Here is a 144,179-nt window from a genome sequence, read left to right on the forward strand (position 1 = left end):
TTTATGAATTTGTTTTATTATTTTAGAAGTACAATAACAAACCAAGTACCAGTAACCCCGGGCTTTTCCAAACAGCACCACAGGGGTTAAGTTACATGCTTATTTATTATAGTCATCTATGAAGCATATTAAACTTGCATGATACTTTCTAGTTTCTATTATGTGCATCATGGTCTATTCTCTTGGGTACCACATTGGGGTTTATTCCATGCAGTCTCGGTGTGATCGTCGATTTAAGTAATTGGGAATACGGATTCTATACACTGCGAACACCAGCCTCGTGGGGAAGCATCAGTGTTCCACAGCCGTGGATGCAGGACACGCGTGTTGATGGAGAAGTGCAGGGAGCGCTCGGCTCGCATTCAGTCCCCGTGACGTCACTAAGCGGGCAGTTCAGCCTTGGAGCGCTTTAAAGCGGCGTGAGATGCTCCAGCTTGCAAAGTAGACAGAAGGAGAGAGTGGGAGAGAGAGCTGCGTCTCGCAATCACAGCGCACCCGGACTCACAGCGAGTGAACACCCCTTCCTAACCCAGCCCCGAAACCCCATCGCCTCCCTATTTACCTTCTCTGCCTTAATCCCCCTGCGGGGCGATGCGCTGTACGCCTTGCTACTAGAGCGATACCTCCAGCGGGACCCAGGATCTGATCGGCACCATGGACACCTCCAGGACCAGACTGTTCGTGTGCTCGGTGCTGTGCAGCCTGCAGCTTGTTAGCGCGGCTAGACCGGGAAAGCAGCACCGGAGCTGCCCTGCCCCTTGCCAGTGCGAACAGGACGGTATGTTGCTGAGAGTGGACTGCTCGGACCGCGGGCTCGCTGCCCTGCCGGCGAACATCAGCATCTTCACGTCTTACCTGTAAGTGCCGACTCAGGGCTGGGCGGCGTGGGGCAACCTGCGGCCGGGGGTCTGAGACTGCATGCACCGGGTGTGAGTAGGTGGCAGGGGAGACACAGGAGGGGCATCTGTCTCTGTACCATATTTACGACCCTATAGGAGGCTGCCGGTGTGGGGTTGGTATAGAGCAAGCTCTGCATGGGTTAAACATGTAGTATGTATTTTCTTTGTAATGCACATGTTTCTTTGCCTGCATGCAACTTTTTTCTACACGGATAGCGAACCCAGCCCTGTCGAGGATAAAGAATTACCCCTTAGGTGTGGATGAGGGTTTCCTAAAAGAATAACAAAAAACTACACTAACTTTCTTTTTTGTCAATAAAAAGTACTTTGATGTGATGAAATATGATCACATTGAGTGAAGCAAAACAATCTTAGATATAGGTTAAGCTTTTAGAAGCACTCATGACATCATAGTGTTGGTCTGAAGTTGCAAGAAATGCACCATTAACCATTTACGTGCTAGAGGGCTCACACTTTTTGAAGAGTTAGCTCTGCTTCTCTTATTATATTTAAGGGAAAACATAATCATTTGAGGCACTTGCACCATTATCTCTTTGCAGAAGACCTGTGTGTTTTTTTGCTTTGCCATTATAGTATCCTAGGCATAAACCTTTAATGAAACCTATAATGAATACCATTAAATGGCTTATACCATTGTCAGTGTCACCGTAGACCTGACACGTGGTGATAACTGGAGGAAAGTTTAAAGAATACACATTTTTATGACTGTAGGTAAAATCATGTCCCCACTCGAGCAGATGTTTCCCAGAAAGCATCCCAAATTCTGGACAGCGATATTTGGCATTAACACCAAAGGCATAATTGTAAATCAAGAGGGCATATTTACAACCCAACAGCTGTACCCACTATAAGTCAGGGATCACAGACCATAACCAGGAGTCGAGAATCAGAGTAAAGTAGGGATTAGGCACTCAAGTTTGGGAGCAGGATTGTTATAAATCACTTCTCTTGGACCATACCTTGTGTAAATCAGGGGTCAGTCACTGAGATCAGAAGAAGACCATCCTCTGAGAATCCGTAAGACAAATTAATTACGCACATAAAATATAAGAAAGTATGTGTAAAATATCTGCCGTTTCAGATAAATGATTGTGTCCTTGTCTATCAGTGATCTGTTATGTGAATGTTAGAAGAACCCATTGTGTTTTGGTATGAATATATCTATGCCATTTAGATAAAGCGATGGTTTATACTCAAGCTATGCCCATATTGTTTTTTTACTGTATGAAGTCACAATTAGATCAGTTACAATATTACATAAGGGTTTCATAAACAGTGTCCTCCTGTGCAATTATTTAGACTGTGGGTCTTTCTCCAACATTATGATTAAATGATACATCTTACAAAATATTTATGATGTTTAAGTGACTTTCGCCACTAACTTTCTATGGTTATACTTTTTATTAGTATTTTTCCAATTTAGCACACATCATTTAATAGAAAGTGCGCTTGATTTTTTTCAATGATAACTTATTTTGAGCAAGAATTAAGGAAACAGTATCATCAGAAATGCGTGACGTATGCGGGTTATTCATACTGAACAGTGGAAGGATGGGGAGATTATATTCACATATATCGGTCGGGGTTAATAATAGTTTCAAATCATCTGTCAAGTTCTCTAACGCTTTACTTTAGTGCATTCACTGACAGTAAGGGTTAAACTACATTGAGACAAAAAAGAGAGACCGTAATGGTGTTTACTTTTATGAATGTTGATCTAACTTGAAATTTCACGAACAGCAATACAGTCTCTCCTTGGCAGGGTTATTAAAAGTGAGGCAAGAGGAAATGTTGATTAGAGCTGCAAAACTTTTTATCTGTACCTTTGGTTTATGGAACAAGGCTTTGAACTGTGGAAGTAATCTTTAACTGGTGTAGGAAAACAAAGGATAAAATTCACGTTTGGGCTGTAAATCCCATGGGAAATAATCAGCCTTTTATAAGAGTTACTGAACAGTTTATAAACCCCAGCTTGGACTACCAAATAGACCATGGGACATATACGTTTAGTGGTCCGCAGGGGTACGATGGCTGAAAATAGTTTAAGAAACACACGTTTTGTGTGTTTTGGCTCTCCAGCTACAGTCACGTGTTTTTTTGTGAGTTTGTTTAAGTTTCTAGTAGAACCATTCCAGTAATTGGTGACTATAGTTTAAAATAGTGAATATGCTAAGTGTTTGATCTAATTTTTAGTATAAGTCGTTATATATGTATCCACAAACAGATATCAGTTTTGTACAAGGGATACAGAGCCAGAAACGGCACACAAGATCACAAGAGCTATCGAGAAATAATCAAATACTTATATTTTTAATTATTATTAAGTTCTACCTGATTGTTCATAAGACAATGAAAAATCTTATGTCATAGTGTTACATATCTGTGATGATCAGCTTTAGTGTTGACAGTAATAAAAGGGATTTTATGGAATAGTAAGTAAGGGAGTACGTTATAATATGAGTTTTTGGTAAAAGGTAGCAAAACTATGCATGGAACTGGATCCAGCTGAGCCACTCACCATATACCCCAGCATCCCTATACCTCGTATAAACTCCGTTATTGAGAATTATTGCTTAAAACAGAAAGATCAAATTGCTGTCTCTGTCTGTTTCGATATGACTCGTGTTTGCATACTATTGTAACCCCTTAAGGACAATGGGCTGTCCCTAAACCCATTGAAAACAATGCATTTTGAGGGGCTTTGTCATTAAGGGGTTAAAACACTATGGCGTCTGTCGGTGGCATACAAAAATAATGATTGATAAATAAAGTCAGAAGAAGAAGACATTATATTCAAAATCAACGTTTAGTTTCTATTTTGTATTTTGTTCCACATGGGTGTGGACCGCTTTCCCAAATGAAGACCACGACTATCCGCAACTGTGGATATTGCATTGTAAAAGTTTGCTTTAGCTCATTACCTGTGATTTCTACAAAATATTCCTAAGAAATATCACTAATCTCGTTAAAAATATTATTGTTTCTTCTAACAATTGTTTTGTTAACTTTTGACATAATGCGAGTGCTTGATAAAAATAATTTCTTTTTAAAGGAGGTTTCGCCATTTGGATTGGCCATTGTATTTTGTTACACGATGCAGTACCTGAGGTGTGAGCATGCGCGCTAGTTAGGCCAAAGCAGCACCCTATGCTAGCTTGTGCTAGTTCGCAGAACACACAGAGCCCATGGCTTCATTTGTTTCCTACTCTCTATGCCGGGATGAAGTCACTCGGAGGTGTAGTCAGACTTTTCAGCTCCTGTGTATGTGTGGTCGTACACGGCATCCTATTTTAATGTTGCGTGTTTGTTTTGATTCTCTAATCCTGCCGTTCTGTATTCTTTTGTGAAGAACTTTGAAACCTCCAGATGCCCTGACATGCTGTTTACGTAGATTTGTTTAATTTCGGAGCGGTTTCAATGGCTTTTCCTCACATGAGGTGCTCCGAAGGCTGGGAGACATTATCTATAAACCCAAAATGGTCTGTGTAAATAGGATACTTTTGTCTTCTATTGTGTATTTAGATCAAAGCTTTTTTTTTACGTCCACTCGGGTGTCAGTTTAAACGCTCTACATTACTATTAAATATCGCACAATGGACGCAATCACAATTGGCCCACTACCTTCACCGAATAAATGCTACCTGTGTAACCGTGTGCAGGGACATAATAGGTTCCATGTATGTGTGCCGCGCTGTCACGGACATTTTGAAAGCTTATAACGTGCCCAAATTAATATTTGGTGCCTGAGGCGTTTCGCGAGAAATGGATTTGCCAAAGATCACAAGGAACTGACACTGGGATTTGAACGCTTGCTTCAAAGGAAACTATGTTACCACCAGACGGGTCCTTTTCACATCTCGGCATTGCATTATGTGATTGCCAGAGAACTCCTTGCTGGAGCTTCTGGCCCACATAGCTCTTTTGTGTGAGAAAGAACAGCCTGTTGATTTTCGTGTTTTAATTACGTTAATTTCCAAACAAACATTGCTTCTTTTCACTTATTTTGGGAAAGTGACGCTGTTCAGAATCAGTTTTTCCGAAATATTCTGTTCCCGTTTCTTGGAAAAACAAAAATGTAGCTGTGCTCCTTAGAATGTTGCACCAAACCCATGTGTGGACAAACCTTCGTGGCAGGAATGGAATGTGACAGTCCAAATACTTGGGAGAATGGTGTGACTTTCAGGACAGTCATTGCAATAAACAGTTAAAGGGGCAGGTATCTTAAACTCTTGCCTGCCAGAGTAGAAGAGCTAGAGCAACTTAACCCATTCAGGGCTCCTGGTATATCATTATATAAAATACCCATTTTAAAGTCACAGCGGGTCAGGTGTCTACTGACAACTTGAAGAATGATCATATTTCCTCTTCATGGAGCAGTCGGTAATTGATACTGCAAGTACGGATCCAGAAACCCTGCAGACCAGCTTAAAATGCCCTGAAAGGGCTAAACAATATGCACACACAAATATTACTTTTAATTGCTTATATATATATATATATGATATATATATATAGAGAGAGATCATACTTGCCTATAGTGTTTTTAATTGTAAAGTTATAATATGATTTTATTATGTTGAGCAAATTACTTCCTCCAATTCTGATTAGAACTGAATAGGATTAATTAGGTATAACATTAGTGATATGTGATCTCGGTTCAGACTGTTAAGTTAGTAGTGTAAATGCGATAGCTTTTATGCCTCATCCATAACTTTTTGCAAACTCCTTTATTCTTTGACTAAAGACGCAGATTGCTTTTTTTTTTTCTAGTGAAGTATGCCGCTGGCACTATTGTGTTTCCCGTTCTGTCAATGTTCGTAGTAAGTTCAGTTGCATAATCATTTACTTTGTAGTATTTTCATGTACCTATTAAGAGTAAGTAGAGGCAGTGCACGGTTAATCATCATACTGCTAGAGGCAGAGATCGTTGTTAATGAATGACAGTTTATTGTTCTGTATAAAGCAGATTTTTTTTAATGTCGTCTGCAGGAGAATAGTAGAGTATTTTTTCTGTCTGCTCCACGTGCTTTGGAGACACTTTGGTAATGGCATGAACGTGTTGAATGTTTGAAATATATTAAACGTATGTGTGGTGACCTTGATCTTGAAGAATGTCACCCAGGACCCTGAATCAAAATGAGCAACAACATGATTATATAACTAAGATGAAGCTTGTTTTATCTTTTATTTTAATTATCAGTAATATTATTGTGCGCAGCTAAGTGAAATATGTGCACAAAAAATCAACGCATTTGTCTACAATGCGTCGGGGGGGCTACGTCATGTGCATTGACCATCCATTCATAGTTTCTGATGGACTCTACGTAAGGTCATACAGCAGGTGGAATCTAAGAACATGGATTAAAAGTAAGGGTGCTTCCTAGCTGGTGTATTACATGGAAGTCATAAAATAACTTGTATCAGATAAGATTGAAAAAATACCTTGACTTTATTAAACAAAAATGGTACTTATAAATAAATGGTACACTAATCTGGGGATTACTCATTTAAAGGAATGTAGACTTGTTTTGGAAATAAAGATATTTTGACCATGGCACTTGTTCATCACATTTCCACTAAATCTTAGCAACTCAGCAAAGATGAATATGATTTTATTGATCGGCAAACTCTATAGCAATATAATGCCAGCTTCACTTTAGTCACTTGATAGTTGATGGTTAGTTGAGTGTATTTACTGAGGTCCCAAGTCTCCTTGACGGGCTCAAGAATATCCGTAACGCATGCTCTCCCACTCTTACTCTCTCTCACACACACTTCTCTGACGACCACTTCCGTGTCCCTGTCTACTTTTCTGCAGCTCCGCTCCTTCTCTTGCCTCTTTTTGTTCTTCTTTCTTCATCTGCTTCTCCCCTGTATCTGCTTCATTAAAAAGACCTCCCAGAGTGCTCCCTTAAACATGGATGTCCTCGTGTGGCACTCTGTGAATCTGCCCTTTTGCAGAACTACTCCAAGAGGCCAGAAAATTGCAAATGGATCTGCACCTCTCTTTCTCTGTGAAACTGTCTGCATTATTCTGGCCTCTCAAAGTACTTCCGCAAAAGGGCAGAACCACAGAACGCCCCATAGGCACAGCCTCTCTCCTGTTCCTCCAATCGAGGAAGAAGTTGTGCGCGGAGGCTTGGTTAACGGAGCTGATATCGTGGAGAAGCGGACAAAGAAAGACGAAATAAGAACTAAAAGAGGCAAAAGAAGAAGAGGCTGTGAAAAATGCAACAGGGACACCAAAGCGGTTGGCAGAGAAAGTAGGGAGACATTGAGAGAGAGTGTGAGAGAGTGTTGGTAAGAGTGAGTGAGAGTGTAAAGAGTGAGTATTTCCGGCTTCTGGGATTTCTGACCCCCTTCAAATCTCCTCTAAGACCCTTTTCAAAACTTGAGACCTCTGTATTTACATATGCAAATGCATAAAATGTATATGTATATGTATACCTTTCTGTATAGGATATTAGTGATGATCTCTGGAGGCATCAAATATCACTAATCTGAAATAGACCGCAGGTGCATAGAGCACAGGAAGTCTCAAATAACAGCTTAGGCTATTCACCAAAGTCTCCAGGCTACAAAACTAATTACAGGTCCCGAACTTGAAAACTCTTCAGGTTTTCCAAGCAGTTTTTTCCAAAATATTGTTAATGGTGAACTGAAAATATATATCTTGCAAAAATGTGCTAGTTCATATTCACTGTGTAGGCATATGTAGAACGATATTATAGTTGACATACCTACAAATAGCTGCTGATTTCCAGAAATCAGTATATGCTGCTCATGGTCATGGTATTGTGTTGCTCCTTTAAACGTTTGCATGACAAAAGCATCTTCAAATCTGTTATGGGGCATGAAGTGCGGAGGACAATTGTCCTGGCATAGGGAGCCTACTCCCAGCTGTGAACGCGTGCACCAAGCTGACCTCTTCAGTCTACATGCCAGGCTAGATTAGGCTTTCCTGAAGTGTTCCCTTATTAACCTAGCTTTTATCAAACCTCTGTTCTCTGATGAACGCAGTGCTTTTCAAGTCTTTCTCCCCTTCTCTGTGATGAAGGTGATGCCTTCCGCTTAGGACCTGGAGGTTTGCATTAATAAAATTACAAATATATTTTGAAAAACTTACGTTGCTTCTCATGGCAATTAAATCTGATTGGCAATCTTAGTGTGAATTTCAAAACTGTAAATGTGAATTTAAAAGCAATTTTCAGAAGAAAATGCTTTGATATAGCGTATAGACGGCCTGATGCCTCTGCCTAGAACATGTTAGACAGTTGTTCTTACCTTGTCTGCTAAGTGTAACACTTTTGTCAATCCTATGACTGTTAGATGCCCTAAACCTTTCCTAGAAATAATACTTTAATCATGTAACATTTTGCATGATTCATATATTTTTCTGGAAATGCTTAATTGACATGTGACATTAAAGCAGACAATGTTAGGCTGTTTCCATAGAAAAAAAAGGTTCTCAACTATTTATGTGTTGTTGTTATGCGATTTAAACTTCAGAGAATAGGATAAACTGGCAAATTAACAAAGATTTGCCTTACATTTCAGGCAGTGCAGTTATTGTTTCGTCTACGTGGAACAGCCCCTTAAAGATAATCACAGATATTGTTTTAGTGGCAAGTATTATATTTGATATCTTTAGGGCTCTAGAACGCGATGATAAACTGATGTCAACCAAATATTGTGAGCTCCTAGAAAAGGGGGATATTAAGGAGAGGGACGTGGAACGAAGGAATTTTTGGCAAAAAGGGACTTGAGAGGTATAGTGTATTTGAAATGTATTTAAAATCTGGCATGTGTACGGCTCTCATTTTCCACTGGTGTCGTATACAGGTTTTGCATCTTTGGAATACAGGTTTGTGTTTTCGCATGAAGAATTACATATTTTGTTCACTGCACCTTCATTTTCCACTGGGCAAGGTAATTTGACATGTAAAGGGAATATTTTTAAGTATAGGGACATTGCAGAAAAATAGTAATTTTCGGTACAAAAATAAATTCACAAATACTATAATTTATCTCCAAATATAACCATCATCACATGGCGTTGGCTGCTTTTGCTACTTTTTTCAGTCTTCTGCTCTCTAGCAAAAATGTTTTTTTTTGTGATTACTGGGAAAATAAAAGTGGGTTCCTCCTACATGTCTAGTTGTAAACAGTACTATAAGACTAACATACTCTATTAAGGTTTATTCACCAAAAAGAGTACTTGCAGGTGGTCAACTCGCTGACCTCACTATGCACTATAAAGGACCAACCTCCGTGACCTTTTAACAATCACTATTCTGGCACTGAACAACGCATTTGGTTAATATAGGGGCAATTTAGCTTGTGCTGAAAACCAGGGGTCTTCTCTTTATAATACATAATGAAAATGTTCATCTATCATGCACCATTTAGTGAATATACTTCTAAAGCTCACAATATCAGTTCTGCGTAGTCTGTTGCTCAATGAGAGAAGCACCTTGCCCATCCAATATGGGGCTCACGGTTCTAGTAGTATAGGCTAAGCATGTATCTTAGTACTTTTGCGCAGAACACCCAGTACGATAATATATAGACACTGTAGTTCGCATGCAATTATATTGCATCAGACTGAGATGCTTTACATTTGTTAACAAAATACCTCCGTCATTGTTTGACATCAGTTTTGTGCTCCTATTTTTTAAAACTAGAATACACATATTCTGCAAACATCAACCTTGTGTATATGGACTGGTTAGCCATTAGGAACGTTATAACAGTCCGCACTTCAGCTATGATGGGGCCCCATGTATGTATTTTAAAGCTGACGTGTTTGAAGGAAGGCAGGAATAAGAATGCCAATACAGCTGAGTGACACATTATTATACAAATCTGGAACAAAAGCCACAGAGGTTAAATAAGTCCACCTTACTTGCACGCATTTCACAAGAGCAAATCAAGATTTCAAGGCAATGAGGTCAAAGAGACAAATGTCATGGTGACCAGAAGAAAGGGAAATCTTAGCGTTTGTGAAATGTGATTCCGACACCCTCTTGTTCATGTATACGTTATATGGAATAACCGTATGACAAATTCAGAGCAGAGTTCTAATACACTTATTTGCAACATTTCTGGATGTATCAAGATACTTATAATGTATAATCCCTGATAACTATAGACACTATAGGTGACAATTGGGAATAGTAGTAGATCCTGCCTGTTGAGCATTTTATTGGGTAACAGAGACCAGCAGTAGAACTGTTAGCGTACCATTAGACCTTTTTTAATAAACATGTTTTTTCTTTTAAACGTAATGGTAGGGTATTTGGAACAATTAATAAGTGTGTGGAACAATTTCCTAAAGATGTCATAACAGGAATTAGGGGAAGGAATCTTGCAATGAAATCATTGGGAGCAGCTTCAACCACAAAATCTGTTTCCAACTGCCTTGATAGTAAAAACTAGGAAAACATGCAGAGTAAATGTGTCCGTGTGTCCAAATCCAAAACCTCATTAGGTCAGGGCACTTATTGATCTTACATAATCACCTTTATTCTGTATAATAATAATCAGCCATAATATTCACAAAAGTAGTTTTGTATATTTATAAGAAGATATATATATATATATATATATATATATCTTCTTATGTATATATTGGATATGATGTTTTCTCTGTAACATGGTATATTACAAATTATTCTCTGTAATGGTGCTGGGGAAAACAAATTAGCTAAAATCATTCTTAAATATAATAATATCACCCTTAAAGTATTCAAAGCATTGATATACCTGGCTTTTTCTTCTCATAAAATGCTGACCGCTTGGGAAATTACTGTTGCCGCACCCTGTCATATGTGATGGCTGTGTAAACCTGTTTATACAGATTAGCGATCTGCATCAAATTTTCTTGGCTGTTAAATAGTGGAAAAATACTTCAATTGAAAACATATTGCCATGGACCGCCATCATATTTCCCTAAATAGGAACTGAGACATAAGCCAGACATATTGTTCGGTTCCCAAGTTGGTGTTAACATACAATTACAAAAACATGAGAAAACAAGCATAGCCTGTGTGGTCCTTTTCATCTTCTCTTGAGGGTCAGACTCAAAAGTTAACAATGGATCAACAGGTGACATAAGCAAGGACAGAAGACATGACATGAGCCGGTTATATCACCAAAGTGGTCAAAGCCTAGAGACAATCAGAGCAGTGTTACATTCATTGTCTCTGATGAAATGAGGGTCAAATGTGTCTGTCTGGATTTTATTTGAAATAGCCTTTTTTTACATTTCTTTTTTTTTTATATTTATTTTTGAGATTTATTTGGATGGCAGATGTTATAATTCAGTTAAATGTTATCCAAGAGAACAGATTATTTATTAGAAACTGCTATTATTTGCATTCTGCGAGAAAGCTGTTTGGTTCACACGCAAAAAGTACAATGAGTTTAATGACATTCTAAATACAGACATTTTTATGAAGTGAGGACATCACATTTTAAATACATAGACATTAATATGAAGTTAGTCCATCTTTTGCAGCTATAACAGCTTCCACTAATCTGGGCTTTCCACAAGATTTTGAAGTGTTTCTGTGAGAAAATACATAGTTGGATGAGTTTGGTGTGGAAGAACTCGACTGGCCTGCACACTGCCCTGACCTCAACCTCATCAAACACCTTTGGGATGAACTGGATTGGAGATCATGAGTAAAGGCCTTCTCATCCAACATCAATGACCTCACAAAAACTCTACTGGATGAATGAGCAAAACTTCCTACAGAAACACTCCAAAATGCTGTTATAGCTGCAAGGGGGGGGGGCAACTTCATAATAATGTCTGTATTAAGAATGTCATTAAAGTCCCCGTAGTCTGGTTTCCCATTATTAAGTATGCCAAAGTGTGTGTGTTATGTACCTGAGAGCTGTCTAGTTAGACTCAATGCGCTAAATGATATGGGAGAATACATAATAAAAGGGAAATTAGATGAAGACAATGTATTTGGAAACTTTTCCAGTCTTTGTCCAAATCTTACCTTGTCTCTGCAACCTTTTCTGATGGACAATATAGAAACATATAATTTGAGAGCAGATGAGAACCATTTGGGCCATCTGGTCTGTCCATTTTCTTGAAGAAATGATAAGGTCTTAATCAGTCCTTGATCTAGTCTTAGATTCAGGTTAGACCTATGCATATCCCATGCATATTAAAAAGCCCCCACTGTATTAGCCTCTACCACATCTGATGGGAGATTTACCTACTACCATCTCAGTAAAGTAAAACTGTCTTACATTACATCTAAACCTCTGACCCTCTAGTTTTAGACTATGACCTCTTGTTCTAACAATACTTTGAAACTTTTTGCATTTGCCCTGTGAGCTCCTGTGTCATGAACACTTACATGGTAATCCAGCACTTGAGTTCTTGATGGTGAGGTTGATGTGTAGCTCCACTCACTCCTCATCCACTTCTACCTATGTCCCACTCATGTTATTTGCTACAAGTAAACCACAACAGTTGCTGAGACTTGAGAATGCCCTATAGGTTGGTACTGGGGAAACGACCTTGATAATCAGTTTAGCATATAGGTGTGCAAATTGAACTCTGCCCTATGGGTGTCTGTATTGACTATTAACTTATTGGCATTTACTTGATGCACTCCTATAATTCTTTACGGGAACAATGGGAACTGGAAATATAGTTTTCATACAACCCTTTGGGTCTGTCTGGTGGACTATTCCTCTCTAACTTTGAATGAATATTCCTTATATGACATCATAGTCTTGAAAGAAGCAGTTGATGGTTTAGTCCTTAGTATAACTAATTGATAGATAGTGATGTTACGGATTTATAGGAAATTGTGTTTTTATGTGTGTATTGACCTATAATATATCTTTTTTAGTTGTTTTTTTGGGGGTTGTTTTTGGGACATGAGACTTTGAAAACAACATCCTACCGTTTACTGAAAAATCATTATTATTTTCTGAAACTGGATTGAAGAGATGACTAAACTTGCAGACAACCTGATCTATATAGGTATACACCATTACATCGTATTTAAATGGCAATAGCAATTTAAAAGAATAGAATATCCCATACAATGATTGCATATAGAATTAGGCCTTCCTTTGAATCAATTAGTTACCCTCAGTGTAAGGTTTCCTGAGTACATTACCGAGGGCCATTTAGGATAGATTTTATCAAAGGACTATAGATGTCTGGTGAGCACCTGGATTTTCTTTCCATCCTTAAACACATTTCACTAATAGCATACCTGCCTAAAACACTGCTAGCCAGTAAAAAAATATCCAATGTTAATGCAATGTTAATCAACCATAAGAAAACAAATCTTAACCAGTCTTTTATTTCCCAAAAACATACATCAATGAAAGTATCGGTCATACCTTAAAACGCCAGCTTTTAATAATAACTCATGCATATACAGAAGGTTATTTTTCTTTCTCCGCCTTGCATAAATGGCCAAGTCAATGTATCTATGCTTAGCTTTTCTGATATTAGCTGTGTCGCATAGGGCTAGAAGCCTAGCTGTCACTTGTAGGCTCAGCAAATTCTTAAAGACTTTTAACAAAATTTGCCAAGTTCATTAATTTGTACAAACGTCCAAAAATGAAGGATCCCACAAAGCAAACAAAAACACAGCAGAGGGCTCCAAATTTTTGTTTCCATTTTGTTGTTTCTTCACGCTCTCTCACACTCTCTGTGTCTTTTCCTCCAAGCGCTTCTGTGTCCCCTTTTCCACCGCTCCACTTATTCTCCACTTGCCTCTTCTTGTTCTTCTGTCTCATTTCTCCTTTCTTGTTCCATTTCTCCCTGCTAACCACTACGTTAACCTGGCCTCCTGGAGCGCTTCCGCAAAAGGGGGAGCCTTGTTGCACACCAGGGGCCCCCAATTGTGGAAATGGGGAGAGGCTGCCCCAAGGTATGCACCACGACTGCCCTTTTGTGAAATTGCTCATAGAGGCCAGAATGATGCAAACAAATTTGCAGAGAAAATGGGTGCAAAAACGCTGTCTCCGAGGATGTGTAATTCTGGCCTGGTGTAGTACTTACGCAAAACGGTGATGCCATAATATACACCATGGGGAGAGCCTCTCCCCCATTTCTCCAATCAGCAGAGTGGATGTGTGCGTTGGCTCAACCCTTTTTGAGAACCACTCATGGAGTCCTGGATAATGCAGGAGATAATGGGGAGAAGCAGACCGAGAAAGAAGACACAAGATGTGAAGTACAAGACATGGGAATAATGTAGCCTTTAAAAGAAAAATGTTTCTCTTTACTTCAAATGTAAGACTTTTCCATTAACTAAATGAATCCATGCAATTTTATTTTTCCAAAAAATAGCGGATACTTCAACCTCACTTATTACATAACATTACATTAGCGTGCTGCATACAGAAAATGAACCTTATGTATCAATCGTATTGGACAATTTGCATTGCACAATGAATTTCACATTAAAGCACCCATCAAATGTCTAAACCTCTTATTCAATGCGACCATTTTTTTTTAAAAAAAAGAAGGATTTTCTTTTTTCGCTCCATCATCCGCGCCACTTTTTCTCCGTGGCTGTTATTATTTATATTTTTGACAGTTATTCAGAGTGATTTCATTTGTTTTTTCGTTTCGCATACTCTGCAGGTAGCCTCAGATGTCCGCTCAGTTTGTTAACATTAAATCAACAAGCAGAGCTTCTAAGCGTCTGACTGTGGCTAGAGTAATGGATTTTGGCAGCCCTTGTACGAGGAGCAACGTAACCTCTTGCTGAGAAAAGCTAGCAGGCTTGACTAATTCTCAGCTTTGCTAACATCGTAACTTTATTTTCTGCTTTTAAGTTGAACTACACAGCGGACCGGATATTATTTATGTATGCATAAATAAATGTATCCTATTAAGAGTATTATTTCCATCACATGAACCAGGCCGTCGGAATACAAGTGGCTTTTTGGCGTATTGTGGCTCTTATTGCCCAGTATGTTCAGTAACTGTGCCTTTATTTTCTTTGAAGTAATATAAAATTTTTAATATTATTGTAGCTTCTGTGACTAGACTAGGTATGTGTTTAAAAAAGCAAAGCTTCACTGGAAACTTTATTTTTAATAGGAATACTTATATAACTTTTGGGAGGCAGCTGTATACACGCATGCATGTATGTACTTAATTTATAAAATAATAGTCATACAATAAGTAAATACTACACGATTGTATACTTTTTCCCCCCAAAATAATTTTAATATTCGTTATCCAAATGAAAAGAACAAGGCCCTTTAAGCATTCATTACTCCTGAAATACACAGAACTTTTAACCCCTTCTCAGAATTATTTATTTCAATCAGAAACCAGCAGAAGCAAGTGGGTAGTTGTGAAAGGACTCTTGGCAGGGTTGTATTCTTTGATTCCTAATTAACACCTTCAGTGTAGGAAGAAGACTAACAGAAATACCATAAAACGTTCCAGCTGCATTGTTATTCCGCTCAGTTGGTTTGTTAAAAGTCGGCAGCTGAAATAAAAAGCAAAGCTGAATAGATGTTTTGTATTGTGCCCTGGGACGTGAAAAAGGCAACAATTTTATTCTCAAATAGGCAGCTGGCAGGGGCATGTTCAATGGAGCTAAATGTAAGCTTTACTATTAATTTATAGTAAATGATTATAAATAAAGGTCGGGTTAACCTGGATCTCATCTTTTCTGGCACACATGCATTGGGCGTGGGGCAAACTGTTTTTGTGGGATTTTTTTTATGGCATGAAATTCTGATGGTGCAGGAAGCTTTTTTTTAACGTATAAAATTATAATGGTCCCATGTGTCTAATGCAACGAAGCAAATCATTATTCTGAATCTAAAGCTTTCACTTAAAGTGGAACATGGAAATGATTATTATTTCCAGCATCGTGTCTCCAAAACATTTTGTTTTGTATTTATTGTATTTCGAATATTGTAAGCTTAAGATATTGGAGCAGATTCTCCAGGAGGTTGCAGAAAAGTAATGTATCCAGTTGTGATGGGTTTTGGAGGGAAGACGATAAAGAAAGCATTTAACTTTGCTGAGATAAATCTTACTCACATTGAAAAAAAATGCAATTAGGGAAATATGTAAATCTAGATGTGTCATCGAATGCTGGCTAAAGGGTTACCAGTTCTTTCCTCATACAATGACTGAACTAAAGGACTTTAGTGTCTGTGTAAGCAGCATTGTCTCACAAGCAGAGCTTGTTGGAAGCAGAGTCCGGCTTGGCCGTGGGAAATACCTACATATTTGACACAAGCCCTGATTGTGAGAGAAAAGGCGGAGGAACAGAAAAAAAAAGTATGAGGATTTTACTGTTGCATTCTAATCAGCCATGATCTGCGTAATTTGCTTTGATCAGTAAGATAAACTCATTTTCTTATATTCTGGATCAAAGTAATTAGCACTCCAATGCTTTCATCTTGCCTGAAAAGAGTGCAGAAAAGGAAAAGGAGGAATAGCGGTGGTGGGAGAGCAAAGTACATGTTTTTCGGCTCATCTGAGGCCATTGTTGCTTCAAAACAGAATTGTGTCGGAGGCAAAATAGCCCCAAGTTTCAGGCAGCCTCACAAGTTGACTGACTGCTGCTTTACCAGACTCCTCTAAAAATAGATCTGTTTTATTGGGTACCCTTGTTTGGATTTTACCCTTACGAAAAAATTACTGCAGTTTTTCTGAAGTAATACTGCAGTTTTTTGGACATGAAAAAACTGCAATACTGCACTTTTACTGCAATATTACTGCACATTTACTGCACTTTTACTGCATTTGTACTTCACTGTACTGCAGTTTTACTGCAGTTATTTTTGTACGGAAGTACAAATGCAATAAAGCTGCAGTACATTGAAGTACAATGCAGTATAATTGCAGTAAAAAAAAGTGCAGTAAATGTGCAGTTTAAATGCAGTACAGTGAAGTACAAATGCAGTAAAACTGCAGTAAACGTGCAGTAATATTGCAGTAAAAGTGCAGTATTGCAGTTTTTTCATGTCCAAAAAACTGCAGTATTACTTCAGAAAAACTGCAGTAATTTTTTTGTAAGGGTATTGCATTTAAAGTAATTTCATTGTCTCTTCTAATTCTTTTTTACATGTTAAGATATATTCTTATGGCCTACCTAGCAAATTCAACTGCATTATTCAAAAATTATTCATGTCAACCATCATATGCACTTGTACATATGAAGTTGAGTATCCCCTTTGAATTAATGTTTTCCATCTTGAAAATATATGTATTTGTCATCTTTTTCTGCTGCCCCCATCTCCTTGGCTTGCAGGAGAAGTGTTCGCCAACACAGGCCTTGTTTCCCAGTGCACCCACATGCTATGGTCACTGCTGGCCAGCTCCAAAACTGGCTTGAGTAAGGTAAGAGTTCCAGGGGGTTTATGGAGACCCCTGCGCGTTTGCAGAAAGCACCATCGTTGGCGGGGCTGCATGGGGCACTGGAAGAAGTGTTCAATGTGCACTTGAGGAAGTAGATCATCACATATATTACAGAAATGGCTCTATAACACTGTAAATAGCTGACTGTATTAATATTTTGATGGATAGTTTTAAGTGTAGGGAAGTATTTGAATGATCTAAATTCCTTGTAAACACAGCATAGTCTTACAGGTTGCCTTGATATAAGCTGAACTGTTTGCCTCTGCATCCTTACATGAAAAGTGCTGCATACACATAAACACAGGGTTTCCAGAATGATATGATAGTGTCTTGGAAGCGTTGGCCTAAACACACCAATTTATATTTAGAGAGAGCAGTGGTGAATAAAAATACATTTTATATTTTATTATATATTACAGTTATATTCTCAAATCGATAAACATAAATTCCTGAAATGCCATGGTTACCCCATTTAGAACAATCACAGTGTCATAAAATGTAGCTGGACTGTTTTATTAACATAATAGTAATTTTAAAAAAAATAAACACAGATGTGTGAAGAAAATCCTCAAGCAAAATATTAACTTCATTTTAAATAAATGTCGTAAGAAGTCAAGACATTGTGTGATTACATGCTCATTACAAGGATTTTCACCTACAGATGCCATATGAGTAATTATTTTTTGTGGTAAACTGAGACTTTCCTTTAAGACATATCTGCCCCTACACATCCCAAAAGCTTGTAATTCTTCGTTTATACCATGCAGTAGTACCGCCAGCAACATTCTAGTTAAATTTGTTCAGGATGGTCAAAAACCACATGTAAGAATACTGGAGATAGCTTTATGTTTTCAACAAAGGAATGGATATTACTCGTAAAGCTCCAGTTAAAATATTACTCGTAAAGCTCCAGCTAAAATATAAATGGTTTTCCAGAGTGCCAAATGGCCACATTGTAACAATCCTTTCCATGCTTTTGCCATTTAGTTTGCAACTAACTTAAACATTTATTATTCTTCTATATTATCAGAATTTTTTTTTATCTAAATAATACTATATTGAAGCTTTGGATTGTAAAACTCGCTTAAAATTTTAAGAAGAACATCTAAAGGTTAACTCCAATAAAATATTGAACTATCATATGGAGGGAAACAAAAGCTAAATTCTGTGACCTTCATCAGGATAGATCGAATAGTTACCAACAGAGTTGCATAAGCATTAGAATGCTTGAATGCCATTAAACAATTTGTCTATAGGCTCTTTATAAAAATTGGAAATAGAAAAGGTACATGTTTTCTGCATTATCTACCATGAGCATAGATGATGGTGGCCCTTTGAACTCTGCTAATTAAGAGCAGGTGCTGGTTTACTAATTTCTTAGTTAAACTGGAAGGGAAGGAGACTGATTTGATGACCATTGCCAAGAGATAAGAAGAAGAAGTGATATAGTAATATCGAGGGAATGGGGCAGAGATAAGCTTAACAGACTCAACAAAGAATATGAAGGTTACTGGGACTAGTCCCTTAACTTGTTCATGGAAGTAATGACAAGAGACTAGTTCAAGACAGGTGGAGTGATGCACCAAAGATGGCGTCCATCTTTGTTTCTTCAAAGCGATGAAGACCAATGCCCTCTGAGTCAATGGGGGGGGAGAGCAAATTAGAAATACTTAGAAATACTTTATTTCTAAGATCAGGAATGATATGAAGATTAGCATGACAATAAATCACATTGTGCAAACATGGAATGAAATATCAGAAATGCTACAACATGGCGTATGAATAGGAAACCACTTGGTGCATAATGTATGTCTTGAGTATGTAGAATGATTAAAATGTCTTTAAAATTACTTTTTCAACATTACTTATTTTGCACATGATAAGACGAGATGAGTTAAAGTTTAGGCTGCATGAAATAAATAGAGTGGTTTCATTTCTCCCAAAACATTTGTATTTTCAAAACATAGTTTACCTTTAGTTCCATATAACAAATGTTTGTTCAGACCTATTTTCTCTGCAATGAAGTGCCTACACTTAATATTTAGCTAAATACTTAATTCATTTTGGCTCTCCTCTAGCTGCTTATAAACCCGTTTAGCGTAGATGATCCTATAATGCGTGGTTCAAAAATACATTGCGCTGCCATGCAATACCAAAAGTGGGCATTGACCTTCACCGCTAGCAGACATTGAAGTGTCCATCACCTGCTAAATCCCCGCTGTGCCAAGTGTTGCTGGATCTTTATTTGTCAGCTAGTGATAGATAAATTAAGGCATGATCCTGTAGTCTAGAGGAACCAGCAAATGGTTGGATTCCCTGCGAATGACATGGCAACCATTGTGACATCGATATTAACTTTTATATCTGTCTACAAACATCACTTTCACGCATGCTTTTCATTTTAGAAGCTTAGAGAATAAAAAAAAACCCTTTTTGATGAAGTGAAGGGCACGCTTGTGCTTCCTGTGTAAGAATAAACCAGACATGTCAGATTTAAGTAGATCAAAAGAAAAACATTGTTGAGGGTTACTGTATTTTCCTCAGGCGATAAGATCTTTAACTCTTAGATTTCCACATGCAGAAATATAAAGTACATTAGAAGACCTTGTACTGTGAGCAGAATTTTATTTAGACAAGTGAAAATGCACATTGTCCTTCAAAGTGAATGAAATCATCAGTGTAAAATGCATGTCTGATTGCCTTGGATAAAAATGAAAACAGCAAGACATGACAAATTAAGGGGCTATGTTTTACGAACTTGCCAAAAAATGAGGCATCCAAGGCTTTGTTTCAAAATGTCCTGTTTTGCAGCTTTTGCCTTAAAAGTTTAAATAGCAACAAATGAATCCCACTGGTAAAATAGCTATGCACACCGGGTGAATGCTAAAACACTTGCTCTGAACAGACCATTTAATCCATTCTTTATTGTAGCTTCGGAAAAAAAGAGAAGTTTTCCCTGGCCTTATGCACAGATTAGTGGGAAAAACTGAACTCGGAGTTAAGCTAGTTGCCGCAAACAGTTTTAAAGATCCACTGATGGTTGATAAATGCCATTTTAAGCACTCAATGCCTTTAAAACACAATTGGAAAGGATTCGTTCCTTCTATTATAAAGAATGCTTTGAAGGCTCTCTGTAATAATTGTGTTTCACCATTTTGGTTTGTGAAACGCGTAGCTGTGGAGAAGGAAAATTACCAAATAGAAATGACAATAAGGATGTTATATTGTAACCTACAAAGTTTTAAATAGACAAAATTAAGTTTCAACAAAAAAGAAATTAGCCCTAAGCAAAAAAGTGCATCCGCAGTTGACTAAGGCAGGGGATTCTGTTCATAGACATGTGGCCCTTAGCGGCACTTGTTTGACACACTAGCAGGCATAGCTATATCTTTAAATGAGGAGGCATGCCTTGCTGTGAAGGGATTCCCTTTCATAACTTCAGTAACTACAAAGCAAGTGATGACTGATCAGGTACAGGAATGGGTTTGATAAAGGTACACGATAGGAAGCCTGTGTTTTGTGGATGAGAAAATACAATGCTTTGTGTCAACTTTCTCTGAGCTTTCATGTGTGCAAGATTAAATCGCCTCAAGGGTTTATAAATATTAAAGATTTGGCCGATGTTCTTTTCAGACAAAAGATAGATGATATTAGGAAATTAAGTAAAAGTGTGTGTGTGTGTGTGCTTGATCTGCCAGAACTGAACGTTTTGATCTATTACCCTGAGCTGTTTACAGTATGCACTAATGCCCTAGGTCTTAAACTGGTGAACCTTGCAGTGGAATCGCACAAGGTTCTTCTTAGTGGACTTGCCAACTTAATTTACACTAGGAAGCAATAACTCTGTGAGGGAGTTATAACACATTGTCCACGAGCTTATAAATGCCCTCTTCATGAAATAATACACTTTACAAAAGCAGCTGAAAACCTATATAATGCATTTCTACATACAATCACATACACATTAGCTTTATATTGTAATGCTAATTTCATAGTGGTTGGGTTACATAGTAGAATTAGCTCTTTGTTGTCACTGTAGTATAAGAGATTAAAATGTAATGTCATTAAATCACCTAGTAATTGTGCTTTGTGCAGTGTCTACTCAACCCATTCTACCATGAGTAGCTCACCAGGGTTGGCAGTGTCTCCAATAATATACACTATGGAACTCAGGGTCAGTAGATCATGGAAATGACACAAAGTACATTTTTTAGTTCTACAGTCTAATTCTTTATTGGAAAAGGGTACTTGATTATAATAAGTAAAACCTGCATATCTGAAGGAATCCTTTGGACTTTTTTTTCGTTTCTGCTACTCATCTTTCTTCATAAATAAAGCAATATTTCTGAATATAATCACTTTATAATCGTATGATTTGTTGTAATGTGCATCTTTCAGATTCTTCAGAATAAAAAAAATAATGTATTAAGGCACAGTATATTCATCTTGGAATAGGTTGTTCCAAAATATTATTTTTAAACTATTAAAAAAAAAACATATAGAAAAAACCCCACCAAAAATGAGAGTAAAATATTAAAGCGTTTAACTGGAGGAACTAAAAAAAGCATGACTGAAAATACCTCTGTACAGTTTATATTTTCCATTTTTAATATTTTTATCATTATAATTTGCTAGTATAGTGTGTCATATTGAAGTTTGTCACGTCACGCATTATGCAACTGGCTTATATGCAAAACTACTCACTTATATACACCAACTGCCTCTTTGGGGTCACTGTGATAGGCATTCATTCCGTACCCCATTCTAGGTGCAATGACTTTTAAGAAAGGCTAACTAACATAATATATATCCAGGTAATTGTCCTCTCTTAAAAATTACCATCAGCTTTTTCCCTTTACCGTTCTTTTTTAATGTTCCAATTTGCATTTATATTAGTAAAACAAACAAAATAAAGCAGCAGGTAATAGCCAACCTAGTAATGCGTACAAAAATGAATGTTTAACTAGCACTTATTGCACTTAAGCTGTCGAAGCTGTAGTCATCTTTAAATAAAATGACAGGAGACATGCTTTTTTGATGATAAAAAAATAGACATAGATTTTTGATTATAGTTATTTGTCAGAAGAATACAAAATTAGGCAAAGGGTAAGGAAAATAGCTGATATGTAAATAATATCATGGACCTTTTTAGTCAAATTTCATTTAAAAATCGTGGTTATTCTTAATAGGATGACCTGATGACTAGACCATGTATTTATTTCCAGACATAATACTAAAATGCAGTATTTGTTAGAATGTAACATTTGTTCGTCGTGGCGCTGTGTTTTCTTTCTCCTGGGTTCCCGTTTATTTACTCTGTGATCCTTTCTTTCTTGTGCCTAATTGTTTGCCTGCTCCCTCTACTGGAATCTTGGCTCAACTGAAAGAAAAAAAATGTTTCCTGAAGATTAACCAGTTAGGTGGTGTTTGCTTTGCAAATAGATCATAGGTCTGCTCAGACTACCAGCTCTTTGATGCAAATAGTCTTTCATGTTCAAAGGAAGTTTTTTTTTCTCTTTCTTTTATAATGGCTTTTACAAAAGGTAACCTGAGCAATCCTCTATAAAGGCAGACAGTTTTACAAGATTTCTTTGGATATGGTGCTGCTATCAAAGACTGCTAAATATTTTATATAGGCCAAGCGAATGGAATTTAGAAGAAGAACAGGCTCGTTCCAAGACTCTCACAATGTCTTTCTTGGGTTCAAAGGAATGTTACCTCTTCTTATTGAATTGATTTAATCCATACAGCTCACTTGGTTGTTGGGCAATAAGTGCATGGATTTTCAAGTAAACAAATATCAATGGAACAAAGTTGGGGTGTAGAAAAGCTCAAGAGACTTTGTTTGCGTTCTTCTACATCATTATTTATGTTCGCCAATAATATATCCAGAGTTAGTCTGTGCTATAGGATTGGCAGAATACCCCCACTGACACACAAAAACTAATAAAGCTATAATATGTATAGAGTGTATATGCTCGCTCATTTACTTTAAGAAGAACAATGTCATTAAGTTGGTACCCACAAAGAGAGAATATCTGCTCCTGGGCAAAGTGTCCATACAAGTGTACCAGCATCTGTGATGAGGCTTGTGGAGGTGATTTGTGGATATGAAGAATTTTCTAACTTATCTACTATACGGCATGTTGTTACCTGCCACTGTTTTTGAAAGAGAGGAAAGAGCTTCTAATATATGTGAAAACAGAGACATGTGCAGATACAGACATTAATACTTACATAACTAAATGTTCTTGTAGTGTGCTCTAAAGCTACATCGTGCTTATCCAGTCATCCTGCTCAATAATGTAATATATCTAATATTTTTTAATTAATATCAATATATCAATGATTTGTCTTGTGTGGCACTATGAGACAATAGACAATGGAATATTTTATAGATTTTTCTTATACTATGCCTTCAAGGGGAACCAGAAACTATGATGGTGGCGAGTAAACACAATAATAAAATAGAATAACCATAAACAAACAAAACAAATACACATCACCCTAACGTGGGTGCTTGAAATATCTGTGCATCGTGTCTCTGACAGCTGCCAAAATCTGACTCCATTGATTTTTTAAGCTAGTAATAGCTGTCATGTTGCCTAAAGCATGCACAAGTCTTTGAAGATAGAAGATTATCTGATTCCTAAACATCTTTGACAAGTGTGTGGCTCATAAGGGGTTAAGAGTATATTTAAGTGAATGCACAGTAATTACACAAATAACGTACACTCCTGAGATTACCTACTTAATCAGATGTGAGCTTGGGAAAACAAACCTTTCATCTCATAATTCTGTTTAATTTTAATTACCCATTTGTTCTTTTGTACGCTAGAACAGACAGTTAAAAGCTAATTTGAAAGAATGTTTGGAAAGGAATACTAAATATTTTTTTCATTTCATGAATTTACATTGTTAGGCAGCTGTAGCCGTTCAGCGGTTTGACGGTTACCATCCCTACATTTGGTTCCTGGCGGAAGAGTATGGTGGCTATAACCTTGAACCAACATGGTGTCTCAACCCAGCTTTTCATTGTTTGTGTTTCTTTTCCGAAAGAAGATGTGAGCATCACACGTTTAGACAGGGACAGTAATACTGGCTTTTGCTGAGAATTAATGCCCACTCTTTTGAATGAGTTATGTTTAGTGTTCATATAAGATTTCACTACTAGCGGAAGAGTGAAACCGATCTCATGTAGCCACCCATTTTTTACTAATGGGATCGGGGCAGCCAAATGTTCACATTCTCTGTTATTGTCCACCACGCAGCCTGAGGCTCTTTATCTTTCAAAGAACTACAGAAAAATTGTAATTAGCACATCCGCTTTAAGTATTGGATCTCATCCTCCTTACAACAATTGCTTGATTTATTTAAAAAAAATAAAAATGAATATAATACTGCAAAAAGCAGATTTTATTAATGATAATTTCTAACCGGAATTCATTGTTTTTCCTCATATGCTCAATACTTTTGTTGAAATACATTCAAGTTCCATTTTGTGCTTAAATTTAATAAGTGTTAATTCCAAAAAGAAAACACACTCTCCGTTTCATACTGTGTCATGCAGATGGGTTTGATTTGACATGGCAAAGCAAATGCTCTGTTTAATTTCCAATTCACCTTCCCTGTAGCACACGAGTCATTGTTTGCTGGTAATGTTCTTAAACATATCAGTGAAAGTGTCCATACATGTACCAAATTCATAAAACCTGACATGACATGGATGTTTGCCATCAGACTTGAAGATACATTTATTTCAGTGATGTATACAAACACGTGAATGCCTTCTTAGAAATGAGGTAACAAGAAGTGATGTGTGCAAATGTAAATTGGGCATGCATGTAATTTATTATGTTAGCAGAGCATCGAACATGCTTCTTCTGGAATCACAGCCTGGAACACTGTATAAGCCATTGACAAGTTCCAGGCATATGTGCATAATGTTACATTGTGCTGTTAATGAAGCTCCTGCTGCTTGTTCCGTAACCAAACACGTGACCCATGCATGTAGACACATACCGTTTATTGGACCTAAATCCCCCAATGGCCATTTATTTCCTTAGTTCACCATTCCTCCTGCTCCGACATCATGGGAAGCTGAGATTGTTTACTAAGTGACGTGACTGTGTGCACGATTAGATTTCTACTTGAGCGCATAGTAAGACTGTGTGTGTTGAATCAGTGTCAATACAATAAATCAATACATCTCACAACTCTATATTACTTTATGTTAAGTTCTAGTAAAATGTACTTGCTCTTCCAGTCACATAATCTGTTCTACACTTTAACTAGTAGCACAAGCATCGTTTTTGTGCTCCTCTTGCTATGATTATGAAAATATACAATACTCATACATATAACATAATATTTATTAACAATACTATACTATTTAACTAGCAATAAGCCAAAATTCCTAAAATTGAATTACTGTCGAATAATCCCAATTGATGCTCAGCAAAGACCTTGATTACAGTAATACCCACATACACAGTTTCATATGTTTGGGAGAACAGACATCTAGTATTTGTTTTTTTTTAAATATATATATTACCACGAAATCTGTCACCTGATGCCATTGGCCTGATCTTCTGTAAATCAGCTGGAAGATCCACAGGGATGCACTTTTACATCCTGGTTATTTGGGACGTGTTTTGTATGCTGTAATAGTACGTACTAAGGTCATGCAGGGTTTAAATAAAAGGTTCAACTGGGACAGATCATACTACAGCTAGTGCTATGGTTTCAGAAGAGTTTACTTTGCACACACATGTTTATTAACCCCTTAATGACAAAACCTGTACATGTACGGGCTCAAAATGCATTGTTTTTAATGGGTTTAGGGACCACCCATTGTCCTTAATGGGTTAAAAATGATTTGCAAAAATCAATATCAATATTTGCTGCTATATTTTGTAGGAAAAAATAATCTTTAAGAAACATTCTTTATCATGCTCAATGATAAATGTGTGTATGTGCGGTAGCATTGTTCAATCTGCATATACAACATACGATACAATTAGTTGATGACTCCATGTTTTGACACATTTTGATAGAATATCAGCACATAATTAAAGTGGGCAATGTGGTGGTAAATTAATTGTCAAACTGTATAATAGCGTTTTCATTAATTATTGAGCTTCAGTTAAAATATCTAACTTTGGAGGGTCTTCTAGAAGCAGGTACAAAGTTTCACTCCATCCTTGTCATATAAATAATTTGAACAGTCATTACAGGGTAATTGTGAGAAAGGGACTTGCTGGCTCTGGTGGGTACAGTGGGTAATGAAGGACAAGCCGTTGTTATACCTGGCTACTTATACACTTAGCGTCACCATATTTCTGTGATACAAAGTAAATGTAAGGGGGTGAGCTTAATATTGGGGTTTTAGTTTGAGTTGTGGATGCCTTATCACTGTGTGTAAACTTTAATTTCTTATTGTAGAGCAAATGTTTAGTTACAAATTAACTTCTCTTTATTTGCCACTCTGACTTTTTTCCTAGTTGAAAATACAAGCTGACCATTTTATTCCACAAAGCCTTTTGTTATCAAAGGTGTTGCTCAAAGAACCACCATTTTCCATTGGTTACCTATTAACGGACATTTTTATGATGTGTGCAGTTATATATGATGTTTATATGAAAGATGTGGAGTAGACAATGCACGAGGTTTTAATGGAGGAAACAGCAAAATTGAAACGGCACCTTTTAGAAAAGCTTCACCACAATGAATTGTAAGAGCCATAAGGTTCCTGCTTAAGTTACAAGACAGACTCTGTGGGAAACTTTCCAATAAACAAGGAAAAAGACTAAAATCTTGTTTCATGGACCGAGGTCTGACCCAGAAATTGATTGAGTTCTGCGGAGTGACTAGCGGTTTCCTTTGCCAGGAACTACCGTGCAGCCCCATCAGGAAGTTATGTTCCAGAGCTAGATCTCATTACAATCTTATTTTATGGTTCATTTCAATTAGTTAATGCAACCTAAAAAAAAAAGCAGGAAGCTGGGGAAAAGTAGAAAGATACGAAGCTGGGGAAAAGTAGAAAGATGTTTTATTGCGCTTTGCAATATATATGAATGACTTTTATTGGGTACTTCAATGCTCCACGTGCAATAAGACATGTTAATAATTTTATAGCTCTATCGATGGTCAGGTTTTTGTTGTTGCTGGTGAATATTAATATATATATATATATATATATATATATATATATATATATAAGAGCACTAAATTAGCCCTGTCTAGTAACTAATACCCACTGCAGGTTTCAGTCATCTCTTACAAGTGCAGCATTAAATAAGCATTGCTTGTTTTAATTTTGAGTCTACTACATATGAGCAAAAGCTGATATAGTAGACAAAAATATTTGAAAATAACTGATGTTAGAAGGTGACAGTTTCATGTATATTAATTTATACTATCTAATGTATTAGTTGAGATGACTGAATTATTACTCAGCTTACTTTTGCCTTATTGTGTTACAAATTGATCCTTTCAGGACTTCTCATTTCAGACCCCGAGAGGGAATTGTACCAGTATTTTGCAAAGTAATTAACCAGTTTACTTTGGATATTATTGGCAGACCCTAATGTGTCTAATGGCTTAGCTGGACTTGAACTTACCAGACAGTTCCCATTGTAAAGATGAAGCCACTTTTTTGAACATCCCTGTTTGATTTATTGTATACATTCTCACTCTGCTACCTAATTTTAACAGTTAATAAACTAAAGAGAGATTGGGATCTATTCACTAATAGTCACTTGGGTATGAACTGATAGCTCGCATATACTCATGTGAATCATGTAGTCAGGGAGTCACATTAACACAAGGAAAGGTAAAATGTTACTTATAACACCTTTTAAAAAGCTATAAAAAGTACACAATAATAAATAACAGAAAGAATGGGGGTCCTAAGACTCCCTATTTACCAAGATGGGGTGGTTTGTGCCCCCTTCTCCTCCTACCCATTGAGAAAGTTTCATGGAGCCTACCCATGCCTCCCCCTAACTTCAATAATCCATAGAGTGAAAGGGATTTAAATACTATTTTAAAAACCCTAAGTGGACTCATCCATACCTACACTGATGATTGGACTTTTATTGGATGGGCCCCTATAAAGCTATTGACCCAGTTCTTGTGATGTATTGTGGTTAACAGTGGTGGTTACAAAACATGTATTTCAATAAAGCCATATTGTGAAAGTATATTTAATATAACTGTCCATAATTCATGTAGAAAGTTTTAGTTTTTTATTTAAGATTTTTTACTCTTCGCAAAAAATATTTTGTAGCTTCCATTAAGTATCTTATTGAAACCTTGATGTTAAGTGATATTGTCCAGTTCTCTTAATGTTCATCGTTGTGAATATACAAGAACTGCTTTATAACACTGCAACCAACTTCTTTTCCCTCCATATGTTCTTTATTCTGCAGTATCTGGGAAACACATCAGACACAGGAAAACATGTAACTTGCGTAATCCAAGCTTTAATGCAGAAACCAAAAGATCTTCTGTGGCACCCACAATTTATTATAACTTTTTGAAATACATAGAGTAACACGGCAGGGAAATAAATCCATCTACTGAATGGTATTTTATCATTTTTGTTTTCTGCAAATGAAGTACATTGCAAAAAAACCTTGTTTTTTATTTAACAGGAAATAGGTATTTGCATTGTAGATGTGTGAGGGAAACACCACATACTGTATATAATTGATAACTTCCTTTCAGTGAGTTCCAACTGACTTGCAAAAGAACGGCTTATTGTGTAGAGTCCCAGCGTTTAACAACATTACATTTGTTTGTATTTCCATCTTTTAATTTTTATTTTTCATATAGTTTAGTCATAGTGGATTTTAAATATATTGGCTGAAAAGTAAGATATTTAATGTAAATTGTGGATTTACAAGGAAAAACTAGTTCATGGGCAATTAGCGAATTCATGAGCTTTTAGTGTTTGTTATATGTTAAACTTCATATGAATTGTTTTTCCGACAATTTACAAAAAAAAAATTTATATTTCTTTTGCAGTGATCTTAGTATGAACAATATAACAAAGCTGCCATCCAGTGCCCTGCACAACCTCCACTTCCTAGAAGAGCTGTAAGTATGTTTTCAATGGTAGAACGCACTTTAATATACTGCAAAATATTTGGTAGAAATGGGACTTCTCTTTTTTTGTCCTCCTAAAAATAATATCAGGTGTAAAGTATGCCAAGGAAAAATACACAGGGCATGTGCATACCTGAGAACTCTCAGGGTTTGGCCTGGTTCTCCGGGTCAACACTCGAATCCACTGGGTCGCGGGGTCCTGACATGCCCATTACCCCTTTAATATTGATTAAAATAGCAATAATAATAATATAACAATACAGAATAATATTTTTTCTACAAAAATTCTGTTTCTCAATAATATAACACTGTAACTAATTATTACAAAAAAGAAGTCTTTGAAACCTTTTGTTGGCTGTAGGAACGTAATCTAACATTTTAGGAAACTGCAAGCCGGTAGATGTTACCATTAAAAAATGCTGTGTAGGATTTTAAGAAAAAGCGTACCCAGAAGTCTATAGGTTTCTTCAGCGTGGAATCAGTTGTAGAAAATTCAGAGTTTAAACTGTAAGCTGGAAAGCTTGTTGGAAATACTTAAGCAGCAGGATATTAAAATTTCAGTGCTTGGTCATGTTTATTAAAATAGACAGTAAAGTTATAATGAAAAACGGTTGCATGGGTTTGATTGTACGAGAACAAATCCATTTTTTTATGGCAGCACTACCAGGGCTAATTGCTTTTAATAAAGACCGAACTCTCTATAAATATCCCTTCAACAGTACCTTGCCTTAATTTTATGTAGATTCACAAACTATTATGTATTTATTCGCATAACTAATACCATAATACTCTTTATAATGGGGAACACTGTGGGCAACATTTAATGAATAGCACTTTGTCATGTGTCAGTTTCAAAGAAATAAGGGAACAGGCGGGTTGAGACTTTAAATCTGGCAAGAAAAGTAGTTAAACAAAAGTATAGAATTAAGGTTGCATATCTGTACAATATCTACCCATTCACTACGTGTTTGGAACAATAAAACCACTCACGAATATTTACACACCAGGGAAACAATAGTATTTCTGTTTTAGAAAGTAACACTCTGTAACTAGTCTTTACCACCTAAAATGTATAAAGTACATTTGGCAATAGTTTAGGAGACAAACCAAGAAGCCCCTGGACTAACAATGACAGTATGTGCCCATGGTCCCTCAGACTTATAGAGTACTTTTACAACTGCTAGATACTCACCGAACGAAACGTTTCAGTGTTGCATTCTGTGGATCTGCATTGGGACACACAAATATGTCTGCGGACAGGAATTCATTAAACGTGCAGGAGGTAGGGCATCTCAGGTCTCCTGGAACCATATGCCAAGAAGAACACTAGACAAAAAAAAAGGCAATTTCCATTGTCTGCGCTCCAACATAATTTATGACTGTGAATTGGCAACTTAGAGATGCACTCATTTGTGTAGAATTCAAATAAAGTGACCATGACAAAACATACCAATTCAGGTAAACTACATTCCAGTTACAAAATGTGTAAGCTTGCAAGCAGGGACCGCCTTATCTAATGTATTTGTTTGTCTTAGTCTGTCAATTCTAAATTTGTTATACCCCTTGAATATATTTATTGTAAAAGGCACTGTGTAAATTGTTGGTGCTATATAAATAAAAGATAATTAAAATGTATGGAACATTGTACAAAAACGAACCATGGAGTAGGCCAAAAAGATCTTACGCACGTACGGGAGACGCCCAAATCTACTGAGCCACGAGGAACCAGTCATGCCATTGTCTTCCCAGTGAGAAACTAGAATAAATTCTAACTAGTGTTTTGCCTTTAGTTGAATTAATATTATTAATTTTCCCTGCCAGCATGACATTACTTGGGATACTATGATTTCATGTGAAAAGAAAAAAAACCGTGAGAGTCTTTTCTCCCCTGTCAAATAATTGAAGGATAATGGCAGGAAAGGTAGTATAAACATGCTATTATAGCTCAGCCCATCACTCATTATCTGCACAACTGAGAGAATGTGATTCAAAAACACGAGTCAACAGATGGATCCAGTTTGTTAAAAAATGTAGCACTTGTATCTCTTCTTTCCATAGAAAGAAAAAGTTAAGTGGTGATACAGTGAGTAACCTATTTGCCTGTTAGTAATTAATCACCAGGCTTGTTAAATTGTACTAAGGCTTTCAGAAAGTTATGAAATTGTGTTTGAGACCACTCAAGGCAATATCAGTTTCAATTAATATCTCTCTTACGCAAAACAAAGCAAGAATGCAGCCCATGCCCAGTGGATACATTACAAAAAAACCCCATCTAAGGCACACATTCAGTCACACTATATGGCCAAATATTGCTTAGTACCCCAAGTTGGGTGAGATCTAATTTTACATGGCTATCTTACGGAGCTGTATCAATGGGACTGCACTGCATTTTAACCCACAAGAGGTTATAATGACCAATAAATACAAAGAACAAAGCAAGAATTCAGTGCATGTCCAGTGAATACCATTCAATAACTCCCGTCTAAGGGACAAATATTGGGACACAAAGATTATTCTTATCCATTTCTTTTTAACGACAATTAAACAGTAGAACCTGGTGGCACTCCTGCGTAGTTCAGTTAGCTCAGCGTGCTGGGAGTTTTAGACTGCAGCAGCTGAAAAGAGAGTTATGGTTTCTTTTGCATGAGTAAATCTGTAAACCCTTGTGACTTCAGTCTTAAAAGCGTTCTGTGTATTAGCGTAGGAGAAAAGAAAAAATTAAGAACAGTCTTTTCTAGCTTGGCACAATTTAGAAGAAAGCAAACATGTGTTCCATTTATTCCTTAAGAGAAGTACAAAAGCTTATCTTTCCTGACATCAAAATGGAATAAGTGGTAAAATGCAACTGTTCCGTTTTCAGGGTCTCTTTCTGGTGCCTGTGGCAAATTCTAATCCTTTCTTGAAGTAGCTTTAAAAAAAAGACGTTGAGCCGTCTGGAAAACCTTTTAAATGACATCTAAGGTGATTGGGAAGAGTGCCCTGTGTTGTTGCATCAATCTTTCTTATCTTGGTTGAGAAACAACAGTGTGTCCTGACCGGTACTCCGTTCATTATTGGGGTTATGTGTTTGCAGGGTTATACCACTAATTCTAGTAACTGACAACTCACTACCATAGTGGCTCTGTAATGGTATATGACAGTAACAACGGGGTATATGGATGGCGGGATAGTGTCCCTTTAATGGAATAAGGTTGTTTGTTTTTTTAATAACTGTAAGTAATAACATTACTGGAGAAGAATGCCCGATGTGCAAGGCTAAAGCGACATCTATAGCATGATAACCATCAGTGCAGCAGAAATGCCAAGACTGAGATAATTATTGTCAAAAAAACATGGACGTTGTTAATGTGTTAGACTTTTAAAGCCAATGCTTTTGCCCTCTGTGCAGAAAAAAATGATAATGATAATGTAACAATACAATAGTAATAATGAATAATAATAATGAAAAATAATTTTAATCATCATTTAGACCAGTGGTGGGACATGAACAGGTGGACAAGTTCCAGGCTACAGAGATGACACTTTAACTCAATGGGTGAAAATCATGCATATAGTTTATTAACCAAATTAAAATCCATGCGTAATAACCAGCTAAAAGAAGAATGAAACAGATAATGCTTACATCCCTTCCTGCACTGCGAGACCCTCCAAGCTACACACAGCTTCACAGCTAATGCCAGTCACTATACACTGATCCGTGGCAGGGCCTCGTCATTGCTGGAAGGGGCCCACTTTTATATATTTTAGTAATACGTGAAAGTCTATCTAATTTTCTGTCTACATGCTCATAAATCTTGTACTTAGCTAAAAAGCTGGATCTTCACGCTGTTCTCCATTTCCTGTTAACATCTCAATATCCCAGGTTCAAGGACATGTTTAGTTGTGTTGAGCCTACTAGAACATTCTACATTACATCATTTGACTTAAAGTTCCTGTTATATTTTTATACAGAGAACGGAAAAATTGCGTATTAACCCTTTCCTCATCAATTAAACCTTACACCAACATGCCTATATCTCACTAAAAGCCAACCCCTTTTCCGTCACAATTCTCTTCCTGGCATTAAAATTATCAATAAAAAAGAGATTTGTGTAGTTTGTAAGAGCAGTTTTTCATTCTCTTTGAACTACAGTAGTTTTTTTCATGGGAATGTCCACTTTAAGAACTTACTGAATTAAGGAATTTCTTTTGCACAACAAAAAGTGTAACATTCCCGTGAAAAATGCTTTTTTCAAGGGTTGATGGAATCAAACCTGTGGAATGTAAAATAGGTTAATTCCCCTGAATGCATGGAGATGTTTGCATGGAATATTCGTGACTATGACAAAGTACTCTTTCATTATGACATTGACATGTGTTCGGATGTGGTACTCCTTGAAAGATGTATATATTTTGCCACAAAAATGTATGTAACCTGACTACTGCAGCCGTCTTGAAGTTTTTCCTGTCTCAGCTTCCCCTTAGGTAACATCATGTTGGTGCAAAGCAGCGTATAAATCCTGAGCGTGATCATAAAACTGGACATACCGTGTGACGTATAAGTCTGGGTTATAATACATTATTATTGCAGTTAGAAACAAAAATCCCAAGTGTAAATCAGGTACACCGCTCAAATGCCCATTGATCCTGTGCTCTTTGTGCCTCCCACTTACCATACTCTGCCACATCCTAGCCATATTTATCCCCCTGGAGGCTGCACATACTTGATTAATCTTTATTGTCATCCCCAGTCCATTTCTGCTTGTGAAGAATAGCTTTTGGAAGGCAGCTTCAGCCGTAACATAATAAACCCTTGTTTCTCTGATTTGGCACTAGTCAACTTTCTAAGTAAAAAAAAAAAGAGCAATGGGGAAATAACAAAATAATTAGAAAATAATAGTTAAATCCTGCATTCGAAGTGTTTGATCTTTAATAAAGGCAAAACTTAAATTTTAGCATTAGATTTCCTTTTATATTGAAATCTAAGAACTTAAATACTTAAAAAAAAAATCTGATTACCAGAATAAAATAAAACCCATCGCACTCACAGTTATAGAGATATCTTTAAATGAATGGGTAATGGGTGTCTCTGTAGATGTCTCTGTTAGCTAATCTCATGATATTCAACAATCATATGAAAGTAAAATGAGTTAGTCTATACCAAGCTGTATGTTATGGGTAGTTTGATAAGGGCTGGGCAGTCAGTGTTGATGGTTCTTGATGTGGAGCCACCAAGGCAAATTGGTGCTTGTTTTCCCTGGGCCAGGGAGACCATGATATCGTGGGGGTGCTCAGTAACCATGGTAGCAAAAGCCATAATGGGCCCAGGGTGCTCAATCTGAGGTATGTTTTTTTTATAAGAGCTAAAATATAAAGATGTATAAAAGAAGGACCAATTGCTAAAATGTCTGCTTTGGGATGAGAAGACAATATTTGACCTAATTTAGAACATTGTTTTCTGAACATGAGGATAGTATAACATTAAGTTGTGGATATATGAAATAAAATGTGCTTCCTTCATTCTGCTTTCAAACAACTTTTAAATGTTGTACAAAGCCGTCTTTCTTTGAGGAATCATAACATGCGTATAGAAAACACATAGTTTTAGTCTTTACAGTTTTACTTTGCCAGTTAATCACATTGTACAGCGCTACGGAATTTGATGGCCTTATATAAAACAATAAATAAAAATAATAATAATAACTGGGAACTTCCCAGGATGGGCTATCTGGAGCTCTCCCCCTTTGGAAAGAGGGTTCACGAAGGGGCAAGGTTAGCGACACATGCGGAAGTGGACAGGGAGTAGCAGGAAAGTGGTTGGGAGTAGGCAGGAAGTGGTCATGGTCAAATACATGGTTTGGTGCTTAGGATGTTAGGCGCTAGATTGTTGCATTACTGCTAAAGCTGTCGTAATTGATCGTGATACTTTTTTCTTTAATATGTGTTAGGTTCATTTAATTCACATTTATTAAGATGACATGACAAGTAAAACATTTTTATAGCCATGTATAGCATTTTTTTAAAACTGAAAAGTGGTATAACACATTGACCTAGATATTAGGTGTGCCAATGCTTTGCAATACCCCATGCTGCCTTGAATAGGTAAACCTAAGACATTTGACCATGCGCACAATGGAGGCCTGCTGCTTCAGGTGGTGATTATACATATCAACATTACACCATTCTTGTAACAGAGAAGGGTGGAGAACTGTTTGATGTCTATTTAATGGAACTTTGTTAAACTGATTTTTTTTATTGATGTTCTGCTTTGAAATCCCAATGCTTTTAAAACACATATCTATTACAGTATCATTTTACACTTTACATGGATTTATACAGAAACGATAACATTTTGCATTTCGCATGAAAAAAAAATTCTGCAAGCATGCATATATAACAAGATGACATGTTTTCATTTTTTTTTAAAATGTTTTTAAGTTTTATTCACATTGAATAAATGTGAATTTCTTCCTGTGTTTCTCAGAGATAAGTAAATCAACAGAAAAGTCTTAATTTGCTTTGTGAGCTGTTACATCTACTGCTGCCCTTTACCATTAAATAGTTGCCATTCTTTTATGTAATTTGGCTTTTTCCTTAGCCACTTCTAATGTGTGTCCCCTGATAGACATTGCGTATAAGTGGCTGGTCTTGTCCAAAAGCTCAAAGGGATATAGATAGATACCTGTGGATGGATGGATGGATGGATGGATGGACGGATAGATAGATAGATAGATATAATTCCTGAAGAAGGAGATGAAAAGATTGTCAATAGGTGATCTCAAGACATTGCTATTTATTTAATTATTATTCATTGTCTGGTGTCTACCTAATCATTTTCACATTAAAGGAAGACTTTTTCAGCCAACTGCATAGGATGATTCATCAGAACCGTCTATACATTTTGAATGATGTCCGTCTCCTCTGCAGCTGCCTTGCAGCAGTCAAGCATCCTTATTGATGCATACGCTAGATACTCCTGCCAGCTCCAACTGCTCATGTGCGATTTTCAGACATTTGTCACTTCCATTGAGTTCAATGAGAATATTTCCCTGCCACTGAAAATGCATCTAGCAGCCACACTGATGAGAATTCAGGGTAATGTGGAAGGCATTTTAAGCAAAGTCAAAAATGCATATTAAGGTACTTAACTAAGTAATATAATATGTGTTTGTATATGGTCAGGCTGTGTAAGGTAGACTGTGTCTATCCTACAACCAGCTTTTAATATTGAGTTATGTGAAAGATCACTAATGGAGAACCCAAAACAAAACCAGCTAGTGTTGTATTCTTTGACTTGGAAAGCCCTAGAGGCACCTTTGGAGTGTCCATGTTTGTGCACATGTATATCAATTTCTATACAAATCTATGTTTCCGGCAGTTAAACAAAGCAAAGGTATCCTGTTTGATAAGAAAGGCACTAAGAGAAAAGGTAGATGGAATGGGGAAGGAGTGTTCCTGATAGTAACTGAAACTTTGAAATGTTGCCTGTGAAAGGTTGAGCGTATCTGTGAAGTCCAGTGAAGAAAGCCAAAGGAATATGCTGCCAAAAACAGTTGAGCGTTGTTCAAAGGGGACATATCCACTTTCTTTTGAGATATTGAAGTTTGTTCTGCTTACACAAAGGTAGAGGCGAACTGGCAAGACTCCAAGTGATTTTGTATTCTTGGTCTTCATTGTTCAATCACTAAAAGCAGGTGCTTTTACTGAACAAGAGAGAAATGAGAAAACACATGAGCGGGAGGGTTTCAGATGGGCGTCTAAAGGATCTTTATGGAAACAAGCTTTCTTGAACGTTTTAACACCACTTTTCCCGCCAGTTGAAAGGTGGTTTTTTAAACAGAAATCTATTTTGATTGCAGGTGCATTTTTTTCATGCAGATCTTAAGTCCTTAACAGGCTTCTAGATATCCAAGCAATACAGCTTCTTAAATGTCTTCCTTTCAACTTAATCTGTTCATAAGTATATTTGTATTTTCAGGCTTTATTAAAGGGTCACTCCAATCATTGTCTGGACATTAATGCATAAGTTGTGGTCTCTCTAACTTGTAAATGCTGGGAGAATTTTGGCAGAATCCCCCCATTTCCCTGTCTCCCAGGTACTTGGCTTGCAGGAGATGTGTTCTGCTGCTTGTGGCCACATGTTATGTTCACGTCTGGTCAGCTCCAGTGCTGGCTCAGAGAGAGTTTTGGGGGTTCTAGCGAAATCCCTGCGTGCATTTGCAGAAATCACCCCCATGCAAGAACAGAAGCAGGGAAGGTGCGACTTTGGAGCTGCAGCTTTTCCTAAAGATTAATAAAGTATACTTTACACATTATAGAATACACATTAAAGTACTTACAAAGTAATGTAATATGTATTTTTGTTGGGGATGCTGCATGGGACACTGGAGTGTCCTATTAGATGTTATTTGTAAATCAGGATACCAAACAGTCTAAAGCATCTGTTTAGTGGTCAGAATAACCATGTAACAATGTGCTGGATTTGTAATAATGACCCTCATATGACTAAAATATCATGGAGCTGGTTCAGTGTAATCCAGCTGGGATTTGCCATATTCCAAATTTTTTGTACACACGAATTCATTCTGGCCTTAACCATGTATGTCCAATATGATTGGTTATAATATGCACTTTAAAATGCAGGAATGTGATTATAAGTTTGCAAGTGTGCAATAGATTGTATTTTTTGTAATTTTTTTTATAAAATGTTTGTGAATGTTACCTTTAGAAGTGGGCAACGGACTGCTGGTCGGGGGGAACCAAGCTGTTTAAAACAGGGGACACTAGCCTCACATTTACACAAATAATGATTGTGGTCTTTATCAATAAATCAGTAATCCGTATAATTCAGCAGTCAAGCATCCTAGACTAGATAGCTCATGCCGAGGTGGGGCTGGTTAGTATAGCTCTGCAGAGCAGTAATTCTCTTTTAGCCATGTATCCACTGTGCATACTTTGTTACATATACTGTATATATATCCCGCCATTGTATACAATGTCAAGGTAATAAAAACAATTCCAATCATGTATACATATTTCAATAGCCAAAAGTAGCCAAATAAACAATATAGCAACCAATAAAAATAGGAATGCTGAGTTGTTAGTCATCCCTGTGGTGTTAATGTCAAGCCAGAGATAAACAATCAGAAGACACAGAGAGTCTCCACAGACTCATGTTGGTGGTCCAATCTAAATTTTCACCACTTTGTCTGAAGTCTCTTCTAGATTCTGTTCTTTTATTCTGAATGTACAACTCAATGCCACATCATGAATAAACAACCGAGAACAGCAAAATGCATAGTGCCAAAAGACATTTTAGTATCCCAAAACAATGGAAATTTTTATATCAGAGGAATGTATAATATATAATGTATGTTTATTTTTACTGGTTTCCAAAAAACCTCCTTACCCTACTTGCTGGAGAGATGCTTAAATTCTTCTGCTGTGTCTCCTTTCGCAGATAAGCACATAACCTGAGGAACATGAGTAGTTTAGCTTTTTGGGATTTCGCTTACACCAGAGCTATCTCTTGAAGCATTAAATCATAGGAGATTCATAGCCAACTATATGTTGTTTAAACATACTTAATGCCATTTTGAAATAATTTGAATGTGTTTGCTTTTATTAACTGTCACATATAATACTAGGCTTATTCTTGATTGACAAACCAACAGTAGGTTTTTTTTTCATATTTTAGAAGGGGAGCAGAAATCAGAAAAGGGTAAAAACATCAAATAGTTCTTAACTTATGCCGATTAATGTAAAAACCCCAAATGGGTCAAGTCCACCTTTTAAGTAACCTTTACAGAAAAAATGGGCACAACATTTAAATGTACAAAAAAAACAATAAAATTCGGCAAAGCGTTTGGCAGCACCATTAACCATACACAATGTATTTTGTTCTTTAAAATGGAAAATACATGAAGTGCCTTCATCAGAATCAGCCGATGAAAAACAAATGAAGGGTTTCCATTTCAGAATTCTTGCAGAGCTGTTGAATGCTGAGGAGTACGTGCCAGACAGTTTTTTGAAGATGAATGCAGCAAGTTCGGATTCCAAAGAATGACTTCATCGTTTTAGACCTGCTAAAAGAGCAGGCAGATAGTATCTTACACATTGTGATGATAAGTGTTTCATTTAAATTGTCCACAGCTTTATCCAGCTGTATGTGACTTGATCGTCTTTCCCCTCCTTGTGATAATTCTTTCTTAGTTTGTAATGCAATTATGGGAGGATTATTTTCAAGTGCGACCCGTCCACCAAAGAAACATCTGAGAAATCTAAAAAGTACATGTTTGACAACAGTTACGAGACATTGAGGATTAAATATTAGTGAATGTCTTCATTCACTACAGACGATCAAGAGCTGTTAAGCTAAGGAAAGAACCTGACTTGCTATTTATTCATGTACCAGTGCTGTTATTTTTTCATAGATTTATTTTAGGTTAGACCTTTCTGGCTTTGTGATACTTATATTATTGATCTAAGCCTGTAAATTAGCAACCCACCACATTTTGCTCCAATCAGATATTAGTAACATTTGCAGAAGAGTTGTTTTATCACCTTGATGTACTATACAGTACATTATGAAGGGGCAACTCAGCTTTTGCAGCAAGGAAGATCTTGTGTTGACTTGCATAATGTTAATTTGGGGAGATGTCATCAAAGTGTCCTCTCCCACCGAATCCTGCATTATTCAGGGCCCTTCATAAAAAATACTAAACTGAGAGAGTTAAAACCACAACGCTCCCGAAACTCTTCTGTCAAGTCTCGTTTTAGTGAGCAGACCCTATTGACCTTTTTGACTGTAAAAACAGATTACACATCACCCTAAACTTTTGTTGACATTTTTGTTTACAACTTCCCTGTCTTCCCCTGCACACATACAGCCTCATGTATCAAGGGAAGAACGGGCCACATCATGCACATAGGCTTGTTTGAAGTTAAGTTTTCTAATATAAAAATACCATGTTCAATTTTTCATTTTTCTATAGAAAAATGTGCCAGATTTGTGCTGAACATTCTGGTAATCTACCATTCCATTATTAACATTGCAAAAAGTAGCTTTTACCCTAATGTTATTAATTTGAATATGTTTTGGTATGTTTCTTTACAGCGTTAATCTCTTGTACTTCTACTGGAGGGCCATCCCACTCATACATCACCCATTTAGTGAAGTAATACACCTGTGTATTATTGGGAGTAACAAAATGAATAGATACATGTTACATTCATCACATATGGGTTTTTTAAATAAAGACAGCATCCATGTCGAGGTTTTGTGTGTGAACTTGGTTTACAGTGTGGAGCGATATAAAAACGTACTACACATCACACAGGCGATATTGTGCCATACACGCCATAAATGATTTCATCACAAGGCCCAATTTTGCGATAATGCAAGCCAAGGCCTCTCTAGTTTTTTTTTAAACAGAGAATATTGTAGGAATTCATGTTTGGGAGAACAAAACCATCATTGTTAGTTAAACTACCCCTCATAAAAGTAAAAAAGTAACCTTTGTATTCATAAAACATGTAGACCAATTAACTTGGGCTGTGGTTGTCCATGTGCACACATACAAACACATCCATAGCTGTGAGAATGAATGGACAACTCAGAGCTCACTTTAACATGTGCATTCATCTGTAACTTTTAATTTCCACGTAGTTAGCTAAAATACAAGGAAAATCTTTTGAAAGGTGTATGTCAATTTGATTTGCTGGTCTCATAGTAATTCTTAGCATCCATAGCAGTAGCTGGATCCTACATTGAATTGTCCTGCTCTGCTGATTAAGTCCTATGCAGGTTCCACAAACTCTGCGCTCTCCCTTTAATTTCCGAAGGTCGGATACACATACGATAAAATGATCCATTAAGTGGTCAGTAGTTATTAACACATTCATTTAACAGTCTGAGGTAGCATGATGCATGTGAATTGTTAGTACCTAAATAATATCATGAACTGTCTGCCATATATTCATTTTAGAAAGTATTACAGAATCATCTGGGTATACCTTTCACTAGTACAGGTCTGAATATTACTCTAAGTGTAATACGTAGAGATTTATTTGTAAGTGCTTTGGAAGTAAATATTGTTAACGTCGATCCAAGAGTAAGGCTGGCATCTGTGAATTTATTTGCTCTCGGGCATCTAGCAGTAGCCAGTATAGCTCTGGAATTCCTGGTAAACAACAACCTTCAAAGGTTGAAGGTTAAGAAAAATGTAGTTGCCATTGTGTTTCTCCCATGTTATGCATCCAATTGTCTACTTGCAGGAATACAACCATAAATTGTTGTTTCTTGTTTCTTTTTATCCTGTTTTATGCCTGATCCATTTCCTGTGCTATATTTCTGTTTTAGAATGATAAAAATGTTGCAATGTAGAATAATGTCCTTTTGGTGTGTCAGACTTTCATTCGTTTTTTCATTGTTACCAAAAGAGCTTTCGCTGCCTATTTCGATGACGATCATTCCGATGTCATGATCGCTTTAGTGTTGATAACTTTTACGTTCTGAATCTCTGTAACGTAAGAATGCTTTCAAAAATAGACATTTTAATAGTTTATTTTTATCATTTAACAAAATATATACGTACGAATTTATCATTATCAAACCTTCCGATTTATCTACTCACTTTTCCTTATGATTTTTATCACAAATGAAGTTTCTTGACATTGATCCCTGTGTCTGTTTGTTATGCTCTCTCCTTTTTCCTTAATTGATAAGAATCACCAGCTATAAACTCTGTAGTGCTGTAGGTGCATGGTTTTTATTTGCAGCAACTTTCTATGTTTTTATAATTGGCAGTAACATACTGATCCTGCATGTAACCATAAGTGTAGTCATAATCCATTATTCAAACATGCACAAAGATCCATTTACGTCTGCAACTCAAGGTCCCTTCTGAATTTATGGTTCACAATAAAATGATCAAATACTTTATTGAGACAACTCTGCAATAGAACAGGCAGCTGTTTCGTCCATTTTTTCTTCCTATTAGCTAAGGTCATTTCAGGTTGAGAAAAACAATATGCTTGGTTTAGTTCCAATGTTTGGTCTCTTTCTGCCCAGTGTCAAAACCCCTGGAATTTCACTAGGAGCCCATGTGGCACAGATGTTGGCTTTTCAAACAAAAACCATTTTGACATGAAACACAAAATTCAGCAAAAGTGATGAAGTCGGGCTTTGAGAAAGTGGCATATTATGCTGAAATCCCTCAAGTAGCAAATCATGCAGTCCATGTACAGCTTTCCCACACGGCTTTGACAAAGCTCATCAGCAAATGACCTGCAAAACCCTCAGACTGTCCTATAAAATGCTCTCCGAGTGTAGGCTGCAAACTGAGCTGAATTGTACTAACTGACAACGGAATGCTTGGGAAATCTCACTGGCATCTAACAAGGTAGCCTGCTTGGACTCTGCTTGGAGAATGGCATGCCCATTATTACTCAGATGAGGTTTTGTTTACTGCGGTAACAAAACATGTCATTCTTTTTTTTTTGCCAGCTACCTCAGTCCATTCTGTTTTAATATTACATTCCGTTAATTTAAAATCATACAAAGGTGAACTATACAGAATTAAGTATTTAATGTGAAGTCTTTTAATACTTTATTTAATAAGTAGACTTGATATTGTCTCGCAGGAGCAAATTTTTATTCCCATTTTGAAATAACGTAATTGAGCTAGCTATCCAGGGATCATTATTTGTGTGGATTTATTTTGTGGTTTCACTAGAGGTTTCTAATGATCTGCAGTCAAAATATGAATGTATATACATTCAATAAAATCAGTACAATTTATACATAACATGTATAGAGACATATTTACACCCCAAAGGCTAAAGGTTCCCAAAATCAATGTATAATCTCCACTGGAGAATGATGTGCGGCACCACTCACGTCCTGCCTTCTATACGGAACATAAGAGGGAGAGCTACAGGAGGCAGCCCTGTATGCTAGTTGGCCACTTCACATTATAAACAAGAATAAAGGGCTTTGTAAGCTTGACACAGAGAAACCTATGGGCAATCTGCAAGGAGTTGACAATGCTCAAAGGGCATTTGTCAAAAATTAGTGGACTTCATCTTGGGTGAACCTTCTGTCATGTTCCTCCTTATTTCTGTCCCACTAAATGGTGGTTCTAGCCAGCCAGGACAATATTTCTAAAGAAGATACTTCATTTAAACATTAGTTGCTGTAAACAATAATTGTTAAAATCTAAAACATTATTTTTTTTAAATGTTGTACCTAGATTTTGCAAGAAAAAGAGTAGTTCTGAATAAACATTTCTGACATTGGGTCCAAGCCTAGCATTGTGCACCAGAACTCCTCCAGTTCTGCTTTATTCAACACTAACCTTTAAAGTGAACAGTATTGTTCACAGTGCATGGTAAGGTTCAGTCCACCTCTATATAAGCAGTTATTTGTATTTTTTTGTTGTCATAACAGATCAATTACTGATGGACATGTCCAGCCAGTACATAGTTATGTGACATTGAGGAGAATTGCGTTTAAACGAGTTCCACATGATAAGACATGCATTAACTTTTTTTCTCTCTCCAAACTTTGCAGACGTCTTGCAGGAAATGACCTGACGTACATCCCCAAGGGAGCTTTTGCTGGGCTCAGCAATCTGAAAGTGCTGTAAGTAGAACATACGTAGTTCTGATTGCTATTCTTGTTACCTCCAGGCAACTAATTAAGCTATTATTGCTTAAATAGTTTGAACATATGAACCTTTGAACTCAAATGTTAATATCCATGATGCTATCTTATGTGGGTATGCCTTTAAATGCTATGATTTGTATTGCAAATATTATTGTTACGTAAGTTATGTTTATTGATGTTCTGTAACACACACACTGAGCTCTTCACTTGGGACTTCTTTGCAAACCGCAACTACGTGTCTATGTCTTGTAATTGAAATGTAGTTAAAAAAAACTTTATAATGACTTTTTACTTCTGCTGTATTGTGTTGGGTTGCAGTGACCAAGGAACTAATGCTAGCACCCAGTGTTTCCTTCCTAGCCAGCATTAACCTATCCCACTGTGCATAGTCCACGGGAGCTGAGGTTTCAGACTTTGTCACTCCTTTGCCTAAATGGGTCATAAGATAGAAAGATATTATTTCAAAAAAGCTGGCTCCATATTAATGTACCAGACTTCTTTTCATTTTGCAGGGCCTCGCACGATACTTAGAACCCTTCCCTTTGAAACGACAGCTGAGTCAATATGTTTATGTAGCATGTTGTTATTTCTATTATCTCATTGGCAACAGCCCCTGAACTGGCTTTGTTTCTGAACAGGTGAATACCTGTGCTACTGCAGAATTCTGCATGCTGATGCATTCACTTCTGTATTAACCTTCAGCATTCAGCGTAGCAAATGCATTGGTCAGGGGCTAAACACTTAAGGGAAGAGTAAAGCTTTGTGACAGTTGTTAGGAAGGTTTTATAGGAGTAGGAGCTAAGCTAAATGATCCAAGTGTGTTCTTTTTTTAAGTCAGTATAGAGTCTGTCTGTTTTAATCATAATGGTATATAATGTATTCAGTTTACTTATAATGGTGAACATTTGCAATAAACCTCAAACCTATTAATGTTAAGACTTACTGGTACATAAGGAGAGAATCCTTTGGGAGGTTGATGTGCAATGAGACAGAAGGACTGCAAAATAACTTCTTCTGCAAAATAACAATCATCTGATTGTAGCGAGGGTGATGTGGCAAAATCAACGGCATGCAGGTGGGGAGAACAGATTTTTTAGTATGCTTTTCTGAATAGTTGGATTTTTAGTGAGTGTTTAAAGTCAGAATAGGAATAAGAGTGTCGGACAGAACAGAGTAGCCAATTCCAGAGAATAGGCACAACACAGGTACAAGAAGTTACAGTCAAAAAGGAATGCATGACATGGGGCGTGCAGTGAGGGCAGTTGTGAGAGTATTTGGAGTTAAGAGCAGAGATAAATGGGATGTAGTGTTGTTAAGATTTCTGTGCATGAGACTCAGGAGTTTAAGTTTCTATTTGTAGGCTATGGGGATCCAGAAATGGGACTGGCACAGTGATGCAGGCGATGTGATAAGAAAATTAGTCTGGTGTAGTAAGGTGTTCACAATGGATTGGAGCAGTGATAGGTACAAGCAAGGATGGTTAGTTAGTGGGGTGTTACAATAATCCAGACTGGAGATCACAAGGAAATGTATGAATTATTAGTAGTCTTGTATTTTAGAGAGGAAGGTGGCAGGATTTGGTGAGTAGCTGTATATGAGGTGTGAGGGAGAGAGCAAAGTCAAGTGTAATACAAAAGCATTTGGTCTGTTGAGTAGGTGTTTCCTCTCTACTGAAGTAGAAGTTACAGATTGGTCATAGAAAGCTTCTCTAACAATAAAAAAATTAAAATAAACCATAGCTTTCCAGACAGGAGTTTGATTAGATCATGTTGGATTTGTCGCATATAGCAATTGCTCTCGATTTTCATGAGTTGAAAATTTAACCTAAATATCTCCAAATTAAGAATAACATATGGTACATTGTGAAAAAAACTGCATCCAGGACAAAACAACAGACTGGTATCAGTTCAAAACAGATAATTGCACATTATTACATTTTAACTTACAGTGATATGTTTACTTTCGAATGGCATTTTCACTTTACTGTAAGATGTATTGTAATGGGTATATTGCCTTTTTCAGACACAGTTTATCAGGTATAATTTCATTGTTTACCCAATCATTTTCTTTGGTGCAGCTGGTAAACAACCTGACATCACATCTATCTCTTGCCATGGACTTAATTTTACAGAGGACTGTGTTGCCTGTGTGTCTGATTCAATAAAATAAATTATCACATTTACCACTTTCTTCTTCCAAACTTTGTCTTTAGAATGCTGCAGAACAACCAGTTAAAACAGGTCCCGGCAGAAGCTCTTCAGAACCTCCGGAGCCTTCAGTCTCTGTAAGTATAATTATACTTGAGATTTGAGATGTATTATGGTCATTTACTAGCATGTATAGGAATGTGGATGGCACACTGTTTTGCAGACTAACATACTCACACGATATACCAGTAACGTATCCGGTGGGGTCTGCTCCGGGTGCCACTCATCAGGGTACCACCAGTATATTATGATGGGCGTTATTCTGTACTACCGTCAATGTCTGGCTCAGTATATAATGATAACAGTTATGCTGTACCGCCGTCAATGTCTGGGTCAGTGTATAGTGATAGGAGGTACTCTGTACCACTGTCAATGTCTGGCTTAATATATGATGATAGCAGTTATGCTGTACCACCCTCAATGTCTGGCACAGTATATAGTGGTAGGAGTTATGATGTGCCATCGTCAATGTCTGGCTCAGTATATAATGATAGCAGTTATGCTGTACCACCAATAATGTTTGGCTCTGTATGTAGTGATAGGAGTTATTTATAAGTTAATCATTATTTTTTCAGGTCTAGTTTTTTCCAAATTTGTGCAATAAATATTCTTGCCAACATTATTTTTTTGTGAGTATCTTTACATTTTAAAGTGTGAGGGTGCCACATACAGGATCCACCCAGGGTGCCATATACTCTAGCCACCCCCCTGCCATAAACATAGAGTACTCTATGTTTTTTCAAGGTATACATGTAGTGTTACTCTACTGGTGACACTATACTATACACTATTGAAATCAGGCTTTTCTATGGATATGTGTGCTAGAAGGACTTTGATTCCTCTTAAGCATTTTGCCATACATTTTCTGTGAGCTTAAGCTCATACAGATCACTTGAAGTAAATACTGCATTTAATAAGCATCTCTTCAAATGATGCAAACAGTTTTGATAGCTCAAATAGCTTAATTGGTCAAGTCACTTCAGGAAGCAGGGTAAAATGTCACTTCACCCATCCGCTGGCAATTTCATGGATCCAAAAACGCAGCTCTGTCTTTGAGTACCTTTTAAGACATTGAACACAAGAACTGCGAAAAGAAAATCTCGAATTGTCGACTCAATGTGTCATCGGAGAAGTTAAATACGATCTCAGTAACGTTGATGCTCATTACCAAAAAGGTTCCCTTATAAAGAGAAGCTTAGCCGCGCTGTATTGGCATGGCAAAAAGGGACAGTATCTAGTGACTGCATTAAGGGAGAATGACAGTAATCAGCGGGAATGTTAAACAGCTGGGTAGCAGACATGAGATGGGATGATTAGGATTAAGACTGAAAAGCCCTCTGCCCAGAGAAGATTGTTGCTGGAAAATTATGTCTTTTGTGAAGAGGAAAACTAGGATTTCTTTGTTCGTTCCGGCTGGGTTGTACCCATCACATAAAGGTGTGCCGGGTGTGAGTTTCCTGTTTCATGCTGTCTAGCAATTTTCTGTTCACCAGGTGTCTTTTGCTGTTCTGATTTGTACAAGGAATGCAATTTCTGAAACGAGTTAAACAATTAGGACGACAGTGGATTGGGTTAAGAGCTTTAAGGCAACAAAGTAACATTCAAAAAGCTTTCCCCCACAAATGGAAGCTTTTGTTAACATCTACATTTGAAGTTGGCAATGTTTTGTGACCATTGTGTAGCCGGATATGGCAGAGATCAGGTAACTGTCATTTAAACGGCACAGCAGCTGTGAAATGGTAAAAAGCAGGCAGTTAATTCCATATCACGACTACTATCTTGTCCCTTGTTTCTTAAAGAGAATTAGCTGTATTTTCTTTCCGCTATAGAGAATTCTTCTATGTGAAATGTAACTCAAAGCTATTATATCCTGAATGTCCTGTGTTTGTAGGAACCCATCTTCCTTAAACTTAAAGCCATGTTATGTTAAATTAAAATACCTGAAAAAGTTACATAACATAAGGGGGACATGAACGCTTGCATGTCTTCATAGTCATGGTGTCCACATCTGCCATTTTTCCAGGGCACAATTTTTATATTATTGAAGAGCCTCTGTACATACACTTTTGCCCTACAATATGCGGGTTGTTTAAAAACGCATAGATGGATCGGTTACTTTGGTATACATCATATATATTGCCAGGCAGACTGCTATATGTACTATAGAAAAAAGAAAAAAGCACCAATTAAGTAAATTGAATCAATTCTGATAGACAACACACAAAGCACAAATAATATAATCAATTTTATACAATTTACTGAGCGTATGAATATAGATTAAATATTTAACCCATAGAGCAGTAAAACCGTAAATCAGATATATAATAGCATAAATATGTGCTAATAGGCGATATCTTCCTGGGGCTTTTTTATTTTTCTATTTTTGAATGTACATGATTAATAACGTTGGTTAAACAATACTTGCTGAATTCATAGCCTGCATGGTCCTTGTGTGACAACCAAAATGTGAGTTAATGGGTGCACTAAAAAGCTTGCTTGGTGCTCATTCATTAAGCAGGACTCTTATTGAGTTTTGGGTTTAAGGGAATTAATATATTTACAAAGAATCTGCCTTCTTAGAATATACATTATCTTTGCATTTTTTTAATGCCAGAAGTTATTACTTAATGATTGGGTGATCTGTATATTAGTAAATAGATGGGCTGTTTCCGTGTATTAGCATCCAGCTAAAAAAATTGTTGCTGTTGTATGAATGTAATAAGCATGAAGAATACTATTCATTGTATTCCAATCTTAATACTATGTGGCACAGCATATATTCCTACAGCAAGTGAATATGAATGCAATCCATTAACACTATTAGAGATTCAGGTAAATGATTTAATATTTGCGGGTAATTAGCATGCACATATTCAATGTTTATATGTGCCGGCACATTGAACTAACAACTTCTAATCAAAACACCAGGCACAATCCTGAAATAAAAAAATTGTCTTTTGCCCCAGGGTAGGTGTGATGGAAACATCTAAACATTTCAAGCTTGTCCATTTGTTGATAGAAGTCTGACTTGTTTGGATTTATAATCTGCATTTTCATTGCAAACAGTGTCAGAGTTTTGACACCTCTATCTTAACTGCTGGGGAGACCTTGTGAGCCTTCCGGTGATAGGGTGTTAGAGGAGCTGTTTTACCAGCTGTGTTTTCTTCAGACACACGCTGTTTCTCTTAAAGGAGTTTTTCGTCTGGTTAACCATTTGTCGCTTGGATTTCATTAAAACTGTAGCAAAGCATTTAAGGAACTTTAAGTATCCGTACGTTTCCAGTAGCCCACATATACACCGTCTAACTCGAAGCAGAACAACTGTGGCCACAGCTGCCCTACCCTGTACTGACTGTTCCCTGGGATTCTATAAGCAGACATGGCTTGTGGTATCATCACATGTGGTTACATATGATTATAAACACTGACTGTATTTACTGAAGCACAGATCCCATCTTTCTCATTCTATCTCATCTATCCTCCAAATCTTTCTTATTCATCCATGCATACAATTAGCTCCACCAGTGTCTTCGCTGCTCCCCAAACTTGAAGCATTGCTGCCATTTACCTCATTAGAGGATCAATGAAATGGCAAATTTTTACAAATAAAAGGCTAGCTGTAGCACTATCTAATTCTATTCTTTTTGCATGGTATAGCAATTTTCACTAGACCAACCTGGCAGTTCCCAGCTGCTCTCCACAACTCTAAATATCATATGAGTTAGTGCGATAGCTATCTGTAGAATGTATATTATCTTTGTCCGGATCTTTGGTGTTTGGTCCATACATTTTAAATCACAGGTTTGGTTGGTTATATAAACCCTTAAAGATGTGTTCCACTTAAGAAAATGTTACGCATGCTGCATTATAAAGCCATTCTTTGTGCTTAAGAATGTATTACAGTTCGTATTTATAATCTTATCATGGTTGCGTTTTTCCATATATTTCTGGCTGAGCATTGCTCTGATTATTTAGATCAAAAACCCACACCTGTACATAAATCCATAATTTGTTTATATTTTGCACACTGTTCAATGTAATTCATGCTAACCAAAATTAAATGTGGAAATTAGTTGAGGCTTAATCATATAAAGCATCATGTCAATGTCCATCTGTTATGGATAATGTATGTCTGCTTCCCCTCCAGAATGTAAATGTGCTCAATCATTTTGTCATGAGATTTAAACCCACTTTGAGCTATCTAAGGGGGCGAGAAACAATATGTTACAATTCTAACATAAAAATGATTATTTCCTTTTTTCTCCCACCACTGATTGGTCTGTACTACTCATGCTTGATTTACACGTCATTTATATATATAGTAAATGTATATAAAATATAATTTGTGCTATACTTACTATCCTTCAATGATTTCACCTGCAATCCTAATTTTTTTATCCTATTTTTAGGCGCCTGGACGCTAACCACATCAGCTATGTGCCACCTAACTGCTTCAGTGGCTTATATTCCCTCCGTCACCTGTGGCTGGATGACAATTCTTTGGCCGAAATTCCTGTGAAGGCTCTTGAACATTTGTCTGCATTACAGGCTATGACCTTGGCGTTGAACAAGATTCACCATATACCAGATCATGCATTCAGGAATCTGTCAAGTCTGGTAGTTCTGTAAGTTGTGGAGAAGTTATCTTTTTAAGGGGCAAAATACCGGTTTATCCAATGTTTTGAAACAGAAAATTGTGCAACAAATGTGGCTTATAAAGAACCCCCTTGCCTCCTAACTGGATTGCGGTTTTGGCACTGCTCAATTGGCCGGTTGCAACGGAGATATATATCTGTATATATTACAGCCAGCCCATTTACACTATGGAGGACTGTACTAAGCCTAGCTGGCACAGGCTGCATAGCGTTTTATTCCCAGGTACTGCATGTCCTTAATAGGCAGATCACTGAGATATGATGTCATATGCCAACACTCTGAAGACAAATATATTGCTGCCTCCTAGCCCAGGTGTTCCAGGAAGCTACCTGTCTCTCCTGAAACTAAGTCCTTTATTTTCTTTCCTTTACATCTATACAGTTGCATGCCGCTTAGTTTGCACTATAGTGCTTAATGCTCAATAGATGGCTTGCAATAATTCCTATAATTTCATGGCATTTGTATATAAGATTAACAGATTTTTCGCCCTAAATCTATTCTGGATTTTTCATAAAATGTGTAGACAACTGTAAATAATTGATGTAAATTAGATGATTTATACTAAAACATCAAGGTTAGTTTGCATACGTATTCTTTGTTTTTTTTTAATGTCTGGCTTTTTCAAAACTCTATATTCAAGTAAAAAGTTAGAGCACCTGTTTTTATGTATTTTTTTAGACCTGGCAGCAATGATTGTGGGCCAACTAAAAACCATCCATTTTGGAACGTTACCTAGTTACATTTTTAATACAAGCATTTCTATCATCCTTCAGGAAATTATATGCCAGCAGGAATTTCCATTGCCAGATGATGGAAATATCTCACCGAGTAAAATGTGCTGCAGGCAGTCACTTCATTGTTTTATTTTCATTGCTTCTTTTCCTTAAATGTCTTATTGCATTGAGCCCCAAGAGACAGATAAGAATGAGCTGCTAGCACAGTTCATCTCTGTGACCAAATATTAAATATACCAGAATTTCATCAATTCCAATGTTTTATAAACAACAGCCATCCATTTGAATGGAAATGCCATTATAAAAAATAAAGCTAGGTAATATACATCATTATTTGATCTTAGTATATAGAATGTGCAGGGGTGGCTGAAAACTCTAAAAGGATGCCATGGCATAGGGGTGTCATGGCTGCAATCCGCATAATATGGATTGACATCATTTGTGTATTATGATGTCATCAATTTTTTTATTTAAATAGTGTGTTAAATTTTCATAGTTGTGTAAATATAAATATAAAATGTATTCATGGGGCTGATGTTTTAACACTTGATCAAACCAAAGGTATAGCCCGTCAAAAAAACTTTCTTTGCAAAAGCAGGCATAAATAGTCATAGATTATCTACCAATGTATATTAAATTATAGTATATAAAGCACATCCGTGTAGAAATTGTCAGTCATGCTGGTAATGCCAAAAGGTGTGATCCAGTCATAGTTGGTGCCGGATGATTGGACATTGTCCCGCTCAGCATGTGGAAGTGGAAGGGATTGATCCTCTACTGAGAGAAGTGTAGGGGTGGGGATGGCTTTTGTGGCATAGTTCAGGGGCCGCTGGAGTAGTTAAGGGAGCTGCTGTGCTGTGGGGCCTCATGGCATGGAATTTCAGTGACATTTTTGTACATAATAATTGTACTAACAATAACAGCAATGTATGTTTGACAAAACTGGCCAGATGAGTACAAGCAGAGCAGGTCTTGCATCTATGCCCAGACTTTCAAGGAGGCTACTTTGGGAGCCTGCATCGTTGTTTAGATTAAATGGTCGTCTTACAACACAGTTGGAAGTACAGCTGCTTTCTGTCCAAAATGAAGCTTCTGTGTCTGTATGTGATTACATTTTTATTATGGCTGAGCTGTAATACTTCTTTACTTATGATGTAACATTACCATACACAACCATTTAGTAACAAAAGTAATTTATTGATCCTTTCATGTGCTTTATGTTAGCTTTATACACAAAGTATAAAAAGTGTGTGTAACTTTTGTGTGTGTCTACATTCAACTGTTGGAAGCTTGTTACAATTTACTTAATGTACAAAGAAATACCTAAAGTCACGGAAAAGGGTCTGTGAAATGAGAACAACAAACCCATTCTCTAAAAAGCAATCCTTATTCAATGCATACAGACTATTTATTGAATTTGGAAGATACTGGATAGTCACTTGAATCTGCCAATTTCAGCAGCAAAATGGTTAAAAAAAACCCCTACAACCCATCAATGTATCCTTCTGCATTTGTTCTGTGGACCCAAAACAGCCGCCAATCTTTTTGAGGGAGAAGAGTGAAAGACTGAGGAGCATGCCCTCCAATAAATTCTTTGGCAGTGCTTGACTTGCATACAATAAGTGCATGCTTGGAAACACGTTTCTTTAGAAGCGTTCAATTCAGGAAGTTTGCATAGGTTCACTGTGCGCGGCATGCTCTCCTGACTGTGCTTTTAATGTTCCCCTGCAGCCATCTCCATAACAATAGGATCTACTCCCTGGGAAAGAAATGCTTTGACGGGCTCCACAGTCTGGAGACTTTGTGAGTTGACCTCTTATTTGTTTCATGCCTTTCACTGTTTTCATTGATATTCCAAAAAGAATAAAAATAGCTGAAAAGCCAAACATGCTTTTTGGCTTGCCTAATTGCTTAGTGGTTCTTCTGATTGTTCATATGATGACTGTATAAAAAAAATCCAGTAACTAGTAACAATACCTTTGAACCATGCCTTCTGTATCACTTGGAACCATTACTCATGCCGAAGAAGGCATATTGGAAGAAAGAAACAATCCAACATTTTCACCGGATTACTTAGACCAAAAAAAAAGAGAATATTAAATTATGCAGTTTTGTTCAACTTCTAAACATGCTGGGGGAGGGGGGACTGGACACCGGTACATTCATTGGGCAAAGCAACAGACAGAATTCCTGGACTAACACAGTGACAGAATAGAACTATTTAGCTATAAACTTGACATAAATTCCCCACATTTATGGTCATTAAGTTAGGCTCCAGTAACAAGGTGGAGGAACATAAAGCCAAGGAAACTTGAGATCAACTCAGAAATAGTGACTGTCTCTACTATGCAATCCCTTTAAATGACAGCATGATATGGTGTGATGTTCAACACAACCAACTTTGTTTTTATGAGAAACATTTAGAAACCATTTGTAGAATAATGTAAAGCAGTCTATTTTGTGCATATTTCAAAATCTCTAATTTAGCTTCTATAATCAACCCCAAACACAAAGCAGAATTAAAACCGTGCTAGATGTCTACCAGAGTTTATTTATTTATTAGTATCCTCTCGAGTTGCTAAATAGAAACAGTGATGACCATTATATAGCATGAAAGTATAACATAAAAAGTAGACACATCTCTGTATGATACCTAAGGACTGGCTTTTTGTTTCCATCTCCATGGTTTTATCACAGGTAAATTAGCAGTAAGTTTTATTTCATCTCTCTTGAAAATAATTATTCCGTCTTTAAAGAACAAGTGGCACCAGAAAGCTTAAAACAGCTTAAACAAAATACATATTTTTCATTTTTGGCAGCACGTCTTCCGTAGTAGCGGTTTTCTTTTCAGAAGGATTATGCGCAAAAAGAAAAAAAATGTTCCAACAGACACTTTCTGGGCCTCAGATAGTATCTAAATGTAATTAAAAACCTCCATTTATAATAACAGAGATAAACCTTAGTTTCCTCCCTAGTAAGAAAAAGGGTAATGAAGCCACTCAAATGAAGATGCAAAAGAAGAAGGTAGATTATAGGCTAGTTCTGGCCTTTCATTTAGGTATTGAAAATAGCATCCTTTACCACACCAAGATTATGGGGCATATGTATGAAGGCAGTCCTAGAGCAAAAGTAAAGTAAAGCTTTGTATGTATCAAAGAAAAACAAAGTACAGAAAAGGTTCAACATCGGGATTTTTTATACAATTGGTACATATAGAAATAAAGACCATAACCAGATTGAAAAAATGCTCGTATGGAGGGTCAGGATGCACATTCGGGTACAGTTTTTAATTAAAAAGAAGCAAACACAAGAGAAGAACATGTACAGACCCCAATCTGCAATATAGCAGGTCTTCCCACAATCAAGCAATATAGGGGTCACCGTTTTGACACAGCCATAAAACATACTTTCTAATGTTATTCTGAAGTGTCTTGTTATTCTGAAGGTTAATATTGTAATGCTTTTCCACAAATTAGAGGTTGTAAATGATACAAACAATATATTTTTATATATACATTTAAAATATTTAAATATATTTGAAACCTGATTTTACAGTACCTTGCTGTGTTAAAGAGTATAAAATCCTAATATGGTTTAAAACCTCGCTTGAAAATTTCACGTTAATGAGTTTGAAACTGTGTTTATAATGCTGTGTCGGTCTGAATTATTGTCTGAGTTGAAACGCCCTCTGCTGGGATCAGACAATTTAAGTTGTCTTTCCGTTTTAGAGACCTGAATTACAACAATCTGGTGGAGTTCCCGTCTGCCATTAAAGCCCTGAAGAACCTTAAAGAACTGTAAGTGTAATATGCTTAGAACACATTTAAAACAAAACACCCAGGAGGACATAATACTGTTAGCAGGATTTCCATGGACTTTTAGGATGCTATACATGGCACAGCAATCTCTAACTTTGAATGTAGGGTAGGGACATAAAAAAATACATACTACTATTGCTTACAGCTGCTCACTTTGGTGAAACGTTTCTGTGAATGTGATTGATTTAACAAGCTAAATCATATTGATCCCTATCGATACTGCTGTTTACATGCCAAGGGTTAAAGAACTGTTGTGAGCAGGAAGAATTTCTTTGTTGGAGAAGTAAGGATGTGAGTAAGGTAGAACCATGCAAGTAAGGATGGATTTGCATAAGTTAGAGAGGACAGAATGTTGTATTTTCCACTGTCTCACCCATGTCTTAGTATAAAGGTTTAACTCCTGCAGTGCCATGCTGTGCTGCAATTCATCGAAGAGCATTACTGTGTGTTTTGTTTTTCATACAATGTCAGATAAGTGTTGTTGTTTTTCTTTTAGGGGATTTCATAGCAATGACATAAGAAGTATTCCCGAACAAGCATTTATTGGGAATCCTTCACTCATCACAATGTAAGTGGAGAAAATGTTTCTAATCACATATGACTTCTTTAAAGTTGGGGTCGGGACTCGGTCAAGAGATGCTTGTCACTGATTCACACCAGGCTCTTATTCTGCCCTCACAGTACTAGGCACTGTGCTGTACAATAGCATTTAACACTTAGAATAGAATTCTCCTTTAGATTATTGTCTTCCAAATGTATTTTAGGTTCCATTTTAGGGCCAAAAGTGACCTGCTCTCCTCATAAGCAAACAAATAGGGTTGCGGTGTCATAGGTATAATATTTTTGGTTGGGCAGACTGGATGGGTTCTTATCTGCTGTCACTTTCCATGAGATGTGGTATGCTATTACTGCATTGAATCAAGGGAACAATATAGAAGAACAATTGACTGAGCAAGACATAAAAGTCAGAGAACTAGACACAATTTAAGTTAAAGCATTGCTGACCTATTTTCCACACAAATGGTTAATATGTATTTGTTGGAATATGGTCATCGGTCCATATATCTGAAAGTGCTAGCATTACAGGTTACAAAGGCCCCAAAACGTCATGGGGATGCCTCCTATATCACAGAGATATTTTGTGTGACACTGCCTTAGGTATGTGTCCATAGTGCTACACACTAGAGCTGGCGGAAAATGTGTTCCCTAGGGAACTGGGAAAATATCACAATTTTACTCCATCTACGGGAACAAAGACATCATGAGATGACATCATAGCATGCAACATATCCATCACAACATTCATGACACAAATGGCTGTGAGTGAAAAAAGTTTCCACCCAGCTCCACTAAAGTCTATTGTACACACAATCTAAAGAATACAAAATAATATACAGAATTGGATTTCTTGTTAGGGAATGCAGCCACATTTAAAGGGTTTAAGCCTTAACTGTGTAATACAGTCATGTTTTTATGTATGGTCCACCACGACGATTCACATAGGAGTGCATTGCAAGTAAAGGGGCCACAGGGCAGCAGAGATCTAAAGCATAGAGAAACATGACATGTAAATCTGTTCCTGACTAGAGGATCGTGATCATTGTTTAGTAATATGCAGTATCTTCAAAGTACGTGTAGACATTGAGGTAAACATTGTCCCCAAACTGTAGTGTAAAGGTTACAGGAGAACATTGATTAATTCAAACAGTCTCAACACTGATGGAGGTAAGACAGCATTTGATTAGTGTGAAACAAAAATAGGAAATAAAATTGACATATTCCAGTTAGACTTAATCACATTAGACGCAGGCCTTGGATTAAGCATGAATGAAACTGAGACAATTGTTTCGAAGGTTTAGAGCCATTTGATGGAAAAACAAAATTTGCCTCAGTGTGGCTGTATAATCCTATAACCAAAACCACATTCCACACTGGAATGATTAGACAATTGAGCAAGACATAAAACAGCTCACAATGCTGGTAAATCAAAGAAGACAATTGTAATTCAGATGCTGAACAGCACACAATGTTGAAAAGCATAACCCCAAGGGTCAGAACACCCAAAAACGGACGTTAAAGCATTTTAACCCTTCAGCGTGATTTCAATTCAACATGGATTAAGTTTATCTATATGAACTGGAGTAAAAACAATCTAACCTGGAGTTATTTATTACTCCTACTATTGACTGTATTGAAACACTTGCATCAACATTAAAAAAAATATAATAAACTACATAATTTGTAGAAAATACCCCAACACCTACTAGCATTGCTGGTATCCTAATTCAGTGACAGAAAATGGGATTTAAAATCAAAATAGGTTTTCTTCTGGCACACACGACGCATAGCGTGCCCTTCTTTACAAAAACGTTATGCTGTGTGGCTGCCCTCCATAAAACAACCCAAATTTAAGCAGCAAAATGAACACTCCACTAACTATGCACTCCATTCAAACAATGGATAACTCCCTCCTTGTAATTCTTTTATTTGAAAATTTGTTTACCAGGCACATTTTCCACCAATGCATGTAGCTTTTTAAGTTCACATTTCCCAGTATTTATTTCTACTGCATTTATTAGTGTTTTTTTTTTATGAAATCACCAAAATATTTTTTTCTAATAACCAGATATCTTCCTTCAGTTAAAATACCCATAAATGAAGTATCACATATACTCCCAAAAATTCCCACGATGCTCTGCCAGTCACAGGCAAAATGATTTTATTTCGAACCCCCTCTTGTATTACTTACAGCCCGATTATAAATGAAAATTCTGCAAACAGGAGGATTCGATCTTTACATTTTCTGCATTCACCGATATTATATGGCAAACCCATTTTCTTGGGAGTGAGAGTTAATACAAAGAGTGCATACAGGGGCAAAGCATGGTGACATGCCTACACCAAGGTATAGAAACCGGAAAGCATACTGATGGATGGCTTATGATCGATCTGGATCGAGTATTGCAATATAAAATAATACCTTTGTTTTGGACTAACATTCCATTTTAAAGGCAAGCTTTCAAGAGTATCAACCTCCCTTAATCAAGTCAAAAGTAAACACTGACTACAAATCATCTAAGTGAGTCATGGGCAACAGTACAGGGGTTAAGAGGAATGATAGAGACTGATAAGGTACAGGTCACAGCAGTTTAAGGTGGTTGTAAATTAGTTTAGCTAGTGTGAGAAGAATTTGGATGGGTAGGGGGGTGAGGTGATAATGGAGTTGGGAAAAAAAATCCATACATACATACCTACATGTCTCACTTGGATGTTTTGTAGTCAGTATTGCTTTTGACTTGATAAAGGGATGTTGATGTTCTCGAAAGCTCATCCAATATTAGTCCAATAAAAAGGTATTATTCTATATTGCAGTACTCATTTTTTTATTTTATATAGCTAAAGTTGTGTGATAGGAGTAAGACGATGAATAATCAGGATAGTGCTAGAAGAACGTAGAAGGTTTGTAAATAGTTAATTGCAAGTATCTTGACCTGACTTGGACCTTCACGGGAGCTGTGGGCATGAAACCTCCCACTACGGGTCTAATGCATTTACAGATTCCATCACCTGAGAGCCATCAGTCCTCAGCATTCCTGCCATTTCCATCTGCACCCTGTCCTAACTGTACATCCCCCACTGGAAATGTTATACATGCCTTATTACATTGCTGTCAATCCGCGTGAGAACAAAATGGAAAAATACCAGTTTATTAAAATGCAGAAAGAAAAGCTACACTAAGACGAGTATGCTATTCAAAGAAATACAAAAAAGGTGGATGGATGCAGTGATCTCATTTTCAGACTGGCCCATTTTAATACAGATGCGATCAATTAAAATGTATTGAAAGGACAAACAGTCTTTTGTGGTTTTGTCTTTGTAGCCGTCAAACATTTTGACAATTCATTGCTCATTTTGCAGTGTGGGTGATAATACATGCTGTACTTGACGTACCCTAAAACTGTATTGGCATTGGGAGTTTATTGGCTAAGTAGTGAGTAATGTTATATTAATAAGCTTCAACTTTCCACATTAAAGGGTGCATGGACTCCAGTGCATTTTACTCCATGCCAATCAAAGCAGGCATCTTTAGATGGAGGAGTGTCCCAGCTAACTCCTCTGAAAGCAGGGAGCATACTATGGTATGCTTCTTCCACGTGCTCTGTAGAATGTTCTAGTTAATGGTAACCAATGACATGTATGCTATCTGAATACAGAGATTTTGCTAGCATGCATTTGATTGGCTGCTGCTTGCGTGGGAATACTACTGAGCAAGTTTATATAGTAATGTTGCCTGGTTTTGGTAGAGGAATTCCAGGTAGGTGAAGAATGAAACAGTAGTCTATTTTCTTAACTTCAATAACTAAACAATTCATGTTTCAGTTTTCATGCAGTAAAATACATTGGGGTGCAAAATGGACTCCAACATACATTAAAAAAATACGTGTACAATTTATGGGGCTAGACTGTTCATTTAATTGTGAATTATTAATGGCTAACCCCAGATAATTTCTCCTGTAACAAGTTTTGTATGTGTTTAGTTGGACATTCATAAACCAAACCATTTGGTAGGCTAAACATTCTTTTAACATATTTTAATGTTTTATACTTTTGTCACTGCAGTCACTTCTATGACAATCCAATTCAGCTTGTTGGAAGATCTGCTTTTCAGCATTTGCCTGAGCTCCGAACATTGTGAGTTTTTCTTTTTTTTTACATTAAAAGTTAACATTTTCTTTAAAATGACATAAGTGCTAACAATCAGTTTGACTGTTTCTTTGCAAATAATGTTTGCAAGAGGCTTATAATGTCTATAGCCGCCTCTCACAAGTAAGCAGGATGCCTGTGCGTAGATAACAAATGTATTGAACTAGTGCAAGGTAACATAGAAATATGGAATTTGGCGGCAGATAAGAACCATTCAGCCCATCTAGGCTGACAATTTAAGTATTTTAATACCTGATAAACATGAAGAACATATTGATCTTCAGACAAGAATTAAAGATCTAAAGTAAACGCCAGGACATATATGTTGAAAAGGTGATTCCAATGGATAAATGAAACTACAGTGAATTTATTTAATTGTAAAATCTTAAATAAAATCTGAAGTAGGCACTAGTGAACAATTCATGTAAACATATGATTAAGACAAAAAAAATTTTTTAAAATGTATATTCCTGATTTTGTCTATAATATATAATATTCAAAGACGAGTGGAAAATAATATCCAGGAAGAAAAATTTTGAGCCAGTTAAATAAAACAGAGAGTATCTGTTAATTGCAACTCATATCAACCTGAGTAGTTACTTTTAAACAATATATTTTTTCTCTTTGAACTAGATCACATCTCCATTCTCTCATACAATAAATATCAGGCTTCTGTTTCTAATTAGAAGTGAGAGACATTCATAAATCTATTCTATTATCACTGGAATATTACTATAGACAATAAATTAAGATACTTAAAGGATGTGCTTTAACAATGTTTGCGTTTTAATTTAGGATACTGAATGGTGCATCCCAAATCACTGAATTTCCCGACCTGACGGGAACTACACACCTAGAGAGTCTGTAAGTCATTCTATTTCTGTTCTGAAGTCTTGCTTTGACAGCACTGCTTTTACATGGATCAGACAAGTAAAGACAAATTGCCTTTACATTTCACAGAACTCTGACAGGAGCACAGCTTGTTCATCTTCCCGACACAGTTTGCGACCAACTGCCCAACCTTCAAGTCCTGTAAGTTTCTGATGATTATGTAGATGGATGGCTTAAAATTAACGTAGTGTTTCATCTGCTTTTATTTTGTGACACGACATGCATTTAGGTCTATTTATTTAGAACACAAAGTCATCAAAGTCCTGTTGGTGTAATGGCCAGGTGTCCCAATACTTTTGTCCATATTGTGCATTTTGCTTTTATTATTATTAATTTACTTGTAAAGCACAACCATAGTTTCCACACTGTGTAGCAACATAGCGATCAGAGAAGTTAAGACGCCGTTGAGCAAATAGTGAGGAGTACCTTGCTCTCTTTTTTTTTTGTCTTTTTTTAAAAAAAAAAAAAACTTTTTGTTTTTTTGGCTAGTTTCATTATTAAAGATAGTGTTCCACTAATTTTACATAACACTTGTATCACTAAATGTAATATTAGAAACATCATTTCTAGTACTGTTGAATATCAAAACGTTGCCATGTAAATATTTCCCCATTGATATTTTTTCCAGGAACACTTAATGATCATGTAACACAAATTCAGGCATTGATAGGCTGTTGCTCTATAAATCAAAAAGTTTTCTTATAAATAGTAGGTCTTATGTTATTAAACCTTATCAAAAATGAATAAAAGTAACAGATTTTTTAAAGTTTGTGTTCCTAACATACTAGGTCGAGAAATCTGTTATTTTTGAAGTGAAACAGCACAAATAAATAAATGGTTGATAAAATATATTTAAAAAAAAACAGTATTTCCACTGGTATAAATAATAAACCATTTGGCCCATGATACAACATATTTCATATGAATGTGACGCTCAGTTCGATACAAGTTTTTTGTTTTGCAATTCATATTCGCAGGACTCGTTTCTATAAAAGTATCATATTTCACGACAGATTATCTTTGTGCTTTAGTAAGGAATTTCACAGTTTTATGCTTATTGGAATATGCACACTTTTTGAAACGCTCGCTCCAGCTATATGCATGCAATGTCTTAGCGGAGTAGGGAAATCGTTTTATGGAATCTGTCTGTGCTTGTTAAGATACGGTTCAAAGGCACTGAATGGGCCAAGAAATATTGAGCAGTTATGAAAAGCCATAACTTGTTCTTTCTTCCCAGCAATTAAAAAAAAAAAGAAAATGAGTAACACAGGACGGAGAACACTGGGTTGCTCATTTAGTGGAGACATATTGTATGCTTAAGGCTCTTTGTGTAGGAAAATCATTGACTGTTACCTTGTTTTCTGCACATCATAAATTTTCTTTCTGTACATCGTGGCTTCGTGTTGCCTGCTATTCATGTTGGGCAATTAAAATTCACTTGAGACAAAGGCTTCCCAGCTGCAGGCCGTAGAAAAATTTGAAGTCCCACTGTCCACCAGCATGCTTTGCTGAGTTTGTTACACCAGGCACCAGCAATTAGGCAGAGCATGAGTTATGTTTCTTACGATTAATCTCATAAGGCTATAAATTAAAAGTTAGGTCATTTTACTTGAGTGATCTGGTGGTTGGTTGGTTTCCATAGTGTCTATGTGCTTCAACACAGGTAGCCAATAACCCCTGTGTTATCGTGGCTCGGTAACAAATACACATTAGGGTCCATCACCAGTTATACTGAAATAGTTATTATTTTAAAAAAATACTTTACATTGAACCAGACACTGATTTGTATGCAGCAGGAGATATGTAGCTAGTATTAATATGCTTTGTTGTATCCACCATGCAGTCAATATTATAGTTGCATTTTGATAGGTGTCTTACATGTGTTAGGCTGCCTATCTCTAAAATATCGCTCCCCTTATTCTCAACTCAGATGACTTATTGTAGTTATTCTTCTGGAAGGAACCAAAATATATATCTTAACATTTGGCTTTTTTACACAAAAAAAGTGAAATTAACAAACCTGCTTGGAAAATAAATGAAACTTTTAGCCATGTTTCCAAGCGGCTTTCTGCCAGCTATGTGTAGGGATTAGCATATTGTTGATATATAAACAGTGAATATCAACCCCAGAAGTTTCTCAAAACTCTTCTTTTAAAGAAATTACCCAAACCATATAAGATCGAAGTATCTTCATGTTTCATATGTGACTTACATGGATTACATGACATGGTGCCACATTCAGCATCATCAATTATTGTTAGCAGCATTGGTCACCAACCAATCAAACCTATGATCTATTTCTGCTGAAGCCACTTTTGAAAGTGGAGCAACCAAGTTATACGCTTAACAAATTTCTCACATTTTCTATAAATGTAAAATCCCAAAGTGATTTTGATTTGACTTAGGATCACAGTAAGCCTATATTGCAACCTGTCACAAACCCTCTTTGTTCAAAGTTACTTGAAATCCTAAAATTTCAGCACGGAGAAAGTTTATGTAGACGCTAAATAATTTTATTGAATATATACATTTTATGAACCTTATTCTTCTCAATGATCTGGAACATGAATTGGCGTGTAACTAAACACAGTACATGAAAACACATTTAAGTGCCAGTGACATTCGATAAGAATTAGACATGCATGACTTACACACAGACTTCTAGTGTTAAAAGACGTACCAAAAACGATGGTTTATTTTTCCTTTAAAAGCTAAAAAGATAATTTATGAGAGTGACTATTAGATCACTGGAAACGCATGTGCTATTTCTCCACTTGGCATACCATGCATTAGTACTGATTACAATTTATTGTTTTATTACCAATATGAAAGCTGTAAAACGTTCCTAAAATAAGACATGTATATTACTTGTCTGACATGGAGATGTTATTATTTATAACCTAGCTGAGGTTTTCTTCTGCAATGCCTGTATGTAGACAAACCACATGGGGCCTGAGATAAATTCCATAGTATATGTGAAAAAAAATACTTTGTTTGATATTATTGTCCCAAAATTCACCCCATGGACACACACATATTGTATAAGGTCATCTTCTCCATGTCACGTAAAGGTTTCTAGTTTGGAAAAAAAAACATGGCAGAATGGCCATGTCTGACAGTTCAGTATCAGGTACATTGGTGGGTTGACATGCTGTGTATCTAACGTTTAAGGAATTCATTCAACTGTTTAAATTGTAACATTTTAAGGGAGGCATCGAAGCATAATTTTCACCTGCGATTGACAAAATGAAAGTTATATCTATTGCGGTGGTGGCATCACCCGAATAATAGGCATTGCAACCTCCCACCTTTATGGTGCTTTAAACACCATAGCACTGCTTATTAGTCTAGTATACATGACCACGCCACTATGTTATCCATTAATAATCTGAATTGTGTATGTTCTTCTGACCATGCACTTAGTATGATTTTAAAGGCCATATCACATCTTGGGTAAAGAGAGTTCATCCAGTGGACCACAGAGGCCTTTGTGGTGAATAACAGACTGAGGTATATTTAATATTGTGAAAGAAGCCTACTATTGTGCTAGAAATGTTATTTATTTTATCTAAGATGACTGTTGAGACATGCATATTATTAGTATCTATCAGGTCATGTCTCAGAAGCTCATATTCATGCACACCAATTCCTGGCAAGTATATTCCCTAGAGACAAGTCCATTACATTGAACATCTCTGTCGTAAATAAATCCAGATGTTTTTGTTCCATCTATTAATTGGCTTTTTTCCAGCGTTTCATAATAGTGATTGATTATGAATCCAGTCCATTTATACTTAAGTATTTAGCATGATACATTTCCTATGATGCAAGTTATATAGCATTAATGTAATTGCAGAGTAATTCAATATCATCTAAGAAAATATGGCAAAAGCGAAAACAGGTATATAAGCGATGGTTTGCTACTAAACTGCTTTGGCTGGTTTCTTGGGGTGTGTTCATACATCGAAAAACTTACCTTAGTAACAACGTTTTGCAGATTTTGATATTGTGATATTCAGTGTGTATCTACAATTTTAAACTTATGGTGAACATATATGGTAATAGTGGCCTATTACTGGGATTATACATCTTAGCACATGTAGTAAAAGTTAGCAGAAATCTCAGGGGGATTCAAAGCATCCACACAGAGGAAAAGGAACACAGCAGTCTCACACTCCCCATCTGAAAATGAGCTACAGTTACCAAGATTATCAACTAGATAATTTCATCTTCTTATTTTTCTTACATATGTAACATCTTTGCTCCACCCAGTAACTTATTTTTACAATGGTCAGCGACTAAACTAAGAAAATCTACCCCTTATACATAATTGAAAAGATAATCTTGGTTCATTTTCCTTGGACGCTATCACTCTGTTCTGGCCTGGGCAAGTGATCTCATCTATACCTAGTAACTCTGGGCTTTCAAATTTTGTCCGAACTGAAAACGAATGGACCAAAACTAAAAAAATCCTTATTAGACTTTATCATTAAAGCATCATGATTAACTTATTTTTTTATCTTAATGTCCTGGAGTCTTGTTAATTCTCAAAATCAAATTTTTGTTCATCAGAATGTTGAATGTTCTGCATTGTTTATTTCAGAGACCTGTCTTACAATCATATAAAGGATTTGCCAAGCTTCTCAGGCTGCCAGCGACTTCAGAAATTGTAAGTATTGCTGTCCAGCTGTTTCAACCATGCAAATTGTACACTTAAACCCACTTAAGCATTTTACATTCTATCACTTCACAAATGAAACTTTCAAAGTGCTAAATACTCTTGCATAACGGTGGGGAGGATTAAATAGCGTTCTCCGTCTGCATTTTCTGAGTAATGGCTGATGGGATGTGGTGAAAGAATTCTTATGTTCCGTAAAATCCTTGAAATTTCACACTTTTTGGAAACTATGCTTATGACTGTTCGGTTCATTTAGAGACCTGCGTCATAATGAAGTCCATGAAATTAGATCCACCACCTTTCAGCAGCTGCTTGTCCTGCGATCCCTGTGAGTACTCCACAAATCATCCTACCTTGCTTCTTTCTTGTAGCCACTATAATTATATATATCAAATGCTAGCACCAAGCATTAAAAAAGTATACCCATGCTAATGCTTTAAACGTGTAATGCTTTGAGTTAAGGGTAACTTTGTTGCAAATATTCTATTTTTTATCTTCTTTGTTTTTGATTGCAGAGACTTGGCTTGGAACAAAATTTCCGTCATCCATCCTAATTCATTCTCATCTTTACCTTCCCTTATGAAACTGTGAGTACTGGTTATAGACGGTGCTTCTACAATACATTTAGATGGAAGATAAGGGTATTATTAAAAACTATATTAATGTACCTGTCACAAGCTGGATTTGTGCTGTATTAGCTGTCCATCATATGGGACCAGGTGTGAGCAGACAGTCCCCCGATAGAAATGTCCCTAGAAATATCCCTTGAAGCCCTCTTAAAGGGCCACACCAAGGGCCACAACGAAGCGTGTGGACAGGGTGCACAGCACCCAGGCGTCAGGGAATGGAGGAGATAGAGGGCACTGAGCGGTCGCTGAAAGCTTGCTCATGAACGAGCACCTCATTCATGAAAATGTTTTCAGCAACTGCTCGGCGCCCCTCTTTCTCCTCTGCTCCCTGCCACCACCTGCCTCGGTGCTGCCCTCGACACACCAGCCATCATATGCACTTTAATGTTATAGATGAGTCTCCTGGTAAATTTGCAAATAAAAGCAATTAAAAAGCAATACATTAGATTCTCAGCAAAACTCACTTCAAATTTTCAGAAATAGCATAAGTTCTTTCTTCAGTTCATCTTTTTGTATTTCCTCTGGGCATGCTGTTCCTAACAACAGAAATTTGCAAATGGAATATGCTGTGCAATTTTGGGCACCTATTCTAAAGAAGGATATCATAGCAAGGGTGCAGAGACGGGCTACAAAATTAATAAAAGGAATGGAACACTATAGTTATGAAGAAAGGTTAACTAATTTAAATCTGTTTAGTTTAGAAAAACGTCGCCTCAGAGGGGATATGATAGCATTATATAAATATATTCGGGGCCAATACAAACCATTGTGTGGAAATCTGTTCATAAACAGGACTATGCATAGGACACGTGGTCATTCGTTTAGACTGGAAGAAAGGAGATTTAGTCTAAGGCAAGGGAAAGGGTTTTTTACAGTAAGGACAATAAGGATGTGGAATTCTCTGCCTGCAGAGGTAGTTTTATCAGAGTCTGTACAGACGTTTAAACTGCAACTGGATGGATACCTGGAAAAACATAACATTCAGGGATATCATTTTTAAATTATGGGGAAAATAATTGTGCAAAATTGGAAAGAGCCACAACTGGGGTTTTTTGCCTTCTTTTGGATCACCAGCAAGAAATAAACAGAAATAGGAAAGGCTGATAGACGCATGTCTTTTTTCAGCCTATCTAACTATGTAACTATGTAAATGACAAAGCACAATTATGGTATTCTGCTGTAACATGCATTAGGAAATTACTGTCACAACACAAGAGATTTAATAGTTTGAGCGGTGCCTGTTAACCCTTTCAGCCTTTCAGTGCAATGAAAAGATTCCTTGCCACAACTCAACAGGATAGTCTTTACAAACCGTCACGCAGAGGTGTTGCAACATAAAGCTTTATACTATACTCATAACAGATTCTATATCTTATAATTTGATGATTTTGCAAACGTGGTGACGTAAAGTCAAGATTGTATTAAAGACAAGTGGTTAATATTATGCTAAATCTTTCTTTCATATTACCATATCTGCAAAGCGGTACCGGAATAAAAACGTTTACACTTTTTCCACCAATTAATAAACAGCAACACATATAAATATACTCTCTGACAGAAAAACATCCTCTTTCTTTGCATCCATGAGGAAAAGCAACCACATCAGAGGAAAACCAAAAGTTGGAGGTGCAGATCGAAACAGGGATGAAGCATCTTGAAACTGGAAGCAGAAGCATTAGCCTCATATAGAAACAAAAACAGAAAACAAATACAACAGCGTTTGTAAATTAGTAATCAGGGTGGCATAATATTCACCTCCTGTCTTTAATAAATTTGTGACTTTATGTTGTTTTGGCAATCTCTGTTCCAGTTCATCCCAAAGGTGTTTGATGGGGTTGAGGTCAGGGCTCTGTGTGAGGGCCAGTCAAGTTCTTCCACACCAACCTCATCCAACCATGTGTTTATGACCAATATGTTGATAGTAAAAGATCTCAGAGGCAGTGGAGGCCTTCAATTTTGAAAGGGTTGTAAGCCACCCATTTTTTGAGTTATTTTAGATTGATTACAGTACTGCAGTACTTTGCTTTATCTAGCGAATTTTACAAATTCCTTGACAAACAACTCTCCAAAGAGAGCACTCTGTGCCGGGGGACCTGGTTCACACCTTTACATCACAGTAAATTGGGAAATAGAATGCCTAAATTCTATAGTGAGAACCGTATTGGTATTGCCTAGTAGACAGAAAGCTCTTTAGTTCCATCACCTGATAAACAATGGGGTCAATAGTAGAGTTACTACGTCTAGTATGTTCTGACCAACAGGAGCTTGAGAGTAACGTAGGGATACATGAATACCCCTGACAAAGCAGGCTCACACAATGCTGTGTTGCTATGAGCATTACTCTTTTGGGGAGAATCAATTCCCCTTATTAGGGGGTTTTTAGTGAAAATTATTAAAGGTTACATTTTAGAGAAGCAGAGATTATATATGTGTTGCTGTTTATTGATTGGTGGGTTGATTTAATTTCTGTACTGTTATGCTGTTATGGCAAAAGTAAACAAAGATTTAGCATAAAATGCTATAAAATCAGCTTTCACTTACTGACTGCAACATGTGACTAAAAATATGTTCATATTTGTTGCTTACAATGAAGAATGTTTTTCTTCTTTCTTCAAAGGGATCTTTCATCTAATCGCTTAACCTCATTTCCGGTCACGGGACTGCATGGGTTAACTCACTTGAAATTAACAGGAAATCCATCACTCCAAAGACTTATCCTGTTGGAAAATTTTCCAAAACTCAGGTAAGCTCATTCTATTGTACCTCAGGACATAACATAACCACCAGGCCCTTTATACAAAAAATACAGGAACAGTAATGCCAAACCTGGGTTGGCTTCACAAATCCATCAAATAATAGGCATGATTGCCTCTTTAATATGTTTACCCAAAAATCAAATACTTCAAGCTACATTATCTACATTCTGGTTTTTGTTTAAATCTTTTATAACCTTAAGTATCTAATAATTGGTTTTGTTAATACATACTTGATATAAAACATACATGTCTAATGTATGCATTGCTTACAATGATAATTATCATCATAATTATGAGCTCTAACTTTATCACCAAATGTATATATTTACGCTTAACTTCACATAAAGGAGAATATTCTGGGTCTGTTTCTGAAAAGAAAAGTATTTTACGGATGCTAGCTTGGAGAACTTGTTTTACATATGCATTGTTTTAATTAAAATGTCAGCATCCAATCCAAAGTAACGACCCCATTTTGTGCATTGAGCCTTATGACGTTGGTAAGCAAAGGGTTACATAATGGTTAAAAAAAAATTATCATCCCGAAAGGAGGAGAGGGAGTGCTTGTAAAAACAGAATAATTGTTTCCTGTGCTCATTCATTGCAATTATCTGATTCCACCCATAATTCAGAATGAGAATTCATTACGAGTGACACATTCCTTCTGTGCCTTTGTACACTTAAATAAATAGTGATACTTTAAATCAGCTACTTGCTGAAAACATGTGAAAGATAGTGAAGAGATTTATACCGGAGTGGAACAGTAATTGTAGGAGTTTTTACAGTCCTTTACAAGAAAAGATTACATAAAATAACTGCAATTAAGAAGGGCAAATAAAAGTCAAGGAAGTATCAAAGAGGAGTAAAGAGACACACAGCCCAGGCAGACGGCTATGAAATGGGAAAGGATTCCGTGCATCCATTTATTTTAAACTCCCCTCTGGCTGGGCCACATAATGAGGAACTGCTCTCCAGATTACCATTGAAATGACAAAGTGTGTGCATAACCGCTTCCTGAACTCCTCTCTTAGACAAGAAGAATGGCACATGAACCATTTAGTATGAATACTGGTGCTTTTCCAGTTCTTAAATCTCTGACACACAAGAATTATCTTAAACTTGGGGTGCCCAGACATTTAATTGCATTTGAATGACCCAAGGCAAATTTGATAAAGATGATAACTTGGCTGACTGACGTACAATGGATTGCAAGCTCCTGAGACTATATAGATCTCTTCTGCGTGCATATTATACATTTAAAGCAAATGTTGCTTATACAGTAACATGCAGACGGTCACAGCAAGGTACAGAGATTGTGAATGGAGATTACATTCCTATAGTCGTGTTAAAAAGAAATGCAGATATGCCACGACTGTCTGCATGTAAAATATATGAGCAACTTCTGCTTCAAATATATAATATGCCTGAAGAAGAGACCTAGATAGTCCCGAAAGCTTGCAATCCATTCAGTAAAACATTAAACCCTCTGCACAATGTATACCTTTTGATTTTTGAGTTGCGACCACACAATAATCCATAGTTAAGATTGATAAATGTGAGTAAAAATAATATATTGTGTGTTGAAATTGATAGGGTCATGGAAATGCCATATGCCTATCAGTGCTGTGCTTTCGGCGCTTGTGAAAGTCTATTCAAACACTCAAACCTGTTGAACAAAGATGACAACAGCACTGCGGATGAAGCTTATAGAAAGGACTCGGGGATTTTTCAAGGTAAAACGCACGTTTGTATCTACTTTTAAGTTTATGGAAATATCAGCTAGCTCATTAAAAAGATACAAGAAAAGTATCGACAATGACATTTCTCGGGGTGTAAGGTTTGTATATAGAGAGTATCACAATCGTAGAAAACAAAGAACAATATAAACAATATATATTATTTCACTTGTTTAATCAGTAATAGTATATTTTATTTTACTGTATGTTTGATCTTGCAGAAGATGGGTACCAGATAATGCAAGGTTCTTATGGTTTGCAAATTATTGCTACAAAATGTTTGCCGCAATGACGTGATAGGTTGACACAAGACAAGATGAAAAAGAATTACTAAAGTCAAAATAGCCCCATACCTAGGTACTTGGGGAAAATAGCCACAACACTGATTTTGGTCTTCAAGAATTCTCTCTTGTGTGGTATGGTGTCATAAGACGTAAAGCAAAAATTGTACCAATATTCAAAAAAGGGTCAAAATCACAGCCCTGTAACTACAAACCTATTTGAAAGGTTGCCAAAGGATAACACCCAGGAATACATTTTGTTTAAAAACATAATTAACAAGAGTTAACACGGTTTTGCCTCTGTCAGTAGTAAGACCCCACTTTGAATAGTGCAGTGTCTGGGCACCTGTTCTTAAAAAAGGCATTTATAGAGCTTAAAAAAGTGCAGAATTGGGCTACAAAGCCAATAAAAGGAATGGAACACTTTAGTTATGAAGAGAGGCTAGAGCATTTGAATTTGCTTACATTAACCCCTTAAGGACAATGGGCCGTCCCTAAACCCATTTAAAACAATGCACTTTGAGCCCGTACGTGTAATTAAGGGGTTAAAAAGGTATTTTTGAGATCAAATTCACTAGATACATTTATATATCGGATAGATATATTTTTGCAAAGTAGAATATACAGGGATATGCTTCATTATCCTGTCAAGGACAGAATTGGTTATCAGATTTTGGAGTAAAAAGGGATTTTTTCCCCTTTTAAGGCACAATTGGAAATTGCTCTATTGTGGGTTTTCTGTATCAACAGCAAGTTTGAACCTGATTGTCTTGTGTCTTTTTTTCAACCCAAATTACAATGTTTTGCGGCTGCTTAAATATTTTATAGTTGGCAACTCCCACACTAGAACACTAGTGTTCAAATTTTGTTTAGTGTTGAGGAAATAAATCCTTTGATAAATTCTACTTTTAAAACTTTTATAAATCCTTTTTTTGTTAGAAATAAAGGAATGTGTTTCTTCAGTGCTCAAATGCTACAATAGGAACATGTTAGATTCCTTTCATAGCTTTTACAGTAGATAAGGAACTTTTCCTTGTATATCTTTGTATAAGGACATGTTATGCTCTATTGTGAAACGATGAAGCTTTTTCTCCTCAGATGATCGTGATTTTGAGGATTTCCTTCTTGACTTTGAAGAGGATATGAAAGTTGTTCACTCAATACAGTGCTCTCCATCTCCAGGTAAAATAATCTTTCATAATCACACGTATTCGTTACGAATAAGGCCAGTTTCAAATTTCAAACTAGAACAATTATGGTTAAGATTTTATATTCTACATTGTATTTAACTATGAGGATGCATCCTGACCAAATGATCTCTTTGTTTCTACAGGGCCCTTCAAACCCTGTGACTGCCTGTTTGGGAGTTGGCTCATTCGAATTGGGGTCTGGCTTATTGTTTTCCTGGCCTTCATTTGCAATGCTTTGGTTATTGCCACAGTCTTTCAATCTCTGTCATACATGCCATCCATAAAGCTCTTGATTGGTCTCATAGCCATTATGAACACCTTGATGGGTCTGTCCAGTGGTGTGCTGGCATCCGTGGATGCTTTGACATTTGGCAGCTTTGCTGAATACGGTGCCTGGTGGGAAAGTGGAGTAGGCTGTCAGATAACAGGTTTCCTGTCTGTTTTTGCTGCTGAGACCTCCATCTTCCTTCTCACAGTAGCTGCACTTGAGCGTGGATTTTCTGTGAAATGTACTAAGTTTGAAACCAAATCCTCCTTTATAAGTGTGAAGGTGTTCATTGTCTTTTGCTTTATTCTGTCCCTAGTGATAGCAATTTCCCCTTTGCTGAGTGGAAGTGCCTACGGAACTTCTCCATTGTGTTTTCCTTTGTTGTTTGGGGATCCCTCCTCTATGGGCTTCATGGTTGCTTTAGTTCTGCTAAACTCTCTCTGCTTCCTTGTGATGACTATTGCCTATACTAAACTTTACTGCAGTCTAGAAAAGGGGGAGCCTGAAAATGTTTGGGACTGTTCTATGGTAAAGCATATAGCTCTTCTTCTCTTCACAAACTGCATTTTGTACTGCCCTGTGGCTTTCTTGTCCTTTTCCTCCTTGTTAAACCTCACCTTCATTAGCCCAGAGGTGATTAAGTCAATACTTCTACTGATCATCCCACTACCTGCATGCTTAAACCCTCTCCTTTACATACTATTTAATCCACATTTCAAGGAAGACATTGGTGGGTTAAAAAGTGCAGAGACATTATGGAGAGAATCCAGACACACAAGCTTAGTGTCCATCAATTCTGAGGATGCAGAAAAACAGTCATGCGATTCCACACAAGCTCTTGTAACATTTACAAGTTCCAGCATATCATATGACTTACCAGCCAGTCCCTCCTCATCCTATCAAGTGACTGAAAATTATAAACTTTCAGCTGTGGCATATGTTCCTTGTCACTGAAACGATGGAAGGAACCAAGAGACAACCGTGTCCTGAATATCATTGATAAGTACCATGAATATAATTGGTTCAATACGAAGGAGAGAATGGACAGTTTTCTATCATGAATGCACCAGCATCATCGATTTGCGAATTTCATCTATTTGTAACATGCTGCTCCTTTCCAGCTTGTATATTTGCCTTGTCATATCATTTCGTTAAGGTACGGAAAACATTGATAAGTGTACATTTTTGTCTTGGATTACAAAATGCGCCATTCTGGATTTTGCTTTTTCTGCTACTCAGTCCATTATAAGATGATGGCCTCAGGGGTTACCCTTTTCAAAGTTGATACCTATAAAAAGGCACTTAAATGCTTTTTTGGTGAATGCAGGCTTGGTGATTTCTTCACTTTTACACCATTTAATAGCTTAAGTACAGCAACTGTACTCCGAATGAAACAGTTTCAGTACTTAAGCTATTAAATGGTGTAACACTACAGTACATTTAGTAAAGCATATTTTAATTAAAAACCTCTCAAATAAGTTTGCAATTTAATATATTAAAAATATATTTATCTCAGTTTTTATAATTAAATTCAACCCACGTTGAATGGTTTTACAGTTTTGATTCTACTTTTGTAGAGTCCCTGTAGCTGTCACTATTTTTACATTTTTGCTATTCAGCTATTATTTTTCCAATGTTGAAATATCTTTTCCATCTGTTTCTGAAAATAGATGTTGTAAAGCTGTAATATTGTAAAACATAGTTGCCCAACCTTTTGCCCTGCCTCCGTTATCTTGGCTAGGCCACTTCACACACCGAACCACTTGATGCCCATGTTCAAGTTCATTTGACTGTTTTTAACAGTATAACAACCAATGACCAGCCAAGGTAGAATTTTTTGTTTGTTTTTATATAATATGGGTCGCATCAAAAATAAAAGTTTAGCCAACTTTGATATATCATTTCCTGTTTAAGAACCACCTTTAACAGTCACATTCATGGCAGGTGTGTGGGACATAAGAATTATATTACTATTATTTTGTGTTATTTTACTTTGTTAATTTTCATAATTGTTATCTCCTCATCAGCCTTGCCTGTGTTCTGTTATCTGTTACAACAGCAAGAAAGGCTGGCGGGCGAGCGGATAGTAGGTTGGCAAGAATATATATATTTGAATGGTGGTCAGCGCACAGGATTATAGTTAATTGTTTGAAACCTAAATAATATTACTCACATTTATTTTGGCTTACCTGAGTGACCTTTAAGAATGAACAAATAGAGTATAGAGTACAACTTCATGGTTATCTTAATCCTCTATCTATGGGAGCTTGCAGTTTCCATAAACAATTCTGGATTAAGTGGAGGAGCAGCAGACCACTGCACAAATATATTACATTGTTTATTTGGATTTTATTTAACTGGGATCGTCTGTGCTGCAGTATTTCATATGAGATACGTTCTGTCTGAAGTAGGTTATTTGAAACGGCTCCTATTTGTATAAATAACCATGAAATGGGGCTTTCCTTATTAACAGTCACATTCACGTTTCCTTCTTCACAATACGTGTATATAAAGAAGTTACATATCGTAAAATGTTTGAAATACGTTTAGCCACAACAGGTTTTCTTTTGAAACCGTGCACCTCCAATTCCAGAAAATCGACAAAATATTTAGAGAATACTTTCAGCACAATTCCACTTTATTTGTTTAGGAATCTGCCCAGAAAGGTCTAAGATTTGTTATGTCGAATTTAACCATTTATTGATTAATTGTTAACACATGAAGTATCAGGCTCTGGAAAATCTGTTGCGCATAGTCAAGATTGTGGGAAATGTGGCCAGAGACAAACACAGATACCATTTTGATACCGTACTTTTCATAAATACCTGTTTTGATTATTCCAGGAGCTCTTAACCATTCTGGTGCACTAGAACCTTATATTTAAAGAATAAAAACAAGCTAACCCACAGCACACAGCTACCAACGGTATAATAATTACATAAGGGCAACAGAAAGTACCTTCATGGTTCTTTCAACCTTTCTCTATCCTAGAAGGTGCTAGAGATTAACCATTGTCTAATTTGTTTGAGATTGTCACACAACTCATAAGAACAGTTGCATGGTATTGATGAGCCGTTGCTCTGGTGCTTTTTCCTAAAGTGTCGTTGTTAAGCTTTTAAATATAAACACCCTCTACTTTTTAGCTGCTTGTTTCCCAATAAGCTTTTTTTTATGACCAGTTGACTGTGAAAAGCCCAAACTTTACTAATGACTAGCCCCCATTGTTCCTCCCCATTATACTTTTGGTGAAAGCTGGTTATGCTAGGCTTAGGCAGAGGAGTCGGTATAAGGAGAGTGAATGGGGGGCAAGAAATTCACTAGTTATGCAAGTTATGTCCTGTATGCCAGCGAACTCAAGTCTGCTGAAGGTAAACATTTCTTGCCTTTTAAGCAAATATCTATAAAATAGCTTGGTCTACATTAACCCATTATAACATCTTTCCTTTAATATACGGAATGATTATTGTGTCCTGCAAGTTCATGTAACTCAGCATCATTAAAATATTTTAAGATCTATGATTATTCATAACCAACTAAAATCACACTATTTTATTTACATGATTCAAACGATATTGATACGGTCTTTGTCTAAAAAAGCCTACATTGTGTTAACAGTTTACACATTTACCGTTCATTGCATTTTGCATTACAGGTTTTAATTACAGCTAGAAATAAATCTGTATTCAATTATTATGTTTGGAAAGCAAAGAGTCCAATCTATAACATGGTCATAAATGCTAAGCACGTATGGCGTGCTTTTTTTCTTTTCATTTTACCTTTTTTTTTTTTTACTCATGGGAATGGGACCAACTTATTCTATGCCTTTGTAAAATAACACCACATGGTAATCTATATATACATAATATGTGTTATTTTTATAAGCATGTTTTGATTAGATGTTATAACATGAAAATACATGAAATATTTTATGTGATTTGTAAATATAGAACTGTATTTATTACTTCAATACAAATACAATAACATTGAATGGCTTAAGAGGAAACTGACAACATCAAAGAGCGCTTTCTGCTAATTCGTATTTACTAAAGGTTTTTATCTGTAAATAGTGTATATAAAAGTCTAGAGCCTGTATATAGATGATGCTTGCTTTTTTATTGATGTAACAGATATATGCCATTTGTAATAAAATTTGATATAATAAAATATGTCTATTTTTATTAGAGACCAAAATTGAAATGGATATTTATAATTACAATTTACAGACACAGTTGGAGGTACTAATGATAGTGATAAGCATTTCGGATTGCTTGGCTCCAGATGTTGTTAAACTACAGCTAGCACATACCACTCAACATTTCAGGTGTCCAAATCAGGACACTTGTATTGTGGGTGCAACTAGTGGGTGTGGGGAGGAGCATTTGTATCTATAGGTATATATATATATATATATATAGGTATATATATATATATATATATATATATATATATATATATATATATATATATATATATATATATATATACATGGATGTGTACTTGTATGTATGAGCATGGATGTGTAATTGTGTACAAAAAATAAAATCTGCCATTGTCCCAAAGGGGTTAAAGGTGTTCCACTTGCCTTTTGCTCTGTGTGGAAGAAAACAACGTATCCCAATCTATGTGTTTAAAAGATGCCCCTAGCCTGTCAAAGTTGGCCCTTCTAAAATTAGGTGTTCTGGTAGAGTAGTTATCAATTTTTTTTATTTTTTTTTTTAAATTAATCTCAAGTGAAACCCTATTTTAGTCACTATTTTCCAAGTGTTCTTGTACTCGGATGTTTGAAACAAGCTGCTCATTGCTAGTTATTCCCATACATTCTTAACCTGCTAAATGACATACATTAGTCATTTAGCAGGTTAAGAAGCACGAAGGCTTAGGATTTGTAAAAGGTGCTTAGTAGTTTAACAGCTAGAGGCACACATGCTGCCCTGCCCTGGCTTGATGTTTCTTGGCACATATAGGTTTGGTGTATTTGATACAAGATACTAGATAAACTCCTTCAGGAAAGGCCCAGTCAACTTATTATTTGGGGTGTTTGCAATTAAGCTAATTACTGCATAGGTCCATAATAAAAAAAAAACTGTATTTGTGAGGATGTTCTGAAGTATGTGTATATAACCAGCGACAAGACCTTTCATAAAATCTATTGAAAGGAGTAGCTGACTGGATGAGAAAATTACAAAATATAGATCTATTACCCAAAGCTGATTCAAGTAAATATAAGTATTTAGTAAACATAAAAAAATGACTACAGTTTATTTACAGTCTTGATATTTTACACGTCTGTATTTTATTTGATAATGGCACATTTGATGACATCACACGCACATCTGGATGACAGGACACACTGGAATTGTGAGATCTGCATAGTAGAAGAAGAAATGATTGACAAATGGTGATTAAAGTAATTGCTTAATTGCTTCAGGCTTTCTTCTTGTTTATATGAACAGATCTGCTCACACCACAACTGATGACTTAAATCAGTCACTTCCTTCACCCTTGTTCTCTATATACAGCGTTTGATTCTTTAAGCAGTCATTTTAATATTACTGCCTACTTATGTTCAATGGCAATTAACACTTCTACGTTTTTGGATGGAATTCTGCAATAAACACATTTGGCAATTCCTTGCACGATGGCAATAGTTTGCCATCTGCAAGTAATTTTCAATTCAAAAGATAGATCGAGGTCCCATAAAAATCTTTACCCACATGCTGTAGTTTACATACTGGAAGGTCAACCAAACACTTATCTTAAAACCCAGATTTTTTTGTCACTACTTTATGAAACAAGAAAATAATTATTGTTTTTGTAAGAGTGATCCCTCCCTGACAAGTTCATCGGGTATTGTAGTGGGCTTATACAAGCTTAGAAAACTAAGAAATCACAACTTTTTCCATCTGCTTTATATTTTAAATTGTATTGATCTTTTCAGGGTTAGACATGCTATAGAAATCTGTGGGGAATGTACAATTGAGTGATTTCTGTCAAAAAATAAAAACAGAAACCATCAGAGATAATAGCATGCTAATTATAGCTGTGACCCCCCCCCTCCAATACTAATTATAAGTTGCTTTCAACTCTGTTCTTTTATAGTGATGCAATTGGTCAAACTGAAGACTAAAAAAGATTAGCACATGCTTTACGTATTTCATTGAGCATGCAGGCTTTTTGGTGAAAAAAACTACTACTCATAGCGTGTAATATGTCCATTGTGCAACAATGATTGGGGATTTCAAAATAATAATGATTAAGTCCAAAATGTAATATGTTAATAAGAGAGTTTCTGATTTATCTCTTTAGCACATGACTCCTTATTGACCCCTTAGTCAAATGGAAGCCTGTATGAAAAAAAAAAATATCTATGACCCTACCCTATCTCCCAAAAAAAACATCGGTACACAAAAACTAGGATTGATTTACAATCAGAACATTAAACAACACATTTTACCCACTAATGGACAGTAGAGTCATGGGGGCATCTGCTAGGACGTTCTAAAACCTTGTATATGAGTCCAATTCCAATATTGCCTTAAGGAGCCCATAGACTGTTCTCTCAAGGTTCAAAGAGCCACAGTACCTGGTTTAACAAAGGTTCAAACGTAATCCCTACTATGATGTTTACATAATTCTTTTCTGGTGGGGCACACAACATAAAACAGATTTGTCATTAACAATTAACAATTAAATTCTAAAAGAATGCAAACTTTTTTCAGAAGTGCGTAGCCTGTCCTCTGCCATCATTCTTTCTGATGTGAGGCCGAGAGTAGTACTGTCTAAGTGAGAAATACATTTCTAACATTGCTTAAAAAGCGTTCTATAAACAGATATTTAAGCACAATCAACTTTTTCTCTGTTTATAGAACACTTTACAATCAACGTTAAAGGGATTTGATGATTTGTTGCTTGAGTTAATAGCACTCAAGCTACTTGCCGTTTAACTTTGCTAGATTTACTAGTAAACAACAGAAAAATGCAGCTGTTAACAGAAACAGATGCCGGGGACTGTCTATGTGGATTTAAAGGCTTTTAAAAGAAAAGATCATTTTTAATCATCCATTACCCGCTGTTCAATTTTAGTACAGGGGTTAATTAATACTCTGCATGTTTATATTTCTGAGGTAAAAAGAACTATACCTCATGAGTCTGAGCACTGCATTTGGCTCTAGAATGTTTCATTCTGCTGCTGGTCCATGGGCTTAAACATTAAACCCCCAAGCATTAAACTATTTGACTAAACCATTAATAATCCTGGCCACCTCGTTTTACCTTTAAAGCTTGGCCCGAGCAAACACTCATTGTCCATTCCATAAGTAACATGTGGTTTTATTGAAAGGTTTCATTTTTGGTTTTGGGAAACCCTGTTGTCCAACTTGATGTTCCTCAAGTTCTGTCTTCACTGTGTTGTTATTCATATATCCCCACTGCCTTTATCTCCATTAATTTTGTCTGTTTTAAAAGATTCAGATTAAAACTTAGACCGTATCAAAGGAAATAAATACAAAGTAATATACTACAAAGAGTAAATTAGACATGACCTCTTGGCCATAAGGGCACATAAACATGAGTTTAGGAGACACAGAGCTATCTTGATAAAGGACAAGGACGTTGACTAAGTAAGCTTTGAGATTTTACAACAGGTAAAAAGTGGGAAGATGAAATGGGCCATTTGATTAAATTATTATATTTTTTTCACAGTAAAAAATATTAAAATCAAGGGATCATACACGTGTCCATCTGAAAATGTTGAGCATATGATACATTGTGATAAATGTGAAACAGTATATGTTTCGCTAGAGAAACTTCACCTAATAACAAATACACACAGACACTCCATTAACAGGCACAATGAAGATTATAACTGCACTTGGTTGGTTACCACTTCACCCAGAGGGACTCCACCATTGATAAAAGTACTGAAGTACAAAAACATTGCTGTTCTATGAACTTTTTGTATGGTACTGTTTTGTTTGTTTTTTGATTACACAATGTAAACCACATAACAGAAAAATTGGCAAATGTTAATATAGTACAGTGGTAAATACGAGCAAAATAGGCTGTGAAAAAAAGTTTTTATAGTTGACCTTTTTCTTAAGAAAATACACAAAAATACTCTGCTCTCATGGATATCAAAGAATTGCAAATGTAACACAGGGTTTATCCAAAATCAAGAAACAATGTTAAATATGCAGTATGTGTGGCACAATTATTGGCACACCTATGAAATCAAGGTCCTACCATGGCCATCCCAGTCCCCTGACACCATAGAAAACTTGTGGAGTGAACTGAAGAGGAAAGTCCACCAGCATCAGCCTCAAAATTTGAAAGATATGAAGAGAATATTTTATGAAGAAATGGTCTCAGATCCCTTGCCATGTATTCTCAAACCTCATAAGCAATTATAGTAGAAGATTCAGGGAGGTAGCACAACATATTGACTAAAAGGGTGACAATAATTGTGCCACACATATATTTATCATTTTTTTTTATAAACTTTGTGTTTGCAGTGGTTTGATATCCATGAGAGCAGAGTATCTTGGTGTACTTTTTTTTTTTTAAAGAAAAGATCAAAAGGTTAAACAATAAAGACACATTTTTGCTCATATTTACCAAGGGTGTCAATATTAGTGAATGGCACCATATCTATTGAGACACAAAGGTTTATATTTTATTTACCACTAGCTTGTGATCCTCATCTAGAATACAGCCTTGGCCGCCCATGACCCTATTGTCAGTTCACATCTTTCCTTGGACCACTTTTGATAGATGGTGACCATTACAGACTTGGAACCCTCCACAAGAGCTGCAGTTTTGGAGATGCTCTGATGTCGTCTAGCCATCACAATTTGGCCCTTGTCAAAGTTGCTCAGATCCTTAAACTTGCCCATTTTTCCTGCTTCTAACACATCAACCTTGAGGGCGAAATGTTGAGGATGAAATGTTCACTTACTGCCTGATATATCCCGCCCACTGAAATATGTCATGATAACAAGATTATCAGTGTTACTCCCTTCACCTGTCAGTGGTTATAATCTTATGGCTGATCAGTGTACAATACCACAAAATTAAAAAGACAGAATATGATTACTTCATATATGATTCCCCTTGTTTAAGTTATCAGTTATCATCCTTAAATGCTCCTATGAAGTTCTGTAACCTATAGTATATACTATTTGTTACAGCGCAAAGCTGTGTTCTTTGTGGCCCCTTTAAATGTTTGTGATGTACACAGATTGGGAGGATTCTTCAAGCAGTCAATCAAGGGCACAAATGAAGCAGGAATATGCATTCTCAAAAAAGGTTGACCTTTTAAGAGCATTCAGAAAATACTCAGAAAGCACTTTAATGTGCATTAATCTTTGAGATAGTGAATAAAAGCTAAATGAAATGAAATGTACAGGCTCTACTTTTAGATTCCATATCTGCTAACACATTTGCATACCTGCACAGTGCAAACTCCTAATTAAAGCAAAAAGAGATTTATTGTAGAAATGAAAAATTGCAGTAGCCATTAAGTAGCCATAAGAGCACACTATGTTCAATACTGACCAAGGCATTCAATATATATACACACATATATATATATATATATATATATATAGTGTGTGTGTGTTTGTGCGTGCATGTGTGTGTGCTTCATACCTAGCTTTTGCAAAGCGCAAAAAAAAAAATAGACAAAAATTCAGCTTCTCTTGTCTTTAATTATTATTACTACCATGCAAGGCTGATACGGTTGCTAGCACATCTACATAGATATATACACAAAAGTACAAATTGGATGTGATTTGTTTTATTTTCCAGTTACACACTTAGTCCATCCAGCACTTTTTCGTGAATGTCCTTCAAGCTATAAATATTATAAGCAGAATGCTTGACTTCTGAAAGGGAATGCACAGTTCTCAAAACTCCTCCAGTTCCATATTTCTCTGGTTTCCTTATCCTTTCTCCTGTACTGAAGAATCTGATTTCAGCACCGCTCACTTCATTTAAGCGTCCCTGACCAAACTAGATAATGACTCATGCTACCAACATCATTTGTCTACAACAGCTCATTACTCAACTTTTCTTCTGCGTTTGATATTTTTGTAATCATATTTTTGGTCTGCTTTTCTCACATATGTTTTGATTTTTATATCCATCTACAATGATGTGACACTTTATTTTAGTACGGAGTATTCTGTGCGTGTGTGTTTTATGATTTTTTTTTTATATATCACATGAAAGCACACTTTCTGCAATGTTGCAGCACTTTAGGAATTGGACAGTGAAGGAGATTGTACGATGGTATTCTACATAATGAGACACTGAGGATACCATACAAAGTGAGGTGACTCACATACTAAAATTAGACTCGTCTTAACATGATGGATAATGTAATCTTGCTTTTTATATGGAAAACAGGAAGAAGAAGCTCACTTATGTCTGGTTAAATCTCTGCAGAACTTTTGTTTCTCCTGCAAGAGGAGCCAACATAGTCCTTTTTATATAATTGTTTTCTTCTCTCCGCAATTTGGTCCTTATTTAGTTCGCACTTAGACCTTTACATCCTGTAAGCAAAACTGCCATATGATAATAATGGTTAAATATGAAAGCTTTTTGAAGATGCCTCTAACATGGAGCTGATTTTTAATACGATACACTATATCGCTAAACTGTTTTAGTAGGATTTTGTCCATTATCCTCCTCATCAGCCAGATACACCTACTGCCGTATCTTCTCCACATCTAGTGTTGCTGACAGCAGCTTATTCCAGCCCAGATACCATTTATTTTAAATAGATATTCTAACTTGATAAACTCTAATGTAGTTATGTCAGTATAATGCAACCAGGGGTTGGAAAAGCATACGTACATGAACACCAGTGTCTGTCAAGTCATAGGTTATGCATTTTGAGCATTACGTCAAATGTCTGTCACGGTGCCTGAAGATTCCAACCCTTCCATACTGTATAGCATCTCTAGCTTGTGAACAATAATGCCCTCAAAGGGTCAATAGGGGCATCGCTGTATGTATAGGAAAGGAAGAGATGAATTAAAGATACTTGCATTTTGAAAAATATCACGAGGACTGTATTATGGGTATTGTATTCATTTGTTATTCTTTTGTATTGTATATGTATTTTTGTTGCTGGCTACTTACATTATATTAAAAGACACCTTCATCCATCTTTGGATCTTTGTACTGTTCTACCACGTCAGGTGTATTATGTTACTCAGTAGCCTACTATATGGAAAGGCCAAAAGCAACACAACAAACTTAAAGAGCAGATTACATGTAAAGCAGGTCAGGGCAGTATGTATAGCGGCCACAATTTGTGTAGCTGTACATCCTTGAGCATAATGATCCATGCTATATTAAAACGAAAGGCAGTTCTTGAAGAAATGTTGGGTAAGATATGCCTCTGTAGAGAATATTTCATGTCTATGTATCTGAGGTATTAAGAAATGCATTACATTCACGCATACATACCTATATACATTCATACATACATACATACATTCATTCATTCATTTCTAGATCATGGTATCTGGTAGACTGTTTAACTGAAATAGTGCTATGAGGAAGATTTATTTTCTTTTGTAAATGCAAAAAAAAATCATTACCATCTGCAAAGCATTTGGTCATCTTAAAAGTATTTGTTTTTATTTCAAATTCAGTTCTAAATTGACAGCTGTCTATGTCATCAGATCAGTGACAGATGGAATGTATTTTACAATTTCAATAAATGGGAACAAGTGCTGAACGTGGCTGAAATGGTTTTTATTATAGAGGTGCTGTCCCAAAAAAATGGAATCTTTGCAGATTACCTTCGTGTATTACACAAGTATTTACAGCGGACAATTTTAACAGATTTGGCTATATACATATAAACAATTGCTTTAACAATCATCATAATAAAGATGAATTTTAATACGAGAACGTTTGACCAATAACATTGTTCTTGGCTTTTCTTGACAAAAAAAAATTACGTTGGAATATTAATTGGGAAAACTGGTTTCTACATTCCAAAACAGTCAATGTTTTAATAAAATTTTTATAAAAGCTGATCGGATTGAGAGTGTTCTTTGAGAACGTTTAGATATAAGAGCCAGAAGATAATGGCTTTGTTCAGCCTCATCAAAATTCTTGGTTAAATGCCTTAAAGATTGGTTGCTTGTTCAGCTCATTATTTTACACTTCCAAACCACAGTTTGCAAATTCCAGATGTGCTTCAGATATTGTGCACGCAGGTAATGTTCATTTTTATATATATTTCAACTCCAAATAATTCAGTTTTTGCTTACTGGGTAAATATCCTTCATGTTACAGAAGGATGGAACAGTTAGATTTCACCATTGTCCTACACCAGAAACTAAAATTCAGCACCATTTAGTCAATGACTGATTCAAAGCATAGTGTAAATGGCATGATTTTACATTACATTAATATAAGTAATGCTACAAACGAATATACTATATGAGCATGAGAAGACTCATAGATGCGGCCATAACAGCCCTTACACTTCAGTGGGGTTAAGGTCAAGGCTCTGGTTTGGCCACTCAAGTTCCTCCACACCAAACTTGTTAAACCATGTCTTTAAGGACCTTGCTTTGTGCACCGGGGCACAAAAATACTGGAACAGGAAAGGCTCTTCTCCAAACAGGTGCCACAAAGTTGGAAGCATACAATCGTCTAAAATCTCTGTGTGTGTGCTGTAGCTTTAACATTAGTCTTCCCTGTGGCGGTGTGTTCTACACCACTCCACCCAACAACTACACGTAGCGATCTTTGGCTTGTGCGCAGCTGCTCAGCCATGGAAACCCATTTCACGGAGCTCCCGACACACGGTGTTTGTGCTGACGTTGCTTCCAGAAGCAGTTCAGGACTTTGTAGCGAGTGATGCTACCGAGGACAGGCATACTGCAGCCACACTCCGTAATGGTGCATGGTCACCCGCTTTGTGCCTGAGCTGTTACTCCTACACACGGTGACTTCACAATAATAGCACTTACATTGGACAGGGGGCAGATCTAGCAGAGCGGTAATTTCATGAACTCACTTGTGGCAAAGGTAACATTCTATGTAATTAACATTTCTTTTAAAGCCACTGAGCTTTTCTACAAACAGTGTTTGCCTATAGAGATGGCACGCCTATGTGTTTGATTTTATATACCTGTTAATGACGATGAGATTTGGTCATATAAATGTATTCAGGTATGTGTTTGAATAGAGCAGACGCTACCATTGTCAAAGGTGGAGTTGTGCCTGGAGGAAATATTCTCCATACATAGAACCCACTTACACAGACCAGAATACCCATTTGTCAAGTTTCATTTATTATCCACAACACATTTTACTATTTTAATGGCTTTTTATGTCCATTGGGAGCTTGAGAGGGGGAAAAAAGTGTCATTTAAAGTTATTTTTAAGCATGAAGTATTGTGCTGTATACAGTAATGTTGCATTGCATTGATGAAAATGTTGGTTTGTTTAATGAAGCTCCCTTTTACCTGCAGATCTGGAGGCTCCCATTGTTAGCGTGTGAGATTTAGGTTGACTTTCCCTGCTCAATTACCACACAGAGCTGATTCTAAATCAATGCTTAAGAGTACCGGTCAGAGTGTCTGGCTGGGTAATAAACACTGAATCACTTTGTTTACTACAGGTAGTATGATGAGTTAGGGCGTCTTGTAGACTGGCCTAAGGTAATAGAGCTACAATATGTACATGACAAACATGCAACGGTCTGGAAATACTAGAAGTTTTGCTTATTTCCTTAAATAAAACTTGTTTTGCTCCATCTTCAGGGGTAGGGCATTTTACTAGGATTCTAATATGTGCATCATTGTACAGTCCCTAGTCTTATATGCATACATTTTGTAGTCCTATTTGTGGCGCCTCTGTTTGCATAAAGCCCATAGAAGATTTCTTGAAAAAGTGAAATGTGTTTAGGTATGAGGTGCTTTATAAATAAACGCAATGTAATGTTTGGTTAATCTAGGAAGCAGATTGATATGAAAACCCGAGACAGTACGCAAAAATAAAAACCCAAGACCGTTTTTTTTTTTTTTTTAAGTTACTATATTTAAAATAGGTTTGTATAAACAACTGTAATACTACACATGGTAGTATTATAATACAAAACATTTTTCATTATATACTGTACTTTAAACTGTTAAACTTTATTATAAATTAAACTTCTTCACAAAGAAAAAAATTGCACATAATAAACTGACCACTCTTCAGTTCTGATGCACTGGCGATTGCAATAGAATTTTTTTCTTCAAGTTTAACAGTCTCTGCTTTGAGTCCAGAGTGCAGTAATACAAAAGAAAAAACAAAATAGAAAACAAAAATAAAAAAAATCCCTCAAGTGAACTTAGCAGACCGACTGTCTTGTCAGCTATACTTTTCTGAAGACCTGCTGCTTTTTGCATTAACTTCTAGAATGAGGAATGTCAAAATTCCCCCAAATCTTTTTTTTTTTTCCTTTAAAGTATAAATTAACCAAATTGAGAAGGATTTAGTGTCAGACGCTAGCTGATTGTGCCTCAAACTAAATCCAAACACAGGGTGTTACAGGCATCAGTGAGAGAGTCAAGTAAGTTAGAAACAGCACAATAAAAGGGGGATGGCAAAAAAAACAAAAAAAAACGGATGGGGCAAGGAGAAGAATAAACACAGACAGAAACAATAAAAAACAGCAGCCACTTGAATGAACTATACTTACGTATGTGATGTTAAGAGAACCTTGTTGGGCCCAGAAGCAGGCCTGAAATTGGTATTCATTTCTCCAGTTTGAGAAGGGCAGTATGTGTGATCTTCAGGTTACAGAAAGCAATGTTGAATCAGAACAGGTCTACCTTGCACAGATTTAAGGGAACAAGGCTAAACTTGGATCATTTTGGCAATTAATGGGACCTTGACCTGACTGCACCCAGTGTTCAGCAATTCTTGCTTTCTGCGTTTAAACTTAAGAGCTCATCTAGGCTGACTCCAACCTCTTGGCACTTGGAAACTAGTTTTCTCAGGTTATCAGTTTTACCTCCTCCTGATGCTTCAAACAAGAGTAGCTGCAAAAGATGGGGAAGCATCTGTGATTAGGCCAAGGTTTGAGAAACAACTAGGACATGGCAGATAACTCAAATGTATTGAGCCCCAATAGAAAAAAAGAACAGATGAAAACATTACATCTTTCCAGAGTGCGGCACACAGAGGAAACTTCTGGAGGGCTCGTTGATACAGGTGATGGACCTACAAGAAAGTACATTTCAGAGAAAGAGAGAGAGAAGGATATGCTTTGTTAACCAAGGAACTCAAATATCAGTACAAATACACAACTGAAGCAGTTAATGGCAAACTATTCCCAGGAGACCACTTCCCTGAAATGTGCATGGGTATATTTCCTAAATTCAATCTCTCAGTATACACAGATATGGGATACTTGCATTAGACAGGAGAACATTTAAACACACATGCAAATAATGGTTTCCTGTAGCTCTTCTAGGCACACATGCATTTCTTCCAAAAGGGCCAGAACATGCTTTTAGAAAATGTCGTTAAATGTTTTAAGTTAGGGCAGCATAAAGCTTACCTCTTTATGTCCCTTTAGGGATAGTTCCACTGCGATGGCTCTAAGGGAAAACATAGCACACATTCAGATGTTTGTAATGATTACAGTAATCATGCAAAATATACAGAAAATGTCAATCAGTAATGTAAATGAAATTATGTACTGCACATTTTTTACAAACATAAAAAAAGCTCACAGTGAGATGCATGGCATCATTAGCCCAACTGGAACAATTGTGTTTAGATTTACCTGCATGCTACACAATGAACAGAAAAGGAAAGTATTTTGTACATTACATTTTCCAGACGGACAGGCACATTGGGAAGCTATATGTAAACATCTTGGATTGCATTTTCACAGTCTGAATATTGTTCTCCTCCAATTCCTGTTTAAGTACCCTGTAAAGTAATAATTTTAGAGTTGTTGTGAAATATACAGAGGTAAGACGATAAAAACGAGAAAAGGGGGAATAAAACACAGGCAAAGACAAGCTACTGCAAACTTGAAATTACATTTTTAAGAGTGTGAAACCAGAACTGAATTGCCCCTCAACTTTGCAAGCTGCTTTCCATGTTCCGCGGTTATTGACAATTTTAATAAATTCTTTGCCCAAGTTTGCTCAACATTTTAAGAAGTGTACCATAACATTAAAAATGGTTTATACAGCAGGAACCGTTAACTAACCTGAGTGCGAGTCCAATATTTGTAGGCATCATGGAAGAAAAGCGCTCCAGTATTTTTGAATGATGGACCTTTGGGACGCAACTTAAATAGAAATATACGACCTAATATTGGATTTAGAAAAAGTAAATTAAAATATATATATATTGAGATGAAAGGTTTTAATTTATGAATATAACCAATACTACTTCAGCACCTTAAAGTAATTCTGCAAAATTAAAAAGTTTCGTTTAAAGTTTCCCTGTATTAAAGAAATCCATCCAACGTTTTCTGATGAGATCACAAGCGCCATGTGGCCTCAGTCAATTTTGACCCAACTGCAATACAGTGACTGTTCTGGTCTATGATAATTATGTTTCCCTAAGTTGAAGAAAAATGGCCATAGCCATGCAGCACCAAATTAATGTCAGTTACCAGATCTATAGAAATATAGTAATAAGAGCATAGAGTACTTAAGACATAAAATCTAGCAGTACAGCCAAGTCACGTACCATATTGTGAAACTCATAGTTGGTCCAGTATTCTGCTGTGCTAAAAGGGGCAGGATACCTAGATGGAACCGTCATCAAGCATCTGTTAACTAATTCCGAGAAATGCTTAAAATCTTGAGCTTTATTTTTGGATACGATGATTTTGCTGTTAGTAAAGACAAGATAACTGAAAAGAAAAGAGCCAGTAAGTATTGTGACATGCCTACAGGTGAACCTATGTGCAAACCTAACTGTACTTACTCCATCCAAAGGTTCTCAAGCACATCCTGCTGCATTACAGCTCCCAGAGCCGCTTCATATGCTTCTTCTGCTTCCCTGATATTCGGATGGAGAGACTGCCACAGGCTGTCAAGAAAAATCCTCCAATAACCGTACAAACCAGACTAAAAAATGCACCATGTATAAGATCTATTACAAGCAAGTAAAGGGGGGGTGGGGTGGAGAGATGATTCTCCAGAACGTATAAACGGAATGTTCTAAATTAAGGGACTCCAGTTTAGTAACAAACCTTTTGTAAATTATTGAGAACACCAATAATAATTGGGGATGCAGAACTTAGTTAATTTAAGGACTTATACTTTAAAGAAAGGAATGTATTATTCGGAAGAAGTGGAGTATGAACACGCACCAAAAAACAAGCCACAGGTATGGTTTTTGCATAGTTGAAATGTCAAGAGGCTCATCCACTTTAAATGCTGGTGCTTTGGAATTCCAAGGTTTTGTGAAATTAAGGAGATGTCTGGAAAAACAAAACCAACAATATGTTAACATTCTAGAAAATAAATCGCATTCGACTGCAGAAAAGGTAGTGCTGCTGGTTTTGGAATAAGCAAACATGGGAGAAATTGAGAACTAAAAATAAAGCGATTGTGGATCCCTCACAAATAAAAGAGCAATATATCCGTTATTATAGACTAGACCAAACTGACCGATTTGTAAGTGATGTCATTATAAGTTACAGCAAACTCATCATACATCATCTCCACCTTTAAACATGTATCATTTCATTCCTTACCAAGAGTATAAAATATGACCAGAAAGGAACAATACACAACATACCTCAGGAGTTCTGTGGTGCTACATTTCACATCAGCTCCATTAAACAATGATTTTACAAATTCTTCCATCAAAGACGGAATGTAGCCTGAATGCCCCTGTAAAGACCGTAATAAAACGTTTAAATAATTGTGTCAAACAGAACACAAATCCGAAGGTTGGAGCCACACACACAATTACAGCTCATGCCATGCTAAGTAATCATCCCACACAGATGTTGCCCAAAACACCCTTGATCTCTTAACACAAGATGTCCTATATTTTACATAATATCCTATAATATTTTACATAGGAAATATGGTATATACCATGTATCAAGAAACTTAGATGGGGGACATGGGTGCCTCAGGAGGATGTGATCACCAAGAAAACCATCGGGGAGTTCAGGACACACAAGAAAATTGGGAATTGCTTACCTGTGCAGCAAAGAACTTGCAAGCATGATAGAAGACTTGTGCATTGCCAGGATTACACCTGGTCGCAGTCATCCATGCATCCATGCCATTTTCAAGTTGTCCCATTTTTAAATAAACCAAAGACAGGATTTCTAGTATCTCACAGTTTGCAGCAGAAGAGTCCAGCAGCTGCTTACAGAGATCCACTACAGCAGTATGGCTTTAAAAATAATAAAAAAAATAAATTTCCATTAACATTTCTATTGCTTACAAACGTCCAGTAGCAGCCAGTTACTAAATTCTTACCTGTTTAGCAGGAGATGCAATGCAATCATATTTCTATAAAGTGGTTGGCAAACATCAATTCTTTCTTTTTCATTCAAACCATCCTCTGAACACGAAGATATAGCAGCTAAAAGAAGAATTAAGTATCATTATTGGATAAGGGATGCTCTTAAGCAGTCAGAAATAAAAGCGGCCATTTTCAAGCAGGTATTGCGGCATAAAAGGTTTACAAAAATGAATCCGGTGTAGAGATTTTACAGTACTTCCAAAATTCAAGTCATTTTAATGTCACCTTGGTATCCAAAGGGATCGTTCCTCTAGAACGGTGTTTTACTTCAGTTTTTGTTGCTGCTGCTTTAACATGAACATTAACGCACGAGGTTTTTCAGTGTATAAACGGAAATATTTACAAAAAAGTAACCATTTGTATGACGAACCTTCAAATACAGCAAGAAGCATGGCAGGCTCAGTCGTAACACTCTGGGGATTCAGCCAAGGTATTAAAAACGGCTCCTTGTTAACTATCCTGGAGGGGTTGCCCTTTGTTGGGTCATAAAATTTAGGAGGCAGGCTACTGAACTCCATGAGATGAATGTAAGAAAGCCATGCTAAGCAGCGATCTTGAGGAGTAAGGTGGTCTCCTAGGCTCTTCTCGCTAGGAGACTTTAAAGCATTCTGTAGAGCACATTACAAAAAAAACAACAAAGGTTTGAGTTTTACAAAATGTTAAATATGGCAGAAAACAAAACAAGTAAAGCAATTACAGGCTAGCTGCATGCGTGCTTTACCAGGGACAGAGAAGCTTATGCACAGATTTGTAAATGTGCTACAAGTCAAAAACTTTAAACAAACCCAGGTCTCAATATCTGATTAAACTCACTTTTCAATAATAATTAAAAGAAAAAAAAAAACAAAAAAAAAAAAAACAGACAATTTATACAATGAAACATTCTTATTAGGCAATCAAGATGTCTAAGGCGGCTTAACTCGCTCAGGTATGCGTGTGCCATTACACGGGGTCAAAGGGATTGTATTTGCAGCCAATGCAAAAGACATCAGGGTATTTGTGTCTAATCACTACACATTTCTACAGATTTTACTGTCCATTATAAAGACTAAATACTGAAATACTTGGCATCGTTACCAGCCAGTAGCCCTTTAAAGTTAAGAGCAGAGACGTGTTAAATGCCAATTCATGAATCCTTTGACTGAAATCGCTCTACGTTGCCTGGTGTAGAATACAGAGTAAATGATCCAGGGCAGCAGAATGGCTTTAACACTGAGTGTTATGATTAACCCTCTCACTGCTGTTGCAATGAGAATGTTTATGAAAAGGTTGTATTTATTGCATTGTCTTGTTTCCAAGCCTTGCTAATCTCACCTCCTCCCTATGAAAGCAAGGAGTAAACCATGAACCCTTTAAACCACTGGACACACAATGCAGTACTAATAGCAATCGAAGGTTTGTGCCAATGCTCAGGATTACCCTGCGTGAAAGGTAAAGAGTGGTGTACCTGCAGAAGGGCGAGAGCATTCTGCAATCTTCCTGTAAACAGGCTCAGATGTACTCGGTACAGTAATGTCTCCAAGAGCTGTAGAGAAAGCTGCTCTGATTTGGGCTCTTCCTCTAATCTTTCCATCAGGTACTGCAGGGTTCTGCTGCACACGGAATCCTTCCCGTCAAAGGATTTCTCCAAGACCAGAAACTGTATACAAAACAACATGAAAACCAATACAGGTCGTGTATAAAACATGGTGGAGCAAAGTTCCAGAAGTGGTCTTATCCCCTTAGAAAATCAATTGAATTGCTCTGCTGCCCAGACCCATCACATTGGCCTACAGCGCAAACTGGGCCCGAAGCACTTTTACCCCTAAGCCCTTCAATTAATTTATGTCTAGTAAGGCAAAATGAATGAAGGGGGAAGTACCCAGGAAAACACAGGGTCGTTGAGCATTTAGAATAAACTTTTTTTTCATTTGCAAACCAAGAGGCTGCCATGGTATGCAGTCATGTTTAATTGGATAAAAAGGAGGAAAATTCCCTTTAAACGTCTCCGTTTTTAATACATAAAAAAAATGGAAGAGCCAGCGGTACTCACAGTACACCAGATTTGATAGGAAGGAGCATATTCCACAGCTGTCTCACACATCTCTTGAAGCTCTTCTTTGGATCCCCTTTTGGAAAATAGCTTGAGGTAATGGCACCATATCTCTGAATTATCTCGGTTGTGCTCCAGGGCTCGGGATAACACATTCAACGATGAATCTAAACGTTCTGATGGGGTGCTGTGTACAAAACATCAGGGGTGACCAAGCGAAATGCTAAAACACATGTACAGTTAAAATGCTTTAACGTTACGCCCTATTATGTGCATCAAACACCTTTTCTCATTGCATGCTCTGCGCTAAACACATACAATACGACAAGAGTTTCAGATTCTCCTACGTATTTTTATGAAAAAATATCAGATTTCAATAGCACTGATGTAGCTTACATTTTTTTTATTACTATTTACTATGAAAATTTTTATATCCCACCACACATTCAGTATAAACCGTGTTCTCACAACGAACTAGACCACACAATATGCATATAATGCCCACTCTGAAATTCATATTTAAAAGAAACAATAAAATGTAATAACTACTTTCACTGAATGCAAGGAGGTCCAAAGGGTGGGGTGGGGGGTTATTCTGTTTTATACATACTGGAATATTTTGCAGAAATCACATGTTAGCCAGAGTAGGTGATATATCTATATATACGAGTAGTATTTTGGAGTACTGCTCCAAGGAGGATAGGACAAATAAGCGGTCATATTAAACTAACAAACAGTAATGAGTAATACACCTCAAACATATTAGGAGACGAGAAAGTCGTACTTTTTACCTACCATTCATTTTGATTTAAATACTTATATGCCAATTTGATCCACAGTTGAATACCATGCGGGTTTTCAAGTACACTGGCTTCCAGGTTGGAAATGTCATCCGTCTCATTAGTGAAATATCGCACATCATCTGGAGTGACGACAGCATCCTGAACGGCTACTTTTGTTTTGGGCTCCGGGTGATTCGCTGTATAACCGAATAGCATTCAATTCAGAGCAGAAATACAAATGGCATGTTTTGTACGTCACATTTACAGCACTTATTTAGCAGGCTTTTTTCTACTAGGCTAGGGTATGTTTCATGCATATGTATGTGTGTGTATATAAGTATCTCTCACATGTATCACGTATGGAGATAACTGTTCAGCACCCATTACAACCTACAGCAACATGTGCATCCATATTAGTATCAACATTTCAGGCTTCATTTGTTGATAGACACAAAATAGTAACACAACAAAATGAATAGAAGTATGATTGGATGGGTGCTGTTTTTGTGGACAAGAAACAAAACCCCCTTACCGGTATTGACCACCTTCGTAGCCTCATCCTCGTCACTGCTGCTGCTGTCAGACACTGGCTTTCTCCAGTACACCGGCCTCCATTTTCTTTTCACTTTACATGTCGTGTGAGGTGGTGCTGAAAGCATTAAAATAAAAATCCTGCTACTTGTTCCTGCTGAAAGCCCTTCTTAAATAAGTTATGCCAAAGCCTCCAAAAGAAAGTTCCGTAAACATAACGTATCCAAATAAACTTAAGGCTTTATGAGATAACACCAATAGCATGCAGCATATTGATATTAATGCTCTAGGAATTGCTTTAAATAAATAACAGATGGTAAAGTTGCCTTAGAAGGTGAAACTTACTGTGATTCTGGCTTTCATTGACATAACTAACTAGTAGAACTGCCATTTGATCCATTGACATGCGATCACGATTGACACCAAAGAGTTTGTCGACATATTTCTCTAAAATCAAAGGTTTAACAAATTCAATCACCATGTTTTTTGTTTAATTACAGCGGAAGTTAAAACATTGTAACAAACAGTGTGCCGCATAATACAGTAGGAGACTAAAACGCTCAAGTAAGATCAGAACATTTGAGAAGAAATGTTTTTAGCTATTATTGCCTACATAAAGCATAGAAATTGGAACCTTTGAACGATCTTATCAAGGCAATTATTTCGTTAAAAACATGACTGTCAGAGTCTCTTAAATATACACTTTTAACTAGATACTATTATTGGTAGAAAAGCAGTAAAGTGTATTACAGAAACAGATATCACAAACCCAAGAGATTTTAGAGACATTTCACTACTTGCACCAAAATTCTGACAGTTTTACTATTTCTGTAATGAGCACACGGCCAACATTGGACATCATGAAATCATACATTGAACCCTTAAGCACTAGAGCGCAAAATGCTTGATATAAACGCACATATTAAAGTATGAATATGTTGCAAGTAACTAGCACATTAGCTAAATCATTAAAGGATTTTTACCAGTGGCAACGCAGATTTCCTCGTCTGTGCTTTTCTCCGAACAGCCAATTAGGTCCAGATTGTATGACAAGATATCTTGAAACAGTTGCTTCCTGCTAAGTGTGCAATCACGCATGTGCTGCCTAGAACGACACAAATCAATAGAAATGAAAACAAAAAAAATGGTAACCAAATGACCAATAACATTGTTTACATGAGATACATTACTTACCATTGGCAATCATCATCATTACAAGTGCCAGTCAAATCAAAGCGACAGAAGAAAGTGTTTGGCTCAATCATATTACTATAAGAGACAGAACTGAGTAGCAGCTTTTCTTTCGTCCGAAAATAGGGACTAAACCTGGAAGAAAAAAAACAGTATTGTAGAACATTGTTTTCATAATAGTAAGAAAAATAGAACCAAATTTTTGATCACATTGATAAAGATGCATCAGCAACACATGGTGGCTATATTCTGTCATAAGCGGAAGAATGGATATACAGTAGCTCAAGAAATGAACACCCCAGGTGCAGTAATATACTGCCATCTAGTGGCATATGACAGAACAGCATAAAGTCAAACTTCAAGTAAAAGATCTCCCAGTATTATACTTTTTTATATGCTGCAATTCGCCAATAACTTGCTACTGATTAAACATCAAAACTGGCCCCAATGCAAACTTTACCTGTAGGACTTGAAAACTAGAAGTGGGCTACGATATGGCCCAAAAGGTAAGGGTCGTGTGTCAGTCTGTTTTGTTTGTGATGTAAACAAATCAACATCCATAGATATTTCCTGGAACAAAACATGCATAAAATGTGTCAAGAGGAGAAAAAGCAGGAAGAGAGCTGTTTGCTTTGCTTTTGCAGCCAAAAATATGGGAGGGGAGATAAATCACCTTTCCTGTGGAAAGTTTCTCTTGAGGCACCATTAACATGACACCTTGTAAAAGCAGATTGTTCAGGTTATCTGAGCAGGTATGAAGTCTTTTCAGATCATCAATATTCAACCCTAGGAAAAGTTCTGGCCCTTCAGCCAACACCTTGGACGGCTTATGTTCCTCTTTGCTAGGTGTAAGCTCACTGTGCTTCAAGTTCGGCTTGGTAAATGCGTTGGAGTCGCGGAATGATCTCCTCCTCTCTTTAACAGAGGGAGATAAAACCTCATCCTCAAGGTCGTTTTCCTCTGTGTCTAGTGTTAATTTGTCCTGAGAAAGGTCATGAAGTGAAGGCTGGGGCAGCACAAATTCAGGGGCTTCTTCTAAGACAGGGGCTTCTTCTAAGACAGGGGCTACATGCACAGGCTGCTCTTTTACTTTGCGGGCTTGCAATTCCTTCAGTTTTTGAATTTTGAGGGCGTATTCCTGCTCCAGCTCCTGCAGTCGCTTCTTCTCCATTGCAATGGCCTCTGCAGATTGTCTTTTAGGGCTGCCCACAAGGCCAGTATCAAATTGAAAAATTTGATTTGTCTGTAAAAAGGTGGGGGAAAAAAAAAAAATCAAATCAGAACACACAAGGGAATGCTGAAAATATTCTCAAGTACCCTGTTTTTCTCATTACACACAAAAGGCTATCTTGTGAAGAATGGAGGAGCTATTTTTGAGGAACAAGCAAGATGAGCATCATATCCAGACTAACAGCAATATACAAAATGACGAGAAAACAGAAGACCTTTTCTCCCAATTTTATACATAGGCCGAGTTGCACACACTGAACATTTTCAGCCAATATAACGAGCTATTCAGTGACCTGTTCTTTAACAGAGCAAGAGGTCATCCTCTGAGACTGGAAGAGCGCAGGTTTCACAGACGACGGATTCTTTACAGTAAGGACAATAAAGGTATGGAATTCACTGCCAAGGGAGGTGGTGTTATCAAATACATTAGATACCTTTAAAAGGGGTCTGGATATATTTTTAAACAGTCTGATGCAGGGAACAGTCAGCTTTTTCAGGCACTTTTTTTCTTAGTATCTGACCGATCAGAAGGACTAATTTTACATGAATGGAGCATCTCTTTGATTCCATTCACAGTATAGATGGTGTGAGCACCAGAAACCGCCAGGAAGCAGGCTGCACACCTCTACTTTCTTCATCATGTTCCATGCCATCACAATAGGTTTTTGGGTCACTTTTTCATGACAGGATGAAACATCATAAATGTTTAGGGGATTAAAAAGTGTTAGAATGTAAGACTTACACCAATATTCTGCTCCAGTTTCCTCTTCCCCAGCTCCCGACTGACCAGTGCTTTAGCTCGTGCAAGTTCTTCCCCATATTTAATCTTAAGAGTCTTTTTTTCCTGAACTCTGTGTTGAACTTTGGTAATCTAACAGAACAAGGCAAAGCATGATTGAGGTGAATTTCTGAGATATATTTGGACTTGTAGTAAAAGTTAGAGGCACAGGTTAAAATGAGTGTTATGATGACTATTGATTTCAAGACGCTACACAATCAGTGTTTTCTGAAACTTAACTGTTCAGCCACTTAAATCTCTGAAAAAAATGTTTGTTTTTCTACTACATTCAAACTAGTAATCTTTAGTTAAAATAAAGGATCCCCACTCTTTCAATAAGCAACCTGTCTGGCACTACTGACACAGCCATACCTGCTTCCACTCTCCACATCCACGCAGAGGCAAAAAGTAAGTATTGGGTTTCAAGAGCAATTTTACAATGTTGGCTTGTACCTGTTCCTGGAGTTTCTTTAGGAACATACGATTGGCATTGAGGAACTTTTCAGTTGCTTGCATCTGCTCAGTGAGTCTGGCAATCTTCAGCTCTGCTGTTTTGATGGATTCCTTTTTCTTTGCCTCTTGCTGTAACAGGTTCTTCAAGACAGACTCGTCTTTTAATAGCAACATCCTGTCAAAATACAAGTTGTCATTGTATATAATATAGCATCTTAAAAACTCATTTGACAAAATTCTGTGGAGCGTGGTTATAGCGGTAGCTAAGGCTGTTTATGGAACTAAGTCATTTAGAAAACTGTTGAAAAAGAATGTTTATTAATGAACACACTTCTGCTTACATGCATCCTTATGACTTTTAAGGCTTTAGAAGTACTTATACCCAAAACGTTTGAACTACTAGAAAAGAAGGGGGTACAGGCACAAATATTTGGGTGTAGGACTTGGGGGGTATAGAAGTACTAGCCGAGTCCTTAAACTGCTGAGTTGCCACATTTTATAAGCACCACACCTACAGCATTATAACATTTCAATTGAAAAAAGACAATTAGCTCTTTGCCCTTATATATATATGACTTACATCTGTTTCTTATGTTTTGCTTCTGCTTCAGCAACTTTTGGATTGATGACTGGCTTCTTGTTTGCGTCTACTTCTATGTCAGAGTTTGTTGGAGATGCACTTGCATTTAATTGGTCAGATTTCATGAGCTTCTGTTTTTCCCGACTGAACAAAAAGTACAGAAGTGTAGGTTATTTAAGGGTACAAACTAGGGTCTAAAACTTAAAAAATTAGATAGTCAATTACCTTGCAATTTCTTCCTTTAGCAGCCTGTACTCAGTTTTCTTGTCTTCAGGTAATGCTTCTGGGGTTCTCATGGGATCATTTTCTTTTTCTGAATTAGGTGGTTTTGGTTTGGATGCCTAGGTGGATACAAGAGTGGATGAACTCGTATTGAGGTAGAAAAAGAAAGTTGAGCGCACTCATGTTAAACTAAGAATCCTAGTATGAATTGCAAACTGTCAATTATGCCTACTTAAGAGCAATGGTTTTAAAGCCAATGGGAAATATTTAAAACCTCATTATATATACATATCGAATGACAAAATCCAAGGTAATAAAACTGAACTTCATTTTGGAATTCACAGAAGTAGCTTTAGCTACAATACTGCTGTAAACAGGACACCCTTCATAAGGATATACAATGCACCCTTTTTGAGATGTACTCACACTCACCTCTGCAGTTCTTCTTGCTTCTTTGATCATGGACTCAAGGCCACCAAAAGCATTCATGTTTGGACTGGGAAGCTCTCCATCGGATTCACTGTCATCCGAGGCATTTAATGTCACCACGACTGACTTGTGTTTGGGAAGCTGAAGTGAAATTAAAACGTCTCAATGAAATGTAACCTTTCCATGGCGTGATACAACTATGAGTCCCAGAAACCATTATTGGTGAGGAACTTGGGACAGTATATCCTTAAACTGTTCAATTAAAAAAGTAGTTTTCGAACACTTAAACACAGGTTTGTACAATAGCAAGTTGTGTCCCTGTCCAAACCATCATTTTGAAGCTCGGTTAACATACAATACCTTTATGATACGACGGATCGGCCTCAGAACTCTAACAATCTGTGTGGTCTGTTTACGATGCGACGCAATGTTAACACTAGCTGATGTTAAGGTGATCCTTGGCACAGGCATGATATTGGTTAGAGATGGTGGGGACGGAAGTCGGCTGTTGTTAGTAGGTTCCTAGGAGAGTAAGAGACAACGGAGTACATAAAATAAATGCAAAATTTCTAATTCCATAAATATTAGGAGACATTTTATAACATGTCTGCATAGGGGTTGTAAATTAAGGGCACAGTAATGTAGTTTTTATTTGATGGGGGGGGCATATAACACATCAGCAATGTCCTCATCCTTACATCCACCACCGCTTCACATATGCTGCCGATTTTAGAAGACTGCCCACAGAGTGTATATATTGACTTTAATCCTAGAGACTAAAAGATGGAGCTTTTTAGGTACCTCGGGTTTGTAGACTCTTTTATTGGCTAAGGACTTCAGTAGCTCTTCACGCAGCAGCATTTCTTCCTCCTCCTCTTCGTCTGCAAAGGGAGGTTTGGGAGGTTGCTCAGGCTCATCAGGTGGAAGAGGAGGAGGTGGAAGAGGTGCTTCAGGAGAAACTTGAGAGAAGGTTTTTTCATAAAATGTAACATCTGGTGGAGCCGGCTGAAACAAAACATGGAGGAACTATGAAGAACAGCAGAAGAATACTATTAAGGCAGAATGCAAAAGTGCTACCAAACAGGATTTGTTTCTACACAATAAAGATACATCACTAATTTAAAAGATGAATGCAAACCACCGGCAGCCTAGTAGCACAAATGTTTTTCATTACTCAATACTTGAAAAAAATGAAAACATACCCATACTACCGAAGGGAAGTGCTCTGTAACACACAGTGCTGATGGTATACATCCCACTGGAGTATCAGCGGAGTAGGGAACCCTTGCGGGAGACGCACCTTAAAAAAAAATTGAGAAATTTACATTAACAGCCGTTGTCCACAATACCTTAAGTGTAAAATGTTACACTAACACATCATTCACTTTAACAAAAAGGATGATTGCGTTTGATGGTTTAGCGCAGTACCCAAGAAGTTCCACCTTGGCTAGAGCTGTCCCTGAAAATAACATAAAAGGGTTACCCCACACTGAATAAAAGGGTTACAGGAAGAAAACTAAACAAAAAAAGCATTTCAATGTTTTAAGATTACATAAATATTAGACTTCATTAGCTCCCAAAATTCTAACATTTCATAGATGACTTCAAATAAAAAGCATTATTTCTATAACAGGACACCTGGGTAACTGAGTAACATAGTACGTTGTCACATTGTTTTTAAACAGAAGAGCTCAGTAACGGCTTTTTAAAACTAAATAAATGTAAAGTTAAAGTAAAAAACACATAATTGAGTGATAATATTGGCACTAGGGTGTGACACTGGTTAACAGCTTTATGCCGCAATTAATATTATTAAATACATAATTCGCCAATCTTGAAGCAAGGGTTTCAGGAAGTCTGGGGGTCAGGAGTGAGAAGCAGCTTAAATGGAGAGAGCAAGGGACCAGAGAGCTGTATGGAGCACAAGACATTACCCAGAGAAATGGTGGGGCAGACAATGAGTTAAAGAGACAGCACAGCATTTAACAAGAGTGAAATTAAACACGTGCCAAACTTATTTATACTACAAGAGAGAACTGTGCATGGAGAGCGATGGGGTTCTGATGTTAGTAGAGACTGGGGTTACCGGTTTGAATAAGGAACAATATTCCTTTAGCAGTGGTTACCTAGGCATTATGTTGGGTTTTTGTTATTCAGAGAACGGAATTTGTCAGTTTCCGTGTAATAGTAGTAGTAGTAAGATGAAACAAATTGAATCATATTATGTCCCGGGGATGAAGCTACAGTGCTTATTACATCATACACCATTCAGTAAGAATCAATAAAAACATTTTATATACTCTGTATGCTTTTAACACACAAATGGATACCTGGGGAATTGGGTTCACTGTCTGTATCCATGGCAACTTCTTCATAGTTGTCATACTGATAAATGGTTCCTGTACTCTCCGTACCCAGCCTATCAGATACTGATGACTTGAAAGATAACAGAGAAAGACTTAAGTTACTCACAAGAACAATTATACAGAACCACAGAATATGATGAGACTATATCAACCAATAGATGATGAAGAAGAAAAGGTCAATCAAGTTGCAGAATACATAGCTACTAAACCAGCAAACAAAAGCTTTAACCAATGGAAATCGGGGCGCATATATACATGGGAAGAGAGAATGCTTATAATAGTGTGATAAAGTAACAAAACTGGGATATTTGTAGAAGTATAAAATACACTCACAAACAGTGCCAGCACAAGCAGCTCTTTAAAAGTCGAAAAATGTTCTTTATTCTTTAAAAACTAAAATGGTTGAGTTCAAACAGGTCAAATCGTTAGTTTGAAAAAGTCCAGCGAAGTGGAAATGCAGATGAAGTCCTCAATATCTCAACGCGTTTCGCCGTTTTTACGGCTTCCTCAGGAGAAATGAAGTTGAAGATCGGTAGAATCCGCAGTAATCCGTAATCGTGGTGTATTTTTCAAACTAACGATTTGACCTGTTTGAACTCAACCATTTTAGTTTTTAAAGAATAAAGAACATTTTTCGACTTTTAAAGAGCTGCTTGTGCTGGCACTGTTTGTGAGTGTATTTTATACTTCTACAAATATCCCAGTTTTGTTACTTTATCACACTATTATAAGCATTCTCTCTTCCCATGTATATATGCGCCCCGATTTCCATTGGTTTTCGTTTTTGAACGCTGAGAGGAGCGTTTTTGTGTTGGGCTGCGGCAGTCATACATTGGGGAAGTATTCCTTTATATTTATTTTTCACACGTGTTGTGGGTGTTAAAGACTTGGTTTTCTGGTTAACAAAAGCTTTAGTCAGTTTTGTAGCTAACATGTGCAGAGTATGTAATCACACATGAGGGGAGGTTTATGGCCCCTGGTAAAAACTGGTGTATTACCCGAAGACTACATGGAACTAACCTTGCTACGTTTATTCTTTTCCCCTACAAGCTTCATAAATCTGTTATATTGCTCCTCCTGGTTTGAAAGATCTCTAATCTTCCGTATTTCTTCTTCTCTTTTTCTTCTTTCCTCCTCTTCCGTTTGTTTCTTTTTCTCTTCCTCCACTTTGTGTTTTTCTTCAGCTTTCTGTTGTTGCATTTTTTTCCAGGCTTTTGTCTGTTGCCTTCTAAGGGCTTGTTTGGCTTTATCAGCGCAAAAAAAAAAAAAGGAAAAAATTCTCAATTTACAGCCACAGAAAGAACTTTATACCGCATATGGCGATATTAGAGGTAACATTTGATAGTGTGTGAAAGTAGTAGCCATGTCAATATCATGAGGCTTGAAAATGGTTTAATACACAGGCTGGGTAACTTCCAAACCCAGCCAACTTCATGGGAGTCAATTTTACTGGAGGATTACATCAACAGACAAGAACGCAGCTATGCATCAAAACATTCATCAGTCCTAACTGACAATAAACACCAGGTTTTCATATTCCTTCAGATCTCCCGCAGACACTGCCTCAGGGTTTGGCAGTAAAGCCCTACTACAACTTTCTCAAATACCTCCAGATATGAGAACATTTTATTAGGAGTCTTAAATATATATATTACCTGCATAGGCTGGAGAGTTGGCTTTCTTTGTTAAGTGAGAATTTGTATTACTCTTCTCTCTTTGAGTTTCTGCCTTGGGCTTAGTTAGTTTTTCTTTGCTTTCTTTCATTACCAGTTGTTCCTTCTGTTGCCATTTTTTACTTGCAGACTGCAAGGCTAGAAGCCGCAAATGGAGCTCTGACAACTCTTCCTCCTCTTCGGGCTTCTGGAAAGCGGTTGAAGCATTGAAGTCAACCTTTAAAAAAAATTAAAATAAAGATTTTCCTACTTGCAGTACAACCAGATGGTGAAAGCATACAAATGCCAAATTGTGATAGCGGCACAGTGACATGCCAGGAAAAAAAAAAAAAAAAAAAAAAAATGATGTATAAAATATTTGCTATAGCATAATGAACGAGTATGTAGTAGTAGTAGTAGTAGTAGTAGTAGTATTCCTTACCAAAGAAAGAAAAAAAAGCTTTTGCCCGACTTAATATACAAAATACTCTAGAGACCGGTTTAGCAGCAGATTTTGTTTTTTTCCTGCAGCCTGTGTGCTTTATTTTACTTTTTATTTCTTTTTTTTTTCCTTTTTAATTTCAAGTCTAGTTTAAAATAAATCTTAGCAGTTATGTCGTTTAATTTTATCATTTAGGGGTTTCATTGCATAAGCACAAGACAAACTTTCTCTGGCAGCTGTTATAGGTAGTTCTTACACAACCATATATGCACAGTAGCAGAAGACTTCCAAATAGAAACACATACTTTGCTGGTTTCATCTGGTGTGTTGCTGTCACAGGAATCCCCTTGTTCAATACTAACAGATTCTGCAGGAAGATAATATAAGTTAAACATCTCACCGATTCACGAACCACCTTCATAACAAGGGAAACGAAAACAAAAAGACAGACTGACTAAAGTAAAACAAAAAACTCACTGAAAATACATACAAGCAACTTGAAAGCTCACCAAGGAAATCTTGGTTCACTCTGGGTCATACTCCATGCCTTGACCAGGGTTTAGGTAAATGCATAATGATCTGGTACTCCAGTGCTGGATTGGCCACCAATGCATTAAACAGTGACTAGTACCCTAGTACTCCAGCTATCATGTGCACATTAATGCATATGGTGACCCATAATTTAAATTACTGTTACCTTGCAAAAATGCATGGAAGGGAGTCAGCAGAATCCCCACCTATGCATGTAAATCATTTCTTGCACCCCCGTTCCTAGGCTTGCAGGATATGTGTTCAGTCACATAACGTGACCATCAATTTGTCAGCTGTAGAAGGCCATATTGTATGTTTTTCAGATTTAGAAATTGCTTTGATAAAAAGATACCCTCCCTCTCAGGTAGTAGAGGAAACAAACGATCTGCTGCTGGGTGGTCCGATGATTCAAAGCAGTCAGACCAAAAACTATGTGAGCCCCCTTACCACGCACGCCCACCTTGTTTGGGTTTTGAGACGTCACCTGAAATTTGAACTTGAATAGTTTCCTCAACAGTAGTTTGTTTCTTTTGCTCAATAAAAAGTTTCAGCTTTGGCTTGAGAGGCTTGAGTTCAAAGGCTCGAAAGACCTTTACAGGGGGTTTCTCTTCTACGGGAGGCTCTGCGATACTGTTATCTGTAACACTTTTTTCTTCTTTCACGGCCGGCTCCCTCGTGCTGTTTATCACACCTTCCTTTTCTTTGACTTCATCCTCATTGACACAGAGGGCTAGCTTCTCATCCTTGTTAATAGATTCAAGCTCCAGCTGGATTTGCTTATATTTCTGAAGCAAATCCTCAAAGCTTTCATCCTGAGAGCTCTCATTCCTCGGCAAGTGACTAGACTTCCTAGGCGGAGACCTTACAAAGCATTTTGCTGAAGGTGTTGTCAAGAAAAAAAAACCACACACAGTAATTGTCTTTAAATAGAATGAGGTTTGAATAAAATGTAAAAACAAAGATACTTTTTTTTTCACATTGTATTTTTCTTTTGATATCTATATAAATATTGTCCATCACATGACCATTTTCTTTACTGGCCTCTGCGCCACTACTACTCAAATGTATTCCAGATGGGCCTGAATTAGACAGTCACCATGGGAAAGGAGGTTTTAATACAGCCTTATTTATCATTTAAGTTTCTTGTTCAGTATTTTGTGTCCATATGCACTTCTAAAGAGGTCTTAAAAAAAAGGAGAAGATACCAACAAGCCAGAGTGAGGAGCTCATTGGGCTGTCCATGTAGCAGTAGACTATGGCAAGCATGACTGACTTGTCAAACAGTTTGGACTCCTGGTTAACTGTACTTCAGCCACAACATCTACCTAGATGTACTTTTCCGAAGCACCCGTTTACTTATTCTATAGTTTTATACACATCCTATTATTTACTGTGGACAAAGCCACCAACAAAATGTGTTCCACAAAGAATTGCCTCAAAGTTGAAAAAACTAGTGTAAAGTGAATAAGTGAAGACCTTAGAGCGTGACTAGGACGTTGGCACAAGCCAACAATGGTAAAAACACCAGCAACGCACGCAGAAACATGGAGGAACCATCAAACGTGAACAAGGACTCGCCAACTCAAGCAGGCTGTGGATGCTAACATGGTGGGAGTCAATATAAAGGATATACCTATCAAAGTGCAATGCACCTTTTCTAATAAAGACTATAAGACTAATTTTGTTTCTCTCCTCTAACAAAGAACGGGCACATAATTGAGGGGAGGCCGTGTATGGCAGACTTTAGAACTTCATAGATATTATGCTCTGTGACCAAGAAAAAGCAGGAGGCTCAAAACCTTAAGTGTGGGGGTTAAGGCAGACATCGGCCGAGAGACACCTTTGCAAACGTATAAGGGAAAAAATATCACCGATGAGCGCCGACAATCAGAAAGTGTCATCATTCATCAATATAGTATATTTTCTATTATACACAATAACAAATCGTCTCTGCAGCTCCCTGTCCAGTTAATTCACCGCAAACATTTGATAGCTCAACCCTTGTCACAGGTCCAATGGCTAGCACTCAATGAGTGTATGCACTCTGCCCCAAATTAGGCACGTTAGTCACCTACTGTCCCCGAGCCGTGTAACAAGCCCACCCCACATTCCCTGCATCAGATAACCAGTCTGTACATGTACACGTCTTTATACATTATGCGCAAAACCCCGACACACTAAGCCGGATTAATACATGAAGGATACGTTTCCTAGGGGAGAGTTCCGGCCAGCCGGAGTTGCTACTGCTGGGCCTTTGTCCGCTGCTTTTTATCGATCGATCCCCCCAGTCCCGGTCACCACCAAATCGCCCCACTCTGCCCCGGCCCACCCAGCCCCGGGAGCGGAACCGGCCCAGGGTATCGTGGCTCCGTTCCCAGAAAGAAGATCTCTGGCAAGAGTCTGCAGTCTGCGACTGCTGCTGCATACGGGGCGGCGGCCGGTACTGATCCTTAGGCCTGTAAGCATTCTGGGGAGGCCTAGGCGGGCGGTGCCGGTACGGGTGACTGGGCCCACGGTTATTCGGCCTATGCCTAATGGGTAGCGGGCTACTGGGTCGGATGCTGTCATCACTTATTTCTCCGTCCTCTAACTCCCCTTCTTCTCGAGGAGAAGCCACGCGAGGTACCGACTCGGACATGGCGCAGGGGAGGCACCGAATATGCAGTCAGTAGCCGTGGCGTGGGATATTCCCCCTATCCTTCTCTCTCTGTACGTAACACCTCAGCCCGTCTGTTCTGGGAGTGCCTACACAACTCCCGCGAGATCCACTGAGAAACGCGACTCACACTACGGAAGGTATTCACCGTGCGGGACGAAAGTGTCATGCGGTCGTGTACGCATGCGCAGTTTGTGCAGTTGAGAACTTTACCGTAACGAGACGATCGTTTTTATTATTTGCCTAGTCAACCTCTCACTCCTGACTACTAGCCAGTAACGTTCTCTAAATTTAAGGCTGGATTATTGTGGTTTATACTTTATAAGAAACGCTTATAAAAGTCCACCCCTCGTGTTCTTTTACTGCATGGGTACAGAGATGATGGTATACGGTGTAAAGACACTCATTGTCATAATAAAAGAGAAACTGAGAGCCAAACAACCTGTAGTATCTGAAATATTCTGTATTAATTAATGCATTACGGGAAAAAAGCACTAGCACAGGGGCAGATCCAGATCCAGAGCCTGACCTCCGAGGGGCACTCACACTAACACTCGCACTAACCCACACACCCAGACACTCGCACCAACACAACTAGACACTCAGCACTAACATACACACACCCCGGATACTCAAACACTACCACTCACACACACACTAACATGGCCAAAGACATACCCAGACAGGCACACGCACACGTGTCCCAATGATTAGGACACATAGCTTTCACATGTTCATGACCTGCGCACCCAAAGAGCTACCCTGCGTTACGTGGGATGCGTAACGGACAGGCAAGAATGAGGCTGCCATATCACTTTAAGGCCAGAGGCCATTGGCTGGATATGTGTGACCCCATGCTATGTTTTTATGGTCACGTAACATACTGCAGGGTATATCCAGCCGCTGGCGGCATGCTGCAGCAGCTGATCTGTTACTCCATCGGTAGTGTTTCGCGCTGTCGACCATCGACCCACCGGCATTTACCCCGAGTGCCAGATGTCCAGGCCTGCCCAGTTATTCGTGTATATTTTTATTAAGCAGATGCACTTAGCATGTTTACGGTCTAATAAACAGGAAGGTACAATACCTGTAGTCATTTTGATCGGGGTATAGTTGGTATGAATACATTGGAAAGGGTTCCCTCTCCAGTAGAGCCTACAGTCTTGAGTATATACTGGGAAAAAATGACAGTTGGGCCACCGTGTAGTAACTGCCTACACGTTCCTCTATAGCAAAGCTTAGTTAACATTGCCAAGCTGCACAAATGAAACATTTTTTTTTATCAAAGGCAGCAAATCTAATATGCTAGCGGGTACACAACAAACCTACAAACATGGTTCTGTTCGTGAATCCCTTCTACCGAGGGTGGGTTTTTACGATATTGTTTAGCGTCTCCTTTATATTATTACCGTACCCATACAGGAGAACACAGAGCTTTGTTTACTACCTTAAGATGTATAGTCAAACATTTAGTATGAATAATATATTTTTTTAAAAACAAATTTTTTACATAATATTTAATGTTAGAATAATATTAATATAAATGTTCATATCCCTTTGTGGCAATTATAGGGCAAATATATGACCGCGTACATTGCATTATTTTCACAGTTAGTATACTATATATTTAGCAAATAAAACCCACATAGAGCAAATTTTTAGAAAGTAGGCAACCTGGGGTATTCCACTGGCAGGTTCTAGGCTCTTGTCATGCAGCCATTTGGCCACCAATCTTTTCCAAAGTTAGCCATTATTATTTTGTGGGTTTTTTTTTAAGATGAAACATCCCCCTAGATTACAGAAACACCCCACATGTACATGGTTTTGTATAGTTTATACATGTGTGTAAACTACAGATCACACTGCAAAATACGCTTGTCTCACTGCGTGACAGCACACACCAGAGGGCAGGGTAGGCATACAGAAAATAAGGAGTTAATTCACATAAAATGCTAAGGAAACACAGTTTAGATTAAAAAAAAAGACACATTTTGCTCTTCTAGTGCACTCGCTTTTGTGAACTACAACTCCCATAACCCTCATCATTAGCCTGGCTGAGGATGCGCACAGGTAGCTTATATACAGAAATACAAAATGCATCTCCCAAAGGGACTCGCCAAGCGAGCCAGCGACCAATCATAATGTAGCACGTGCACTACCATAGCTGATTGGTCCCTTTAAATTTACTAGTGGTCCTCATTACAAATACACGGGGGGATGCTGCAAAGTACTTTATGTGGTGGGGTCTCAATATGTATGTTATTTGTTTTTTGTGTGTGTGTTTTCTTTCTTGTTCCAGGTAGGCCAGGATGGGGGGAGGGGAAGCAAAATTCCTCAGATCTTGGAGCATTTGTTGTTTCTGTCGAGGTAGTTACAAGTTGTGTACTTTCTTGGCTTCAAACTGCGTGGCGCACCTGTGATTATATAATGTAACACACGTGTGTGATTTAGGAAACTTTGTAGATGCATATGCAACATTTTTTTTCTTTCAGTATACTAACATTTCAGAAATACATAATCATATTTTCCAATGCTGTATTTGTTGCTTATGAAAAAATAAAAATATAAAAAAAGCAAAAAAACAAACAAAACAGATTTGTTTGTGACTCACAGGCTTAATTAAAAGCCTGTTTGTGTTATTTCACTTAATTTAGTTTTCAGGATATATACATTTGTTTATTTTGGCACTTTATACTATGTTTACCATGGAATTTATTACTTGTGCCGGTAAAAACAAATCATGTTTATAAAAAAAATATACTTAAATCTGCACGTATTTAATACAAATATTCTCAGGGTGTGTTGAAGTTTTCAAAAACATACTTATTTGAAGCAACCTCATGCATTTTTATAGTTTTATAAGATAAAATATGAAAATATATATTTTTGTGGACATATGACTTTATATTGATGCAAAGTTCACCTGGAGTCAGCTACCAATGAAAAACTGAACTTCCACGATAGAAAAATATGTAGTTTTCCATGGGTAATCTATATTGCAGGAATTGCAAAGGTTGTGGATACTGTGAAAAACATCCTGGCATCTCGTGTGGATTTAGACAGACATCTCGCACTCAAAGGGTTAGGCAAAAAGTGATTTAAAAAAATAAATACTACATACGAAATTTGGTTCTTTTCTACAGTCACTAAATCCATTCCAGCCACGTGCAATGTCAAGAATACCTGAAAACAGGTATTATGCAAAAGCCAGAATGACAGCCGGTTGGACTGAGGTCCCACTGTTATACCTGTTACGACGAAGGACGTGTAGTGTGCGGATCCGTATATCCAATGTATGTGCCAAGACCAGCAAAGCCTATTTCCCATTAAAATCAGACAGCTATTGTGTATTAAAACGGTTGAGTAATGAAGGAAGGGATCTGGAGTTTGGTATTTACAGACTCCAAGTGGGAGACTTGCAGGGATATTTGACAGCTAAGTTTCTAAGACGGGGCTGTTCGAATAGTCTACATATCCATATGAAAGTAATAGGAGCAGACACAGGGCCGATATTTTTTTCTTTTCTTCCTAAATATATCAGGTTCATTTACTAAAGGGAGCGCTGTGGTTTTACTACTTATCACAAGCCAGTTTTCTCCTTGCACAAAGGTTGAGCTGACTTTCATAATTTATAAATCATTAGCATTATACAGGCCTGGCCAAGCTCTTTCTACAACAGAAGCTCATTGGGGATGTGCCTTCATACATGTCCCCCAACTGTCCTGATTTAGGTGGGACAGTCCTGATTTTGGGTCTCTGTCCCGCCTATCCCTTCCTCTTTCCCGCTTTGCATGGGCAGAGGAAGGGTGAGGCGAAATCCATACTCACCTCAGCTCCGGGGGGCCGCACAGCCGCCAGATCAGCAGCTGCAGCCTGCAGATTAGCTGGGAGATCGCAATCACGTTCTAGTCGGCTCAACATTAGGGAGCGTGAGGTCTGTGTGTAAGGGCAGTGTACATGTATGTGTGTGTGAGGGCAGTGTACATGTATATGTGTGTGTGTGTGTGTGTGTGTGTGTGTGTAAGGGCAATGTACGTGTATTTGTGTGTTTGTGTAAAGGCAGTGTATGTGAATATGTGTGTTTATGGGCAGGTGTGTGTAAGGGCAGTGTATGTGTATATGTGTGTTTATGGGCAGGTGTGTGTAAAGGCAGTGTGTAAGGGTCCTGGGAGGGAGGCTAACATTAGCCTGTTTTAATTAAAAAAATGTATCTGCTGCTGTGGTGTGGACTACTCTTCCAATGATACTCAGCCAGCATTATGGTGGCTACCTGGTTGGCTGAGAATCATGGGAATTTTAGTTCACAGCTAGCATCTGCAGCTTTACTGTTGCTGTACTTCCCATGATGCTCAGCCAGCATCATGCAAGTAGTATGTCTGAGCCTCATGGGAATTCAATTCAATGTGTTGGTTATTTTTTATATGCATGACTGTGCTGACAAAAACGAAGTGTGTTTTAAGTGGTAATGTGAGCGTGACATTGTAAAGTGCAATTGCTTGTATCGGTGAGTTCTGCGAGATTTTTTTTAAAAAAAACTGTCTCTTTCACATTTTGGAATGTTGGGAGGTATGCTTCATAGTGTGTAGTAAAGTCAAGGAGTTGACATCACAGTCCTCCCTTTAGTGAATAAAAGCCACTGATATACTGATAACCCACTGAGTTATATCCGTACTAGGATAAGCAAATGATTGCAAATTACAGGGTAAAAGGGGAAATGTTTAGAAACCGGAAGTGAAACTATCAAATTAACCCCTAACCAGCTGTCGCCTCTCATGTTAACGGTTTTGACCCCGAAGCGAGGTCTGTTATTTGGCTTCTACGCCTTAAGTCATTGCGATGGACACATTCGTAATCGGGTACAATCTGCCAAGATCCCCATATTGCTCTGCACATTGTGAAAATATACGCGACTTTTTGGCAATAGCGTCTCTTTTGTTTAGACCTCGCTCGAGTCTACCGGAAGTGAGTGAAATCCACGAGCTGAGCGGCGGATACCTCCGTGTGTACCTTCCCCTCGGTTGATGTGTGTGCGCAGGGATGGCTACTTCTGTGCAGGTTTCTCAGCACTCTTACCGGAGAGAAGGGAGGAGCAAACACGGATTGGGTAAACCGAGTCAGGTAAACGGAGACATTTTTGTTGTTGTGTACTGCCATGGGATTGCCCTGGTTACCCTGCATATGTTGGGGTGTGTTCGTCTTCTCCATTCAGGCTGGGGTATTGCGTAGTAAAACGTATAACCATTTAGTGCGACTTTACCTTCGAAGGTATATTTACTGGAACTAAACGTTTACATTTCTTATTAAACCCTTATGGCAATATCAGCCTAAAAAAAACTAAAAGAAAAACTTTTTTTTTTCTAATCATTTTCACATTTTTATCATTTTGGTTCTTTTCTTTACAAGTGAGGTGTGTGGAGCATTGAGAATTTTAACAGTAAATCTCTTCTTTTGCATATACATTTTTGACATGTTAATGACCTGCGCTGTCCAATCCCAAACCAACAACGCACTTCTTAATGCACTTTGCACTGGCGACGGGTTACAAAGTGTAATTGATTCCGCTAGCTAATGTTTCGTGCTGCTGTGTATACCGCGTAACCTCTCAGGTGCTCACGGTAACCGGTGGTGCTTGCCAGGGGTTTAGATGTCGTAGAGAGACAGCAATTTGCACCCCCCCCCCCCCACACACACACACACACACACACACACACTGTCAGTGTCATTGAAAGCCTTTTGTATTTGAAGGTTGCCATTGTCAACATGGCACATAGCCAACTGCCACATCGCATGATTGATTTTTTTTAATCTACCTTGTTAAGCACCACCCTCAAAAACCTGATGTTTCACAGTAAACAAATCCGTAAACAACTTAAATCGTGTCCCAAAGCAGGCAGCCCATTATAAACTGTTTGTAAAGTTTCCAATCTAGTGTGTTGTACATATAGGGGACATTTATCAGTAACGGAGCCATAAGGATTGCATCGTTTGAACGATTGGCGTCTTTTTATACTATCCGTGTTCGCCGCATCACTAACCCCTGTTGTTTGCCGTGTTAGGTGATCTGTTGAGCTATCCTCATGCGGTTTATTCAGGACGACCTGTACAAGGATTACGTAAACATGATGATGAATATAATCATTCTGTGCATGATCCTATGCGTATCCTTATCCTTCTGGATAATATCCATTACGGCAAGTACATACTACGGTAAGCCAGTTTGATTATTTTAAAGTGTGTCAATAAATCTGTAAACTAAAGCTTGCATACAAAATGTTTTTTTTCTTCTTCTTAAACATGGAAAATGATTCTTTAACCCCTTAAAGACAATGCCGTATGGGCTCAAAATGCATTGTTTCAATGGGTTTAGGGACTGCCCATTGTCCTTAAGGGGTTAATCATAGACAACATTCAGAATTATTTGAATCAGTTGTTGTGAATGTGCTGAAATGTCTGACTTTGCCCTTTGGGGCTGAAATCTGGCCAAGTTTTTGGATTTAACAAATTGGCGTGTATATTAAATTTTTTTATGTGGTGTATTACTAAGTGTTATCCTGAAAACTTGGCAAGTTGCCCTTGAGAAGGCACTGATGTCGACGCAATTGTGTCCAAAATATTTGTAACCTTCGTTTTCTGATTGATTTCCGCTGACTACGTTGATGTCGGTTGACTGGATCTGTTTAGTTGTCACTTAGCATTTAAGAAATGGTAAATTATCAAGCCTCTGTAATTTAAATTAAGTTATTGGGGCATGAAATCAAGAAACAACAAAGAGATAAACCGCATTAAATTGCGTTGTGCTGCCAACAGTATGTCTGCTAGGAATAACTATAATAGTTTATATACCCTCTAACTTGCATATTCTCCACTAAAATCCAGTCTAAATTCACGGCCAAATTTAATTTGCGTTGGCAAAGACAACCTAATAAATCAGTAGGAATGAAAACATTCTTGTGGGCAAAACCCAGTCATTCTTATCTTATCTGGCGCATCTTTTTGCTTAAGCGAGCATTCTAATCACTATATAATTGTGGAAACTTCCGTTTACTTCTTCACCAGTTTAGTCTTATGATTTCTTGGTTTAATCGGTCCAAAACCTTGTTGAATTATAGTGTCAATTTAAAAATACTGGTGGCATTTGAACTCCATTGTCAGTGCAACTAGGATGTTTTCACTTCCCTTGTGTTCTGCCTGCAGCTTTGTAGCAGACTGACCTAGAGCATCTATCTATCTATCTATCTATCTATCTATCTATCTATCTATCTATAGCAGCAAAAATCTGGAAAGATTTTTGACATTTGCTACACAATAACTTGCTGAGCGCCTTCAGGAGGAACATATTTCTACTAGTTACAATTTGCACTGGCAGATCATTATGTTCCGCTGACCCTGAACAAGTGGAGTCTTATAGGGGGGCAGTCATGTATAATAAATGGCATGACAGATACTTTATTTAATAAACAATAAGCGGCATTGTTCAGTTGTTTATAAAATGCAACCAATTAAAATGGCTTTAGTTTTGTTTGTTTATAAATTGTTTATTTTTTCTTTGTTTTGTGACCATTGGAGGAAGGGATGTAGGTATGTAAATTCTTTGTGTCCTATAAGAATGAGGTCCGCGTCTGTTATACTGAACCTATACAACTTGAGCATTTTTATGTTAAAACATGCATATATCAACATTAAGTTGTCACTGCCTTTCATTTATTTTTACATGTTAAACAAGTTTATGCTTTTTGTCCTCTTTCTATTGCATTCAAAACTAGAATAATGACCGTCTGAATTTGAATAGAAAACTTTAATTATTTAAAATTTTGTGTACTTTTACTCTAACTTTACCCCACTTATTAAAAACTCAGCCCATAAGATGCTGGTTTACTTGCTCAAAATTAGAAAGTATTGTCCCAGCTGAACATTTTAGATTTTTTTTTTCAGGGAAGATTTCCGTGAATTAGTTTCCCCTTACCGTACTGAAACTGTCAAGATCACTGAAAACGTTTCTGCCGGCGCTGAATAACACACTATTGTTTTCTAAATGAAAATCCGAAAGATAATCGTTCTCTTTTTGAATCGTGAATGTTCCCAAAGAGCGGTGTAATCTTCATCATATGCATTGTTGTTTATTCATGAATCAGGAACACTTCGGCCCATCTCTCCTTGGCGGTGGCTGGTTTCTGTGGTCATTCCAATTGTCGTTACGTCCCATGGGATAAAAAAGAAGAGCTTGGATAACAGTGGAGCCCTTGGAGGTGTGTTCTTCTAAATTGCATTTATTAAAGTAACTGCATTCATGTGTTTTAAATGTTACGTTGTTACTGCTGTAAATAGAAAATACCCTTGCACAGAAGATTTTGTTCGCCGCTGGTTTGAAGCATCTCTGTTATAGGCCATGTGGCTAATACTGTTTGATGTAGTAGGCACAACTAACCGTATTCGCATTATGGAACATTTTAGACTCTCTGAATTCTTTTTTTTTTTTATAGTTTTTCACCCATTTGTTTTAGCAACCCCCCCCAGATAGAATAGAGAGGTTGTAAAAAATGTTGCTACTTAAAGTTTTTTTTTGTGTGTTTAAAAATGTGTTTTATTTGGGTAAAATACACCAGTAGTAACAATATGCTTCTTGCCTTACAGCACTACTTGTCGGGTTCATCCTCACTGTGGCCAATTATAGTTTTTTCTCATCTTTATTGGTTTTCTTTGTCACTTGCTCCAAGCTCACGAAATGGAAGGGAGAAATTAAGAAACGATTTGACTCAGAGTATAAAGAAGGTAATGAGGATATATTCATTCTGAAGAGACTTCTTTTCTTCAAAGTGTTAATGGGAACATATTTTAATAGTCTTACTTTATTTTTTGAGATGTGCCATTATTATAATACTTTACACTTATTGTACCAGATATACTGCAGCTATATAAAGTTGCTTATGTTCCAGAAATAAGATTTTTCTTTTTTCTAATTATTTTGTTTCTCAGGTGGGCAGAGAAACTGGGTACAAGTGTTCTGTAATGGTGGTGTCCCTGCAGAACTGGCTCTACTCTACATGGTTGAAAATGGCCCTGGTGAAATACCGATAGATTTTTCCAAGGAGTACACTGCTTCCTGGATGTGTTTGTCACTCCTAGGAGCCTTGGCATGTTCAGCCGGAGATACATGGGCTTCTGAGATAGCACCAGTGCTAAGTAAACATTCTCCTCGATTAATAACAACCTGGAAGAAAGTTCCTGTCGGTGAGACTTGCATAGCATCTCTTAAACTATTAGAAATGTGGTTATGTTTTACCATTTTTCTTACACACACTAACACCATACAGTAACACACATTCTAACACTCTGCACATACATGCTAATACACACACACTATATGCTGGCATACACACTCATGCAAATGCCATACTGTAACATACTAATACCACATATGCACACTTACCAACAACATACACACGCTGGCTAACACTGTACATCTATAAAAATACACACCATGCACACATAAACACTGAATCTGGCACTACAATTCAGTAGACATACTGACTACACATATACACACTGACCCGACACTACACTATTCCCCCTCTTACATCATGGAGACTTGCTACGCCGCTGCCTATCTTCTGCCATCGGCACCCTACGCTTTCCTGTGGAGGCACAGGTACCATGAGGCGCCCAGCTGAGTTACATGCGTTGGGTGACCCTGCTGGGCGCCTCACTGCACCTGTTTCACCGTACCCCTGCAGCCCCGGACAGTTTTTAACCCCGTGTCCCACAAAACCATGGGGGCCAGAAAGTGGTTTCTAGTCACCATGGTGAGCTGGTGCCCGGGCTTTGTCGTGCCCTGCTTTAAATGGAGACTCCATCCATCACAGTCACTTTTTAAATTGTCATGGTGTCCCTTCATCCAAATGCATGAGGGGATTCAGAATCCTTCCATATGCATTTGCCCCTTCGCCTACCCCCTAGTTATCTTCTGTGCTGTAGGTGTGTTCGCCAAACACATTTTCTTCCTTGTGACCTGAATAGCGTTTGTAATGAGATCACTGTGAACATGTTCAAAAAGCTATCCCGTTGTCTTCATACAGACAATCAATGACAAGAATTGTTGGGCCATGGTATTTTTTCTTTCTTTCCTTATCAAAGCACTCAGATTAGTCATTCTTCTTTGGGAGACCTGTTAGAGATATTAAACTGTCCCCCTAAGTGAGTTTTTGAGATTTGTAAAGAGGTTGTTTTTTATTGTTTTTAAAGAAGAACCCTGATAAAAAAAACAAAACATCTTGTGTGTTGATCACACTAATATATTGTTTTTCTTTATAGGTACTAATGGAGGTGTTACTCTAGTAGGCATTATTTCAAGCCTTCTTGGTGGCTTGAGTGTTGGTATAGCCTATTATGTTACTCAGCTTCTTTTTGTGCATGATTTGGATATTGCAGCCCCGCAGTGGCCCATTATGATATATGGTGCAATGGCTGGACTGATTGGTTCACTTATAGACTCATACCTGGGAGCAATCATGCAATATTCAGGTATGCTAAAACTGACCCCTTCAGCACGTTCTGTACATTCTAAACAATTTCTCCATGAAATATAAATGTTACCTTTGTAATTAAAGGGTGTGTGTGTGTGTGTGTGTATATATATATATATATATATATAATATAATATAATATAGTATATGAAGCATTGTTCTCTCAAATGTTCCCTAATGTTACTTTTGAGGTTAAATAACTGTTTTGTTCTTTTCTTTTCACAAACATTACTTTTTTTTCTTTGCAGGCTATGATGAAAAAACCGGACAGGTTGTCAACCACCCATCAAGTAGCTCAAAGCTGATTTCTGGGAAACCAATATTGGACAATAGTGCAGTGAACCTGTTCTCCTCCATCTTCATAGCTCTGCTGCTTCCTGGTGCTGCATGGACTTTTTGGCCAAGGGTCTGAAACTGTATTTGTTAACATCAGCATGAAACGGTGGAGAAAAATCAGTCATGAATATTTTTGTGTTAAGGTTGTGAGGGTAGATGTTCATTCCACATAGTTCTAAAAAAGCCAGCCAAGCAGATTAAAAAAAAAAAAAAAAAAAAAAGCATTTTTAAGCTATGAGCACACAGTGAGTGAAGAAATATCGAAACAGAAATACGTTTTTATTTGAGATTTAATGTTTGGAATATTACATCTATATTTAAATATAATGCCGAGGTTAAAGTGCATCAGTTTGTTGGCAGTTGCTGCGCCGTGGACAGGTAAAGCAAGGTTTTGGGATGGTGAATGAAAATTAGTGATTTTGTTGCCTATTCACACATTAAAGCAGTCTGTTAAATTCTTATCTATTGAGACACTAGCTATTGGATTATGAGGGGCTCACCAAGTTTCTCCGAGTTGTCCCTGCATATTATTGGCGGGCAAATCTCATTGAACTGCATCAAGAAGGACTGAGCTGGACCTGTCTAAATTAATTGTTAAATCAGTGAGACGACTTACAAAACTAACTGCATTATATAAGCCAAATTCAGAACTATTTTACTCTTTTATAATGCGTGGTAAGCTTTGGGAGGTAAAAAGCCCCCCCCCAAAAAAAAAATAAAACAAAATAAAAAAAAAATCACACTTTGGTGAACAAACTTTACCGGCTGACAGTCTTTACACAAAGTAAAAAAACCCATGTTTTAAGGGCATTGCCTTCCTTTGACCAATTTTATTGCATACAGTTTGGCATATACTGTGAAGAACCAATGGAAAAAGCCTTATGGTATATTGTGAATATTTATACCTACATGCAGTGCAACACTTGGTGAATTTATTTGTTTCAGTCACTTGAATTTTACTGATGTGTGTTATGTTTTAACATTTTTCTATTAAATCACAACCAAGATAAAAAAAAATAACCGAGGTGACCAATTTAAAAAAGGGAACAGCTATTAGCTTTTATCAAAGTAAATCTGCATGTTCACTAAACCGGTTCGTTTAATGGCTGAACACACTTAATATGTTGTATTATTTTTATTGCAAGATTGCATAATATCGTGCTATCTTTTCATTACATGGGTTTCCACGGTTTGTTGTTACACTGGAAATGGTTGCCCTGCGCATTTTGATATGTTTTCATGTACTGCTATGACAGCTCAATATTCTATGCTCTGCTTGTTAGGGGACCTGTTACTACTGTTGCTAAAACGCTATCTGTTTAGATTACCACTTTAGAAAAGATGAGCAGTGTTTTAGTGAAATGTCTATGTTGGATAACGATATTGAGTTATTCACTAAAGGGGGAGTTGGCATGAGAGTTCCACTACTTGACGTCTGTGTGCGTTATGAAGGTCCAACCACAGTGATCTTCTGACGATATTGAGAGTTATCCACTAAAGGGGGAGTTGGCATGAGCGTTGTGGTTTCTACTACTTGACATCTGTGTGCGTTATGAAGGTCCAACCACAGTGATCTTCTGCTACAGTTTCAGCTTGTCTGTTTCTGTATATTGTATAGTTTAAAGTCTCCTCACTCACGGGATTATGCAGGACCAGCTAAACCCTTGTTACTGACGAGACTTCCAAGTGGTGGCTCTTCATAATAAGTAGGGAATTCAATTCACAACTCTGCGGCCTCTTCCTTTAGTGAATAAACCCAAAAGTAAAAATAATCCTTAGTTGGTATGGCATTTCATTCCACATACATGCCATTCAGTTCCATGTTCTGTATTCAAATATTTTTCTCAGAAACGTAGAATACCTTTGCACTGTTGTTAGATCAGCATTTGCCATTCAGGGAATGTGTTGTGAAATCAAGAATCTGTAGGCGGTCAATAACATAAGATTTATATGGTTGTAAAAATATAATTTTACCAAATGAATGTGGGAACTATAAGTGGATTAAAGGTTGTTGCCCACCTTTAATTCCCAAAACACATATTTTATAATTATCATCAGAGCCACAGTGTATTGTGACCTTCTACAGACATTGATCGACTGTCCAAGGGTTGTAACGAATGACAGGATGATTGTACAACAAAGATAATTAAACATTGCATAATTTTAATCTCTAGCTCTTTAGTAGTTTTAAAAATCTGCTATGGACTAAAATAATTTGACAATTGTTTGTTTGAAATTTCACATGCACATTGGGATTCATTTTAACATTCCTATAAGTCTGCTGCCTTTAAAAGCCTGAACAGTTATACGTGCATATTATGTCAGAAAATGCATACCAAGTTCTAAAGTGATTATATGGGATCTATAAGCATTGTTCGATAACAATTGAAAGGATTGTGATACTCAGAAGAAATAAGAATGTCATGTGATATTAATATTTTGCTATATGATTTTGCTGCGGTTCTGTAGCTATGATTCTAGTTTAATAGCACTTAACTGGTTTCTGAATTATTTTTTTTACATAATAAAATGATAAATTAAATGTAATTCTTTATAATGTGTTTTTTTTTCTCTTGGGAAACAAAATAATGTATAAAGAAAGATGAACTTTAATGCACATGATAGCTCTGTGCGTGTCTCTCTCCCTCTCTACATACCGTGTTTGCTCGATTATAAGACGACCCTGATTATAAGACGACCCCCCCCAAAATCTGAATATTAATTTAGGAAAAAAGAAAAAGCCTGAATATAAGACGACCCTATAGGAAAAAAGTTTTACCAGTAAATGTTAATTCATGTAAACTATTACATTTTTTAATAAAAGCTATGATTGAGAAAAATATTTTTTTGTTTTTATTTCGTTGTATTTTCCAACCTGCCCCCCAGTTACGCACATCTGCCCCCAGGCTTGCCACTCCAATATGGCACTGTGGCCCATGATATGCCTTTTAACACTCTATATGCCACTGTGCCCCATTTAACACTCTCCCCCCATGCACACACACTTACCAGTGCTTCCAATTTCCTGCTGTATACCGGGGCAGCGGGTTGACGTCCACGCGATCCGCGTAGACAACTTATGCTGCAGCCGGAAGGAGGTGTGGCTAGCAGCGGGGGTTGTCTGCGTCCATCGCGCAGACCTTCCCCGACTGTCAGAGATCAGAGTTACCGGTGCCGGCTGCAGCGGAAGTTGTCTACGCGGGTCACGTGGACGTCAACCCGCTGCCCAGGTATACAGCAGGAAATTGGAAGCACCGGTAAGTGTGTGTGGGGTGGGGGAGTGTTAAATGGGGGGGAGACAGAAGGATCCAGGTCCCCTGCAGCGATGCGGGGGATCTGGATCTTAGTCTCATAGTCAGACCTCTATTTGAGGTCTGATTAGAAGACGAGGGGTATTTTTCAGAGTATTTTTCGAGCAAATACGGTAATTTCCAGCGGATAAAAGAGATTTTCTATTCAAGAGACCACGTGCTAAAAAGATTTTCTATTCAACTAGTGGTATGTGCTCATCATTAAAACGTGGTGTGCTTTTTCTGTCTTTCACCCCCTAGCGTGATTAAAAATTCCCATGGTGATGAGACTTCTTACTTCTGCTAGGAGGCTGTTATGACCCTCCGGTTTTAAATTATAACCTCTTGCTTTAACATGCGTTTTGTACTTTGTTAAATCCATATTATGTGTTTAGTTGTATTTAATACATCCCCTCTCTCCATTCATTCCTCCAAGATACATATGCAATACACATATGGCAATACCTTTGTCCTGATTTTTTTTTTCCTGCAAAGCATTTACCATTTAGTCTAAACTATCTCCAGAATATGAATATCCTTCCGTAGATGGGCGTCTCCAGAACTGTAACAGTACTCTAAGTGAGGTTTGACCATAGAGTGGAATAAAGTGGCATAACCACCTCATTGTTTCTGCTACTAATGCCCTTAAATATACACCCATTATTTTTTTACAGATGTTGCATTGCCTACTTAACTTTATTTAAGTTCATCTGTTCTGCTATATTTCACCTTTTGGGGTTTTTGCTTCAAGTGCATTATTTTACATTTATCAACACTAAACTGCAGTTGCCACACTCAACAATTCTTCTAGTTTAATTAAATCGTTAGCCATTTGGCTTATTCAACCAGGAATGTCTACCGTGTCGCAGACCTTTATATCATCTGCAAAAAGTCAAACCTTGCCATTGAAATCTTTAGTAATGTTGCTGATAAACTATAGAAGAGTATGGGTCCTAGCACTAAGCGTTGTTGAGGTACCCAAATAGTTACAAGATCTTCCTTTGATTCATTCCTTCACTCAAACGTTGCTTTTTCAATTCAACTATTTTAGCAAACAGAGACTGAAATGCCCTACTGAATACTAAATAGGATATATCTACTGCTCCTCATTAGTCTATTATTTTACAGTAGTTGGCAAGTCAAAAATAAGGGAATTAAGCCTGTGCTGATTTTGTTCTTGCAAAACATTTACATCCAAATACTTAACCATCTTTTCCTTTAACATTGTTTCCATTAATGTCCCAACTTTTTGTTAAGTGGTACTACAAATGCCAACTCTTCTGGGGGAAAAAAAGGAACAAGAATGAAAAAAAAGTTGTGGTTTTGACTATGCTATATATTATGAAGGGCCAACCCTGGAATGTTTCTTCTTCAAGCTCAACCTGAGCAAGCATTACATAACACATAGCCAAATTAAGGAGGTGATTTAAGCTATCTTGTTATTTGCATGCGTTATAAAGGACCAACTAAGGGCCACCATAATGAAGCAACTTATTGGGGTTGGCATAGTGAAGTCGGTGAGTTAAAATGAGAACTTTTTGAAAGCTCACCTGTAAGCTCCTAGTTTGGTGAATAAACCCCACAACGACACTGATCAGTCACTGTTATTTAAATCTCAGACATCTGCCTTTTAATGTTGGTGTTATAGCTGCAGACTTGTGTTGCATTTCAGTTTATTACTGTTAATTATATACAACTTGGCTCATTGAATTTAAATAGTTTCTTGAAAGACCTTAAATGAAACTGTATATACAGCTAATCCATCTTTATTATACTGATTATTTTTAATGCCTGCTGCTAAAACTGCCAGAAGTGTTGGATTGCAATGTTACCCATCTGAAAATCTGCAACTTCTACTAGTGTTTTTTGTGTGTGCATGTGGTAGATGTTTTCATTGCATTGCCTTTCGGATAAGTCGAGTGAGCAAATAATTTATCGTCCGGTGAAATAAATGGTTTTATCGTTTTTTTCTCCCAAAATTAAGTGAGCTATGCATTTCTGCTCATAGTTACCCAACAACCTAATACAGGGAATATTTTAAGCTTATTGCCTCTGACATATCATCATTAGTCACTTCCCTAATACATTTGTTAAAATAATGACATGCCTTGCGGTTCAGTGGTCACTTGAAGGTGATAAGGATTCATTGAAATCGGTGCTGTTTAATTCCACTCCTTGCGGCTAGTAAAATGTAAGTTACTCAGCATCCCTGCTGCAGGGACAAAATCAATTCGCTATGACCAGTTAGTGGACAGTGAAGACAGAGATTAATGGGCAATTATCAAACTATTGGAATGTTAACTAAAGAAACAGTCAATTCCAATTCAGTCTGAGTCTTTCCCAACATTCCAACCTGTCCAGTAGACATCTGAGGTCATCTGCTTGATTTATTACATTGTGTGAGGGGAGACTGGAAACTGAGAATATGTTAAGGGTTGTTGTGTTAACACCTGTTGATATTATCTAGGTCTGGGCTAAATCTTATGGATGATGTATACAGATCCATTAGATCCTTACTGTAAAAAAACCCTTTCCCTTGCCTTAGACTAAATCTCCTTTCTTCCAGTCTAAATGCGTGACCACGTGTCATATGCATAGTCCTGTTTATGAATAGGTTTCCAAACAATGGTTTGTATTGGCCCTGAATATATTTATATAATGCTATCATATCCCCACCGACGTGCCGTTTTTCTAAACTAAACAGATTTAGTTTAATTAACCTTTCTTCATAACTAAAGTGCTCCATTCCTTTTATTAATTTTGTAGCCCGCCTCGGCACCTTTTACAGCGCTATAATATCCTTCTTTAGAATAGGTGCCCAAAAATGCACAGCATATTCAAGGTGTGGTCTTACCATTTATTTATACAGAGGCAAAATTATATTTTTATCCTGCGAATTGATGCCCCTTTTTATACACGACAATACCTTACTGGCCTTAGCAACCGCAGACTGACACTGCACATTGTTGCCTAGTTGTTGTCTATAACAATTCCCAAATCCTTCTCATTTGTTGTTATCCCTAATTCACTAACATTTAAGGTGTAAGTTGCTTGTGCATTCCTTACCCCGAAGTGCATAACTTTACATTTATCTACATTACATTTTAGCAGCCCCCCAGCTCACATTGTATTACTTTACAGAGTTTAGTATTATCTGCAAATACAGAAACATGACTTTCAATGCCTATTGCAAGGTCATTTTTAAATATGTTGAATAAAATTGGTCCCAGAACAGAACCCTGAGGGGCACCACTTACCACAGTTTATGACAACTCTCTGTTCTCTATCTCAAAGCCAATGTTCTACCCAAGAACAAGAATTTGCAAATAGACATATTTCTTTCAGTTTGAATACTAACCTATTGTGTGGAACCGTGTCAAACGCCTTGGCAAAATCCAAGGAGATTACATCCACTGCAACACCTTGATCTACACTTCTATTAACTTCTTCATGAAATGCAATTAAGTTAGTCTGACAGGACCTATGTTTCATAAAACCATGCTGATTTTTGCTAATAACACTGGTCTTCCCAAATGAATTCCTGAATATTATCCCCTGAATATTATCTTAATAAACCTTCAAATACTTTCCCAGACACATACATTAAGCTCACAGGTTTATAATTTCCAGGCAAAGAGTTTGAACCCTTTTTGAATATAGGAACCACATCTGCCTTCATCCAATTCTCTGGTACAATTCCTAAAAGAAAAGAATCCCAGAAGATTAGAAACAGAGGTTCACTTATTACCAGGGTAGCAATCAAGGAACCTAGGAGGTTGCTCAGCAGACCAGATTTTCTGATACAGTCACCCATTGTTCAACCCATTCTGACAGCCTAGATTCTGAAACACAGTCTTAACGACTTTTCAGAGTGGTTGCACCCAGCTACCCTTAATTTATAGATTACAACCCTCAGGGCCCTCCTGGTTACACTTCTTGCAACAGGCCCAGTAATTCATTAGAACAGCCCCATGCTGTGTCCTAGACGTTATGCTAGTCCTGCCCCACTCAGAAAATGGGGAGCTCTAGGTAGCTTACCCTGAGAGGTTCCCAGGTATGATGATGCTAAGCTTGATCACTCCACAGTAATTCCACCAATACGCATAACTGAATTACACAGAATGCCCTAAATTATGGTGCACCAAAGAAAATAAAAATACACTTATGCAATGTGAAAATATCTTAGACATGAACACAAAGAACCAAGGTCATTCATGGGCTCCCTGAAGGGGACATTCCAGTCATCATATGCACTTTAACACCTTTTCCCCAGCCCCTGTCTATTTGCCATGCAGGAGATGCGTTTGAGTTGATATACCATATTTGCTCAATTATAAGACGACCCTCCAAAATTTGAATATTAATTTAGAAAAAAAAGCCTGAATATTAAGACTACCCTATAAGAAAAGTTTTACTAGTAAATATTAATTAATGTAAACTATTTTTTCATATTTAATAAAATCTATGATTGAAAAAAATGCATTTTTTGTTTTTATTTCCTTTTTTTGCTAACCTGCCCCAGTTATGCATATCTGCCCCACGGCTTGCTACTCTGCCCCCCAGATATGTCGTATATCCCCTGTATGCCACTCTGCCCCCACCGATGTGCCTTATATCCCCCTATATGCCACTCCGCCCCCCCCAGATATGCCTTATACTCCCCTATTTGCCACTCTGATATGCCTTATACCCCCTATATGCCACTCTGCCCTCCAGATGTGCCTTATACTCCCCTATATGCCCCCCCAACTTACCAATGCATCCCTAGACTTGTCCCCGTGCGCCAGACTCCCTGGTGTCTAGTGGGGGGCAGCCGGTGGACATCTGCGCGATGTGCACAGACAACCTCCGCTGCTACCCGGGACTTCTATGACTGAGTATTCGAAGGTCACATCACACCGGTGCTCTGTGATAGAAGCCCCGGAGGAAGTGTAGGGTAGCAGCAGAGGATGTCTGCCCACATCACGCAGACATTCACCGACTACCAGAGAGGAGGATCCAGGTCCCCTGTGGTGCTGCAGAGGATCTGGATCTTAGTCTTATATCCAGACCTCTATTTGAGGTCTGATTATAAGACGACCTTGAATATAAGACAAGGGGTATTTTTCAGAGCAGTTGCTCTGAGAAAAAACTTTGTCTTATAATTGAGCAAATACGGTACATTTACTTACTCCCAGTCAGCTCCAGTACTTCAAGCGGCCTATGGAAGGGGAGGATCATTGGTGCACACAGGAAGCAGGTAGCTGCAGCTTCTCCCTAAAGTGTTTTATTTTTTTTAACCTTTTATAAGTAATACCTATCAACATACTCCTAAAGTACATGTTGCTTTAGACTCAGCAGTCATAGGGTTGGAAATGCATGTGAGAACTGATGAAACTCCTTCTCTGACATCCCAAGCCCTTGTCCCCTCAGCTCCACACAGTACACCTTGCAACTTGACGCCACCGTTTCCGGCGATCCACATAATCTACTAGTCTGTTTTTAAGCCACCAAAACAACTTTAGAAGTAAAAATCGTGAATTAGAGGAGTTGCTGCGGAGCGATCGAGCTAAACACGTTAAGTGAGGATTGTCTGCACAACGGATTCGTGTCATAAACAATAAGTTATCCCGCAGCGTTACGCTTTCACGTTTGGCAGCGGTGACAGTTTTGCACGTGACATAAACCGCCTTTCATGTTTTCAAAACAATGTTGTTGGGCGTGTCGGTGGGCCAGCCTACCACAGCAGAGCATTCTGTCACGGGGTCCAGCGCCGAGTTCGAAAAGCCTATAAAAGCAGGATGCGCGCTCACCTGTCCGGTATATGTTATGTGAAAGGTGAGGAAGGTCGTTACTTGTTTGCTGCTGCTAGAACCGGTAAGTTTTCTATGTCTTGTTTACTAATTGTGGCTGGTCTATTATGTGTATGTGTTTATAGCAGATGTTTGTATATGTTCTCAGTGGTGTTTTCTGTATCTGCCATGGCTAGTCTGGCTGTAATTAATGCCAGATTTCTTGCCACATAGGGCTTACCTTATACGGTGGAGTTGGTGTATGCAACAGATGTTCTCTAATGGTCTCCGGGCAGTCACAATCTCTTTAGGTGATGGCTAAGCATGATGGGAGTTATAAGACCACATTAGGTGTAGTAGAAAATGTTGATGACCTGGTGATCAAAGGCAGGATGTTAAAAGGCTGGTCTGCTATAAGGCTTAACCTATATTAAGATAAATCAAAGGCTGTAGGTACTGATGATCTGTTTCTGTCCTGTGAAACCCTCCATTTTGCTTTGCTCTTCCCCATTTAATATAAAGCCACATGTGGGCTACTATACTTGAGCTAAATGTAGGATTGGTAGTTGAAGGCCTTTACATATACTGCATTTTACATGCATAATGGATGCCCGTGCTATGTCCTAACATAACCAGTGGGTCTCTTCTCCCCTCCCCCTTGCACCTGATAGAGCTTTAATGTTTAAGTAATTGCCCTAATTTGTCTTACTCCCTTTCCTTAGGAACTGTACAGAGACAAAATGAGCAGTAACAAAGGGTTGCAGGCAATAAGCCACCCAAATCAGTTGCCAGCCACACCCAGTATGACCAAGAGGCTGCAAATCCAGCAGAGGTGAGTTAATGGGTATATAGATGGATCTTTGAGTGTTATATGACCCCCCCCCCTTAGTCAGTGATTTATCCTGGCCTTGGCCACCCATTCCTAGGGTGGCAGGTCAAGGGAGACAGAAGTCTCCCTGGTGCAAATGGGATGGTTACAAGGGCGATTCTTGATCTACCCAACTGACTTATTTAAGCTATGGAGGCTGTGCTGGCTTAGCACAGACTCCGTAGACTTCATTATTCCCTTACTAGGCTGGCTTTTTTTATTTTTTTCTGGTACCCTTTTTCTTCATTTTGATATCTATGCTTTACCTATTTTGGGAAAATTTTGAACCCAGCCGCTTCAATTTGCCCAAACTACCCAAACATTTTTTTCTTAAAGTAGATGCCTTTTGGGTATTTGGAATGCTAGTATCTTAATGCTTTCCAGGTCAGGAATGCTTCAAGAAAGCAGACCATGGAGCTGGTGGTGAATGAGGCTGCTACCCTAGGTCAGGCCTATACTGATGTGTTTTGTGTTTGAATTATGTCAATGTCCACTGATATAAGAGCTCAAAGTCTAAGATGGGAACATTCTTAATAAAGCGTAATGTCAAAATTGAGAGAACCTCCTTTAAAGTCGGCAAATTCTCATGTTAAGCCCTAATCTCCCAACCTCTTACAGGAAAGGTAATACATATGGCTTTTCAGTGGAAGAAGTAATAAAAAGCAAAGGAATCGATCTAAAAGACTATCCCAACATATTAAGATAGATGGATGTTACAAAATGTTCAAACTCTTTTAGGGGGGTATGATGAGGGACAGGACTGCCTGTCCTAAGACAAGCCTTAATGCCACTTGGCTGCAGAGCATTGCTTGGTGGCCAGACTAGGTCAGATGCTATTCCCAACCTGTCCATGATCCCAGCTGACTGCAAAAATAGTAATGCAGATTGTTTTGTTTAAATGTTCTAAGAACTAGCCATAAATCCTACCAGCAGTATAAATAAATGGATGCTGCAGCCACAAATTTGAAACTTTGTATTAAGTGTCTATGGATGTGAGACATGCAAGTCCCCCCCTTCTGTGTGGCTTTTGAGCTTAATCAAACTACCACCTGTTAAGCATTAATATGCCTAGTTTAGTGTCTAGCCATTCTTGTCTTATTGTGTGTATTTATGCAGCAGGAAACATGATTTCTTTTGATAACTGGCTTCCTTTTTCAGGAATACATTTAGAAGCCCAACAGATAATCTAATATCACCATGTTCTCTGAGGCTACGCAAAGCAAAGATTAAAGCTGCAGTGAGGTAAGGAGAAGCCTTAAGAAAATGTACTTGCGTTTTTTTATTGTTGCAGTTCAATATTCTGCTTGACACCCTTAAACTTGATGTATCAGTAGATGGGTGTTCAGAGCATGGACCCGTGTTCAACAGATTACATTGCCCCATCAACTGAATAGGCATGTAAGCGACAGCGTCTGAAACTTCCCCGGGAATAGTTCGTGCGATTCGCTGGATCAGGGTTTCATGGCTGCGGCTGGGTAACTCTGGTCCTAAAGAGTGGTAATAAACCAGGTTTCCCAAATGAGCTCCCTCTCGGCAGCCGCCACAGAGCTGTTGGCGGGCATTGTCGAGCTTAGCGGTTTCATGAATTTGCAGCTAGGTCCCAGTCAGGTGCAATGTGTGTGGGAGAGAGGGGGGGGGTAGAATCCAACCAACATTAGGGGTATACAGGGTTTGTGAACCTTTAATCCTTGTGAAAACAGATGGGGCCAAAATAACATAGGGTATAAACAGATGGGCTGTCACAAAACTCTCCAGTTTCAGTCCAAACCGATGAACCTTGCAGATGCCAAGTTTGTCTGTAGACAGTAGCATAATGTTGAGAATCCTGTAGGATTGATGTCATGGTGAGTCCTTTCTTGTATGGGTACTTTCCTTCCCCCTCTAGTAGGGGTGTTATATATCTCATTGGGGAAAAAAATCATCCAACGTAGTTCTAGGCAAAGGTCTGTAGATTGCTCCAGGTAACAGCCTTACAAATCGGTCTACAAAGAGGAGACAAACCTGGTAGAATGGGCTTTTAAGAATGCTGGCGGTTCTTTGCCTTTGGCCGAACAGGCTGATATTGCACAATTCAGAAGGGAAAAAAATACAAAGCTTCTTTCAACTGCTAGTCCCTTCCATGAATATCTGCACAGGAAGCTCACTTTTTATTTCCTTGTTGAACATGCAAAACAAAGCTTGTTTCTTTTTGGTTTTATTCTTGTGCAAGGTGTGCCTTGTTAAAATATTGTGTTAAAGCCCTACATGGGAACTAGTTATTTGGTGGAGAGGAACTTTGTTTAAGATCTGGTTCACGTAGAAGGTGCAGAACACCTGGGGAGAACGCTGGTAAGAATTAATTCTTTGTAGTATACTTGTGCTACTCTGGTTCACTTAATTTCTTTTCAGAAAATCCAGATGGGCAGTAATTTTTTTTAATGCTCCTATAAATTAAGTAGTGGAGGCTTTAACAAGTAGAATGCAAAGACATTTTTGCCTGGTCATAATTTTTTTTGTTTTTTTTTTATCCTTCAGTGACCAAGACTCTAATGGCAAAAAGATGCCAAAGTGTGATGAAAAAGAAAATGCATTATCCTGAGGATGCCAGATGTTGCCTACTTAATGCAGCATGACACACTTGTATTTAATAATGACTTATTTCCCGCTAAAAAATGGTAACCTAAGCTAATATTTATACTGTCATATATGGAAATGTAAATTCAATTCTGTGTAACAAATTGGTTTTATATTTGTAATATAAATAAAACACTATGGCTGCTTTGCCTAAACTTGCTTAAGAATTTTGTAACGATGTGTTTATTCTTTAAAGAACAAGAACCCCATAACTGCACCATTTAAAGAAATGACATTTTTGCAAATTAGATTGCGCGGAACAGATTAAGCAATAACCAAACCAGATAGTGGCTTTGTGGTGTTAATTGGGAATATTGATGAAATGTGAAACATTAACACACTTGGTTAAGACTAATGTGCTGGGATCAGCTCTGTCAACATTACTAGGAGGAAAGTAACCCGTCATAAACTGGCTTTTTCCAAAGAATGAATTTATACTGGCCTGGTGTTCTAAATTAACAGATTTTGATCGAGTATATGATCTTAAAGTGCCACTTCTGAGTTCTACCCATCCCTGCCTGTTTCCCAAAGGGAAATATTAAAGTATGTCGCTGTGTGTAACATTTTATACTGGTAGTCTGAACTCCTGTGCATTAGTATGCCAACCTCATGAAGTACAAATTGCTAATGGTGACCAGTAACTGACATGTTGCATTGGTGTCTGGTTTTTATTATTAGAAAGTCTGGTCTCTAGCCAGCTATCTGAGTTCAATTTATGTGCATTTAGGACCCCAAGATAGTTTACCTTTAGAAAAACATTGAGGGAATCTGGCCACTGTAGACTGGCTGACTTTAACAGACCTCTTGATGATCCATCTTTCCTTAGTGCTTATGTAATGGCTCACTTTCTCCTTTTGGATTTACAGTGGACCACTTCCCCCAGTTGCTAGGATGGCACCAAACCAATCTGGTCTCTTCCTAACTGTCTCAATTCTCAAACTGCCCCTTCTCTTGTTCTGACATCGATTCATTATCCTCTTGGACCTCTTGCTGCCTTTGACACTGCTGCCTATTCCATTTAACCAGTCGTATTAATGGCATCTTTAAGATGGCTTGCTCTGGGTTCAAATTGCAGAATACTGCATTGCTGCCCAGTAACGCAAGCACTTGTACATGACCAAAGCAGGTTCGGAATGCTCTGCTGTTACTCTAAAGCTGTTTCTCACCAGGGGGCTCTAGTCATGAATGGCAGCCTGGGAACGATTGATTGAAGACCAACAGCCCACTGGAAGATCAACATGGCTGCTCAGTAGTGCAAAAGTCTGCCCATGGCTGTCTATAAAGAAAAAAAAAAAGTAGGGGTGTTGTGTGTATCTGAGATGCAGATATATATACATTTCAGATGTCAAAAAAGCTCATCGGTGAGAACTAGAAAAGGGGCTGAGAACCATAGACTAGATTTATCACACTATGAGAAGAAGGGTCCTTTAGTACAGTTATAATATAATACATAATGCAAAGGCATACTAATTTGTCTTAGGCCTTGTGGGGATAATTAATTAGGATGTACATGGTACAAAAGATCTAGCCCTAAGCCAGAACAAACATAATGAAATGATTCATTTAGTGTAGTTTGCAGGACAGTGTACAGCCTTGAGGATAAGGCTGGGAATCCATCATCTTGATAGGTAAGAAAAAGTAGTAATTAGAATGACTTGGGAAGTGCTAAGAACTTAATTTGTCCATAAAGACAAGCATCAAAGAGAGAAGTAGTAAGTAATATAGTAAAATACATTACATTTCAGAGGTGTGTTATAAAGGCTAACCAAGGTATAACAAAAGGACATAAAATTCAAGAGAATAACATGTAGGAGGACTGTGTAGAGTAAAGTAGGTTAGCATCGACAAGTTTGTTCACTCTCATTTACGTCCTAAAAACAAAAAAATCTGTAGACCCCGGGCTGCCATTGTTGTCAGATTTGCTATTTTGTGTGACTTTCCCTTCTCAAACACCCTGAGATAATTCTTTATAGCAATGCTAATAAAATCTGTTCCTCCACAGACTTTCATTAGTCTAAGACCAAACCATTCTATTTACTACCAACAGTATGATGAGAAGTCGGTTGTCGGAGTTCACCTTTACGAACAGCATGTTAATCATTGGAAAAAAGTTATAAATGTATTTATACTCAGGTGGTTCCATATTTGTTTTTAGGGCTGCAACAACTAATCGATAAAATCGATAATAATCGATAATGAAATTCGTTGGCAACGAATTTCATTATCGATTAGTTGAATCGATTATTATCGATTATAAAATGAGGGTTTTTTCAGAGCAAACGCTCTGAAAAATCCCCCTCATTATATAATCTGTTTAGTCTGACTCACCGTCTCACAGCAGCAGCTCCTACTTACTCCCCCTCCCTGTAATCACCGTGACAACTGGCCCCGCCCCTTCCTTCTCCAGGCCAGAACCACATGGCTGTGACACTCATCTAACTGTAAGTATATGTACATATATATAATGTGTATGTGTGTATATATATATATATATATATATATATATATATATAATGTGTATGTGTGTGTATATATATATATATATATATATATATATGTGTATATATGTATGTAATATATATATTATATATATATTTGGGCTACTGAAAGTTAGGGGAGGTGGGGGTTAATTTAGGGGGAGTTATGGTTAGTGGGGTGTTTAGGGTTAATTTAGGGGCAGTTATGGTTAATTGGGTGTTTAGGGTTAATTTAGGGGCAGTTATGTTAATAGGGTGTTTAGGGTTAATTTAGGAGCAGCTGTGGTTAATGGGGTGTTTGGGGTTAATTTGAGGCAGTTGTGGTTAATGGTGTGTTTAGGGTTAATTTAGGTGATGCTGTGGTTGATGGGGTCTTTAGGGTTAATTTAGGGGATGCTGTGGTTAAGGGGGTGTTAAGGGTTAATTTAGGGGCAGTTATGGTTAATGGGGAGTTTAGGGTTAATTTAGGGGAATCTAAATCCTGGGGGCAGTGAAGTGACATATCTGGGGGTATAAGGCATATACAGTATATAAGGCATATGTGGGGAGGGCAGTGTGGCATGTCTGGGGAGGACGGAGTGGTGTATCAGGGTGTATAAGGCATATCTGGGGGTAGAGAAGTGGCATGTCTGGGAGGCAGGGTGGCATGTCTGGGGAGGATGGAGTGGGGTATCAGGGGATATAAGGCGTATCAGGCACAGTGGCAGATGTGGGAGGCAGCGTGGAGTGGCAGATGTGGGAGGCAGCGTGGCATATGTGGGAGGCATTGTGGAGTGGCAGATGTGGGAGGCAGCATGGCGTGGCAGATGTGGGGAGGGCAGTGTGGCATGTCTGGGGAGGACGGAGTGGTGTATCAGGGTGTATAAGGCATATCTGGGGGTAGAGTGGCATATCTGGGGGTAGAGAAGTGGCATGTCTGGGAGGCAGGGTGGCATGTCTGGGGAGGATGGAGTGGGGTATCAGGGGATATAAGGCGTATCAGGCACAGTGGCAGATGTGGGAGGCAGCATGGAGTGGTATATGTGGGAGGCAGCGTGGAGTGTTGTGGTAGGCAGCGTGGCATATGTGGGGGGGCAGCATGGCATGTCTGGGAGGCAGCGTAGCAAGCCTGGGCTCAAATGTGCATATATTGGGGGGCTGGTTGGGAAATAAAGACAAGAAATGTATTATCAAAGTTTTTTTATTCTGCTGTTTGTATTTAACATCATTTGTTTAGTAAATTATTTTAAATAAATGAAAAATTTACATTCATTTTTTTTATCCGATTAATCGATTAATCGAAAAAATAATCGGCCAACTAATCGATTATTAAAATAATCGTTAGTCGCAGCTAGGGCTGCAACTAACGATTATTTTAATAATCGATTAGTTGGCCGATTATTTTTTCGATTAATCGATTAATCGGATAAAAAAAAATATTTAATAATTTAATGAAATGCCCTGCACCCACATCCTGCCCTGCCCCCACCCACACTCTGCCCCATTTTCATTCTCTCTCTCTCTCTCTCTCTCTCTCTCTCTCTCTCTCTCTCTCCATACGTACCTCCGCTACCGAATCGTTCCACTTACAACGTTCAACCGCAAAACTTTATTCAAATCTTCATCGTTCACGCGCGTCACGTCCGTCATTACGTAACTTCAAGCAGACGGACACTACAGAGCTCTGCAGCAGAAACGGGGGAACGCTGGCGGAAGTAACTGAAAGGAGCCGAGCGCTCCAACGACGAATCGATCACTCGATTAATCGATAACGGAAATCGTCGACAACGATTCCCGTTATCGATTATTATCGATTTTATCGATTCGTTGTTTCAGGTCTAGTTGCAGCCCTATTTGTTTTTAGCTGTCTCCCAATTAGGACCTATTATTTCCCATCGTGCGCCTGTCATCTGCCTCATCCTTAACTCTGTCTCTACTAAAACCCAGGCATGTGGAACATTAGAAACCTAACTGCAAAATTCTTCAGCTCATGCCTTCCTGCTGGATTGTCCAGCTCTGTTTATGGCTACTTTCCTTCTGTCACTTGCCAAAATGATCAGATGATTTAGTGTATAGATAACTTTTTACTTTTAATCGATGCATACTCCAGTGATATCCTGGGTTCTGCAGCGCACAACCATTGCTAGCCGCACGTGGTCACTAGCCTTAAAGTTTCAGGGCTGCCCAGTTATCAAGAGTCTAGTTCGGTTTGCCAACATTCCAGATTTGTTCCACATTTCGTTTCTAGTGCATATGCATCTCCACAGGTACAGACTGCCTGCAACACCAGCAAGACCGCCCGCAAGTTTTTTCGGCGGGTGCCACGGGACCCGCATCCTAATGCAGTCCTCTAATGCAGACCTCAAGGCAGCACATCTGCATATATATCTACCCCCTCTCTCCCTTCTCACTATCTACCCCTTCTCCCCCTTCTATCTACCCCTCTCACCCCTTTGTAGTTCACTTACCCTGCTGAAGTCCTGTGGTGGGAGTGCGGGTCCTCTGTCTCACTGCTCCGCCGCGGTGCGCTCTGCTTCACTGCTGAGGGCCGGGATAGTCTGCATGTCACTCGGCACAGCAACCAAGACAGAGGACTTGTGCTCCTACCACCGCAGTCATGGCAGTGCCACGGCAGGGAGCGGAGGAGACAGAGGGACGCCGAGCAGTTAAACATTTTCATAAGCGAGCGCTCTGTGCCTCTCTCCTCTGCTCCCTGCTGCCTCGGTGCCGTGCACCCTGTGCACCTGCCTCGCCACGGCCCTAGGCTTGGTGATGGGATGGCCCTGCATGCCACAACTGAAGGCTTTGTGTGCCCATTGTGGCACGCGTGCCATAGGTTCGCCATCGCTGCTCTATACCAGGACATCAGGTATGCAAATAGACAACAAAGTGTACATACAGAATCACAGGTTGCAAGGAAGTTTTACTTTATGGAGAAGGTGGTAGATAAATGCAACAACCTCCTAGCAGAAGTGGTACAGGCGAAGGAATGAAAGATGCACAGCCATGAGACTATCCTGAATATAAGACAAGACCAAAGATTAAGGGTTTTGTCTTAGCAGCAGAGTAGATGGGCCCGATGGTTCTTATGCATTTATATACTGGCAGTTTAACATGCTATACAATGTAAAGCTACGTAAATGAAAAACAAAAACAAATGGTTTCCTACGTCATCTGTTCCTGAATAATGACAAATATGGAAAGTTAACCTAGAAAAAAACCCTGTTTAACTTTTCGGGCACATCTTTAGTCACAAGGCAAACACTAACACATCTCAGGCATTTTGGCATGTATGAGTAATGTCTTGCTCGGTGGCACATCATATCTGATGATAACTCAGCGCTGACAGCTGCAGCGAGCGTTTCGTATCACCGGGCAGGCTCTATGGACCAAAACACAGGGGAGAGGACAAACCACGCCCACGATGTTTATATCACACCCTTCGTGACACATGGTCACGCCTTCGCCACACCGCCTGACAGTTCACGTGATGCAAAGAGTGACGTAAGAGGAAGAAGTCGCCATTAGAGGGAGGCGGAGAGACGGTTGTGAGTCCTTGGCCTGTCATACACGCAGCTTGTAACCTGACAGCCCGTGTTTGGTGTCTGTGCTTCCGGGGTGTTGTGTCAGGAGACCGGGGCTGCTTGTGGCCTTCAGTGCGGCCTGGGCCCCGTGTGTCGGTTTGGTTACCTGCTCCGACAGTCTCCATGGCGGCGGGAGGAGGAGCTGGAGCTAGCAAGACGTACTCGTTCAAGGTGGTGCTGCTCGGGGAGGGCTGTGTCGGGAAGACCTCGCTGGTGCTGCGGTATTGCGAAAACAAGTTCAACGACAAACACATCACCACCCTCCAGGTGCGGGAGCGGGCCTGGGCTGCGTGTACATGTCACAGTGTCTGGTCATGTATGTAAGCTTGCATGGGGGGTTACGTGCTGTCAAGGAATAACGTGCCCCAGTGATGCATGTCTCTAGTATGTTAAAAAGTATGGAGGAAATAAACGGACAGCAGAGGCCCACCGAGCATGTGCTACCTGGAGACACAGGCGGAAAAGTATAGGCACACCTAGGCCAGTGCTGTCACAGGCATGTCGTATACCCGGTGCTTGCGGGAAGAGCCTATACAGCTCTCCTGTTCACTGCAATTGGTTATAGCTGCATACCGGTAATGTAAAAGTGGTTGTTTTTTAACCCCCCAGTAAAGGGACAGTTTGCACATTATGAAGGGCCAACCCTGGCAGATGTTACCTGCAACAAGGTCTGAGCTGGCCCTGTATAATGTGTAAAGAGGCACAAAAGAAATCTTAACTATACACTATACAGGGCCAGGCAAGGTCTTCCTGCAGCTGAAGCTTGTTGGAGTTGGGCTCTCCGCACTCCCTTTAGTGTTTAGTATTCGTAAAGGATCTCCCTCGCAGTCTGTACACATTATATATATTATAGCCATTATATTGCATCGCGGCCGGCATACAGTATGTTTTTGTTGTCATTGTCTGAGAATGTGTTGGTACCGGGTTTTATAGGTCTGACAGCTTTTATTGCATGGAGCTTTTTTGACGGTAGCGTGGTGGCAGTTGGCCAGTGGACTATGTAAGATATCACTGACATGTTACTTTTGCTGGGTATTTAAGGGAGTTGGATTGTCAAAGATCGCCTGAGCGCCAGTTTAAATTTGGCTTCAGTTATAACAGTTATCAGGATTATGAATCACGTTATTGTAGCAATCAGAGCTGAATACTACATGTCTTCTCTGAAATTATCAAGGAGAGAAACCTACTGCTTTCAGCACGCCAGCTATTTTCTTCTAATAGTTTGGGGCTTGGAGGGGAATTCCCGACATATATTTTATTGCTGGTATCACAATAGCTTTTATGTCTGTCTAAGTCACCCTCTGACTAATGATGGTCCATGGGCAAAGGGACTTCACTAACATCGTGAGATTTATTATCTTTTATTTATATAGTGCCAACAATTTACTCAGCGCTTAATACAATACATATATTTAAGCGGTTTGACAAAACAAGAATTGACAGACTAAGACAAACCGATACATTTGATGGAGAGAGCCCTTCTTGCAAGCTTACAATCTTGAGGGAATGGGGTGACAAACATAAGGCACAGAGAAAGGTGAGGGGTAGTGTGGGGGTTGTATCAGTGACAAGGAAGTTCTAGCGGCTAAGATGATATGCTTCTCTGAAGAAATGGGTTTTGAGATGTTTCTTGAATGTCGGGAGGGTGAATGCTGAAGGTTCGGTGGAAGTAGATTCCAGAGATATGGGGCAGCCCGAGTGAAATCTTGTAGATGGGGGAAAAGGAAGAGATGATAAGCGCAGAGGAGAGCCTTACCCAAAGGGAAGAACGATGTGTTTGACTCAACTCTGTTGCACGTTATTGAGGGCAATTGCAATGAGTTATGGGTTAACTGTATATGTATGATTGTGATATATGTGTGTATATCTATCTATATATATCTATATCTCTGATCAATAAATCACTGTAGATATTGTAAATGATATGGTACTGGCATTCTTAAGGTGTGCATGTAAAGGAATATGGCCTTCAAATTCAAAAATGTAGATACCAGATTATACTTTATTACTATATGGAAGTAAAATAACTGTCACTATCAGTGCATGTCCATGGGACTAGTCATTCATTTATTTGTACCTGGTTTTGCTTCTTACGCGTGAAAGTTTCCTCTCTTGCTTCAATCACACAAGCTTTGTTCCCGTTCCTTTCTTTCCAAACGAGTTTTAACAGGAAATAAACGCACTAGCTCTGCATTAATACAGCTAGCGTGCTGCGAATCCCATCACGCTGAAATGCCTTGCTTCAGTTGAATTAAAGAAGCTTGTTGGGGCTCTGGGATATTGCACTACCCTGTACTGCCAGGAAGAATTTTCTGTTGCCATCACCATGGCTTACTTGCTGGGAAAGAGGTCCCTGTATGAGAGCACTAGAGTTCTGTTGTGATGTAATCTTATGGAAAAGAGAGAAAAACATGTACGTGAAAGGAGTTAAAATGATCACTTGTTTTTTTGAAAAAATGATCAAAGAAAAACTTACTGTAAGTAGAAAATGCCATTGTTCATACGGTGGTTGAAGGGACAAACTACTGACCCAAACACCACCGCCACAACGATAAATGCAAATTGACGTTCTTGCTAGGTAACCAGAAGCAGCCCATTACTAACAGGAACTCGGTGATTTCTGTGCATACATGCCGAGGGTCTCGTTATCCCACCTGGGAATCTCGCACAAGCTAGGAGCTGGCTAGTAGTGAATACCTTCAAATTTTAATGAAGGACTCTATTCATCTGTGCAAAAAAGACAAAATACAAAGTTTCATTTTTTATTTACTTTTTCTGTTGAGTTGGTGTTTGCATAAAATAACTTTCAGGAAGGCCATTGTCTCGATACCCTAAGAAGTTAACACAAATATCTGCTTGCTTACATAGTAGATTTTCCACTTCTAAATAAATCCATAGCGCTGGCTGTGTTTGTTCGATCAGGAGGAAAGCAAGGAGTAGGAAGTCATAAGGCATTCACAAGATACTACTGTCAACAGTTAAGCTTTATTTCAAGCCTTTTTTTGGATCACGCTGTCATGGTTTTCTTTGAAATATTTCAACTTTAACCTTGAGGTGTCTTGAAAATATTATACTTGAAGTGTATGATATATTTTCCTCCATAAAAAACAGATTTCTGTAACTTTTTAAATTCGACTAGTATATTGTTTTAAGCAAACATCATGATCTCCCTTACTGTCCTTAACAAGCATTTCACAACTATACACTGTTTTCCATTAGTTCCATAAGGGGGTTATGCTACTCTTTGTCAAGCTATGTATGAATTTTAAAAAGAAGAGAATGATGTAGCGGGATGGATCTTGGAGTCGTATTTATCATGTTTTAACTCGGATCTTGCTATAGATAGATGTATTGTGGAATTAAACTCTTTGTATAAAAGGATTCCAATGTTCACCTCTCCCCAAATTTCTTTTTCAGGCATCTTTTTTAACGAAGAAGTTAAATATCGGTGGCAAAAGAGTGAATCTTGCGATATGGGTATGTTTGCAATTAAGTGTCCTTAATATGTATTTTACCCTGACTGACAACCTCTTATGTATCCCTCTGTATTACATACAAATTATCTTATGAAAATGTGTCATTTATAGAATTTGACAGCAGATAAGAACCATTCGGCCCATCTAGTCTGCCATACTCGCTTGATCTTGCCATAGATTCATGATAATTTTGTGCCTATCACATGCATGTTTAAATTCCCTCACTGTATTAACCGGTACCCCTTCTGATGGGGGGGGGGGCTGGGGCTTTTATCTACCACCCTTTTGCTTACCACAAAACATCCTTGCGTTACATCTAAACCTGTAACCATCTACTCTTAGATTATCACCTCTTGTTCTAAAATTTTTCCTCCTTCGAACTAAACTTGTCTCCTGTACTTTTGGTAAATCATTTTAAGTTACAGGTTTACTATTACATTGTAGGAAATAGGAATCTTAGGAATTTCTTTTTGTATAGAAAAATGAACGAACCCTTCCAAGAGCCCACATGTTTAAAATATGCAATAACATGATGTTAGACCAATTGTTTTTGGGCACTTCATCTTCTGGGAGAAAAGTTGCAAATGGCAAAATCCTTCTATTCACTAAATGGGGAGTTTGCAGGAGAGTGTAATAGTTCAACATCTTGCTATCGCTATGCATAGTGATGGACAAAAACCAGTGAGCTTCTCATCACTGTTCAAGTGAAAATTTAAGAAATAAACATTCACATAATGTAAGAGTAAACCTTTGTATATTTTCAGCAAATAAAAGTGTAGTAAAGTAAATACACAAAGTTAAATGTCATGTTCAAATGTTGCACAATCTAGAGCATTTCACTGTAGCTCACGACTTTGATTTTATCCCCCCCCCTCCCACACACACAGGATACTGCAGGTCAAGAAAGATTCCATGCACTTGGTCCTATCTACTACAGAGACTCAAATGGTGCTATTTTAGTGTATGATATTACAGACGAGGACTCTTTTCAGAAGGTACGACTATGGTAACAGTGGAATATTATGTACATGTTTTTCTTTTTTATACAACACTACATTGTCTTGTTTTTTTTTTAATGCCTTTTTGTTTTTTAAGCCTTCTGCTTCCCTGTTTCTCTGGAATAATGTTCTTATTGTGGTGAGAGGGCACTTTCCATTCTTCCACACTTTGCATTTTATCAAGCTTGAGACTCTGGATCACTGGTGCTCCTCTTTGGTCACTGGTTTGGCGCAGTATGTTCTGTTATAGGTTTTTGTAAAGGTCGGTCTCCAGCAACCCCGATTGTTCGTGTTGCAGCCCTTGGTTCTCTCCTGGACAACCAGTTGGCTATGCAGCCTTGGATTAGTTTCCACACTATGGCTTCTCAAGAGATCTCTGGTGTCTCCTGAGACTTTTCCTCCACTTGAGCCCCTTCAAGACATTCTCACCTAGAATCCCTTTCCTGTCCTCTTAGTGGCTTTAACATCTTCCAGAAGAGTAGCTGAAATGCAGTCTCTCATTACCTATATGTTAGTCTGGTAACTTAATCGCACACCACTGACTTGTATTCAGAAACTGACAATCGGTAGAGTGCCAATTTAATGTTGGTTGCTGGAAAGGGCAATGTGTTTGCATAGTGTGTTAGTGAAGTTCACTGTGGGTTAAACCTCAACCATTTTAGTATTTACTCTGTAACTTGCGAGATCAAAGTAGCCATCCGATTCCATAACTATGCCTTTAGTTGCATGATGTACTAGTCCATTGATGCTATTCTATTCTTGCAGGTTAAAAACTGGGTGAAGGAGCTAAGAAAAATGCTGGGGAATGAAATCTGTTTGTGTATAGTAGGTAGGTTTTACAAGTAAATGTCATGTATTTTGTTAGACCTTTTGCAATGTGGTCATAGAATTACATTGTTTTCAGAAATAAGAAGTTGTGGATCTTTGGCCATATATAGTCTGCAATACATTTCCAACTTATTGTAAAAATTGGTTCTTATGTTTTTTCTTTAAAAAGGCAACAAAGTAGACTTGGAAAAAGAAAGACATGTCTCCATTCAAGAAGCAGAAGCGTAAGTAGTTCTTCAACGTGTTGCTACCTCCTTAAATATATTATGCATTCAGTCTGTAAATTTTAATGTGACCTATTTTTAAAGGTATGCCGAATCTGTGGGAGCAAAGCACTATCACACTTCAGCCAAACAGAATAAAGGAATTGAAGAACTGTTCCTGGATCTTTGTAAAAGTAGGTAAAAGTAACTGTTTTGTATATAGTCTACATCATTAAAGGAAAACACTAGAGTGCATTTTTTTTCTATTTGGTTTTAAAAACTTTAATTTGATAAAAGCTGGCATGAATATTTCATAATGAGTGGCTCAAAGAATGGCTGTTCTAATGCAGAGCACTGCGTTCCTGATTAGTGTTATCAGCCAGCGGTAGGGGCAACTAGATTTCAGCTTTGACATCGCTAGTTTACAACCGTAAAAAGTACAGGTGCTGGGATTGAGTGCCATGACCCTTAATCTGCCATTTTAGAGTTAAATACCTCAGGACACCCTTGTGATCATGTGCAGCCACATTTTCCAGGACGTAATGGTATGTCCTGAGCTTGTAAATGGGTTAATTAGCCGTTAACCTTACCAACAGATGCACCTGTGCTTTCTGCAGTATTTTTGTAAAGCTATACGACGGCAAAGCTTGAAGTTGTTGAGGACTTGAGTTGGAAAAAATGTTTCTAGGTTATAACTTTGATACATTGCACTGCCTCAATCTAGTAAAATAAAGATCAGCGTATCACATTATACATAGTTTGTGGGGTTCATTTGCTTAGGTATATCGCTCTCCGTTGGTCACAGCATTGTTGGAAGTATTTGAATAATGTGAATGTTTATAGTATGCTGGCTGCAGATCATACAGGAGATTTAAATCCAGTTGTAAATCCTGTCAGTGAGTGACCTCATAATTCATATTGCATTAGATTCTCGGAAAGGTTTTACATTTTTTTAAAAACATCAAAACTGTTATGCTAGAGCAGAACCTGAGAATCTGAAAATGTAATTGGAACACGAAGTGTGATGTCGCAGGTTGCCTGCAGTTCTAATTATTCTGCCACTTCACTTAAGTACTAACTTTTTTTAAAAATAAATCTGTTGTACTGTATATGGGAGCTGCCATATTGTTTACATTTTCAGTGTAATGGACATATATTTAAAACTGATATGCAGTTGAGGATTTAACAGTTTGCTGTCTAATTTCACAGGAATGATTGAAACTGCACAGGTAGATGAACGTGCTAAAGGAAATGGCCCAAGTCAGTCGGCGACTGCAAGAAGAGGAGTACAGATTGTAGATGATGAACCACAGGCACAGAGTGCTGGAGGATGCTGTTCTGGATAACCGTATAAACTATGTGGAGATTTTCCCCATCCAGGAGATTGCCATGTTCTACGTCACACATTCTTTTACTGGCGGAGTAATAGAATTTAACAGTATTGTAAAAGCCTTTAACAAAGCAGAGACCAAGTGCTATACTAGTGGAGTTTGTGACCAGAGAATTGGCGTTTTCTACAGCTGTTAACAGAGCAATTACCAATGGCCTTTTTACATATGTTTTTTTTTCTTTCATGAGGAATAATATGCATGTAGAAAAGACCTACATAAAGCTTCATTTATATTCTTTTTAAATCTGATCTTTATTTAATAACTTATGTATGTTAGAAAGGTTTGCATTTCTCGCAGTCCTTTTTGTGGTTTTTGTTTAAAACTAATTGTATTTTCTCTAAGATGCAAACTGTTTGTTTTATAGGCAGATACATGTCATTCTGTTTTTTGCAGGGTATGCACATGTCCTACCTGTCCACTCTGATTCTTCTTCATTCATTCTGTAATCAAATCTGGTAAATGTGCACTGTACATTACATATTAAATATTTTATCTGCTTTTTCATGCGCAGAAATATGTACTAGAATGTTGTGTGTGTGAAATCAGCTGATTTCTTTTTTCCCCTTCTAATTCCTTACTGTGACTTTTTTTCCCTCTGATGCTCTATTCACCCCCCCCTAACACTGTATATTTTTCTTGAAGATTTTCCCCAAGGGCAAGAAGCACCTTTTTGTTTGAATTTTTTTTTTTTTTTTTTTGCGTCAGCAATTGTTTGGTTATTAAACACCAATCGTGTTTTGATGCAAAATTAGCCTGTATTGGTGTGGAAAATATCTAATCTACAACTAGCCCTTAATTAAATGGCTATACATTACTCAAAACCTGGAAGTTT

The 144,179-nt window shown here is 37.8% G+C and overlaps 5 protein-coding genes across 5 annotated transcripts; 4 read left to right on the plus strand and 1 right to left on the minus strand.

Moving 5' to 3' along the window:
• Positions 1 to 452: 452 nt before the first annotated feature.
• Positions 453 to 73,885, plus strand: LGR5 (leucine rich repeat containing G protein-coupled receptor 5). Its single transcript, XM_053465441.1, has 18 exons — positions 453 to 857; positions 29,335 to 29,406; positions 43,967 to 44,038; positions 46,275 to 46,346; positions 50,679 to 50,894; positions 53,391 to 53,462; positions 55,388 to 55,456; positions 55,974 to 56,045; positions 60,098 to 60,169; positions 60,977 to 61,045; positions 61,142 to 61,213; positions 65,676 to 65,741; positions 66,007 to 66,078; positions 66,266 to 66,337; positions 68,997 to 69,122; positions 70,726 to 70,865; positions 72,248 to 72,331; positions 72,483 to 73,885. Exons 1-18 carry the CDS (start codon positions 655 to 657, stop codon positions 73,559 to 73,561), a joined length of 2,700 nt encoding a protein of 899 aa, XP_053321416.1. The 5' UTR covers positions 453 to 654; the 3' UTR covers positions 73,562 to 73,885.
• Positions 73,886 to 86,753: 12,868 nt separating this feature from the next.
• ZFC3H1 (zinc finger C3H1-type containing) lies at positions 86,754 to 107,120 on the minus strand. The gene is made up of 35 exons (XM_053465440.1): positions 106,563 to 107,120; positions 104,818 to 105,234; positions 104,132 to 104,193; positions 103,388 to 103,622; positions 102,753 to 102,976; positions 101,697 to 101,802; positions 100,569 to 100,666; positions 100,168 to 100,371; positions 99,727 to 99,888; positions 99,370 to 99,507; positions 98,941 to 99,056; positions 98,716 to 98,859; positions 98,136 to 98,310; positions 97,647 to 97,775; positions 96,348 to 96,917; positions 96,135 to 96,244; positions 95,678 to 95,809; positions 95,467 to 95,588; positions 94,829 to 94,930; positions 94,485 to 94,601; positions 93,966 to 94,149; positions 93,171 to 93,357; positions 92,586 to 92,777; positions 91,509 to 91,746; positions 91,093 to 91,198; positions 90,808 to 91,006; positions 90,395 to 90,489; positions 89,964 to 90,074; positions 89,576 to 89,680; positions 89,336 to 89,501; positions 88,848 to 88,948; positions 88,460 to 88,561; positions 88,185 to 88,224; positions 87,782 to 87,844; positions 86,754 to 87,663 (listed from the first exon to the last, which is right to left on the minus strand). The coding sequence occupies exons 1-35, from the start codon at positions 106,993 to 106,995 to the stop codon at positions 87,535 to 87,537; spliced, it is 5,814 nt and encodes a 1,937-aa protein (XP_053321415.1). The 5' UTR covers positions 106,996 to 107,120; the 3' UTR covers positions 86,754 to 87,534.
• A 4,855-nt stretch (positions 107,121 to 111,975) lies between these two features.
• On the plus strand, positions 111,976 to 118,090 carry TMEM19 (transmembrane protein 19). Its single transcript, XM_053465442.1, has 7 exons — positions 111,976 to 112,131; positions 113,070 to 113,220; positions 115,146 to 115,259; positions 115,645 to 115,782; positions 115,987 to 116,241; positions 117,322 to 117,531; positions 117,782 to 118,090. Exons 2-7 carry the CDS (start codon positions 113,091 to 113,093, stop codon positions 117,943 to 117,945), a joined length of 1,011 nt encoding a protein of 336 aa, XP_053321417.1. The 5' UTR covers positions 111,976 to 112,131; positions 113,070 to 113,090; the 3' UTR covers positions 117,946 to 118,090.
• An 8,848-nt stretch (positions 118,091 to 126,938) lies between these two features.
• On the plus strand, positions 126,939 to 130,564 carry LOC128491854 (uncharacterized). Its single transcript, XM_053464207.1, has 4 exons — positions 126,939 to 127,015; positions 127,653 to 127,762; positions 128,957 to 129,040; positions 130,313 to 130,564. The coding sequence occupies exons 2-4, from the start codon at positions 127,671 to 127,673 to the stop codon at positions 130,374 to 130,376; spliced, it is 240 nt and encodes a 79-aa protein (XP_053320182.1). The 5' UTR covers positions 126,939 to 127,015; positions 127,653 to 127,670; the 3' UTR covers positions 130,377 to 130,564.
• Positions 130,565 to 136,352: 5,788 nt separating this feature from the next.
• Positions 136,353 to 143,873, plus strand: RAB21 (RAB21, member RAS oncogene family). Its single transcript, XM_053464165.1, has 7 exons — positions 136,353 to 136,718; positions 139,869 to 139,928; positions 140,815 to 140,922; positions 141,691 to 141,754; positions 141,923 to 141,977; positions 142,062 to 142,150; positions 143,166 to 143,873. Exons 1-7 carry the CDS (start codon positions 136,575 to 136,577, stop codon positions 143,300 to 143,302), a joined length of 657 nt encoding a protein of 218 aa, XP_053320140.1. The 5' UTR covers positions 136,353 to 136,574; the 3' UTR covers positions 143,303 to 143,873.
• Positions 143,874 to 144,179: the final 306 nt, after the last annotated feature.

The sequence above is a fragment of the Spea bombifrons genome, chromosome 4 (assembly GCF_027358695.1).
Source record: "Spea bombifrons isolate aSpeBom1 chromosome 4, aSpeBom1.2.pri, whole genome shotgun sequence".
Classification (NCBI taxonomy): Eukaryota; Metazoa; Chordata; class Amphibia; order Anura; family Pelobatidae; genus Spea; species Spea bombifrons.

Excerpts from the sequence above, each read along its gene's own strand:
- RAB21 (XM_053464165.1), top strand. The coding sequence starts at position 136,575 with ATGGCGGCGGGAGGAGGAGCTGGAGCTAGCAAGACGTACTCGTTCAAG. Across the intron at positions 140,923-141,690 it reads ACGAGGACTCTTTTCAGAAG|GTTAAAAACTGGGTGAAGGA; the intron begins GTACGACTATGG and ends CTATTCTTGCAG. Across the intron at positions 141,978-142,061 it reads TCCATTCAAGAAGCAGAAGC|GTATGCCGAATCTGTGGGAG; the intron begins GTAAGTAGTTCT and ends CTATTTTTAAAG.
- TMEM19 (XM_053465442.1), top strand. The coding sequence starts at position 113,091 with ATGCGGTTTATTCAGGACGACCTGTACAAGGATTACGTAAACATGATG. Across the intron at positions 115,260-115,644 it reads TAACAGTGGAGCCCTTGGAG|CACTACTTGTCGGGTTCATC; the intron begins GTGTGTTCTTCT and ends CTTGCCTTACAG. Across the intron at positions 116,242-117,321 it reads CTGGAAGAAAGTTCCTGTCG|GTACTAATGGAGGTGTTACT; the intron begins GTGAGACTTGCA and ends TTTTCTTTATAG.
- LGR5 (XM_053465441.1), top strand. The coding sequence starts at position 655 with ATGGACACCTCCAGGACCAGACTGTTCGTGTGCTCGGTGCTGTGCAGC. Across the intron at positions 46,347-50,678 it reads CTCCGGAGCCTTCAGTCTCT|GCGCCTGGACGCTAACCACA; the intron begins GTAAGTATAATT and ends TCCTATTTTTAG. Across the intron at positions 50,895-53,390 it reads CTGTCAAGTCTGGTAGTTCT|CCATCTCCATAACAATAGGA; the intron begins GTAAGTTGTGGA and ends GTTCCCCTGCAG.
- ZFC3H1 (XM_053465440.1), bottom strand. The coding sequence starts at position 106,995 with ATGTCCGAGTCGGTACCTCGCGTGGCTTCTCCTCGAGAAGAAGGGGAG. Across the intron at positions 105,235-106,562 it reads GGAACTCTCCCCTAGGAAAC|CAAAATGCTTTGTAAGGTCT; the intron begins GTATCCTTCATG and ends CAACACCTTCAG. Across the intron at positions 89,502-89,575 it reads CTTGAGAACCTTTGGATGGA|TTATCTTGTCTTTACTAACA; the intron begins GTAAGTACAGTT and ends TTTTCTTTTCAG.
- LOC128491854 (XM_053464207.1), top strand. The coding sequence starts at position 127,671 with ATGAGCAGTAACAAAGGGTTGCAGGCAATAAGCCACCCAAATCAGTTG. Across the intron at positions 127,763-128,956 it reads AGGCTGCAAATCCAGCAGAG|GAATACATTTAGAAGCCCAA; the intron begins GTGAGTTAATGG and ends TTCCTTTTTCAG. Across the intron at positions 129,041-130,312 it reads AAGATTAAAGCTGCAGTGAG|TGACCAAGACTCTAATGGCA; the intron begins GTAAGGAGAAGC and ends TTTATCCTTCAG.